The sequence below is a fragment of the Coregonus clupeaformis genome, chromosome 26, assembly GCF_020615455.1.
Source record: "Coregonus clupeaformis isolate EN_2021a chromosome 26, ASM2061545v1, whole genome shotgun sequence".
Classification (NCBI taxonomy): Eukaryota; Metazoa; Chordata; class Actinopteri; order Salmoniformes; family Salmonidae; genus Coregonus; species Coregonus clupeaformis.
The window spans coordinates 1,030,926-1,175,104 of record NC_059217.1 but is presented as its reverse complement, the minus strand read 5'-3'; the positions used below and the strand labels follow the sequence as shown (position 1 = coordinate 1,175,104).

General features: G+C 42.5%; 1 protein-coding gene across 1 annotated transcript; it reads right to left on the bottom strand.

Moving 5' to 3' along the window:
• Nucleotides 1–30,229: 30,229 nt before the first annotated feature.
• Nucleotides 30,230–112,997, bottom strand: LOC121540493 (cadherin-2-like). The gene is made up of 16 exons (XM_045207697.1): nt 112,703–112,997; nt 91,411–91,549; nt 71,094–71,341; nt 67,927–68,100; nt 67,318–67,473; nt 66,134–66,278; nt 65,864–66,036; nt 65,600–65,737; nt 65,114–65,299; nt 61,861–62,114; nt 60,772–60,914; nt 56,600–56,833; nt 55,815–56,048; nt 42,447–42,586; nt 37,739–37,900; nt 30,230–30,477 (listed from the first exon to the last, which is right to left on the bottom strand). Exons 1-16 carry the CDS (start codon nt 112,748–112,750, stop codon nt 30,271–30,273), a joined length of 2,781 nt encoding a protein of 926 aa, XP_045063632.1. The 5' UTR covers nt 112,751–112,997; the 3' UTR covers nt 30,230–30,270.
• Nucleotides 112,998–144,179: the final 31,182 nt, after the last annotated feature.

The following is a 144,179-nucleotide window of genomic DNA, read 5'->3' as shown; positions in this document are numbered from 1 at the left end:
TCTTCAATGCCCTTGCTGATGGAAGGAGGTTTTCACTCAAAATTCTCACGATACATGGCCCCATTCATTCTTTCCTTTACACGGATCAGTCGTCCTGGTCCCTTTGCAGAAAAAACAGCCCCAAAGCATGATGTTTTCACCCCCATGCTTCACAGTAGGTATGGTGTTCTTTGGATGCAACTCAGCATTTTTGTCCTCCAAACACGACGAGTTGAGTTTTTACCAAAAGTTATATTTTGGTTTCATCTGACCATATGACATTTTCCCAATCCTCTTCTGGATGCACTCTAGCAAACTTCAGACGGGCCTGGACATGTACTGGCTTAAGCAGGGGGACACGTCTAGCACTGCAGGATTTGAGTCCCTGGCAGCGTAGTGTGTTACTGATGGTAGGCTTTGTTACTTTGGTCCCAGCTCTCTGCATGTCATTCACTAGGTCCCCCGTGTGGTTCTGGGATTTTGCTCACCGTTCTTGTGATCATTTTGACCCCACGGGGTGAGATCTTGCGTGGAGCCCCAGATCGAGGGAGATTATCAGTGGTCTTGTATGTCTTCCATTTCCTAATAATTGCTCCCACAGTTGATTTCTTCAAACCAAGCTGCTTACCTATTGCAGATTCAGTCTTCCAGCCTGGTGCAGGTCTACAATTTTGTTTCTGGTGTCCTTTGACAGCTCTTTGGTCTTGGCCATAGTGGAGTTTGGAGTGTGACTGTTTGAGGTTGTGGACAGGTGTCTTTTATACTGATAACAAGTTCAAACAGGTGCCATTAATACAGGTAACGAGTGGAGGACAGAGGAGCCTCTTAAATAAGAAGTTACAGGTCTGTGAGAGCCAGAAATCTTGCTTCTTTGTAGGTGACCAAATACTTATTTTCCACCATAATTTGCAAATAAATTCATTAAAATCCTACAATGTGATTTTCTGGATTTTTTTCTCAATTTGTCTGTCATAGTTGACGTGTACCTATGATGAAAATTACAGGCCTCTCTCATCTTTTTAAGTGGGAGAACTTGCACAATTGGTGGCTGACTAAATACTTTTTTTCCCCACTGTATATATAAAATGTACCGTAGAGGAAAGGTAAATACCTGTCTATATGTGGAAAAATCTCCCTGATTAACTCTTTAGTCATATCCCAGATTATGGTCTTGCCTACACCTAGCGAACAGTTTTTTTAATTATATGAGAAAAAAATATTCAATTTTATTTGGAACGGCAAGCCAGACAAAATTAAACTGGCCTATTTATATAATGAATATGAATTCGGAGGGCAGCAATGATTAAATATTAAACCATTAGACCTCTCACTATAGGCTTCAGTCATACAAAAGTTATACTTAAATCCGAACTGGTTCTCTAGCAAATTAGGAAGAATGTCTCACCCCATGTTCAAGAATGGCCTTTTTCCCTTTATTCAGATTACAACCTCTCACTTTCAGTTATTTGAATAGGAACTAATCTCCCAAATATCACTATTTCTAAAACAAGCCATAGAAAGTTGTTTGCAATTTCAATTTCATCCACCAGAAACGACAGAACAAATAATACAACAAATAGTTGGGAATTGATTCATGACGTACCGATTCCATGGCACATGGTTTATGAGCTGATACACAAAACGACGCCGGATTCAAAACTTAGAATATTTATATTTAAATTATAATACAAAATTCTTGCAACCTATAGAATGTTATTTCTATGGGGGATACAACCTTCCCATCTCTGCAGATTTTGCTGCGAATAGACCGAATCATTAGATCATTTGTTTTGGTACTGTCCATATGTAGCTTGTTTTTGGTCACAGGTCCAGGAATGGCTGAAGCACATCCGTCGCTATGGGCGGGCCATAGGGGGCCGGGCCCGCCCCCAAAAATGCTTGTTTCAATTTACAATCTATAGAAACAATGAGAATAGAAAGGTTCAGAACTTTTGTGAAACATCCCAGCACAGTTGAAAAATATATGGCAAATAGAAATCAATCCGGATGGACATCAGAAATAGATGGGAGAGGTTGAGGGTAGAGGAAGGACAGGAGTAAAAACAAACAAAATATAACAATTGTAAAATAGACTGTCCATAAAATGTATATAGTATGTATAAGCTGGAAGTAGAGGCCTAAGCGTTGTTGTTCACTAGTTTACTACAATTAGGGGAGGGATGGTAGGGTTACAAAGTTATAAAGTAAAATATATAAAAATGATATGTATATATATATATATATATATATATATAAATGTATGTGTGTGTATTTATATGTATGTATGAATGTGTATGTATGTATTTATATGTGTATGTATATGTGTGTATGTATGTACTGTATGTATATATATATTAGCAAAACAATATATGGGGGATAGGAAGTGATGAAGACAATTACATTGATGGAAGCTACAATCTATCTGCAATTTTAAAGCTGATCTACCCCCTAAAAAATATATATATATAAAAAATACAATAACAGTACTTCTACTTGAGTAGGATGTTTCATTACTCTTTCCACCCTTGGATACAGGGCTCTGTGTTTCAGTGATCAATGCGAAAGCACAGACAGGACACTACAACATCTATGCAGAGGAGGGACCAATACACTATTATTCAAGTCACAAGCAAGTCTCAGGTCACAAGGTCCAAGTCTCAAGTCGAGTCCCAAGTAGAAGGGGTCGAGTCTTGAGTCAAGTTCAAGCCGTGTATTCTAAGAGCAAGTCAAGTCTAGTCGAGTCACACATTTTTTTAAAGTCAAGTATATATACAGGCAATGACTTGTTCAACTACAAATCTTTGTCTATTTATTGAGGCTACTAGACAGCCCTTTACATTTTGATTATGTAATTGTATTAATTTGAACAACAAATTCCAAATTTCAAGCAATTTTGACATACCAAAAGACCAGTAGGCCTGTGGTAGTCATTATTGCTTGATGCCCAATTGCTGGTGAGCTTACAAAGTAATCGATTCATATTATTTTACTACAATTTGACGTTTGCGCTGCACCCGATCCCATAACTGTACAGCAAATCAGCAATCTGTTCGCTAGCTCTGTGGTTTTCAAACTTTTTGACCCGCGACCCCCAAAAAGCATTGGTTCAAAGCTTGCAACCCCCGCACATGCACATGGCAAACGTGCGCACAATCGCTGCGCAAATGTAGTTACAGCCATACAGTCATTAGACCATAAACGGTGAAGCATTTTCTAAACGCAAGTTAGATAATAAAACTGTGTTTTACACCTGCATTTTGAGCTGAAAGTTATTCATGTTCGCAATCAACATCGACTAGGGCTATCATGTCACATTGTAACTTCTCTGGAGACCAGAGCAAGCAGGATCATACAGCCTACCTGTCTGCAGCAGGGGTTGCAGGATCGGATGGAAAGCATGATCTGTCTGTAGTATTTTTCTTCCTCACAAATATCGTAATTAATTTGCCAGAATGTTACATCTTCATCCCATAATTATTGAAGGTATTACAATGTTACAGCTATTTAGACATTTAGCCAGTACCACAACTCAGGTATATACACTGAGTATACAAAACATTAAGAATCTTCCATGACATAGACTGACCAGGTGAATCCAGGTGAAAGCTATGATCCCTTATTGATGTCAATTGTTAAATCCAATTCAATCAGTATACTGTAGATGAAGGGGGGAGACAGTTTAAAGAAGGATTTTTAAGCCTTGAGACAATTGAGACATGGATTGTGTATGTGTGCCATTCAGAGGGTGAATGCGCAAGACAACAGATTTAACTGCCTTTGAACAGGGTATGGTAGTATGTGCCAGGCGCACCGGTTTGTGTCAAGAACTGAAACGCTGCTGGCTTTTTCACACTTAACAGTTTCCCATGTGTCTCAGGAATGGTCCACCACCCAAAGGACATCCAGCCAACTTGACACAACTGTGGGAAGCATTGGAGTCAACATGGGCCATCATCCGTGTGAAACACTTTCAACACCTTGTAAAGTCCATGCGCCGATGAATTGAGGCTGTTCTAAGGGCAACTCAATATTAGGAAGGTGTTTCTAATGTTTGGTATACTCCGTGCCTTCAGTAAGTGTCCATAACCCCTACTTATTCCACATTTTGTTGTGTTACAGCCTGATTTCAAAATTGATTAATTTTATATTTTTTTCTCATCCATCTACACACAATACCACATAATGACAAAGTGAAACATGTTTTTATTTATTTTTTGCAAATGTATTGAAAATGAAATACAGAAATATCTCATTTACAGAAGTATTCACACCCTTGAGTCAATACTTTGTTGAAGCACCTGTGGCAGTGATTACAGCTGTGAGTCTTTCTGAGTAAGTATCTAAGAGCTTTCCACACCTGGATTGTGCAACATTTGCCCGTTATTATTTTAAAAATTCCTAAAGTTCTGTCAAATTGTTTGTTAATCATTGCTACACAACCATTTTTAGGTCTTGCCATAGATTTTCAAGTAGATTTAAGTCAAAACTGTAACTCGGCAACTCAGGAACATTCATTGTATTCTTGGTAAGCAACTCCAGTGTAGATTTGGTCTTGTGTTTTAGGTTATTGTCCTGCTGAAAGGTGAATTCATCTCCCAGGGTCTGGTGGAAATTAGACTGAACCAGGTTTTCCTCTAGGATTTTGCATATACTTAGCTCCATTCCGTTTCTTTTTTATCCTGAAAAACTCCCCAGTCGTTAACGATTACAACCATACTCATAACATAATGCAGCCACCACTATGCTTGAAAATATGGAGAGTGGTACTCAGTAATGTGTTGTATTGGATTTGCCCCAAACATACACTTCGTATTCAGGACAAAAAGTGAATTTCTTTGGCACATTTTTTGCACTATTACTTTAGTGCCTTGTTGCAAACCAGATGCATGTTTTGGAATATTTAAATTCTGTTCAGCCTTCCTTCTTTTTACTCTGTCAATTAGGTTAGTTAGATTTGTGGAGTAACTACAATGTTGTTGATCCATCCTTAGTTTTCTCCTACCACAGCTATTAAACTCTGTAACTGTTTTAATATATTTTTTCCCATTCAGTTTCACACTCGCAACCCCCCAAAACCTTCTCACGGCGCTAGCTCACCCGATCTGTGTTGATTGACAGTTTGCTGGTCCAATCAGAGGGCCGAGTGTGCATTTCACCGTCCAGTCTGTTTTTTTTGCAAATGCGTCAGTGTCTCTGGCTCCGTGGAGAGAAATCCACTGAGACTTTGTGACATAAAATTAGTGACAAAATGTTACAAAACATGGCCAGATAATTTCAAGTCATCAGTATCAAGTCAAAGTCGAGTCCCGAGTCTTCAGGCTCCAAGTCCAAGTCAAGTCTCAAGTTATTTAATTTGTGACTCGATCCAAGTAATGTGACTCGAGTCGACACCTCTGCATCTGTGAGATAGCTTACATCTCTGTTACTCACTCACACAGATTTTCACTCACACACTTTCACTCACTCATACACACGCACACACAGCCTCCTAAGAGAGCATGTGAACATGAGCAATCCCTGTAAGATGAATTCTACATGAACTAGTCTCTCCAGGGGGCAGCTCTGATTAAATTTCCTTTGAATGTTTCACATGGAATGGAGGAGTGGAAGAAACTGCCTGTTGCCTCTGAGAGGCGGAGAAACACAGCACACAGACACACACACACAGTCACACACAGGACGAGAGATACACATACACAGGACCAGAACACAAACACAAGACGTGAACACACACACATCACGTCAGTGAGCATTACAAAAAGAAAAATGGCCTAACGGCACTGTCTAGATTCACTAAGTGCAGCCATCTCTTTGAGAGAGGTAAACAAAAAGGCAGACACAAAACTCAACCTAGAGTGCTGCTGTTGTAGTATGTGGTGGTAGAGTAAGGAATCATAAAAGATGGCAGATACTCTAGTAGACCTTCACACAAACTGACAGAGGAGCGGAGAAACCGTAATGGACAAGAGAGAGAGAAGGAGAGAGGTGCATCAATGATTTATCCTGCCATAGGGAACAGAACAGTGGCACCTTCCATGTCTTTGTTGGTAGAGTTAAAATTCCCGCAGACCTCAGGAGAGAGTGTGTGTGTATATAAATGTGTGTGTGTGTGCGTGCGTGTGCGCACACACACTGACAGGTCCCATCACAGTAAATGTGTTTCTCTTCTGCTTCTGCTGCTGAGGCAGATTTTCAAAGTAGACATTTGAGAGCTTCCATAGAGAAGAAATGGTTCCATAGTGGGCTGCTGAAATTCACAGATAAGGCATATAATATGTATAATTCACAAAAGGAAACATTGACAAAAACAACTGTGGTACATGGAAGCTTCGGCACAGAAACCTTCTACAGAGCTCCATTCTGTGGAGCTCCATTCTGGCTGCATCCAAAGTTTTACACTATTCCCTATATAGTGCATTACTTTGGACCAGGGCTCTTAGGGAATATGCTGCCATTTGGGACACAACATCTGAGATTTTGAACCATAGAATCAGGAGGATGAATCTCTCTATCTAATAAAACTACTACATTTCTCCCTCGTCTTTTTACCCGAAATTCAACACATGATAAGACCAGGTCCACCATACCTCATATGTGAAATGATTGGAAATGCCATAACACTATGGTTGTGTCCCAAATGGCACCCTATTCGCTACATAGTGCACTTCTTTTGATCAGGCCCATAGGGAACCCCATAGGGCTATGGTCAAAAGTAGTGCACTATAAAGAGCATGGCTCTCCAACCCTGTTCCTGGAGAGCTACCGTCCTGTAGGTTTTCACTCCAACCCTAATCTAGCACACCTGATTCTAATAATTAGCTGGTTGATAAACTGAACCAGGTTAGTTACAACTGGGGTTGGAGTAAACTCTTACAGGAGGGTAGCTCTCCAGGAACAGGGTTGGAGACCCCTGATATAGAGAATAAGGTGCCATTTAGGAGGCACCTGTAGCACGACTGTTCTTCTGAGGTTTAGTGTTAATTAAACATATATTAAACAGCAATAGAGACTTTAATTGTCCTCTGTAGCACACATACAGTATCTGAACCAGGAGCTTCATTTGAAACAAAAAAAGAGAGAGAGAGGTTGCGTCCCAAATGCCACCGTATTCCGTATATACTGCACTACTTTTGACCAGAGCCCTATGGCCATGGTCAAAATGTGTGCACTATAAAGGTAATAGGGTGCCATTTGTGACCTAGCAGTGAGCAAAAAGAGCGCTAGTCCTTTAAAGAGCGAGTGTCGAGAACGTTTGTTTGTTCGCCAGCGGAAAACGCCTCGCTCTCATAAGTATGTGGACACCCCTTCAAATTAGTGGATTTGGCTATTTCAGCCACACCTGTTGCTGACAGGTGTATAGAATCGAGCACACAGACATGCAATCTCCATGGACAAACATTGGCAGTAGAATGGCCTTACTGAAGAGTTCAGTGGCTTTCAACCTCATAGGATGCCACCTTTCCAAGTCAGTTCGTCAAATTCCTGCCCTGCTAGAGCTGCCCCTGTCAACTATAAGTGCTGTTATTGTGAAGTGGAAACGTCTAGGAGCAACAACGGCTCAGCCGCAAAGTGGTAGGCCACACAAGCTCACAGAACGGGAACGGCGAGTGCTGAAGCGCGTAAAAATCTGTCCTCACTACCGAGTTCCAAACTGCTTCTGGAAGCAACGTCAGCACAAGAACTGTTCGTCGGGAGCTTCATGAAATGGGTTTCCATGGCCGAGCAGCCACACACAAGCCTAAGATCACCATGCGCAATGCCAAGCGTCAGCTGGAGTGGTGTAAAGCTTGCCGCCATTGGACTCTGGAACAGTGGAAATGTGTTTTCTGGAGTGCTGAATCACTCTTCACCATCTGGCAGTCCAACGGCCTAATCTGGATTTGGCGGATGCCAAGAGAACGCTACCTGCCCCAATGAATAGTGCCAACTGTAAAGTTTGGTGGAGGAGAAATAACATTATGGGCTGTTTTTCATGGTTCGGGCTAGGCCCCTTAGTTCCAGTGAAGGGAATGGACTGCTGAGGACTGGGGTAAAGTCATTTTCTCTGATGAAACCCCTTTCCGATTGTTTGGGGCATCCGGAAAAAAGCTTGTCCGGAGAAGACAAGGTGAGCGCTACCATCAGTCCTGTGTCATGCCAACAGTAAAGCATCCTGAGACCATTCATGTGGGGTTGCTTCTCAGCCAAGGGAGTGGGCTCACTCCCACAATTCTGCCTAGGAACACAGCCATGAATAAAGAATGGTACCAACACATCCTCTGAGGGAGCAACTTCTCCCAACCATCCAAGAACAGTTTGGTGACGAACAATACCTTTTCCAGCATGATGGGAGCACCTTGCCATAAGGCAAAAGTGATAACTAAGTGGCTCGGGGAACAAAACATTGACATTTTGGGTTCATGGCCAGGAAACTCCCCAGACCTTAATCCCATTGAGAACTTGTGGTCAATCCTCAAGAGGCAGGTGGACAAACAAAAACCCACAATTTCTGACAAACTCCAAGCATTGATTATTCAAGAATAGGCTGCCATCAGTCAGGATGTGGCCCAGAAGTTAATTGACAGCATGCCAGGGTGGATTGCAGAGGTCTTGAGAAAGAAGGGGTCAACACTGCAAATATTGACTCTTTGCATAAACTTAATGTAATTGTCAATAAAGGCCTTTGACACTTATGGAATGCTTGTAATTATACTTCAGTATACCATAGTAACATCTGACAAAAATATCTAAAAACACTGAAGCAGCAAACTTTGTGAAGACCGATACTTGTGTCATTCTCAAAACTTTTGACCACGACTGTACTGTATATTAAAAGCACTGTGTGTATCATAATGACACATTTTTGTTTTCACATGTGTAGTGTCTCCAAAACCGCGACATGTGAAATGTCACGTGAAGTTTTCCGAAAACCATGTTTTCACATGTGACATTTGTTCCAAAACCACGTTTTCACATTTGAAATGTCACATGTGCAGTGTTCCAAAACTACATGTTTTCACATGTTAAATGTCACATCTGAAGTGTTCCAAATCCATTTTTTTAAACATGTTATTTGTTCCAAAACCACATGTATTCACATATGAAAGATCACGTGAAGTGTAAAAAATAAACACGTTTTCACAAGTGAAATGTCATATGTGAAGTGTTCCAAAAACACATTTTTACATGTGAAATCATATTGTTTTTCCTTAAGGGTACTTCTGATGTATTCAACTATTATTTAAGGTAGCACCTCTGCTCCTGTTGTTCGAGTGCAAAACCCCCTTTTCCTTAAAGACATACTGTCTATGAAACATGTTTGTGAGAAGAACTTCTCTCTCCTTACTCCTTACTTTCAAAGTGTGGTCCTCTGTAGCTCAGCTGGTAGAGCACGGCGCTTGTAACGCCAAGGTAGTGGGTTCGATCCCCGGGACCACCAATACACAAAAATGTATGCACGCATGACTGTAAGTCGCTTTGGATAAAAGTGTCTGCTAAATGGCATATTATTATTATCTGGAGAGTTGGCGGTGGGTGGAAAGAGACTGGTAGAAGAGAGGGATGTGGTCAGAGAGAAGGGAGTTGGAGAAAGTTGAATAGAAGAGAAAGGGAGAAAGACATGGAGTATGCATGGTCTGAATACAAATAATGGTAAGACCAATATATATTTAAGGGTTATAAGAGAAGTCTAGGATGGTGTAGTAAGTCTCCATTGGGTCATGTTATTCACAGCTTCACAGCTTTACTCAAAATAAAAAGTGAAACAAACAACAAATAAGACAGATAATCAGAAAACTTGAGCGTGCATAACTATTCACCCCCCTATTTTGTAACTTGTATTTCACTGGCCTGAACTACAATTCATGTAGCCTATTTTGTAAAAGTTTAATTAGAATACATGTATTTTGTATTTTGTATTACAAATATATACTTGCAAGTAGCTCGCTTAACTACAACATTCTCGGTAACACAATATTTTTACTCGTATATTCTTGTTTACCTTAGTTTAATACACTAACCTTTTTATGCATGTAAAGTGCATGTCGAAAAACATTTTTTATGACAGGCCTGATTCAAAAGGAACTTTCCAAATGTGGACAAAAGAAAATACGCTAGACAAGGTGTGATCTTTTTGTGTCAGTGAAATGAATTATGCGAGAAATATCGGTGGAAACGCTTTCATGCGCAATAACCATCATATCGAAGTAAATTTGGAGTCATGTTGTATGGTCCTCCCACTACGACCTGTCTGGGAAAAGCATTCAGTTTATTAGGCTACAGATGAAAGAAGTTATGATGAACTTCACAGGGTGGTGAAAATGCAAGGTGATGAGGTTGACGCTCCTTTCCAGTAAATATCGAGGGTCTTATTCTGGTGACATGATCATCGATGCTTGGTTGCTGTTTGAAAAATATAGTCTCATCATGTAGGCTATACAGTGAGGGAAAAAAGTATTTGATCCCCTGCTGATTTTGTATGTTTGCCCACTGACAAAAAAATGATCAGTCTATCATTTTAATGGTAGGTTTATTTGAACAGTGAGAGACAGAATAACAACAACAAAATCCAGAAAAACGCATGTCAAAAATGTTATAAATTGATTTGTATTTTAATGAGGGAAATAAATATTTGACCCCCTCTCAATCAGAAAGATTTCTGGCTCCCAGGTGTCTTTTATACAGGTAACGAGCTGATATTAGGAGCACACTCTTAAAGGGAGTGCTCCTAATCTCAGTTTGTTACCTGTATAAAAGACACCTGTCCACAAAAGCAATCAATCAATCAGTTTCCAAACTCTCCACCATGGCCAAGACCAAAGAGCTCTCCAAGTATGTCAGGGACAATATTGTAGACCTACACAAGGCTGGAATGGGCTACAAGACCATCGCCAAGCAGCTTGGTGAGAAGGTGACAACAGTTGGTGCGATTATTCGCAAATGGAAGAAACCCAAAATAACTGTCAATCTCCGTCGGCCTGGGGCTCCATGCAAGATCTCACCTCATGGAGTTGCAATGATCATGAGAACGGTGAGGAATCAGCCCAGAACTACACGGGAGGATCTTGTCAATCATCTCAAGGCAGCTGGGACATTAGTCACCAAGAAAACAATTGGTAACACACTACGCCGTGAAGGACTGTATCATGCAGCACCCGCAAGGTCCCCCTGCTCAAGAAAGCACATATACAGGGCCGTCTGAAGTTTGCCAATGAACATCTGAATGATTCAGAGGAGAACTGGGTGAAAGTGTTGTGGTCAGATGAGACCAAAATCGAGCTCTTTGGCATCAACTCAACTCGCCGTGTTTGGAGGAGGAGGAGGAATGCTGCCTATGACCCCAAGAACACCATCCCCACCGTCAAACATGGAGGTGGAAACATTATGCTTTGGGGGTGTTTTTCTGCTAATGGGACAGGACAACTTCACCGCATCAAAGGGACGATGGACAGGGCCATGTACCGTCAAATCTTGGGTGATAACCTCCTTCCCTCAGCCAGGGCATTGAAAATGGGTCGTGGATGGGTATTCCAGCATGACAATGACCCAAAACACACGGCCAAGGCAACAAAGGAGTGGCTCAAGAAGAAGCACATTAAGGTCCTGGAGTGGCCTAGCCAGTCTCCAGACCTTAATCCCATAGAAAATCTGTGGAGGGAGCTGAAGGTTCGAGTTGCCAAACGTCAGCCTCGGAACCTTAATGACTTGGAGAAGATCTGCAAAGAGGAGTGGGACAAAATCCCTCCTGAGATGTGTGCAAACCTGGTGGCCAACTACAAGAAACGTCTGACCTCTGTGATTGCCAACAAGGGTTTTGCCACCAAGTACTAAGTCATGTTTTGCAGAGGGGTCAAATACTTATTTCCCTCATTAAAATGCAAATCAATTGATAACATTTGTGATATGTGTTTTTCTGGATTTTTTTGTTGTTATTCTGTCTCTCAATGTTCAAATAAACATACCATTAAAATTATAGACTGATCATGTCTTTGTCAGTGGGCAAACGTACAAAATCAGCAGGGGATCAAATACTTTTTTCCCTCACTGTATGTGCGCTCCTGCCACCACTGTAGGCCTATCTGCACGCTGCGCGCTGTTGGCTAGAGTGTGCCAATACCACTGCAACATTTTTTGTGAGAAAACCATCAGTAGTGTTGAAAGTGCGATGGAAACCTAGCTACTGACTGTAAGTTGCTCTGGATAAGAGTGTCTGCTAACTGATCAACATTTTTATGTAAAAATGAAAACTTGCAATGCACACTGTTGGGTATTATTCTAATGACCTCCACCCCCCAAAAAGGCCAAATTTGAACAAAATACAGAATAGTTTGAAGGCAGAGTCATTTGAATAATACCCAGCAGTGTGCTTTGCAAATGCCAATTTTTTACATTTACATTTTGGTCATTTAGCAGATGAGCGACTTACAGTCAGTGCATTCATCTAAGGTTGATAAAAAACCATATATCACAGTCATAGCAAGTAAAACGCTTCTGGAACCATTACTGGGAATGTTGTTGTAGTTAAGGATACATTGGTCTTCAAAATATCCTTTATGTATAACAAGATACAGTACCTTTTGGATGTGTCTTTACCCATCTCTGGCTTTAATAATCACTGTAACTTGCCACCAGCTTCCTGGTAAAAGTTACAGTGACATAGTTTGGTACTGTAAAATTAGCCTACAGTACTGTAAGAAATGAAATGCTACTGTAATCATGTTGGTATTTTACTGTAATTACATGGGATTAGTGCAAGCAGGTTGGCTGCTAGGTAAGTTATTTGTGTATTACAGCATATTTATGAATAGTTGGTGTTTTATGTCACTTGCAATTCTAGAGGTGCAACAAATATAGGCACGCCTCAAAATATGTTAATGATCCAGTGATTATTTTCATTTTTCAATGCTGCAGTTAATATACAGCAAAATTGCTGTATTTGTTCTTAAACTGTATTGTAATAAAATTCAAGCAATTGCTAACAGTGAATATGTAATTATATATGGGTGGTACTGATTACAGTAAAATACTGGCAGCACAGTAACCAATAAATTACTGTAGATTTACATTTCTTTTTTTTACGGTATGCTACTGTATTCTGTGGGGCATTCTCACTAATGGGTGCAACAACTATAGTTTTTTACAAGGCATGCCTCAAAATATGTTAATGAACCAGAGATTATTTCGCCGCCCACAATATTTTGGGTTGGGAAGAGAGAGATTGAGAGATACTACTACTAGCTTGGGGAGCATTTAGTTTTCATACTGATCTCTGAAATTGTAGTTTCTCTGCCCTGTGAAAGTACTTATCGATTGATCTACTACAATATCTGTATGTCTATCCACAACTGTTTATTGGCTGGTGAAGCATGATGAAGGACTTCAAAGTCAAGTAAAGTCAGAACCAAACCAGACCCTGAAACGCTTTATTTTTCAATTATCCCACAACAATACAGAATGTGTCAGTGACCCTGAGATTCATGGAGCCTTTTCAACAGATCTGAAACTGTCACAGATTTTTTACCTAATGTTTGGGAGTCACTGGGCTGTATTGTGTGTGTGTAGACCTAGTCGGCTCATTGGTCTGTATTGTGAGGGGTTGTGTGTCTTATGTGATTGAATACCTTTGTGTATATTCCCGTAACTGTGTGTTAGTGTGTGTGCTTGTATTTGTTTTGTATTGTGCGTGTTCACTGATAGTGGCTAATGTGGTGAGCTCACTGGGATGGCATTTTGGAGGTGTCCTAGCACCCCTTCTCCCTACTGAGTACAGTACCTTCCCCTGTCCCCCTGCCAATACTGACCCAAAGAGAGAGATGGGGAGAGAGAGAGAAACTGAGAATAAGAGAAAGAACATCCTTCATCTGAGGTAGCACTAAAACCATGAGAAGAAATGCTGAGCACAGAAAGAGAAAACAAAATAAATAAATAAAAGAAAGAGAGGGTGTGAAACATATGGCAAGGAGGAGGAGAGAGAAAAATGTAGCAGCAACCTTTACGACCGTTCTAAGCTGTGGATGGGGAGAGAGTTGGCCTTTAACACAGCTGAGACAGAAGCATGCCATAATGAGCAACCTTTTACAGAACTAAGTGTTATGGGCTGGTTGTGTCCCAATTTGGCACCCTATTCCCATATAGTGTACTACTTTTGACCAGAGCTCAAAGGGTAGTGCGTTATGTAGGGTAAAGGGTGCCATTTTGGAAACAGCCATAGTGTTGTAAAGACTGGGGAGAGAGAGTGAACAAGAAGAGACAGTTCACCAGTTTAGCCTATTCTGTACCAGAAGACAGACTGACTCATAAGGTCATCTTAGAAGTTTTTGACATAAGTAAACATTTTAGGGCAGGCAGCAGAAAAGTGCAGGGGAGTTAGGAGAAAGCTCTGACTTTGCTGATAGCTACTTTATTGAGGAAAATATATGTGGTTGTCCCACCTAGCTATCTTAAGATGAATGCACTCACTAACTGTAATAAGGATAAGAGCATCTGCTAAATGACTAAAATGTAAAATGTAAAGGGAAGGTGAGTTAGCTAGTGAATTCTTTAATAACACTAATGCTAAAACCTTTATTAAAAGCCCAAGATGCAGTGAGAATCTATTTTTCTTAAATAGATGTACAGATGAGCTTGTTGAGATATACTAATGAGATGCAAAGCCCCTCTGTAGACATGTCTCTCTTTTAGCGAGTGGTGTGTGTGACTGTGTGTGTGTGTGAGCAGTGTGTGTATGTGATTAGTAATGCTAGCAGATAGCTACGTACACATAAGCAATAGCAGCAGAAAATAAAGCTCTGCATCACACAACATCGTGGAGGTCAGCAGATTTCTCTGTTTGATCCTGTTTTCACACCACTGGCTCTTGTTGTTCTTCTTTAGGATTGGGTTGGCAGATTGCATCCAACTTTTAAGGCACATACAACACCACCTAATGTACTGGAGTGTGAGGCCACTCACGACCTACCTACATAAAATTATCTTCATTATTCCTGTTCCTCTGAGAAAGTAAAATAGAGCCCTAGACACCACTCCCCTCCCCTTACTCCTCCCACTACACCACCCAAACCCCAACCCCGTCCAGTCCCTCTAACCTTTTCACACAATCTCTCCCTATCTACGTCATACAGTTCACAAAATATCAACACATGCTCCACCATTTCCTCCACTAAACACTCATCACACAGACCTGTTTCATGTCCCCCTATCATCCACAACGTGGCATTCAAACCTGTGTGGCCAAACCGTAGTCTATAATATAATATAATATGCCATTTAGCAGACGCTTTTATCCAAAGCAACTTACAGTCATGCGTGCATACATTTTTTTTGTGTATGGGTGGTCCCGGGGATCGAACCCACTACCTTGGCGTTACAAGCGCCGTGCTCTACCAGCTGAGCTACAGTCTACTCCACATAACTTCCTCACTCTTACATCCCATACTCCCCACCTCTTCCTTTGCTGACCGATGTACGCAATAAAATTGCCTATCCTTAAAATTGCCTCCCATCCTCTTCAATCCCATTAACAGCACCATCATCTCCACAAACAAGTCTCCCCTATCCGAGCTGCCAATCTTCACACTACTGAATACTGCAGTCGAATCAAAGCAGATCACCACTCTGAGTGGTTTCATCTCCTCCACCCATCTCAGACCTATAATCATGGCCATCAACTCGGCCGCATACACTGAAACATAATCAGTTAAGTGCTTACATACTCTAACATTGAAATCTGGGATATACACCCCTGCCCCCACCCTACCACTGACTGGCTAATTTGAACCATCTGTATATACAGTGGGGAAAAAATGTATTTAGTCAGCCACCAATTGTGCAAGTTCTCCCACTTAAAAAGATGAGAGAGGCCTGTAATTTTCATCATAGGAACACGTCAACTATGAAAGACAAAATGAGGAAAAAAAATCCAGAAAATCACATTGTAGGATTTTTAATGAATTTATTTGCAAATTATGGTGGGAAATAAGTATTTGGTCAATAACAAAAGTTTCTCAATACTTTGTTATATACCATTTGTTGGCAATGACACAGGTCAAACGTTTTCTGTAAGTCTTCACAAGGTTTTCACACACTGTTGCTGGTATTTTGGCCCATTCCTCCATGCAGATCTCCTCTAGAGCAGTGATGTTTTGGGGCTGTCGCTGGGCAACACGGACTTTCAACTCCCTCCAAAGATTTTCTATGGGGTTGAGATCTGGAGACAGGCTAGGCCACTCCAGGACCTTGAAATGCTTCTTACGAAGCCACTTCTTCGTTGCCCGGGCGGTGTGTTTGGGATCATTGTCATGCTGAAAGACCCAGCCACGTTTCATCTTCAATGCCCTTGCTGATGGAAGGAGGTTTTCACTCAAAATCTCACGATACACGGCCCCATTCATTCTTTCCTTTACACGGATCAGTCGTCCTGGTCCCTTTGCAGAAAAACAGCCCCAAAGCATTATGTTTCCACCCCCATGCTTCACAGTAGGTATGGTGTTCTTTGGATGCAACTCAGCATTCTTTGTCCTCCAAACACGACGAGTTGAGTTTTTACCAAAAAGTTCTATTTTGGTTTCATCTGACCATATGACATTCTCCCAATCCTCTTGTGGATCATCCAAATGCACTCTAGCAAACTTCAGACGGGCCTGGACATGTACTGGCTTAAGCAGGGGGACACGTCTCGCACTGCAGGATTGGAGTCCCTGGCGGCGTAGTGTGTTACTGATGGTAGGCTTTGTTACTTTGGTCCCAGCTCTCTGCAGGTCATTCACTAGGTCCCCCCGTGTGGTTCTGGGATTTTTGCTCACCGTTCTTGTGATCATTTTGACCCCACGGGGTGAGATCTTGCGTGGAGCCCCAGATCAAGGGAGATTATCAGTGGTCTTGTATGTCTTCCATTTCCTAATAATTGCTCCCACAGTTGATTTCTTCAAACCAAGCTGCTTACCTATTGCAGATTCAGTCTTCCCAGCCTGGTGCAGATATACAATTTTGTTTCTGGTGTCCTTTGACAGCTCTTTGGTCTTGGCCATAGTAGAGTTTGGAGTGTGACTGTTTGAGGTTGTGGACAGGTGTCTTTTATACTGATAACAAGTTCAAGCAGGTGCCATTAATACAGGTAACGAGTGGAGGACAGAGGAGCCTCTTAAAGAAGAAGTTACAGGTCTGTGAGAGCCAGAAATCTTGCTTGTTTGTAGGTGACCAAATACTTATTTTCCACCATAATTTGCAAATTAATTCATTAAAAATCCTACAATGTGATTTTCTGGATTTTTTTTCTCAATTTGTCTGTCATAGTTGACGTGTACCTATGATGAAAATTATAGGCCTCTCTCATCTTTTTAAGTGGGAGAACTTGCACAATTGGTGGCTGACTAAATACATTTTTTCCCCACTGTATCCTTAAAAACGAATACAACATATTATGTATATATCTCTCCACACACCGTCTCACGTCCTCACCCCATCCTCTCCTGCCCACAATCATGTCCACATCTACACTTGGTTTTGGAAACAGCCACGGAGGAACATTCCCCAATGCAATTGCCGGCCCTATCTCTCCCTACCCCAAGACATATTCTACTACATTCTGCTCGACTGTCCACCCGTACGCCCTCTGCTTACCCACTCCTCGCTCTCAGCGTTCCCCAGTTGCCATGACCGCAGGATGTCCTTCTGAACTCCCTTTCAACCTCACTCAGTACTCCAATGCAAGTTTGTCCCACCTTATCCTCTGTGGCAGTTCCCCACTATCCACCTGCAATGCCTCAACAGGTGTCGTCCTGAAAGCACCCACACACAATCTCCGGGCCCTTGACTGTATCCTATTCAGACAGATACCGTTTTGGCTGCTGATCCATATACAAAGCACCCATAATCCAAAGATGACCTGATCAATGCCTGATATATATATATACAATAGTGTTTGTCTATCCGACCCCCAATCATATCCTGCCACTGCCCTCATGAGGTTCAGCACCTTCCTACACTTAATTTCAATGTCTCTTCCACGTAAGCATCTCATCAAACCACATACCTAAATACTTAAACTCAGACTCCCTACCTATATCCTGACTGTATATTTGCTGCCTAACATCTTTAACCTTCCTCCTAGAATACACCATAAAGCAGGACTTGGCCACAGACATCCTAAACTCCCCTGTTAGAGACCAATCTTCCACAACTCCCATAGCTTCTTGCATTTTCCTCATCACATATTTCACACCTCTCTTCCATACAGTCCCATCATCAGCATACAAGACCACACCCACTGCCTGTCCCACCTCCTTAAATATGTAATCTATCATCAGGGTGAACAACACCGGACTAACCTCACTTCCCTGAGGAGTACTGTTGTCCACTTCAAACTCCACTGACAATTCTGACCCCACCCTCACCTGTATGACTCGATCGAACAGAAAGTCCATGATCCCGTTATACAGATGTCCCCCAATGCCCAATGCACTCAACTTGATCAACAACCCTTCCTTCCACATGGTATCCGTAAGCTTTCTCAATGTCAAAATACACAACACTCATCACCTATTTTATTGTTAGGGCCTTGGCTATCTCTGTACTAACTGTCACCAGAGCATTCATGGCAGACCTCCCTCTCCTGAACCCACTCTGTGCTACGCTCATCAAACCCCTAACTTCCAAAAGATACATCATCCTACTCACTATCATCTTTTCTATCAATTTACACATGTTGGATGTCAGCGCGATAGGCCTATTACTGCCCGCCCTAGTGGGATCTTTACCTGGTTTTAGAAACGGCAACACCACCACACATTTCCACCCAGCTGGTATCAGCCCAGTCCTACATAACTTATTATACAACACTAACACTGCTTCCAACACACTGTCCAGTGCATGCATAAACATCACATAATACACCCTATCTTCTCCAGGAGCAGTCCACCCGCATCCTCCAATGCCCTTGTCATCTCAAACATAGAAAACTCTGCATCCATAGCTGCTCCTGACTCCCCTTTTCTCTTTAAGACATCTCCATACTCCTTTAATTTTTCCCTACGTCTCCTCTTACTCTCATCACATAGGTGCTCACATCTATGAACCGCTGAAAACGCACCACCTAGGACATTTACCTTTTCTTTACTTGATAAAGCTGTGACGTTGCCTTCTCCCAACAGTGGAATTCCAGCAGTTTTACCCTTCCCCATCATTGCATTTTTAAAAATCCAAACTGCACCAATTTCGGTCCCTCTACCAATAGTGGAGCAAATTCCAACCATGCCTCCCTTTTCGCCATTTTAATCATTATTCTTGCCATCACTCTCTTCCTTTGATACTCCATGAGATTATTTTCTGTCAAGCAATTCTTAAGTTCCCGTAGAGTTATATCCCTTTCCTGCACCACCTTTGAGCACTCATCTGTCCACCACGGCACCACCTGCCGTCTTCCTCCCCAGAACACTCTGGAACAGTCCCGTCTGCAGCTGATATAATTACAGACATTACTGCCTCAGCGCACTCATCCACAGACCCCTCCATTGATAACTTTTGCCCCGCCCTCTCACACTGGTACTTGAACATCTTCCAGTTAGCTTTCTCAAAGCACTACCTCATGTTATTGCCTCTACTCTGCACACACACACACATATTGACCTTACCTCGACCCGGAAAATGATTCTCCTCAGGGAAGATATTAGTAATCTAGTCATTAAAACTATTTTTCAATATAATTTATTGTGGCAAAACCTAAGAAAAATGGTTGTGTTCATACTGTAGATACAGTGGGGGAAAAAAGTATTTAGTCAGCCACCAATTGTGCAAGTTCTCCCACTTAAAAAGATGAGAGAGGCCTGTAATTTTACTCATAGGTACACGTCAACTATGACAGACAAATTTAGATTTTTTTTTCCAGAAAATCACATTGTAGGATTTTTAATGCATTTATTTGCAAATTATGGTGGAAAATAAGTATTTGGTCACCTACAAACAAGCAAGATTTCTGTCTCTCACAGACCTGTAACTTCTTCTTTAAGAGGCTCCTCTGTCCTCCACTCGTTACCGGTATTAATGGCACCTGTTTGAACTTGTTATCAGAATAAAAGACACCTGTCCACAACCTCAAACAGTCACACTCCAATGTCCACTATGGCCAAGACCAAAGAGCTGTCAAAGGACACCAGAAACAAAATTGTAGACCTGCACCAGGCTGGGAAGACTGAATCTGCAATAGGTAAGCAGCTTGGTTTGAAGAAATCAACTGTGGGAGCAATTATTAGGAAATGGAAGACATACAAGACCACTGATAATCTCCCTCGATCTGGGGCTCCACGCAAGATCTCACCCCGTGGGGTCAAAATGATCACAAGAACGGTGAGCAAAAATCCCAGAACCACACGGGGGGACCTAGTGAATGACCTGCAGAGAGCTAAGACCAAAGTGACTAAGCCTACCATCAGTAACACACTACGTCACCAGGGACTCAAATCCTGCAGTGCCAGACGTGTCCCCCTGCTTAAGCCAGTACATGTCCAGGCCGGTCTGAAGTTTGCTAGAGTGCGTTTGGATGATCCAGAAGAGGATTGGGAGAATGTCATATGGTCAGATGAAACCAAAATTGAACTTTTTGGTAAAAATTCAACTCGTCGTGTTTGGAGGACAAAGAATGCTGAGTTGCATCCAAAGAACACCATACCTACTGTGAAGCATGGGGGTGGAAACATCATGCTTTGGGGCTGTTTTTCTGCAAAGGGACCAGGACGACTGATCCGTGTAAAGGAAAGAATGAATGGGGCCATGTATCGTGAGATTTTGAGTGAAAACCTCCTTCCATCAGCAAGGGCATTGAAGATGAAACGTGGCTGGGTCTTTCAGCATGACAATGATCCCAAACACACCGCCCGGGCAACGAAGAGTGGCTTCGTAAGAAGCATTTCAAGGTCCTGGAGTGGCCTAGCCAGTCTCCAGCTCTCAACCCCATAGAAAATCTTTGGAGGGGAGTTGAAAGTCTGTGTTGCCCAGCGACAGCCCCAAAACATCACTGCTCTAGAGGAGATCTGCATGGAGGAATGGGCCAAAATAACAGCAACAGTGTGTGAAAACCTTGTGAAGACTTACAGGAAACGTTTGACCTGTGTCATTGCCAACAAAGGGTATATAACAAAGTATTGATAAACTTTTGTTATTGACCAAATACTTATTTTCCACCATAATTTGCAAATAAATTAATTAAAAACCCTACAATGTGATTTTCTGGATTTCTTTTCTCATTTTGTCTGTCATAGTTGACGTGTACCTATGATGAAAATTACAGGCCTCTCTCATCTTTTTAAGTGGGAGAACTTGCACAATTGGTGGCTGACTAAATACTTATTTTCCCCACTGTATGTATTCTACACTGTTAAGAAACAGTGTAGATTTGCAGGTAATTTGTTTGAAAAATCCCCCACGCCCCCCCACCAAGCTGTTGCATCCCCACTTTCAGACAAAATTAAGTGCCCATACACATGGATGTTACACACACACACGCATGCACACGCACACACACACAAATAGAACACACGCACACACACTTATATGGCTCACACTAAAATAGACTGGTCTTTGATAACCCTTAAGACATAAACTCCTCCATTCAGTTCCACACTGCTCCTACAGTATCTCATCTCAGTGGGTGTTATTCCTCACAGTGCTGCTGTCTTGTGGCCATCAACAGGCTAGCACAGATTAGCTATGTTTATTATACCACTTTACATTAATCTCCCAAATGGCACCCTATTCCCTATACTGTATAGTGCACTACTTTCGACCAGGGTCCATAGGGTGCCATTTGGGAAACAGCATTTACCTTGATTCATTCAGATCGAGCATTAACCAGTGTTAGCTGACACCTGCATAGCTGATGTTTTGGCGGTGTCGGAGGTGTAACTACGTTGGAGCTGTCAAATCATTGTCACAAAGCCACACCAGTCCCACTCACGTTAGAAGTTCAGAACGAGAAAGTGTAGGCTATATAGAAATAATGTGTAGGCTATACAGTGGGGAAAAAAAGTATTTAGTCAGCCACCAATTGTGCAAGTTCTCCCACTTAAAAAGATGAGAGAGGCCTGTAATTTTCATCATAGTTACACGTCAACTATAACAGACAAATTGAGGAAAAAAAATCCAGAGAATCACATTGTAGGATTTTTAATGAATTTATTTACAAATTATGGTGGAAAATAAGTATATGGTCACCTACAAACAAGCAAGATTTCTGGCTCTCACAGACCTGTAACTTCTTCTTTAAGAGGCTCCTCTGTCCTCCACTCGTTACCTGTATTAATGGCACATGTTTGAACTTGTTATCAGTATAAAAGACACCTGTCCACAACCTCAAACAGTCACATTCCAAACTTCACTATGGCCAAGACCAAAGAGCTGTCAAAGGACACCAGAAACAAAATTGTAGACCTGCACCAGGCTGGGAAGACTGAATCTGCAATGGGTAAGCAGCTTGGTTTGAAGAAATCAACTGTGGGAGCAATTATTAGGAAATGGAAGACATACAAGACCACTGATAATCTCCCTCGATCTGGGGCTCCACGCAAGATCTCACCCCGTGGGGTCAAAATTATCACAAGAATGGTGAGCAAAAATCCCAGAACCACATGGGGGGACCTAGTGAATGACCTGCAGAGAGCTGGGACCAAAGTAACAAAGCCTACCATCAGTAACACACTACCCCGCCAGGGACTCAAATCCTGCAGTGCCAGACGTGTCCCCCTGCTTAAGCCAGTACATGTCCAGGCCCGTCTGAAGTTTCCTAGAGTGCATTTGGATGATCCAGAAGAGGATTGGGAGAATGTCATATGGTCAGATGAAACCAAAATATAACTTTTTGGTAAAAACTCAACTCCGTCGTGTTTGGAGGACAAATAATGCTGAGTTGCATCCAAAGAACACCATACCTACTGTGAAGCATGGGGGTGGAAACATCATGCTTTGGGGCTGTTTTTCTGCAAAGGGACCAGGACGACTGATCCGTGTAAAGGAAAGAATGAATGGGGCCATGTATCGTGAGATTTTGAGTGAAAACCTCCTTCCATCAGCAAGGGCATTGAAGATGAAACGTGGCTGGGTCTTTCAGCATGACAATGATCCCAAACACACCACCCGGGCAACGAAGGAGTGGCTTCGTAAGAAGCATTTCAAGGTCCTGGAGTGGCCTAGCCAGTCTCCAGATCTCAACCCCATAGAAAATCTTTGGAGAGAGTTGAAAGTCCGTGTTTCCCAGCGACAGCCCCAAAACATCTCTGCTCTAGAGGAGATCTGCATGGAGGAATGGGCCAAAATACCAGCAACAGTGTGTGAAAACCTTGTGAAGACTTACAGAAAACGTTTGACCTGTGTCATTGCCAACAAAGGGTATATAACAAAGTATTGAGAAACTTTTGTTATTGACCAAATACTTATTTTCCACCACAATTTGCAAATAAATTAATTAAAAATCCTACAATGTGATTTTCTGGAATTTCTTTTCTCATTTTGTCTGTCATAGTTGACGTGTACCTATGATGAAAATTACAGGCCTCTCTCATCTTTTTAAGTGGGAGAACTTGCACAATTGGTGGCTGACTAAATACTTTTTTCCCCCACTGTATACAGTGGGGAGAACAAGTATTTGATACACTGCCGATTTTGCAGGTTTTCCTACTTACAAAGCATGTAGAGATCTGTAATTTCTTTTTTTTTTCAAAAATCCAGAAAATCACATTGTATGATTTTTAAGTAATTAATTTGCATTTTACTGCATGACATAAGTATTTGATCACCTACCAACCAGTAAGAATTCCGGCTCTCACAGACCTGTTAGTTTTTCTTTAAGAAGCCCTCCTGTTCTCCACTCATTACCTGTATTAACTGCACCTGTTTGAACTCGTTACCTGTATAAAAGACACCTGTCCACACACTCAATCAAACAGACTCCAACCTTTCCACAATGGCCAAGACCAGAGAGCTGTGTAAGGACATCAGGGATAAAATTGTAGACCTGCACAAGGCTGGGATGGGCTACAGGACAATAGGCAAGCAGCTTGGTGAGAAGGCAACAACTGTTGGTGCAATTATTAGAAAATGGAAGAAGTTCAAGATGACGGTCAATCACCCTCGGTCTGGGGCTCCATGCAAGATCTCACCTCGTGGGGCATCAATGATCATGAGGAAGGTGAGGGATCAGCCCAAAACTACACGGCAGGACCTGGTCAATGACCTGAAGAGACCTGGGACCACAGTCTCAAAGAAAAACATTAGTAACACATTATGCCTTCATGGATTAAAATCCTGCTGCGCACGCAAGGTCCCCCTGCTCAAGCCAGCGCATGTCCAGGCCAGTCTGAAGTTTGCCAATGACCATCTGGATGATCCAGAGAAGGAATGGGAGAAGGTCATGTGGTCTGATGAGACAAAAATAGAGCTTTTTGGTCTAAACTCCACTCACCTTGTTTGGAGGAAGAAGAAGGATGAGTACAACCCCAAGAACACCATCCCAACCATGAAGCATGGAAGTGGAAACATCATTCTTTGGGGATGCTTTTCTGCAAAGGGGACAGGACGACTGCACCGTATTGAGGGGAGGATGGATGGGGCCATGTATCGCGTTCTCCCCAAATACAGGTGTGCCAAGCTTGTAGCGTCATACCCAAGACTCAAGGCTGTAATCGCTGCCAAAGTTGCTTGAAGAAAGTACTGAGTAAAGGGTCTGAATACTTATTTAAATTTTATATCTCCATTTATTTGTTAAATTTTTTTTGCAAACATTTCTAATAACCTGTTTTTGCTTTGTCATTATGGGGTATTGTGTGTAGATTGATGAGAATATATATATATTTGATTATTTTTCTTCGTGGCAGATTCTGCACAGGGATGACTGTTCAATGCCCAATATGTTGAGCATTCTTTTAGTGACGAGAATTTTATTTAAAATTTAATTGAAAATAACAGATGTGTCAATTCTTGTTTTGTATATCAGTTCATAAACCCGATGCCATGGTATTAAAAAATCTGTTCCCAACTATCTTGAATTTTATGGGGTATAGTATAACCTCTTGACCTGAAGTGAAACTGATACATTTCACAATTTATACTAGTCATTTTAAGCCATTCATGGTTTTTCATTGGAGGCAGACAAACCAATTCTTCCCTTTCTTCTTTGAGCAATTGCCTCTTCCATTCTTGTAGCAGAGCTGCGATGAATTCGTTATACTTTTGCATCGAGCATACATCTCCATACACCTTTGATAATTGCTTGTTTTACTTAATTTTACTGTCATTATTTACAATGTCATTCATAAACATGATACCTTCCTTATAAAAGAATTCCAAGAAAATGTCTCTTTCCTCTATCAGTACATTGGAGTTTAGCCATATTATTTGCTGTAATATTTGTTCTGCCTCTCCTGGAGGATGAAATTGGAATTGTAACCACCTCTGTGTGGCATCATTTAAGAAGGAGGATCCTTTAAACAGGGATCCATTGTCAATCCACTGGAAATTGTTGGTTTTAATCTGTATATCAGCAACAATACCTTTTGAACATTGGATATGACTCTCTTAGTAGCCTGCTGGAAAACCAGTTTGGATTTAGATATCATTTCGGAATATTGGAGGCTTTAGAAGAGAGGTTTAATTCCTTAATATTGAATAGTTTTAGCCCTCCAAACTTATGGTCATTATATAAATATGCCTGTTTAACTTTATCTGGTTTGCCATTTCAAATTAAATTAAATGATTGATTCTTTCATGATTTGAAAAAGGATTCTCCTGGAGTTGGTAGAGCCTTGAATAAATATGTCAACTGCAATATCACTAGAGAATTAATCAGGGTAATTTCCCCATAGATGGACAGGTGTTTATTTCTCCATGGTTTCAAGACCTATCTATTTTTGCTACGTTTTCAATCAAAGTTAATAGTTGAAAGATAGCTCAACTTTTCCGGAATATGAACACCAAGCACATCAACTTCACCATCCACTCATTTAATCGGGAGACCACATGGCAATTTAAAGTTTGTATCTTTTAGAGTACACTTATCATAGTTGGATTTTTGTCCAGAGAAACTGGAGAAATGATCCAGGTCCTCAAGAAGGCTCTTCAAGTTTGAAGATGAAGGACTCAAGAAAAAAACTTGAATCATCGGCGTACATGGATACTTTTGTCTCTAATCCATTCATTTTTAGGACATTAATCCAGAAATGTTAAAATTTGATCATTAGATATGATTTTTATAGCTAACAGTTCAATGGCCATAATACATAAGTATGGTGACAGAGGGCAACTTTGTTTTACGCCTCTTAACAATTCAAAGTTCTCAGAGACGTAACCGTTATTTATTATTTTACATAAATGATTGCTGTACATTACTTATGATAGATTCTACAAAGTAAAAAAAATCTGGCATTTGCAAACAGATTCTAGATGTACTGTATCGAAGGCTTTCTATTGATCTTCTATAAAGATTATACCTGGTTTCCCTGCATTCCCATAGTTTTCAATTATTTCTAGTAGTTGTCTGTTGTCTCAATATATCCACCTTTTAAGAATCCCGTCTGATGGTGATGAATATTGTCCAAGTTGAGCTATATTGTTTGCTAGAAAGAATTGGGAAATTATATAATTTTATACAAATACAATTGCTCAAAGAGATTTTGTTAAACAAGATATATTTTTTTATCTGAAAAAGATGGCGGTCAACATTATTGCCACCCCTGTTTTCATTACCTTTTAATATCTCACCTTGAGAGGATAACGGCACTGAACCTTTTTCGAAAATGTTTTATGAGATTGGAGAACACATTGTGACTGATCTTAGACCATTCCTCCATACAGAATCTTTCCAGATCCTTGATATCCTTCGTCTGCGCTTATAGACTGCCCTTTTCAATTAAAATCACAGGTTTTCAATGGGGTTCAAGTCCAGAGACTGAAATCGCCATTTACAATTTTAGATTTGGTGGTCAATTAACAATTTTTTTGTGGATTTTGATGTGTGCTTGGATTTATTGTCTTGCTGGAAGATCCACTTGCGGCCAACTTTCAGCCTCCTGGCAGAGGCAACCAGGTTTTGGGATAAAATGTCCTGGTACATATATTTTATATATACAGTACCAGTCAAAGGTTTGGACACACCTACTCATTCAAGGGTTTTTCTTTATTTTTACTAATTTTTTTTACATTGTAGAATAATAGTGAAGACATCAAATCTATGAAATAACACATATGGAATCATGTAGTAACCAAAAAGCTCTGTCACTGTCATTTCTTTAAGTATTCAGGTAGTGAGTGCATTGAGGTAATAAAGTGGTGTTGATTGAACGTATTGCCCTCCTCTCGTCGTTCTCTCAGTAAGAAATAATTATTTCAACTCTCTCTGTTTGAATCGAACAGCATCCGTTCCTGTTTTCTCTACCTCCCACATTCTGTCTCCCCCTCTTTCTTCTCTATTTCTCTCTCTGTCTCCGGCAGGCTGTAGAGTAAAGATATACAGTAGCTGACATACCCTTGAGGGAGTTAATGGATGCCACACTGGAGGGTGAAACCAGTGTGAAACCACAATGTGTTTCATGTTGGATTTAAGATAAAGGAAGAAGAGAAAGAAAGGAGAAGATTTAAACCTTCCACAGAACGCTACAGCTCAAGCGTCCCTACTGAGAGAACTAGAGGACAAACAGACACAGAATAACAAACTGGGAATTACAGTGTGTGTGTGTGTGAGAGAGAGAGAGACAGAGAGAGAGAGAGTGTGTCTGTGTACAATAAGTCAGTATGTGGTGTTTATATAAGACTATTATATACACACCCCCACTATTCAGTTAACGGGAAATCAATGTTTAGATAATAAACTATGTGCAATTAAAAAACAGAACATATGCCTCCCGAGTGGCACAGCGGTCTAAGGCACTGCATCGCAGTGCTTGAGGCGTCACTACAGACCTGGGTTCGATCCCAGGCTATGTTGTGACCGGGAGTCCCATAGGGCGGTGCACAATTGGCCCAGCGTCGTCCGGGTTAGGGGAGTGTTTGGCCGGGGGGGCTTTACTTGACTCATCGTGCTCTAGCGAGTCCTTGTGGCTGGCTGGGCGCCTGCAGGCTGATTTCGGTCATCAGTTCAACAGTGTTTCCTCTGACACGTTGGTGCGGCTGGCTTCCGGGTTAAGCGGCTGGGTGTTAAGAAATGTGGTTTGTGGGTCATGTTTCGGAGGACGCATGACTCAACCTTTGCATCTCCTGAGCCCGTTGGGGAGTTGCAGCAATGAGACAAGTTCACAATTGGATATCACGAAAAAGGGGTAAAAAAAAAAATTGACATTTGGTCCTAACGACCAGGTTACTGGAATTGACTGATTAAGGCTGTGTGTATTTGTAGGTAAAGGCCCTTGGAAGATGAAAGAATGCAGAGATAGGTGTGTGTGTGTTGGTGGGGGGTGTTAATATAGGAATGAGAATAGGAAAAATAATAGGGATGAGAGAGAGAGTGTGTATTTTTAAAATAGGACTTGCTGGTTGATTATGATATTGAGCAACAGATACCGGACTGGAGAACTGCCCACAGAGGACCCCATACATACGCACACACACAGTGAGATGGAGGTAGCATGGTGGTTTGTATGCTGCCTAAGGCATTAGCAACCTAAATTCCAAACCACAGACACACACTAACAGCCCACTATCCTCACCACACTGTCTATTATGGAAGGACAGTGGGCCCTGGGGATGGAAGAATGGAGAGAGGGAGAAAAGATAGCCCTGAAAAAGAGCTGGAATCCCTGGGTTGGGGGTAGGGAAGGGAGTGTCTCTCTCCCTGTTTGTATGTGTGTGTGTTTGTAAAGATTTGGAAAATACCTTTTTGTATAATGAAAAGATAAAAACATGCAAAACATTTTTAATCTGTAATCCAAATTATACATATACAAGGTTCAGGATAGTAGCATTTCTTTCAGAGACCACGCTCAAAAAAGAACAACAACTGAAAATAAAATACAATCTGTACATATTTGTTTTTACAGTGAATAGCCAATCAGAGAAGAGTACCAGATGAACACTAAGGCAGATGAACGGACAGAATCAACATCTTCATCATCATTGTCATCTTGGTTAAGTCAGAGTTGGAGTAAATCCCTTTTTAATTTAGTCAATTCTGGAAGTAAACTGAAATTACAATTACAATTCAAAATGTTGGAATTGGAATTTCAGTTTACTTCCTGAATTGACTGAATTAAAGTGGAATTGACCCCAACTCTGGTTTTGGTCGACTCCACCGACCAAACCTCAGAGTAACTAAACAATATGTCTGCTACAAAATGTAGGACTGGTGACTCACTTTACTTAGCAATAAGTTACAACGTGAAAAAAGCTTAAAACAAAACAAAGAAAAACTGGGAAACTATCTAGAGTCTTTTAGCATTTACTGTACATTTATTCTCTCAATGCTCTCGATCCAGCAATGGGGAGTGTTCGTCCTGTGTGTCTCCATGGCAATGACGATGACTTACACACTCTGGCAGTGAGGTGTAACCCGAACGAAAACACTTTCTTTCACACACCACACACACGTGGTGAAGCATTCGTTCCTCATTTTAGACATCCGCTCTCTTAGAGCCAAAAATCCCTGCTAGAGTCAGGACCTTGAAAGTAATGAACAACAGAAAACTAAAACAGAATCCAAATAATGTACAAAAAGGCACATTTTTACCCCAGCGCTTCTGTACTGTGAGATTCAAGTGTAACTAAGCGTCTTTAGCGTCGTTAACCGCTGAGTGAGCGCCCAGGCTCTCTCATTCCCGTTAACCACCCGTCAAACTACCAACGGTCGGTTTACTTCCAATGTTCTCCTCTGAGCGTTAAGCGTCCCTAAGCATGTGGGCTAACACTCTGCTAGCCTCAGTTAACCTGTATGCTAACTGGCTAGGCTAGCAGTCGCCACAGAAATGCACTCGAGTTGTTAGCGACCCTTAGCATGTAGGCTAAAACTACATGCTAACCTCAGTTAGCATGCATGCTAGCAGGCTAACAGTCACCACATTCTCCTCTGAGTTTTAGCGATCCTAAGCATATGAGCTAACACTCCACTAGGCTCAGTTATCCTGTATGCTAGCTCAGTTATCCTGTATGCTAGCAGGCTAGCAGGTGCCACACCAACATACTCCACTTTGTTTCTGTTCCTCTGTTCCAGTCAGCCAAAATAGAAGTATCTTTACAACCAGCACTCCTTCCCTGTCCCATGATAGAAAAGTGCCACTCATGTTCCCTCCCCCATCCCACCCACCCGTTGCCAATTCCCGACCCCTCTCCGGCCCCAGCACGGAGCTAGTCCTAGTTGTCCCCTCCACCATAGAGGTCTGCCAGCTTGCGGAAGCGCGGGCCCCAGTCACTGAGGTAGTCGTAGTCCTGGTCGCCGCCGGAAGAGGAGGAGTGAAGGGAGCTGATGGAGCCAGCGGTGGAGCCACTGCCCTCGTAGTCAAACACCAGAAGACTGTCGTAGGGGGGCGCTGTCGGGTCGTTATCAGCTGCCTTCAAACCCTGCGGAGGGAGAAGAGAGATAAGGGTAGAGGAAGAGAGAGATAAATAATGAGAGAGAGGGGGGAGAGATAGGTAAAAGGAGGGAGTAAAGGAGAGATAGAGAGAAAGAAGAGACAAATAGGGGAAAGAGAGAAAAAGGGGAAAAAATTGTCAGGAGAGAGAGAAACAGAGCAGGAATGAGAGATATAGAATGAGAGCGATAGAGGGAGCAGGAGAGTAAGGGTAGAGGAGAAAAAGGAGGGATTATGGAGGGCAGAGGAGAGAAGAGAGGAGGATTTAGGTCAGGCTAGACAGATGCTGGGTCTGTCTCTCTGAGGAGGTTCAGCAGATTACTGAGCACTATATTTATAACCAACCCATACTTCACACGCACACGCACATGCGCACACACACACACACACACACACACACACAAACCCTGCTACACACCACAGCTGACAGACTTTGTTATAATATAATAATAACTTTGTCTTAAAGTGTTGTCATTGACTGATGTCTTGTCTCAGTGCTAAAATTAATACAACAAATCTGATAAGATGAGGCTCTAGACATGTTTTTTGAACATGTCAGTCTTTGTCACAGCAAATTTGTGATCAGACTTTTAACAACCACAGTGTTAAATGTAACACTTTCTTAGAAATTATATGGGACCATCTCAAATAGTGTTAACCTTAACTTTTCAAAGTGTTGATAAACTAACACCCCAAGAGTTGTGGGTCCTTAACACAACGGGTGTTGCAAATTCTGACTTCAATTAACACTTTAATGGAACTGATGCTGTTACACGTTCTCAGTGTTAAGGAATTAACACCTGTGGTGTTACAGTAACTCATTTTGGGGTGTTGTTATAAAACTGTAAGGTGTAAAGCCTTATTAGCATTTTCTTTTTTCCAGGGTGCCTTTTGAGTGAATTTTAGAGGTACCAGTAACAGCCATGAATGTGTTTGCTAGTGACAGAGACATGATTGTTGCATTCGCTTGCTTTCAGTGTTATATCCTTCACCAAGTGAGTGCCTAAGTTAATATTGTATCATAAAATTATGACAATACATTACTTTTTTTTACATTACCGTACTTTGACAGCATAGTTTTACCCTAACACAGTGGTCTGAAACTCCTGGTTTGCAGGACACATCGGCAAGTCACATTATGCTGGTTTGTAGTGATGTTACGTTTGATACCGGAGTTCCGAGGCATAAGTCAAAATCACTAAGCAGATAACTTCAAAGCAGTGTGCCGATGCGTATATCACTTTATCAGAATTATGTCATCAATGACAACCGAAGCTTCATTTGATCACATACTTTTTTTAACTGTGTGTTGCAAAATGTGAGATCTCACTAATTTCGCCATGGTTCCGGTGCTTTCAAACACCGACCTCTACTGGACACCATACTTTTTATACAAAAAGTTTCACTTGACCGTTAACTTAGCAGGTACAGTAGGGAACAATGGAACATTCAGGGACGTGAGGATATGAGGTTGGATCCTGTTGAAGACACACTATTTAGAAAATTGTTTTATGTGAAACCACACTTTCTGCACTGTTCTTCAAATAATTTGTTATATTTAGATTAGTTTAAGCTTCTTTCTCTAAGCAGCCTAAGTAATGCCATAGATTCAATTTTTTTTAAACCATAAAAAAAAAAAAAGTAAACAACTGATTATAGGCTACTAAAGCCAACTACTTACTGCTGCACAACGGAGATGTGATGAAAACAGTGGAGAGAACAAAAAAATTTCTGTCTAAGAATCAAACACTGCTATTTATTGCTGACCAGCAGATGTCACGAATGTGCATTGTGAACAGATAATGAAGCTCTGAGTAATGAACCATTTTCAGCACAATTTGGTAAAAGCGCCAAAGCCTTCAGAACACCTCAGTTTCCCACCACTACTGGTTTGCAAAGTGTAATATAATTCCTATTGGAATTCAGCCAGAATAACCAACAATAGGAACGTTTAAACATGCACAGTTGCAGCAAAGGTTGGGAAGGTTGTTAAATGAGACTACCTAAAGCATCTAAACTGGACCAACCATCTCAATAACGGATTAAATAAATCCAACCACTTACACAGATTGGATTAGTTTAGAAAAATGTATGTTATTTATCTTTGTGTAGTGTAAGATAAAATAATCAATCAATGTGCACGCAGAAACATAGATATTAAAACAAACTATTTTAAAAAGCAACCTGCAACAAAGCATGCTGGAAAATATGATAATGAGGCTCCTCCCATGTCTTTTTCAGTTAACTGAAATTAACTCAACACAGTCAATTCCACTGTGATTCAAATAACACTTCATTTATTCACTGCAGGTTGTGTCAATTTCAGTCCCACTGGTGTTAACCCCACTAGAATCAAAACTCAAGATATAGCACTAACAACACTTTTTACCTCAACACCAACATTTTAATACCTGCACATTTCCTGTGTAAGGATTTCTACATGTCATACCCCAAACTATTTCCTTCATTTGATTGATTTAAGGAGGAGTGAGGCAGTGGTAGAAGCATCGGCTTGTCATGTCTGCTAGATTAAGCTGTCTAGATCAGCTTGCCATGTCTGACAGCTCGCCTCATTATTCAGAGCTGTGTTTGGCAGACATCTCTATCCTTCCTGCCTAACCCAGTGACACACACACACACACATCATTTTAACTTAATTTTTACCAGTATGTCACCTGTGCAACTGGAGGCGACAAAGCTCTTGATCACCTGTACTCCACACACAGAAACACATACAAGGCTCTCCCTTACCCTCCCTTTGGCAATTCTGACCATAATACCTTCCTGATTCCTGCTTACAACCAAACACTTAAACAGGAAGTACCAGTTACACGCTCAATACGGAATAAGTCAGATGAAGCAAATGCTAAGCTGCAGGACTGTTTTGCTAGCATAGACTCGACTATGTTCCGGGATTCATCCGATAAAATTGAGAAGTTTACCACATCAGTCACCGGCTTCATTAATAAGTGCATCAACGACATTGTGCCCATAGTGGCCGTACGTACAAACCCCAACTGGAAGCCATGGATTACAGGCATCCACATCGACGGGGTTGTAGTGGAGCGGGTTGAGATCTTCAAGTTTCTAAGAAATTAACATGGTCCATACACCAACACAGTCGTGAAGAATGTACGACAACGCCTTTTTCCCCTCAGGAGGCTTAAAAGATTTGGCATGGGCCCTAAGATCCTCAAAAAGTTGTACAGCTGCACCATTGAGAGCATCTTGACTGGCTGCATCACAGCTTGGAAGGCAGGTTTATGTAGATTTACAGGACCTTTACTGTAACACAAATTTACAGCATATTACTGGAACACCTGACTACAGTAACTTGCTGTATTTCTAGAATGTACAGTGCATTACTGGAAGCACTGTGGTTAATAAACTGTGGCAGATTTACAGTGCAGGTAGCTAGTGCCAACAACAGGCAGTATTTCTGTTACATGTATTTGATATAGTTATTTCAATACTTTCAATACTTATTTTGTCATTTGTATTTCACCTTTCTGAACTACAATTAATGTAGCCTATTTTGTAACAATTTAATTAGCACATATGTATTCCATATTTTCTAAAACAAATATATACTCACAAGTAGCCTGCTTAACTACAACATTCTTGGTAACGGTAACATTATCTTTTTACTTGCTATGATTGTGGTATATTCCTGTTTACCTTAGTTTAATACACTGACTGTAAGTCGTCCTGGAAAAGAGCGTCTGCTATATGACCAAAATGTAAATGTAAATGTAAAAATGAACACTTGCAAAGCACACTGCTGGGTATTATTCTTATGGCCTCCGCCCCCAAACAAGGCCAAATTGGATTTAAAAAGTACAAATAGTTTGAGGGCGGGGCTTATTAGAATAATACCCAGCAATGTGCTTTGCAAATGCTCATTTGTAAAAAAAATTATGCACTCACTAACTGTTAGTCGCTCTGGATAAGAGCGTCTACTAAATGACTAAAATGTAAAATGAATATGTAACTATATAGTACAACATACCAATGAATATTTTGTGTTTTATATCACTTGCACTTCTAGAGACCTAAACAAAGGCTTCTAAACTGGCAGTGACTACAGGGCAAAACAGATCAGAAGGACATGGCTAAACACTCAATCATAAAAGGTTTGAGACTTGCTGCTACTCTGATCTGTTCCCTATATACAATTCATTTTGAGGGAACTACTACCACATATCACTTAAATTGGTACTGTACAGCACTCTCATTAACGGGTGCAAGTATAGCGTCTTACGAGGCACGCCTAAAACAATACCATATACCAACAAAAGGTTATTGGCATTCCAAAATTACAGTATGGTACTGAATTACAGTAAATTACTGGCAGCACAGTAGCTAGTAAATTACTTTAGATTTACAGGACAAATATATATATATATATATATATATATATATATATATATATATATATATATATATATATACACACAGTGGGGAGAACAAGTATTTGATACACTGCCGATTTTGCAGGTTTTCCTACTTACAAAGCATGTAGAGGTCTGTAATTTTTATCATAGGTACACTTCAACTGTGAGAGACGGAATCTAAAACAAAAATCCAGAAAATCACATTGTATGATTTTTAAGTAATTAATTTGCATTTTATTGCATGACATAAGTATTTGATACATCAGAAAAGCAGAACTTAATATTTGGTACAGAAACCTTTGTTTGCAATTACAGAGATCATACGTTTCCTGTAGTTCTTGACCAGGTTTGCACACACTGCATCAGGGATTTTGGCCCACTCCTCCATACAGACGTTCTCCAGATCATTCAGGTTTCGGGGCTGTCGCTGGGCAATACGGACTTTCAGCTCCCTCCAAAGATTCTCTATTGGGTTCAGGTCTGGAGACTGGATAGGCCACTCCAGGACCTTGAGATGCTTCTTACGGAGCCACTCCTTAGTTGCCCTGGCTGTGTGTTTCGGGTCGTTGTCATGCTGGAAGACCCAGCCACGACCCATCTTCAATGCTCTTGCTGAGGGAAGGAGGTTTTTGGCCAAGATCTCACGATACATGGCCCCATCCATCCTCCCCTCAATACGGTGCAGTTGTCCTGTCCCCTTTGCAGAAAAGCATCCCCAAAGTATGATGTTTCCACCTCCATGCTTCACGGTTGGGATGGTGTTCTTGGGGTTGTACTCATCATTCTTCTTCCTCCAAACACGGCGAGTGGAGTTAAGACCAAAAAGCTCTATTTTTGTCTCATCAGACCACATGATGGTCATTGGCAAACTTCAGACAGGCCTGGACATGCGCTGGCTTGAGCAGGGGGACCTTGCGTGCGCTGCAGGATTTTAATCCATGACGGCGTAGTGTGTTACTAATGGTTTTCTTTGAGACTGTAGTCCCAGCTCTCTTCAGGTCATTGACCAGGTCCTGCCGTGTAGTTCTGGGCTGATCCCTCACCTTCCTCATGATCATTGATGCCCCACGAGGTGAGATCTTGCATGGAGCCCCAGACCGAGGGTGATTGACCGTCATCTTGAACTTCTTCCATTTTCTAATAATTGCGCCAACAGTTGTTGCCTTCTCAGCAAGCTGCTTGCCTATTGTCCTGTAGCCCATCCCAGCCTTGTGCAGGTCTACAATTTTATCCCTGATGTCCTTACACAGCTCTCTGGTCTTGGCCATTGTGGAGAGGTTGGAGTCTGTTTGATTGAGTGTGTGGACAGGTGTCTTTTATACAGGTAACGAGTTCAAACAGGTGCAGTTAATACAGATAATGAGTGGAGAACAGGAGGGCTTCTTAAAGAAAAACAAACAGGTCTGTGAGAGACGGAATTCATACTGGTTGGTAGGTGATCAAATACTTATGTCATGCAATAAAATGCAAATTAATTACTTAAAAATCATACAATGTGATTTTCTGGATTTTTGACTTTTTTAGATTTTAGATTCCGTCTCTCACAGTTGAAGTATACCTATGATAAAAATTACAGACCTCTACATGCTTTGTAAGTAGGAAAACCTGCAAAATCGGCAGTGTATCAAATACTTGTTCTCCCCACTGTATATATATATATATATATAATGGTATGGTACTGTATTCTGTGGGGTACAGCATTCTCACTAATGGGAGCAACAAATACTGTATAACCTTTTACATGGAACGCCTCAAAATATGTTAATGAGCCAGAGATTATTTTGCCCTTCCACAACATTTTCCCACAATGCAACACAATTCACAGTATGCTGCTGTAAATATACAGGTAATACAGTACTTTACTGTAAAATTGCATTGTCAAATTATTTTACAGCAGTGTAGCAGAACGTCATTGAGCCCCCATAATACATTGCTCTTTACAGTACTGTAATATAGAATTACAGTAGGTAACTGAAAGTTTTGCTGTAAATTTACAGCAAATTCTTACAGTGCTCCTGTTGTTTACGAAGCATGGGACAAATAACATTTGATTTGATTTGATACACAAGACCTAGGAAACACAGGGAAAGGGATGGGGATATCTAGTCAGTTGCACACCTGAATGCATTCAACCAAAATGTGTCTTCTGCATTTAACCCAAACCCTCTGAATCAGAGAGGTGCGGGGGGGCTGCCTTAATCGAAGTCCACGTCATCAGTGCCTGGGGAGTAGTTATTGTGGGGGTTAACTGCCTTGCTCAAGGGCTCGGGGATTCGACAAGCAACCTTTTGGTTACTGTCCCACTGCTCAATTGAAAAATATACTGTATTAACCCTTGTCCAAGAGCTGTCCTCATCGCCTAGATATAGACATAAACTCACTAGATTCAACACACATATTAAATCTACCTAACTTAGATTGTGCTATGACTATTCTGTTGTAGCCAACTGGAGCTGTCTAGAGGTGGAGCCCAAAGCCAGTCTCACTCTGGGGATTAATGAAACTCAGTGGATTTACCTTAAATTAGCCAGCCGGGCCAGCCCATGTAGTGACCACGCTAATCCTCACTGTTAGCAAAGCTAATTAAGAATTACACACAGAGGCAGGGGCCCCTCTCTCTCTGTGTCACACACAGTGAGTCACATACACACACACACAGTCATGCACACACAAGCTCATACACATAGTTTCACACAATGACACACATGTAAGCAAGCATGCTCACAATCAGACTCAGACTCACTCACACACACACACACACACACACACACACACACACACACACACACACACACACACACACACACACACACACACACACACACACACACACACACACACACACACAGTAGCTACCTCGTGGATGAAGTCTCCTATATCTCCGGGGTGGGGTGCAGCAGAACGGAGGGGGTACAGGTGGTCCTGGTGTAAGGGTCTCTCATCCATACGCCTGATCCCCACCTTCACCATTTCCGTCTCCAAAGCATCGGGCTGCTGCAGCTGGCTCAGGTCATAGTCCTGGAGGGGGAAGGGAATGAGGGGGGGAGAGAGGGAGAAAGGGGGGAGTGAGAGAGAGACAGAGAGAGAGATTAATACACTGAATCAAACACTGTAACACAGACTGCACTACCACGTAGAGAGAGATCCTTAGGTATTATTCCCATGTTGGTCACACTGTGGTGCAGTAACCATGATTGAAACGGTCATAAGCAGTTTATTCTATATAAACAATCCATGATTATAGATCTCATAAAGTTATAAGATGATCTTCTGACACTGGTTGTATATGAAGTGATGTATTGGTGAAAAAATATGTGGGTAAATGCTGATTGCCATTTGCTGTGAATAATGTAACGCTCACTATACTTTCAGTTTAGCTTTCACTGCACCACTGTGTATACACTGTAAAAAGCGGCATGCAGTGCTTGTAATCCAACTGAAGAAATGTAGGTAGGTAATTCCCCTCCAAAAATGGGTTGTATTTACATGAAATATTAGTTTGTATTTGTTGTTTATTAGGTTTAATAAAAGGGGAAACATATGTTGAGTGTTGAATGAAATAGGTTGCAACTTGAAATATAGGTTTGGTAATAATCAAATAAAACAGTTGGCATTGAATCATACATTTGAATTCAACAAATGCAGTATTTTTCAATTGAGAAAACCTAACTCATTTACTTGTAAGCAGTTTAAGTATTTTTTTTAGGTTGATCCAGAGTCATTTTTAACAGTGTAGGTATCTGCTGTAATTGTCCCTCTCTCTCATACCAACACGACCTTACACTGACTCAGTGAATGAGAGAGAGTGTTAATTTTTTTATTGTTTATTTCACTTTTGTTTATCTATTTTACTTGCTGTGGCAATGTAAACATACATTTCCCATGCCAATAAAGCCCTTAAATTGAATTGAATCAAATTGAGAGAGAGAGAGAGAGAGAGAGAGAGAGAGAGAGAGAGAGAGAGAGAGAGAGAGAGAGAGAGAGAGAGAGAGAGAGAGAGAGAGAGAGAGAGAGAGAGAGAGAGAGAGAGAGAGAGAGAGAGAGAGAGAGAGAGAGAGAGATGTGCTCTGATCTTTCTCCTTTTGAATTGCCAGTGTCTGCTTAATTGAGAAATCATCCAGAAACACATGATGAAACATCCATCTCCAAGGGGGATCGACTTAAAGAGCATTTTCAGGGACAATATAGCCCGGCTGCTGTAACAGCTAACCAATGAAACACTTTCAGGGGAAAGCTGTGAATGCCACCATAAGATGATGGACAAAGAGAGAAGGAGAGGAAATGGATGGATAAATACAGAAGGCTTTATTGTTATTTCCTAGACAGAGGAGAACACGCGCGGGCTGATTTCCCAATGGCACCTTATTCCCTTTAAAGTGCACTACTTTTGACCAGACCCAAAAGTAGTGCACTATACAGTGGGGGAAAAAAGTATTTAGTCAGCCACCAATTGTGCAAGTTCTCCCACTTAAAAAGATGAGAGAGGCCTGTAATTTTCATCATAGGTACACGTCAACTATGACAGACAAATTGAGAGAGAAAAAATCCAGAAAATCACATTGTAGGATTTATTATTAATTTATTTGCAAATTATTGTGGAAAATAAGTATTTGGTCACCTACAAACAAGCAAGATTTCTGGCTCTCACAGACCTGTAACTTCTTCTTTAAGAGGCTCCTCTGTCCTCCACTCGTTACCTGTATTAATGGCACCTGTTTGAACTTGTTATCAGTATAAAAGACACCTGTCCACAACCTCAAACAGTAACTCTCCAAACTCCACTATGGCCAAGACAAAAGAGCTGTCAAAGGACACCAGAAACAAAATTGTAGACCTGCACCAGGCTGGGAAGACTGAATCTGCAATAGGTAAGCAGCTTGGTTTGAAGAAATCAACTGTTGGAGCAATTATTAGGAAATGGAAGACATACAAGACCACTGATAATCTCCCTCGATCTGGGGCTCCACGCAAGATCTCACCCCGTGGGGTCAAAATGATCACAAGAACGGTGAGCAAAAATCCCAGAACCACACGGGGGGACCTAGTGAATGACCTGCAGAGAGCTGGGACCAAAGTAACAAAGCCTACCATCAGTAACACACTACACCGCCAGGGACTCAAATCCTGCAGTGCCAGACGTGTCCCCCTGCTTAAGACAGTACATGTCCAGGCCCGTCTGAAGTTTGCTAGAGTGCATTTGGATGATCCAGAAGAGGATTGGGAGAATGTCATATGGTCAGATGAAACCAAAATATAACTTTTTGGTAAAAACTCAACTCCTCGTGTTTGGAGGACAAAGAATGCTGAGTTGCATCCAAAGAACACCATACCTACTGTGAAGCATGGGGGTGGAAACATCATGCTTTGGGGCTGTTTTTCTGCAAAGGGACCAGGACGACTAATCCGTGTAAAGGAAATAATGAATGGGGCCATGTATCGTGAGATTTTGAGTGAAAACCTCCTTCCATCAGCAAGGGCATTGAAGATGAAACGTGGCTGGGTCTTTCAGCATGACAATGATCCCAAACACACCGCCCGGGCAACAAAGGAGTGGCTTCGTAAGAAGCATATCAAGGTCCTGGAGTGGCCTAGCCAGTCTCCAGATCTCAACCCCATAGAAAATCTTTGGAGGGAGTTGAAAGTCTGTGTTGCCCAGCGACAGCCCCAAAACATCACTGCTCTAGAGGAGATCTGCATGGAGGAATGGGCCAAAATACCAGCAACAGTGTGTGAAAACCTTGTGAAGACTTACAGAAAACGTTTGACCTGTGTCATTGCCAACAAAGGGTATATAACAAAGTATTGAGAAACTTTTGTTATTGACCAAATACTTATTTTCCACCATAATTTGCAAATAAATTCATAAAAAATCCTACAATGTGATTTTCTGGATTTTTTCTTCTAATTTTGTCTGTCATAGTTGACGTGTACCTATGATGAAAATTACAGGCCTCTCTCATCTTTTTAAGTGGGAGAACTTGCACAATTGGTGGCTGACTAAATACTTTTTTTCCCCAATGTATATGGAATAGGGTGCCATCTGGGATGCAGCCACAGACATCTCTACAGCCAGCCAGGGAGCCTGCTAGCAAGGGACTCAGCCATCGTTACTGGAGGAAAATAGCTGGGCTCTGTCATCGCTCACCATGCTCAGTCTTTGACACCAAGACGATAGGCTAAGTACACAAAAAGCTGATGAAATTGTATTATCCCTTTAAAACGCTTACTGTAACATGTGCAATGTGTGTGTGTGTTTGTCATTTGAGAGGCTGTATTATAACTGTATATCTGGAAGTCTTTGTGTTTGGGTCTTCTGAAAGAGGTTTGTGCTTTTGTTAGCAGTGGCTGACTGAAGAGGATATGGCCATTAGTACCAGGGAAGAGAGCCACAATGTGTGATTAATGTATAGAGAGACTTACTTTTTGGATTGTCTTGATTTGTTATAGGTCAGGCCTGTGCTGTTGTTAGCATTGGCTATGACCATGAACACAAACTGCTGTTAGCCTCAGTCTAGTAACTGTTAAGGACCAGAGGGCCAGACTTTGTCTACATCCCAAATGTCTCCCTATTCCCTTTATAGTGTACTTTTGACCAGGGCCCTATGGGATGCACACTCTGCGGCTCTGCTATTGGCATCAGTGTAGCATAGTATCCGTTTAGCACCAGAGAGCCAGACTGTGTGACTGCTCCTGTAGCTGTCTCTGGCCTGACCACTCCCCATAGCCCCTCACCACTGGGAGTCCCAGACAGACATTACTAATCCATCCCACAGCAGGGGGACTGATCAGGCTGAACTAGCCGCTCCACTCTCCAACAGTTCATTTTCCCGGTACTGCCAATTCCTCGACGTGACAATTTTCCAGAACAATAGGCGGGGAGTACCATCCATCGCAGTGAAAGATGGTCTCTTGCCTTGACCATTGCCATGGCAATAAATGTTTATCACCCCCTATCAGAGTGCCATTATTAATATCCAATGACTGGTCGGCTAGGTCCTACAAACCCCCATGGGCAATTCCACTGTAACGGAATTACACTGAGACTCATCCATTGATTTCCAAGTTTAACAAACCATACAACTCTATGAACAAGTACTACTTATAAAAATGTACATAGAACATTTTACAAAAACACATTTGCTTGAAAAACAGTGCAGATGCAAAGTTTGGTTACAGAATGACGATTTTTGCTGTTGGTGCCTTCATTCTGTTACCAAACTTTGCATCTGTACTGTTCTTCAAGTAAATGTGTTTTAGTATATATTTTTTCTGTGTAAATTGTACATTTGGCATACATTTTAAAGTGAAAAATCGGAGTCTCAGCATAATTCAATTTTCGTGGAATTGCCCCTATGTTACAGTCCCTCAGTGTGTGTGTGTGTCTGCGTGTACAGTCCCTCTTTCCCATCCACTGTAAATCCTCCTTGCCTCCCCCCTCCCCCTTTACCCAAACACTGACCTTCTGTCTCCCACTAGCCGTTAGCGGACGGCTAACCCTCCATCTGAATCAGCAGCTGATTGGCTATGCTATCATTATGCTAATGTTAGTGTGTGTTTTCTCTACCTGGTCCTCCTCTCCTCCTCCTTCTTCGTCGTACTTCAGTATGTTGTCTCTGACATCGTCCTCCGGGTCGATGAGCAGCTGCTTGGCCTGACGTTCCTTATCCCTCCTCTTCATCCACATCACAAAGAACAACACCATCACTACGGAGAGGGGGGGAGGGAGAAATAGGAAGGAGGAGGGGAGGGAGAGAGGGAGGAGGAGGGGAGGGAGGAGGAGAGGAGGAGGAGAGAAGAGAGAGGGGAGAGAGAGAAAGAGGGAGGGAGAGAGGGAGGAGGGGAAGAGAGGGAGGAGGGGAGGGAGAGAGGGAGGAGGAGGAGGGAGAAGGAGAAAGAAGAGGAGAGAGGAGGAGGGGAGGGAGAGAGGAGGAGGAGGGGGAGGGAGAGAGGGAGGAGGAGGGGAGGGAGAGAGGGAGGAGGAGGGGAGGGAGAGAGGGAGGAGGAGGGGAGGGAGAGAGGGAGGAGGAGGGGAGGAGAGAGGGAGGAGGAGGGGAGGGAGAGAGGGAGGAGGAGGGGAGGGAGAGAGGGAGGAGGAGGGAGAAAGGAGGGAGAGAGAGGGAGGAGGAGGGGAGGGAGAGAGGGAGGAGGAGGGGAGAGAGGAAAGGACAGAGGAAGGAGGGGGAAGAAAGAGAGGAATAATTAGAACTTCACAACCATTTCATTTGACCACTGCACACTGCATCAAAGGGCACGTTTACACTACATTCCCTTATAATAATATAATTTTTAATAATTATCTGAGTGTTTCTCTCTGAGAACACTCAGAGAGAAAGAGAGAGAGAGAGAGGGAGGCAGGAACGAGGGTAGAATAAAGAGGGTGGAGGCGGGGAGAAGATAGAAAGGAGGTAAGGATGAAGGGAACAACATGCAGCTTCAGTTTTATCCATTTTTATTCATCCATATTTCTCTGCTGTTAAAGAGAATCCAGAGAGGTTTTAAGCTTGAAAGGAGCTTGATCAGCAATTCCCTGCTTTGATCAACATAATCAGTGCAGATTTCAGAAGATGGCTGGGTGTGAGGCTGGGGTGTTGACGATTACATTAAGGGTGAGGCAGGGGGCTAGACTGGGGGAGGCTGGGGGTAGACCGGGTGAGGGTGGTAGAGGGCTGTCAAAGGGCTGTAAAGGGAGGAGGGGGTTAGGAAGTACCAGTGACGTGCTCAATACGGAAGTGGTCCGATGAAGCGGATGCTAAGCTAAGGAGACTGTTTCGCTAGCACAGACTGGAATATGTTCTGGCATTCATCCGATAACGTTGAGGAGTTTACCACATCAGTCACCGGCTTCTTTAATAAGTGCGACGTTGTGACCGTAAGTACAAACCCCAACCAGAAGCGATGGATTACATGCAACATCCGCACTGAGCTAAAGGCTAGAGCTGCCACTTTCCAGGAGCGGGACAGTAATATGGACACTTAGAAAAAATCCAGCCACGACCTCCAACGAGCCATCAAACAGGCAAAGCGTCAATATAGGACTAAGATCGAATCCTACTACGCCGGCTCTGATGCGCGACGGATGTGGCAGGGCTTGCAAACTATCACAGATTACAGGGCAAGACTCGAGGCAAGCAACACTGGACCATCATGAGCTGGAGGCAGGGCTTTCTCCTATAGAGCAACATTTTTATGGAATGGTCTGCCTATCCATGTGAGAGACGCAGACTCGGTCTCGACCTTTAAGTCTTTACTGAAGACTCTTCTCTAGGTCCTATGATTTAATGTACTCTGGCCCAGGGATGCGAAGGTGAACGACAACGCACTGGAGCGACAAACCGCCCTTGCTGTCTCTGCTTGGCCGGCTCCCCTCCCTCCATTGGGATTCTCTGCCTCTGACCCTATTACGGGGGCTGAGTCACTGGCTTACTAGTGCTCTTCCATGGCGTCCCTAGGAGTGGTGCATCACTCGAGTGGGTTGAGTCACAGACGTGATCTTCCTGTCCGGTTTTGCGCCCCCTCCTGAGGTACTGACCTGTTGCACCCTCTACAACCATTGTGATTATTATTTGACCCTGCTGTTCATCTATGAACGTTTGAACATATTGAAGAACAATCTGGTCTTAATGGCCATGTACTTTTATAATCTCCACCCGGCACAGCCAGAAGATGACAGGCCACCCCTCAGAGCCTGGTTCCTCTCTAGGTTTCTTCCTAGGTTCCTGCCTTTCCACCGTGCTTCTACATCTGCATTGCTTGCTGTTTGGGGTTTTAGGCTGGGTTTCTGCATAGCACTTTGTGACATCTGCTGATGTAAAAAGGGCTTTATACATACATTTGATTGATTGATGAGCACACCAGCTGTTCCGGACGACTGTATGATCTCGCTCTCCGTAGCCGATGTGAGTAAGACATTTAACCCCCTAAGGTCAATGTCCGTGCTCCCACGGAAATCGAATTAGCGTAATAAAAGATCCCCATAAAAATCTGTCAATTTAAGCTAGAGAGACACTAAATGTAGAAAAGTATGTGGACAGCCCTACAAATTAGTGGATTCAGCTATTTCAGCCACACCCGTTGCTGACAGGTATATAACATCGAGCACACAGCCATGCAATCTCCATAGACAAACATTGGCAGTAGAATGGCCTGACTGAAGAGCTCAGTGACTTTCAACGTGGCACCGTCATAGGAAGGTCAAGTAGCAGTCATGCATTCACCTATATAACACTTCTGCATCTGCGGTGAAAGGTGACAGAGCTAGAGCGGTGTTTGTCAGACCATGAGACATCCCGAAAATCGGTGTTCTCACACAATCGTCTATAGCGTCCAAACTATTTGGCCTAGAAACTATTATGACCCCTCTATGGAAAGATGAGACTCTCCGTTTTGCTTTATGACCCCCACAAGCATCTTGGGACTAGTCTGAAGTCGGTACAGCCGATTTGCCAACTTCTGTCTGTAGCATCCGAACAGTTTGGGCTACACGCTAATATGACCCCTCTGTGTAAAGGCAAGACTCTCACGAACACGTACATATCAGGCCTCACAAGACTTGTCTGAAGGTCCCCCGGTACCAGTCAAAAAAGTGAATGGAAGTACAGTATATATGGAGACTGTTTAGTGACCAAAATATGGGGTTAAATACATGTAAAAAAAAAATAAAGAATAAAATGTTTCCTGTTCTTTATTATATCTCTCAGATATAGGATAGACACTTCAAAACAAACTTCCTTCAGATTTGTTTGGGGGGACTATCTGTTGTTCCATGTAGCGAATCTGTTATTCAATGCATTTGTATGGGCTAATAGTAGTAAGGCCAAATACAATTTTTCATCAAATAATTTATTTATATATATTTTTTTGATACTTCAAGAGGTCTTAAAATTCACAATCAAATAGCAAAATGATCCTTGGTATGACCTTCTTAAAAAAAATCCATATAGCTTAGTAGTAACCCCCCTCCACCAGCTTAGACAGGGTTAAACAGGTTAACATTAGCAAGGCCGCAGGGCCAGACGGAATACCAGGATGCGTACTCAGAGCATGTGCTGACAAGCTGGCAAGTGTCTTCACTAACATTTTAAACCTATCACTGACCCGGTCTGCAATACCAACTTGTTTCAAGCAGACCACCATAGTACCCATGCCCAAGAACACCAAGTTAACCTGCCTAAATTAATATTGCCCTGTAGCACTCGCATCTATAGCCATGAAATGCTTTGAAAGGGTGGTCATGGCTCACATCAACACCATCATTCAAGACACCCTGGACCCACTCCAATTCGCATACCACCCCAACACATCCACAGATGATGGAATCTCTATTGCACTCCACACTGCCCTCAAACACCTAGACAAAGGGAATACCTATGTAAGAATGCTGTTCATTTACTACAGCTCAGCATTCAACACCATATTCCCCTCTAAGCTCATCACCAACCTCAGGACCCTGGGTCTGAACACCTCCCTCTGCAACTGAATCCTGGAGTCCTGACGGGCCGCCCCCAGGCGGTGAGGATAGGCAACAACACATCCGCCACGCTAACAATCAACACGGGGGCCCCTCAGGGGTGTGTGCTTAGTCCCCTCCTGTCCTAACTGTTCACCCACAACTGCGTGGCCGCGCACGATTCCAACACCATCATCAAGTTTGCTGACAACACGATGGTGGTAGGACTGTCGACGATGAGGCAGCCTACAGAGAGGAGGTCAGAGACGTGGCAGCCAGTGTGTTGCCAGGACAACAACCTCTCCCTCAACGTCAGCAAGACAAAGGAGCTGATCGTGGACCACAAGAAATGGATGGGTGAGCATGCCCCCATCCACATCGTTGGGGCTGAAGAGGTGCGGGTCATGAGCTTAGATTTCCTCGGTGTCCACATCACTAAGGAATTAATATGGTCCACACACACCCACACAGTTGTGAAGAGGGTACGACAGCGTCTCTTCACCCTCAGGAAGCTGAAAAGATTTGGCATGGGCCCTCAGGTCCTCAAAAAAGTTATACAGCTGCACCATTGAGAGCATCTTGACTGGCTGTATTATCGCTTGGTACGGCAACTGCAAGGCACCTGACCGCAAGGCGCTACAGAGGGTGGTGAGTACGGCGCAGTACATCACTGGGGCCGAGCTCCTTGCCATCCAGGACCTCTATATCAGGCGGTGTCAGAGGGCCCAAAAAAAGGTAAAAGCCACCCAAGCCATAGACTGTTCTCTCTGCTACCACACAGCAAGCAGTGCCAGTGCACCAACTCTGGAACCAACAGGACCCTGAACAGCTTCTACCCCCAAGCAATGAGACTGCTAAACAAAGCTGCTAAATAGCTATTTAAATGGCTACCCTTACTACCTGCATTTACCCTTTTTTAAAACGAATTCTCTTGCACTGACTCTATGCACAAACACTGGACACACACTCACACATACTTACACTGACACCCCAACACACACACACAACGCACGCCCCCACATGCATACTGACGCCACACACACACACACACCTACTACTACTACTCCACAAACGCTGCTGCTTTAGCTCAGTCTATTATCTCTCCTGTTTCCTAGTAGCTTTGCCCCTACCTATGTGTACATAGCTACCTCAATTACCTCGTACCCCTGCACATCGACTCGGTACTGGTACTCTCTTTATATAGCCATGTTATTTTTACTCTTTATTGTTATTTGTTATTCACTGTGTATTTATTCCTTGTGTCACTATTTCTATTTTTTTATTTAAGATTTTGTATCTTTATTTTCAACTCTGCATTGTTGGAAAAGGACCCGTAAGTAAGCATTTCACTGTTAGTCTACACCTGTTCTTTACACAGCATTTGACAAATAAAATTTGATTTGATCTCAGAAATACGGTTATGGTATTGTCCCATGGGGTAAAAAAAGGTCAAAATACACACAATGTACCTTCAGAGGTACACATAATGATCTCACATGTCACTGTTCGGTACCTTTTAGGATACATGTGCGGATAAAGGGTATAATGGTACATATTTGTACCCCACATTTTTTATATAAATGTACAATCATCACACTCACTCTCAAAAAAAAGGAATACAACGTGAAGGTACATTTCTGTTTCCCAGGGTACAAACATATTGTGTGTACCCTCAATACCCTTAATACCCACCATAAGGTAAAATGATTAATTTTGCCACCTAAAAGGAACTAACGGCTTTGTCACTAGGGTGGTACCCTAAAAAGGCACATTTGTACCGTAATTATTATGATCATTATATTTCCCAGCATGCTCTACTACAGGTAGATTTTAGTATCTGCTTTTGTATGTACAGTGATTGATTGATTGATTGATGAATTTTATGCTACACAAAGATAAATAACATACATACATTTTGGGTTAAATAGTCTCCTCATAGTGTTCCTAACCCTGACATTCTTTATGAATGCAGGTTCCGGGTGAATAAATATTCCAACTGTTCAGCTCGTGCTATATGGGGTGGGCCGAAGGCTTATCCCACCGAAGGCCTTCACCAAGCTCTGGCTCACCCTCACGTGTCTTTGGTAGCCACTGACGCCCTGGCGTGGTACGAACAAAAGGTGGCATCGACACCACAACACTTAAGGTCCCAGCGGCCAAGGCCTGACAGCGCTGTGGCGCCTAGGGCGATGCGCCTAGGGGAGGGGTCTCCTCTGGGCCTTGACGGATTGGTACGTAGTTAATTCGGAAGAGGCTTTTTTGATAAGGACTCACCCCGTTCATATACAAAGGACCGAAGACAGCTTTTTTAACGAAGTTAATATTTAACATGTTATCCATGTCTTATATTTTTTATAATTTTGTTTGAAATCATATGTGCACATTTTTGAGGGGGGTTTGTTTCTTTTTTCTTTTTTTTTAGGGGTAGACCAGCTTTAATATTGCAGATAGATTGTAACTTCCATCAATGTAATTGTCTGCATCATTTCCAATCCCCCATTAGTTTTTATTTCTCGCAAATATATACAGTGAGGGAAAAATCCTTCCTGAGATGTGTGCAAACCTGGTGGCCAACTACAAGAAACGTCTGATCTCTGTGATTGCCAACAAGGGTTTTGCCACCAAGTACTAAGTCATGTTTTGCAGAGGGGTCAAATACTTATTTCCCTCATTAAAATGCAAATCAATTTATAACATTTTTGACATGCATTTTTCTGGATTTTTTTTCGTCCATGTAAAAAACCTGTCTGATTAGAATGAATAATGTCCGACAATACCTTTTTAATTCTATGCGCTATACATTTTTCTAGAATTTTTGCATCACAACACTGAAGTGTAAGGGGCCTCCAATTTTTTAAATGGACTGGATCTTTATATTTTCCACTTGTATCCTGTTTCAGTAATAATGAAATCAGACCTTCTTCTTGAGTGTCTGATAATCTACCATTTACATAGGAGTGGTTAAAACATGCTAATTTATTCGGAGCCTCTATTGTTACAGTTTTTATTTCTATCTATCTGTTCTGTTAGACCTTCTATTTCATTTGTTAGTATGGACTCTTTTGACATAAATTGCTTTTGTTTTCGAGATGAGTACTGAATTGCATGGCCTCTAAAGGCACATTTAAAGGTGTCCCATACAATAAGGGGATTTGCTGTACCTATGTTATGTCGGAAATAAATCAGTTATAAATTCCTCTGTCCTAGTTAAAAACAAGTTATCATCCAATAGGTTTTGATTAAATTTCCAATAGCCTCGCCCACGTGGAAATTCAGTAAGAGTAATGTATATGCCAATTATATGATGATCCGACCGCATTCTGTCCCCTATCAACACTTTTTAAACTTTTGTTGCCAACGAGAATGACATAAGAAAGAAGTCAAGACGACTCCGCCATGTATATCTCACTAGATCAGGATATTTAAGCCTCCATATATCTACTGGTTCTAATGTATCCATGACATTCACAATTTCCTTAAGAGCATGAGGGTGATTGTTTGTAATGTGATTTCCTTTACGGTCCATTGAGCTATTTAAAACGGTATTATAATCTCCCACCATAATAATATAGTCTTGAATTGCTTGCAGGGTTGATAATGTATTATATATATTGTCAAAGAAGCATGGATCATCATTATTTGGTCCGTAACGATTAATGAGCCATACAGTGGGGAAAAAAAATATTTAGTCAGCCACCAATTGTGCAAGTTCTCCCACTTAAAAAGATGAGAGAGGCCTGTAATTCTCATCATAGGTACACGTCAACTATGACAGACAAAATGAGGAAAAAAAATCCAGAAAATCACATTATAGGATTTTTTATGAATTGATTAGCAAATTATGGTGGAAAATAAGTATTTGGTCAATAACAAAAGTTTCTCAATACTTTGTTATATACCCTTTGTTGGCAATGACACAGGTCAAACGTTTTCTGTAAGTCTTCACAAGGTTTTCACACACTGTTGCTGGTATTGTGGCCCATTCCTCCATGCAGATCTCCTCTAGAGCAGTGATGTTTTGGGGCTGTCGCTGGGCAACACAGACTTTCAACTCCCCTCCAAAGATTTTCTATGGGGTTGAGAGCTGGAGACTGGCTAGGCCACTCCAGGACCTTGAAATGCTTCTTACGAAGCCACTCCTTCGTTGCCCGAGCGGTGTGTTTGGGATCATTGTCATGCTGAAAGACCCAGCCACGTTTCATCTTCAATGCCCTTGCTGATGGAAGGAGGTTTTCACTCAAAATCTCACGATACATGGCCCAATTCATTCTTTCCTTTACACGGATCAGTCGTCCTGGTCCCTTTGCAGAAAAACAGCCCTAAAGCATGATGTTTCCACCCCCATGCTTCACAGTAGATATGGTGTTCTTTGGATGCAACTCAGCATTATTTGTCCTCCAAACACGACAAGTTGATTTTTTGGTTTCATCTGACCATATGACATTCTCCCAATCCTCTTCTGGATCATCCAAATGCACTCTAGCAAACTTCAGACGGGCCTGGACATGTACTGGCTTAAGCAGGGGGACACGTCTTGCACTGCAGGATTTGAGTCCCTGGCGGCGTAGTGTGTTACTGATGGTAGGCTTTGTTACTTTGGTCCCTGCTCTCTGCAGGTCATTCACTAGGTCCCCCCGTGTGGTTCTGGGATTTTTGCTCACCGTTCTTGTGATCATTTTGACCCCACGGGGTGAGATCTTGCGTGGAGCCCCAGATCGAGGGAGATTATCAGTGGTCTTGTATGTCTTCCATTTCCTAATAATTGCTCCCACAGTTGATTTCTTCAAACCAAGCTGCTTACCTATTGCAGATTCAGTCTTCCCAGCCTGGTGCAGGTCTACAATTTTGTTTCTGGTGTCCTTTGACAGCTCTTTGGTCTTGGCCATAGTGGAGTTTGGAGTGTGACTGTTTGAGGTTGTGGACAGGTGTCTTTTATACTGATAACAAGTTCAAACAGGTGCCATTAATACAGGTAACGAGTGGAGGACAGAGGAGCCTCTTAAAGAAGAAGTTACAGGTCTGTGAGAGCCAGAAATCTTGCTTGTTAGTAGGTGACCAAATACTTATTTTCCACCATAATTTGCAAATAAATTCATTAAAAATCCTACAATGTGATTTTATGGATTTTTTTTTCTCATTTTGTCTGTCATAGTTGACGTGTACCTATGATGAAAATTACAGGCCTCTCTCATCTTTTTAAGTGGGAGAACTTGCACAATTGGTGGCTGACTAAATACTTTTTTTCCCCACTGTAGCTGTTTATGGTCCAATAACATATTTAAAATAATCCTTCTACCTTTCGTATCTGTTTGGACAATTTGCACATTCGGATCGAAATTACTGTTAATTAATATCATCACCCCTTTTGAGTTTCTTTGCCCAACGCAACTTCATCTAGAATTGTTGAATGAGTTTCCTGTAGACAATAGATATTATATTCCTTCTCTTTGAGCCATGTAAATATTGTTCTTCTTTTGTTATTATCTGCTAAGCCATTACAATTATAACTGGCTATACTTATTTCACCACATGCCATAATGAGATACAAGTTTCAAAACATTTTTTAATGGCTTTACAGATTGGATATTTTAAAAAAGTACTTTTGTCTTAGTTAACAACACATACTTTTAAACTAATATATGTAATATTCAATGCTGTTTTTAATACATATTATGCAGTTTTTAAAGTGTACATATGATGATGTAAATATATGAGCTGTGCAAGTGAAATTGTGTTAAAAACATTTTATTTAAAAAAAAAAAATAATAATATATTCCAACTGTATCCTAACTCTGGCTGGATTACAATAGGAATTACAAAACACTTTGCAAGCCAGTATTATGTGACTTGCAGGTAGGGCTGCAAAATTCCAGTTACTTTCCTGTTTAATAAGCTTCTTGATATGCCACACCTGTCAGGTGGATGGATTATCTTGGCAAAGGAGAAATGCTCACTAACAGGGATGTAAAAAATGTGAGAGAAATAAGCTTTTTGTGCATATGGAACATTTCTGGGATCTTTTATGTCAGCTAATGAAACATGGGACCAACACTTTACATGTTGTGTTTATATTTTTATTCAGTATAGTTCATAGGTAGAGAGTGGATGGAATACTCAGTTACTGCAGATGCGGCATTTTGTTTCCCATGTCGAAAGTTCTGTGTAGGGTCCAACGCTAAAGCAGACAAGGCCTGCATCCAAGCTGGGTATTCTAACTGGAAGAATGCTATTGATAGTACCAAATGATTTGCTAGGAATGCATCAAGCAAAGAGCATTTGAAATACACTGCACTGTGGAAAGAAAAACTAGTTTGACGTGCTATGGGAACAACGCTGTCAACACTTGTTAATGATGGGCAGCTGGCAAGAAATCGCATGTATTTGTCTGTGATTATGGACATTATTGAGTTCCTTGTTTCAAACCAGCAACCACTGAGGGGGACATTGGACGCAATAGAGCCAAGAGAGGAGGGGAGGGGGGCAGTGAACTTTTTGGAATATAGTCTCCAAAAAGACAATGAACTTGGCAAGGTGTTTAGCACCATACCCTACAATGCTGCAACTCTTCTGAAAAGGTAAGAAACAATCCAGCTGGTTGGTTTTTATCAAAATATTGGTGGTATATCCAGTAGTGTCATTTCAGGAAAAACCTAGGGTATGGAATGGCAAAATGACTTCCTTAGCCAGCCTAGGTTTACAACGGCCTTGCTTAGTGTGTAGGGCGCCGTCCATGGCGCTGATAAAGCACAGCGTAGATTCCGCGCCAACCTGTCACTTCTTGTTCAAAAGCACTCAATGGTCTCGGCATTTTAACTTTTATGTTTATTGTAGTATAGCGTGATATATGCATAATTTAATATAATTCCAATGCAAGAACCCCAAATTACGCCCCTGGGTATAGCTACATATCGGTATGTTTCATCATAGAAATAGATACATTCTATTATGGTTTTCTTGGTAGCCTATACTCTTAGAAAGAATGGTTCCAAAAGGGTTCTTTGGCTGTCCCCATAGGAGAACCCATTTTGGTTCAAGGGAGAACCCTTTTGGTTCCTCTTTGGAAAGGGTCCTACATCGAACCAAAAAGAGTTCTACCTGGAACCAAAAAGGTTCCTTCAACCATTTTAGGTTCCAAATAGCAACAACAACAAAAATCAGTGTATTGGTTTTCGTGGTTGTAAATGGATTGCGTGGGTCGAATTTTATCCACAGAAGTGTAATGTGCCATTTCACAAGGTGTTGCTGAACTCATGAGCGGCATGATTTTCCATGTTTGAAGTAGGCCTATAGGCCTTTCTATTTGGCAAGGCAGCTGTGCATGGCTGCATCTCACTGTAGTAGGCTGTAGGCTATTTTTTGGTTATTTGGATCTCCATTCACCTTTTGTTTACTGTGTTTATTTATTGTTACATTAACTAGCCTACATATATATATTTTGTTTACTAGGCCTACTTGGTAGGCCTACCTCTGTTTTGTTCTGTTCGCATTCATTTGTTCGTTCGGATTCATAGTTGTCGGTATTCTAAGCCAAACTGCTATTCAGTATTTTTTTCGCATGCATGAATAACTAGGCTACTACTTTCAGCATTTAGTTTGCATTATTTTGGGAAGACAGCTGTGTGTACGGCTGCATTCACAGAGGCTGTTTGTAATAGGTGAATGACCTTGTAGCCTATATCATTACCAAAACAGCATTGCTGTAGGGCGCTGTCGATTGTGCTGATACAGCACAGCAGAGATAGGCTACAGATTTCAAAAGAACTCAATGACCTCGGAGTATCGGCATTTTAAGTTGAGAAGGCATGGTGCCCGCTATAATAAGGGGTCGGCTGCACTGATAGACAGGCTTGATCCGTGAGACACACTTGACAGAAGTTCCCTGGCTAAACTGCTTCGTCATTTTACATGTTATTCTTAATTACAGATCACATACGAGTTTGTTTTTACGGCACATGCAAGTTAATTTGCTCAAAAAGGCATTTCTGCAACAAAAAAAAGCATTTTGACGAAAACACTTTTTTTATTTATTTAAATGCCTCTCCTGTGAAGTAGTAACGTCTGTCTTGCCCACTGTTCGCGTGCGGCATCACAAATACAGTCATGAGTGGTAACTCTACAACTCGAAAAGACAAGGCACATTGGCTACTTATATTGGCAGCGTGGCTTAGTGAGGGTGTGGCTTTCAGATAGTTATGTTTGGCCACCCTTGAGTGGAAGTGTTGTACCAGTTTAACTGGTCTATGGTAGAGGTACATATTTGCCATTTAAAAGGAACAAATGGCTTTGTAACTGTGGTGGTACTATATGTGACTTGTTTCGTTCTGTACGCTCCGAGAGCAAAACGCTCTGAATTTACAAACAACGAATCTGATAATGCTCTGAGTTTACGAACGCCTAGAGCACACTCTGGCACTCCAGATTACAATTACGAACACACCCGTAGTATAAGCCAGCCTTTAGTCTTGAAATCTTTTGTTGTTTAGTACATAGCCTCACATGTGAATCCTTAAAGAGATGGGTGGGGCTAAAGTTTGAAAGGGTGTGAACAATGCTGAATGGGTGTAGACAAAGAAGAGCTCTCCAGTAGGTACCAAAACATTCAAGGGCCATTTTCTAAAATGTGAGGTTACAATTTGATCAACTTTCCAATCAGAATTACTTTCCCATTGTTCCTCAACTGTAGTGTATGATATACCATTTTTTAGCTCTGAGTCTCTACTTTTATCCAATGTAAAAACACTATTTCAAATTTTGCTACATTAGACCAAATTGAGCCAGTCGGTCAAATATGAAGGCAATGAGCATGCTTTTTTAACTGTCGAGAAAGGTAGTGTTGTTACGTTTGACGCCGGAGCTCCGAGGCATGCGTCAAAATTGCTAAGCAGTGTACTTTGAAGCAGTGTGCCGATGCATGTATCACTTAATCAGAAGCACATGATCAATGGCGTCCGAAGCTTCGTTTCGTCGAACAACCACCTGATTGGTTTGGTAGAAGAGAAAAAGGCTACGCTGAGCACGCGCTACAGGGTATGGGACGTCATCTATAATAATTTGGCTGCTCTAAATTCTTTTGACCAGCAGGTGCCACTAGTGTACACTGTGTTGATCAAAGCCTTCGAGTAATGAACCTATTTCCGACACAATTGGTTGGAAAATCTCAACGCTTCAGGAAGCTTCATTTCTCCATCACTAAAGAAATGTACTATCTGAGGTATGTACTGGGGTACAATTATGTACCTACAGTATAACTAAAAGTACAAAGGAGGACATGGTACCACCCCCGTGACAAGCAGTTGTCCCCCTTTAGGAACAAATAATCCAAACATTTATTTCTGAGAGTGTACTGGAGCTATAAAAAGACCCAGATAGGAGAATGAGGGAGATAAGGCAGGGGATATGGCTGTGTGCTGTTAGTGTGGGTGTGTGCAAGTCTGCTTGAGTGTGTGGGTAAGCCTGTCCTACATGTGTATGTACAACCAGACTCACCTAGCAGTATGATGATACAGATGAGGATAGCGATGATGGCTCCAGTGCCCAGCCCTGCAGCGATTATGCGTTCCATGTCTACACAATCTCCATGGGGATCACACTGACACACCTTGACCCGCAGGTAGGATGTATTGGACATGGGCAGGTTGCCTGAGTCTGTGATGATGATAGGAACCTCGTAGATACCACTCTCCAGAAAACCTATCCGCAGCCTGATCTGAGCATATTCACCTGGGATAGGGACACACACACAGGGGGAGAGAGAGAAAGAGAGAGAGGGGGGGAGAGTGGGGGAGGAAGAGAGCGAGAGAGCGGGGGAGGAAGAGAGAGAGAGGGGGGAGGAAAAGGAGAGAGAGAGAGAGAGAGAGAGAGAGGGGGAGGAAAAGAGAGAGGGGGAGAGAGTGTGTGGGGAGTTACAGATGCAGGTAGAGAGTTTTAGGGACAAAGAGAGAAATGAAGAGACGGCGATAGACAGGAAATAAGAGAGCGAGAGAGAGTTATGGAGAGAGAGAGAGAGTAATAGAGGGAAGGATGAAGAAAGAAAGAAAGAAAGAAAGAAAGAAAGAAAGAAAGAAAGAAAGAAAGAAAGAAAGAAAGAAAGAAAGAAAGAAAGAAAGAAAGAAAGAAAGAAAGAAAGAAAGAAAGATGAGGGAGAATGTTCAACAAGTTATTTTGTCATGGCAATAAAAATGGGTTTTATTCAATTCAATTCAATTGAGAGAGAGCGATAGAGAAATGGAGAGAAAGAAAGAAGGGGAAAGATAAAACACAGACAGACTAACCATTGAGGCGTGTGAGGGTCCAGTTCCTGCGTGCGTCTGCCGGCCGGTTGGCCATTTCGAAGGCGAAGGGGCCGGCGTTAGGGGTCAGATCGGAGTCGCTGGCGGTGATGTTGATGGCATTGGGCTCAGGCTTCTCACACATCTCCACCTCTGGAGGGAAGACACGAGGAGCGTTGTCGTTTATGTCCAACAGGTACATCTGTAATGTACCTGTACCACTGGCTGGGGGGATGCCTGAGAGAAAGAGGACAAAGGGATGGAGGAGAGTGAGAAGGAGAGACTAGTGAGATAGGCAAAGTTAAGAAAAAGGGCCCTTACAAAGGCAGGAATAATACAACAATTACAAAAAGACAACCTGTTCGGTGCAACATACAGTTGAAGTCGGAAGTTTACATACCCTTAGGATGGAGTCATTAAAACTTGTTTTTCAACCACTCCACAAATGTCTTGTTAACAAACTATAGTTTTGGCAAGTCGGTTAGGACATCTACTTTGTGCATGACACAAGTAATTTTTCCAACAATTGTTTACAGACAGATTATTTAACTTATAATTCACTGTATCACAATTCCAGTGTGTCAGAAGTTTACATACACTAAGTTGACTGTGCATTTAAACAGCTTGGAAAATTCCAGAAAATGATGTCATGGTTTTAGAAGGTTCTGATAGGCTAATTGACATCATTTGAGTCAATTGGAGGTATACCTGTGGATGTATTTCAAGGCCTACCTTCAAACTCAGTGCCTCTTTGCTTAACATCATGGGAAAATCAAAAGAAATCAGCCAAGACCTCAGAAAAAAAATTGTAGACCTCCACAAGTCTGGTTCATACTTGGGAGCAATTTCCAAACACCTGAAGGTACCACGTTCATCTGTACAAACAATACTACGCAAGTATAAACACCATGGGACCACGTAGGCATCATACCGCTCAGGAAGGAGACGCGTTCTGTCTCCTAGAAATGAACGTACTTTGTTTCGAAATGTGCAAATCAATCCCAGAACAACAGCAAAGTACCTTGTGAAGATGCTGGAGGAAACAGGTAGAAAATTATCTATATCCACAGTAAAACGAGTCATATATCGACATAACCTGAAAGGCCGCTCAGCAAGGAAGAAGCCACTGCTCCAAAACAGCCATAAAAAAGCCAGACTACGGTTTGCAACTGCACATGGGGACAAAGATCATACTTTTTGGAGAAATGTCCTCTGGTCTGATGAAACAAAAATAGAACTGTTTGGCCATAATGACCATCGTTATGTTTGGAGGAAAAAGGGGTATGCTTGCAAGCAGAAGAACACCATCCCAACCGTGAAGCACGGGGGTGGCAGCATCATGCTGTGGGGGTGCTTTGTTGCAGGAGGGACTGGTGCACTTCACAAAATAGATGGCATCATGAGGAAGGAAAATAATGTGGATATATCGAAGCAACATCTCAAGACATCAGTCAGGAAGTTAAAGCTTGGTCGCAAATGGGTCTTCCAAAAGGACAATGACCCCAAGCATAATTCCAAAGTTGTGGCAAAATGGCTTAAGGACAACAAAGTCAAGGTATTGGAGTGGCCATCACAAAGCCCTGACCTCAAACCTATAGAAAATGTGTGGGCAGAACTGAAAAAGCGTGTGCGAGCAAGGAGACCTACAAACCTGACTCAGTTACACCAGCTCTGCCAGGAGGAATGGGCCAAAATCCACCCAACTTATTGTGGGAAGCTAACTGAAACGTTTGACCCAAGTTAAGCAATTTAAAGATCATGCTACCAAATACTAATTGAGTGTATGTAAACTTCTGACCCACTGGGAATGTGATTAAAGAATAAAATATTAAATAAATCACTCTCCACTATTATTCTGACATTTCACATTCTTAAAATAAAGTGGTGATCCCAACTGACCTAAAACAGGGGATATTTTTACTAGGATAAAATTTTAGGAATTGTGAAAAACTGAGTTTAAATGTATTTGGCAAAGGTGTATGTAAACTTCCGACTTCAACTGTAGATACTGTGCTGAACCACAATGCCTTCGGAAAGTATTCAGACCCCCTTGGCTTTTTCCACATTTTGTTATGTTACAGCCTTATTCTAAAATGTATTAAATAAATACAAATCCTCAGCAATCTACACACAAAAACAGTTAATTTTTTTTATGTTTGCAAATTTATAAAATAAAAAAACCCGGAAATACCTTATTTAAAAGTATTCAGCCCTTTTGCTATGAGACTCGAAATTGAGCTCAGGTGCATCCTGTTTCCATTTATCATCCTTGTGATGTTTCTACAACTTGATTGGAGTCCACATGTGGTAAATTCAATTGATTGGACATGATTTGGAAGGGCACACACCTGTCTATATAAGGTCCCACAGTTGACAGTGCATGTCAGAGCAAAAACCAAGCCATGAGGTTGAAGGAATTGTCCGTAGAGCTCAGAGACAGGATTGTGTCGAGGCACATATCTGGGGAATGGTACCAAAACATTTCTGTAGCATTGAAGGTCCCCAAGAACACAGTGGCCTCCATCATTATTCAATGGAAGAAGTTTGGAACCACCAAGACTCTTCATAGAGCTGGCCGCCCAGCCAAACTGAGCAATCGGGGGAGGAGGGCCTTGGTCAGGGAGGTGACCAAGAACCTGATGGTCACTCTCACAGAGTTCTTCTGTAGAGATGGGAGAACCTTCCAGAAGGACAACCATGTCTGCAGCACTCCACCAATCAGGCCTTTATGGTAGAGTGGCCAGACGGAAGCCACTCCTCAGTAAAAGGCACTTGAAAGCCCGATTGGAGTTTGCCAAAAGGCACCTAAAGACTCGCAGACCATGAGAAACAAGATTATCTGGTCTGATGAAACCAAAATTGAACTCAGGCTTTGGCCTGAATGCCAAGTGTCACGTCTGGAGGAAACCTGGCACCATCCCTACGGTGAAACATGGTGGTGGCAGCATCATGCTGTGGGGATGTTTTTCAGTGGCAGGGACTGGGATACTAGTCAGGATTGAGGCAAAGAAGAACGGAGCAAAGTACAGAGAGATCCTTGATGAAAACCTGCTCCAGAGCGCTCAGGACCTCAGACTGGGGCAAGGTTCACTTTCCAACAGGACAACGACCCTAAGCACACAGCCAAGACAACGCAGGAGTAGCTTTGGGACAAGTCTCTGAATGTTCTTGAGTGGCCCAGCCAGAGCCCGGACTTGATCCCGATCTAACATCTCTGGAGAGACCTGAACATAGCTGTGCAGCAAAGCTCCCCATCTAACCTGACAGAGCTTGAGAGGATCTGCAGAGAATAATGGAGAAACTCCCCAAATACAGGTGTGCTAAGCTTGTAGCGTCATACACAAAAAGACTTGAGGCTGTAATCGCTGCCAAAGGTGCTTCAACAAAGTACTGAGTAAAGGGTCTGAATAACATCACAAAATGTGGAAAATGTAAAGGAGTCTGAATATTTTCTGAAGGCACTGCAAATGTTGAAAGGAGCACATTACAGGCACATTACAGCACTCAACACAAACAGGATTCATGCTGTCATACATAATATTATGTCACTCCCCAAACCATATTGCAACACCCACATTTCTCAAAATAACACTTCGTCAACAGCTACATATGACTTTAGTGAAACTAACCTCCTAAATAAGAGATGTGATGAAAGAAATGTGTGATCAAACACACCAGAAGGGTGAGTAAGGGAATGAGGGAGAGGGAGATCAGTATGTTAGGGAGGCTGCTTGAGGCACACAGCTGATCTGCCTGTGTGCGTGTGTGTGTGTGTGTCTCTGTGTGTGCGTGCGTGCGAGCAGGAGCGTGTGTGTTTTTGGCGGAAGCACAATGAAGAGCTCTGTCAGAATTCAGCTGAGACACAAGAGGAGCTTTGTGTGTGTGCGTGACAGGGAGAGTGTTTTTAGAGAATGTGTATGTGAACACTAGTTTGTGTGCTCATGTGTATACATATGATTTTCTATAGTAGTACTACCATTGTCATCTGATATTTTCGTAGATATTTTTTTGGGGGGGGCAACAAAAGAAAGTGAGTAAAACTAAATGGATTGTAATTTAATTGAATGAATGTGAATAGTGAGATTTAGCTTTAAGAGCTTCTCTGCAAGAGTACCCCATCCCCCCCACACAGCTATACACTGTAGGTTCCAAAAACAGAACAGACGCACTCTCACCATTGTCAGAGGCCATGAAGGTGATGTTATAGAGGTTATTCTTCACATAGGGAGACTCTCTGTCCAGCACAGCGATGGTGGAGATCCGCCCGTTTACAGGGTCTATCTCCAGCCAATTAGCAGGGTCGAACATCTTGGTGTACCTGGAAATCAACCAATGAAATGACAGAACACAATTTACCCTTTGCTATGCCCCGCCCCCCTTGGTTACTGTTGCAACCTCAGACAACATTTTCTCGGGAAGCCCAATTCACCACTCAAACCACTGGCGAAATCCCCTCACAATGATATCAAACTGTGTCTTTAATATACAAGGAAATTAATAAGGAGTTTTGGCCTTCCATGGCGACATCACCATGCGGTAAATTAGTTAATAGACCAATAAGAAAGAGAGTTCCAAACCTCTCTGCCAAAACCAGCTAATTTTCAATTTTCCCCTCCCCACTCATACCACTCCCAGACAGGCCTAACAACATTTTTGCTTGACAAATTGCTCTTTGCTAAGAATACATTTATATTTATTTTTGACCATTTTAATTGAAAACAATCACAGTAAGGTACTCAATTGCTGCCCAGAAATTATTGGATATTACAATAAAAACGGCTGCATTGGACCTTTTAAGTGGCTAGCTAGCAATGTTATGTGGTCAATGAGACTGAGAGCTTGCTAACCAGCTGAGCTCGCAAACAATGTAACAAAAGTATAATTTCAGATTTAAAAAAATACTCCATCAACAGGCTCTGCATTTCAGGAATCACAGTAGCAAGTTCCCCTGGTGCACTGTTCAGTTATTTAGCCATTTCAACAGTACTTTTTTAAAAGAATAGCTCTCTGTTTTTGCCATTGCCCTCACTTGCTTACATGCGTTTGAAACGTGAGCTTGTTCGAGGTGTCAGACTCGTTGCTATCCACTGGAGTGCTGCGAATGGTTGGCCAAAATGTTGGGGCGGGGCGTAGCGAAGAGTCAATTACAAAAGGAAGTAACGTGACACTCTATATAATGCATTTGAAACACACACATTCAACACATAAAAAAACATCATAAAACATATTATAAGCCAACATGCACATCTCTCTCATCTCCATACCGTATGTTCTGTTGCATGTATCTGTCAGGGTCCTGTGCTGTAAAGGTGGTGAGTAGCGAGCCGGCCAGTAGCCCCTCCTCTAGTTTGATGACTTTGGGGTTAGGGGAGAACTCTGGGCTCTCGTTGACGTCTGTGATGCGTACAGACACGGTGGCGGTGGACTGACGGGGTAGGTGGATACCACGGGCCAGGGAAACCTCGTTCTCAGCCAGTACCGTCAGCACGAAGGAACGACTCACCTCATAGTCTATAGGCTGGAGAGATACACACATACCAGTTAGCCACACAGTTTATACACACACTTCAATTTGTTTACCATATCCACATACATTCTTTGTAAATCTTACATTCCAGAACTTTCACTTTGAAAACAGCTGTAATGTACAGTGCCTTCAGAAAGTATTCACACCCCTTTACTTTTTCCACATTTTGTTGTTACAGCCTGAATTTAAAATGGATTAAATTGAGATTTAGTGACAATTATGTTTTTAGAAATTGTTACAAATTAATTAAAAATGAAAAGCTGAAATGTCTTGAGTCAAGTATTCAACCCCTTTGTTATGGAAAGTCTAAAGTTCAGGAGTAAAAATGCACTTAACAAGTCACAAAAGTGTGCAATAATAGTGTTTAACATGATTTTTGAATAACTACCTCATCTTTGTACCCCACACATACAATTATCTGTAAGGTCCCTCAGTCGAGCATTGGATTTCAAACACAGATTCAACCACAAAGACCAGGGAGGTTTTCCAATGCCTCGCAAAGAAGGGCCCCTAATGGTAGATTGGTAAAAATTAAATAAAAAAGCAGACATTGAATATCCCTTTGAGCATGGTGAAGTTATTCATTACACTTTGAATGGTGTATGGTCTCCTGAGTGGTGCAGTGGTCTAAGGCACTGCATCGCAGTGCTGACTGTGCCACTAGAGATCCTGGTTCGAATCCAGGCTCTGTCGCAGCCGGCCGCGACCGGGAGACTCATGGGCGGCGCACAATTGGCCCAGCGTCGTCCAGGGTAGGGGAGGGAATGGCCGGCAGGGATGTAGCTCAGTTGATAGAGCATGGCGTTTGCAACGCCAGGGTTGTGGGTTCGTTTCCCACGGGGGGCCAGTATAAAAAAATATATATATGTATTCACTAACTGTAAGTCGCTCTGGATAAGAGCGTCTGCTAAATGACTAAAATGTAAATGTAAAATATGTGTATCAATCAACCTAGTCAATACAAAGATACAGCCATCCTTCCTAACTCAGTTGCCGGAGAGGAAGGAAACCGCTAAGGGATTTCACCATGATTTCACCAAAAAATGTGGCAAAGAAAGGAACTTTATGTCCTGAATACAAAGCCTTATGTTTGGGGTAAATCTAACGCAACACATTACTGAGTAAAATGCAAATTAATTACTTAAAAATCATACAATGTGATTTTCTGGATTTTTGTTTTAGATTCCGTCTCTCACAGTTGAAGTGTACCTATGATAAAAATGACAGACCTCTACATGCTTTGTAAGTAGGAAAACCTGCAAAATCGGCAGTGTATCAAATACTTGTTCTCCCCACAGTGGCTTGCGAAAGTATTCACCCCCCTTTAATTTTTTTGGGGGGGGTTGTATCATTTGATTTACACAACATGCCTACCACTTTGAAGATGCAAAATATTTTTTCTTGTGAAACAAACAAGAAATAATACAAAAATACAGAAAACTTGAACGTGCATAACTATTCACCCCCCCAAAATATGTACTTTGTAGAGACACCTTTTGCAGCAATTACAGCTGCAAGTCTCTTGGGATATGTCTCTATAAGCTTGGCACATCTAGCCACTGGGATCTTTTCCCATTCTTCAAGGCAAAACTGCTCCAGCTCCTTCAAGTTGGATGGGTTCTGCTGGTGTACAGCAATCTTTAAGTCATACCACAGATTCTCTTTGCTTTGACTTGGCCATTCCAAGACATTTAAATGTTTCCCCTTAAACCACTTGAGTGTTGATTTAGCAGTATGCTTATGGTCATTGTCCTGCCGGAAGGTGAACCTCCATCGCAGTATCAAATCTCTGGAAGACTGAAACAGGTTTCCCCAAGAATTTCCCTGTATTTAGCGCCATCCATCATTCCTTCAATTCTGACCAGTTTCCCAGTCCCTGCCGATGAAAAACATCCCCACAGCATTATGCTGCCACCACCATGCCTCACTATGGGGATGGTGTTCTCGGGGTGATGAGTGGTGTTGGGTTTGCGCCAGACATAGCGCTTAGCTTGACGGCCAAAAAGGTCAATTTTAGTCTCATCTGACCAGAGTACCTTCTTCCATATGTTTGGGGAGTCTCCCACATGCCTTTTGGCGAACACCAAACGTGTTTGCTTATTTATTTCTTTAAGCAATGGCTTTTTTCTAGCCACTCTTCCGTAAAGGCCAGCTCTGTGGAGTGTACGGCTTAAAATGGTCCTATGGACAGATACTCCAATCTCTGCTGTGGAGCTTTGCAGCTCCTTCAGGGTTATCTTTGGTCTCTTTGTTTCCTCTCTGATTAATGCCCTCCTTGCCTGGTTCGTGAGTTTTCGTGGGCGGCCCTCTCTTGGCAGGTTTATTGTGATGCCATATTCTTTCCATCTTTTAATAATGGATTTAATGGTGCTCTGTGGGATGTTCAAAGTTTCTGATATTTTCTTATAACCCAACCCTGATCTGTAATTCTCCACAACTTTGTCCCTGACCTGTTTGGAGAGCTCCTTGGTCTTCATGGTGCCGCTTACTTGGTGGTGCCCCTTGCTTAGTGGTGTTGCAGACTCTGGGGCCTTTCAGAACAGGTGTATATATACGGAGATCATGTGACAGATCATGTGACACTTAGATTTCACACAGGTGGACTTTATTTAACTAATTATGTGACTTCTGAAGGTAATTGGTTGCACCAGATCTTATTTAGGGGTTTCATATAAAAGGGGGTAAATACATATGCACACACCACTTTTCCGTAATTTATTTTTTAGAATTTCTTGAAACAAGTTATTTTTTTCATTTGTCTTCACCAAATTGTCCCTTACATGAAATCCAAATAAAAATCAATTTAAAATTACAGGTTGTAATGCAACAAAATAGGAAAAACGCCAAGTGGGATGAATACTTTTGCAAGGCACTGTACAGATATGTGCTATGCACATACAGAATGTGATATGTTCATCAGTTCAAGTTAATTTTCTATTAATAAAAAATACATTGGAAATATTACTCATCAGAGCTGTGTGAATCCATACCTTAACCACAGTGACCAGTCCCTCGTTGGTGGTGAGGTCAGTGGGGATGGAGAGGCGTCCAGTGGGGTCTCCAGCTGTGATCCTGTACACAGTACTCCAGGCTGCAGTGTGGGGCTGGTCCTTATCTGTTACTGTCAGATTAGCTACGATCACATTCACACGGTTCTCCTGCACCTCTCCATAGAACTACAGAGTGAGGGGAAGTGAGAGAGAAGGGGCAGGGGGAGAGAGAGAGGAGGGAGTGAAAGATGAAAAATCATGCTCAATAATATGAGAATGATTGTCTCTTTTGCTAAAACATTTGTACTGGTTTATTTGTAAAACAAATATTTGGTGGTGTTTTTTCAACGTGAGAGAGAAAGTGTGTGTGTGTCTGTTTGTACGTGTTCGTGTGTGTGTATTGTATGTCTGTATGCATCTGTGTGTGTGTGTGCACGTTCATGTGTGTGTATGTCTAATCTGTCTGTTTGTCTGTCTGTGACATACTTTGTCAGCGGTGAACTCTGGGGGGTTATCATTGACGTCAGTGATCCTGATTATAGCTGTAGCTGTGTTAGACAGACCATAGGTAGGGTTCCCCTCCATGTCAGTAGCCTGGATGATCAACGTGTACTGAGGAACTTTCTGGAAGAAGGAAGAAACCGGGGTCAGGTCCATATTAAAGAGTATAATATAGACAGTCTATATTGTGAACACACAATCATAAAAACAATTAACACATTGATAGACAGCACACACACGCACACACACCTCTCTGTCGAGCCCTGCAGCCACAGTGATGATTCCTCCTGTCTTGTTGTTGATGGTGAACATGTTGGAGGACGGGCTTTCGGGGTTCTGAGATAGAATCTTGTATCGGAGCATCCCATTGGCTGTTTTAGGGTCATCCTTGTCCAGTGATGTCACTGTCATCACAAAGGACCCTGGGAAGGTAAACCAAACAGTCAATTAAAAGCTCTCACACAATGGAATGTGTGCATGTGTGCGCGTGTTTGTGTGTGCGTGCGTGCGCACTGTTACCTGGTTTGGATCCCTCTGGTACTGATCCGTTGTAGATGGTGTGTGTAAACTCTGGTCTGTTGTCATTCATGTCTATGACGTTGATGACGATGTCTATGGGGTTCTCTATCTGGTTCCCATTCAGGTCCACAGCATGGGCTCGCAGCTACAGAGATGCATACAGTAGTACAGGTTTAACGCATGGTAAGGACATGGGCTCTCAACTACAGACACACAAATACAGGTTCATGGTTAGGCACATTTATGGGAATGGTATGGGCTCGCAGTTCCAGAGACAAATACAGGGTTAGGGCATGGTTGTCTTAACCTGGTTAAACCAGACTGTTAGCATAGCGTTCAGTCTGAATTCACCAGGCCATGGCTGTTCTCTTTCTATCACATCATGACTTTCCCTCTTTTCTTGTTTGCTCTCTCACATGGATCAGAAAGGATTCTATATGTGTAAGCAATATGGTAATATCTCCTCATAGACCTTGGATAGGATTGGTATAGTTTTCAGCATATTGCTTACACTTCATAGGGCAAGCCACCAAGGGCAGAGAGAGGGGAAGGGTGTAAATTATTGGGATTGGAACAGGACTATTGACTCTGAGGTTTGTGTACACTTGGCCTCTCAAGGGTGGATCTAAACATCCTTAAGTGTTTCTCTCCTAGGGCCTCTCCCCTATTGCTCTCTAATAGAGCACTACAGGGATAAAAGCTGAGTACGCTCCCCCTGTATCCTGTCTCCAAAACAGCCATGGCAGGGAGGTAGAGAGGCCTACCACTAGGCAGGGAGTAGTAGCTGCCATAACATACAGCCGTTACAGTACCTACTCCTATACCTTGTGTCATAGCTGCATTACTGGCTGTGCTGCTCCCTATACCCTGTATCCAGTACTGCCACACCTAATTAATATTAATGACAGAGCTTCAGTGACTCTGACAACCACATCACTCTATGAATATTCATGAGATGGTCCAATCCTTCATGCAAATGCTCTGTTGCAGATCAGAGTTGCTTGTGTGTCTGCATTGAGTGTGTTCTCAAGATCCAAGTATCCTGTCCAACTCTGTATGGCGTTTTACTACATTTCACATAGACCAATAAAGAATGTTGGCCACCAAGCCACCCATTATGGAGTAATTGACATGAATAGGGATGCCAATTCTACTCATTCTAATTCTATGAGCTGAACACTAACGTGGAAGTTGGAGATGTGTTCCCGGTCGAGGGGTTTGGTCACAGAGAGCTGACCAGAGATGGGGTTGATGATGAAGATCCCGGTCGGAGGCTGGTCAGCACCGGGTCCAGTCACACTGTACCGTAAGAGACTGTTCTTATCACGGTCTGACCGGATCTAGCAGGAGGGAGAGAGATATTCCCAGGTTAGATACAGTTACAACCACACATTATTTAAAACATCTTTAGCTCCCCTCAACACCATACATAGGCTGTACAGTACAGACAGGAAACAGCAGATGCACCATGAACCTTAATAAAATATGTATAAATCACCATCACACTCCCATTAACCCCCTGCCTCACCCTTATACATATCAGCAGATGGTGTTAGGAGGAAATAGTGAGCTCTATACACACAGGAACCGCACACATACACATACATATACACAAACACTGTACACACAAACACACACTCTATAAAACCCTGTGACAGTGTGTTTGTCTTCCCTTGATTAACCCCACTGGCAAATTTGTCAAATGTGTCCTTTGAACTGTGTGTGTTGTGTGTGTACACTATGTGTGTGTGTGTCTCTGTGTTTGTGTGTCTCCTTGTATGTGTCTCCCCTACCCTGACTAGCTCCTCTGGGAACTGTCCTCGTGAGTTCTCAGGGACATTGATGGGGGGGATGACCCAGTCCCTCTTCACCCGCCTCAGAGATCCATCGTCCCCAACGACCAAGCTGTGCCAGGGAAACACGATCTCCCGCACCTGCTGAGTCACAGCTGCAGAGCTGGAGTTCACCTGCAGAGATGAGACAACAACAAAGGTTATCCACAGGTTGTGCAACCCCCAACACACACACAGACAGAGGCAGAGACATGCAGATTACTCAGACCCACACACCAACACACACACACACACACACACACACACACACACACAAACACTATGACAAACACTATGACTCAGTGTATTTATGGCCTCGCTCCACAGAGCTGGATTAATGACATCATTACTGAGGACCTGACCAATGATCAGACTGGCTGGCTGGCTGGCTGTGTGTGTAACCTGTGTGTGTGTCCTCTAATATATTTGTAGCCTAGGAATGCAGTTGGTTTCCTCCACACTCTAATCTGAATCTGAATACATCCCTTTAGCCATCTCATCCTCTCTCTGTATCCCTCCACCTCATCTCTATCCCTATATTTTCATCCTTTCTCTCTTTCTCTCCATTCTCTCCATTATTCCCCTATATACCCTCATCCAATAGCCTTCTGCTGCGTCATAACTCTTTCTCCCGCTTGCCTCTCCAAACCCTCCCTCTCCTTCCTCCCTCCCTTTTCTCTGAGTATTCTGATCCATCCGTCTGTTGAAAGAGCTAGCTGACTAATAGCTGCCTAACACACTTGTTCAATTTCAAAGCTTTTATTCACAAGTTTGATTTTGGTGGTATTTTATCAGCTTTTTCTTTCCTCCCACTGTTTTCCCTGCTCCCACAGAGGGTTGAGAGACTTTAATGGACAAACTAAGCATATGGCACTGCACTATTTCTGGGAAAATGTTTACTGGGGGATGTAAGCGAGTTCATGTATTAATGTCTCCTCATATAGAGAGGACCTCCTTATTGCTCTAATTCACACACAGCAGGCAGTAGCACCACAAAGCAAATTGTCCAGTGTTAAAGAACAAACAAATTAACACTGAACGTGTTAAATCAATATTCAAATATTTCCCAGAGTGCCTTGCCTTTAGAGTCAATTATAGAATTACCACCCATGACTCTATTTATTACTGACAGAGACATGGTAGTTGAATTCATCCATTTTCAGTCCTGTGGCCTTCACCAAGTGAGATCCTAAGTGAAAATGTTAGGGCCTAGTTTTACCCTAATACGCGGTCCTGAAACTTATATGCATCGCTTTGAACAAAAACCACGCCCATCATTATCATATTTCCCAGCATGCTCTATTGAAGGTTGATTTGTATTGTTTGTTTCAATATCTATGTTTGTACATGTAATCTTATGCTTTTCAAATATAAATTAGAAACATTTTCTAAACTAATCCAATACGCTACTTTGAATTATGGCACCTGTTACTGAAACGGTTGTTCCAGTTTAGATGCTTTAGGTAGTCTTATAGCTTAGTCTTTCTAACCCTGGCAGTCATTCTGAATACAGGTTGCAGGTGATTAGAAATTCCAAAAGTTGGACATCCCCACACTGGCTGGTTTCCAATAAAAATTACACATCACCTTGCAAGCAGAAAATGGAACAACCATGTCTCTGTCACTAACAACTTGAGTCATGGGTGTTAACTCAATTAGAATAAGGCTTTACACTAAGCAGTGTGTTAATTTAACACTGTTCCACTGTCTATATCGGTCCACAGACTCAACACTTTCAGTGTTGATTTAACACTCAGTGTTCATTTGTTTGTTTTTTAACACTGGAGAATTTGCTGTGCAGATGCTGTTTGCATTCCAAATGCTACCCTGTTCCCTATATAGTGCACTACTATTCAAATACAATGCAAATAGTCCGGGTAGCCATTTGACTAGCTGTTCAGGAGTCTTATGGCTTGGGGGTAGAAGCTGTTAAGAAGCCTTTTGGACCTAGACTTGGCACTCCGGTACCGCTTGCCATGCAGTAGCATAGAAAATAGTCTATGACTAGGGTGGCTGGAGTCTTTGACAATTTTTAGGGCCTTCCTCTGACACCGCCTGGTATAGAGGTCCTGGATGGCAGGAAGCTTGGCCCCAGTGATGTACTGGGCCGTACGCACTACCCTCTGTAGTGCCTTGCGGTCGGAGGCCGACCAGTTCCCATACCAGGCAGTGATGCAACCAGTCAGGATGCTCTCGATTGTGCAACTGTAGAACTTTTTGAGGATCTGAGGACCCATGCCAAATCTTTTCAGTCTCCTGAGGGGGAATAGGCTTTGTCGTGCCCTCTTCACGACTGTCTTGGTGTGTTTGGACCATGAAGGTTTGTTGGTGATGTGGACACCAAGGAACTTGAAGCTCTCAACCTGCTCCACTACAACCCCGTCCATGAGAATGAGGGCGTGTTCGGTCCTCTTCTTTTTTCTGTAGTCCACAATCATCTCCTTTGTCTTGATCACGTTGAAGGAGAGGTTGTTATCCTGGCACCACATGGCCAGGTCTCTGACCTCCATATAGGCTGTCTTATCGTTGTCTGTGATCAGGCCTACCACTGTTGTGTCGTCGGCAAACTTAATGATGGTGTTGGAGTCGTGCCTGGCCATGCAGTCATGGGAACAGGGAGTACGCACCCCTGAGGGGCCCCGGCTGTTGAGAATCAGCGTGGCAGATGTGTTGTTACCTACCCTTACCACCTGGGGGTGGCCCGTCAGGAAGTCCAGGATCCAGTTGCAGAGGGAGGTGTTTAGTCCCAGGGTCCTTAGCTTAGTGATGAGCTTTGAGGGCACTATGGTTGACCAGGGTCCTGGGCAAAAATAGCACACGATATATGAAATAGGGTGCCATTTGGGGTGCACTCTATACTGTAGCGAGCCTCGTCTTCTTTCTGTGGTTATCAGCACTTTACTGGCCATCAAAGACTAACAGAGTAGGTATATACCCACCGATGACATTATACTTCATCATCATGTTTCCATTGGGTCTTTTCTATACAACTAAGGCCAGGACTTTTTATGGAATGCATAGGTTGTCTTTTCATTTCCCGCATGGGCCACATATGCGTAGTGTAAACGTGTGTTGCTTTGGATAAAATCGTCTGTTAAATGAAAATGTTTTGATATTATATCCCATACCTGTTTGATGTGTTTGTGTTCTGTCGTCTCTCGCATTCCGTCTTTGCGGAGGAGGAGGTAAACATGTGTCTTCCAATCCTCCTTGGTCTCCAGATCCCTCGCTCGCACCACCAGGAAGGCTCTCTTCCTGTCCGCCAGACGGAAGGCGTGCCGGGCGTACACCATGCCATCCTCATCCAGCCTGAAGTCCTCCACGTCGCCCACCTCCAACAGCACCCTGTCGCCCAGGCCACAGTCTGCAAACCTCACTGCAGGGAGAGAGGGAGAGAGATGTCAGCAAGATATAAAAACAGAGGAAGACAACATATAACTATATACACTAAATGGCCAAAAGTATGTGGGCACACCTTCAAATGAGTAGATTCAGCTATTTCAGCCACACCTGTTGCTGACAGGTGTATAAAATCGAGCACACATCCATGCAATCTCCATAGAAAAACACTGGCAGTAGAATGGCCCGTACTGAAGAGCTCAGTGACTTTCAACGTGGCACCGTCATAGGATGCCACCTTTCCAAAAAGTATGTTAGACAAATGTACACCCTGCTAGAGCTGCCCTGGTCAACTGTAAGTGTTGTTATTGTGAAATGGAAACGTCTAGGAGAAACAACGTCTCAGCCACAAAGTGGTAGGCCACACAACCTCACAGGACTGGACCGCCAAGTTTTGGAAAAGCCCTTTCCTGTTTCAGCATGACAATGCCTACGTGCACAAAGCGAGGTCCATACAGAAATGGTTTGTCGAGATCGTTGTGGAAGAACTTAACTGACCTGTTAAAATGTTAAAGTTCAGGTAACACTTTGATTGAAAAGTTGAGTAAATTAAAAAAGGCTGTGGAACCAGTTACTTAATAGTAATTAGTTGAAATAACTATAATTGTTTTACAGTGCACAGTGGACCAAACATGGACCTACAGACACAAGAGTAGCATTCTTTACACTCTCCCTCCTCCGCATCAATGATTCACACACAGATGTGGGCTGCTCTTATCACTCTACCTCCCACTCTCTGTCTCTCTGTCTGTGTGTGTGTGTGTGTGTGTGTGTGTGTGTGTGTGTGTGTGTGTGTGTGTGTGTGTGCAGCTAATGTAGAGTTACATTGCCTGCCAACTGAGTTGGAGGTAATGTTTGGCTGTTTGAGCTGACACAGACTCTATCTGCCTGAGTGCACGGTCTGTTCAGAACAGATAGGGCCATAACTGAGAGCGCCAAACACTACTAAACACTACACTACATGAGCAGTAATACACTGAGTAGACAGACATGGTTAATGGATGATGATATACTCATTCCAAAATCATGGGCATTAATAGGGAGTTGGTCCCCCCTTCGCTGCTATAACAGCCTCCACTCTCCTGGGAAGGCTTTCCACTAGATGTTGGAACATTGCTGCGGGGACTTGCTTCCATTCAGCCACAAGAGCGTTAGTGAGGTCGGGCACTGATGTTGGGCGATTAGGCCTGGCTTGCAGTCAGCGTTCCAATTCATCCCAAAGGTGTTCGATGGGGTTGAGATCTTCCACACCGATCTCGACAAATCATTTCTGTATGGACCTGAGCTCTTCAATAAGGCCAATGGTTTGTCTATGGAGATTGCATGGCTGTGTGCTCTATTTTATACACCTGTCATCAACAGGTGTGGCTGAAATAGCCAAATCCACAAATTTGAAGGGGTGTCATCTTTATTGGAAAAATATAAATACATATAAGCTACATAGTAATTTGACAGTAATGAACTGTCCATTGTTCAGCACAGCAATTGATAACACAGGAACATGTTTGAAAAAAAAAGCGGTTCTGAGCTTATGTCAATATTACAAAGGTAAGCTAACGGTTACAGAAATCAGTAATGCAGACAGGCTCTATATACCTTTATATCTATATGAGTGACTGTGTCAAACACGCCACCTCCTGTTGTTCTGTTAGGTACCTACTGACCAAAATATATGTTATAAAATATATTCATTTTTCAATGACATGTATTGTTAAAATTACGTTTTCAGGAAATGCAGGCAGGCACCACATTACTACAAAACAAAATAGCTCACTCAATCAAGCCTGATGGTGTTGTAAGTATAAAAGCAAAGCTTGCTTTCATATGATAAAAAAAAGCTTCAAAAGATAGTGGAAAGATGTAATGTCTTAGTGCGGGGTGGGAAGATTGCAAGGCATTACCTTGTATGTGGCACAAATCCCATTATTGTGGGAGCACCTCCTTTAAGAGTATGCATGAGGCTGTTTGAGAAGGTTTGAATCCTAAGCAACCTGCCAACACATTGTTGGAAGTAATAGACCAACATAGCTACTGTAGTAGGACAAAGCTGTGTGCTGGAAAATCTTGTTAGAGCATGGGTGAAGTACGCATTGTAGTGCTCATGTGAATTTCCTATTTTTTTCAACTTCAGACCAATGCCTACTTCTCACTTAAAACATATAGTTTTTGTTTTTAATTATATATGAAGTATTAAATTACTTTGAGACTGAGGGTTATTTGTGTAACTTCATTTGCCATTAAAGGGACATTTCAAAAATGTTCAACTTCAGAATCATCATCTCCAGCACCACCCCAACATCAACATACAGTTGAAGTCGGAAGTTTACATACACCTTAGCCAAATACATTTAAACTCAGTGTTTCACAATTCCTGACATTTAATCCTAGTAAAATGTCCCTGTCTTAGGTCAGTTAGAATCAACACTTTATTTTAAGAATGTGAAATGTCAGAATAACAGTAGAGATAATGATTTATTTCAGCTTTTTATTTCTTTCATCACATTCCCATTGGGTCAGAAGTTTACATTTACATTTACATTTTAGTCATTTAGCAGACGCTCTTATCCAGAGCGACTTACAGTTAGTGAATAAATACTTTTTTTTTTCTCCATACACTCAATTAGTATTTTGTATCATTGCCTTTAAATAGTTTAACTTGGGTCAAACGTTTCGGGTAGCCTTCCACAAGCTTCCCACAATAAGTTGGGTGGATTTTGGCCCATTCCTCCTGACAGAGCTAGTGTAACTGAGTCAGGTTTGTAGGCCTCCTTGCTCGCACACGCCTTTTCAGTTCTGCCCACAAATGTTCTGTAGGATTGAGGTCAGGGCTTTGTGATGGCCATTCCAATACCTTGACTTTGTTGTCCTTAAGCCATTTTGCCACAACTTTGGAAGTATGCTTGGGGTCATTGTCTATTTGGAAGACCCATTTGCGACCAAGCTTTAACTTCCTGACTGATGTCTTGAGTGTTGCTTCAATATATCCACATAATTTTCCTTCCTCATGATGCCATCTATTTTGTGAAGTGCACCAGTCCCTCCTACAGCAAAGCACCCCCACAGCATGATGCTGCCACCCCCGTGCTTCAGGGTTGGGATGGTGTTCTTCGGCTTGCAAGCACCCCATTTTTCCTCCAAACATAACGATGGTCATTATGGCCAAACAGTTCTATTTTTGTTTCATCAGACCAGAGGACATTTCTCCAAAAAGTACGATCTTTGTCCCCATGTGCAGTTGCAAATCGTAGTCTGGCTTTTTTATGGCAGTTTTGGAGCAGTGGCTTCTTCCTTGCTAAGCAGCCTTTCAGGTTATGTCGATATAGGACTTGTTTTACTGTAGATATAGATACCTTTGTTTCCTCCAGCATCTTCACAAGGTCCTTTGCTGTTGTTCTGGGATTGATTTGCACTTTCTCTAGGAGACAGAATGCGTCTCCTTCCTAAGCGGTATGACGGCTGCGTGGTCCCATGGTGTTTATACTTGCGTACTATGGTTTTAACAGATGAACGTGGTACCTTCAGGCGTTTGGACATTTCTCCCAATGATGAACCAGACTTGTGGAGGTCTACACATTTTTCTTTCTGAGGTCTTGGCTGCTTCCTTTTGATTTTCCCATGATGTCAAGCAAAGAGGCACTGAGTTTGAAGGTAGGCCTTGAAATACATCCACAGGTACACCTCCAATTGACTCAAATGATGTCAATTAACCTACCAGAAGCTTATAAAGCCATGACATCATTTTCTGGAATTTTCCAAGCTGTTTAAAGGCACAGTCAACTTAGTGTATGTAAACTTCTGACCCACTGGAATTGTGATGCAGTGAATTATAAGTGAAATAATATGTCTGTAAACAATTTTACTTGTGTCATGCACAAAGTAGATGTCCCAACCGACTTGCCAAAACTATAGTTTGTTAACAAGAAATTTGTGGAGTGGTTGAAAAACTAGTTTTAATGACTCCAACCTAAGTGTATGTAAACTTCTGACTGTATGTGAAAATGTAACGTTTCTATGTTTAGCAGTAAAAAACATAGAGGAAAATAAGTGTTTCTGTAGGTCTATAACCTCTCACAATAGCCGTAATATGAACTCCTGCAGAATTAAGCATGTCTTGCAGTAAAATGATACACCAAACGGAGGCAAAATTTTGACTCAGGAACTGGACTGGAGAAATATGATTTATTGAGAGAATGCGAATGCCCAGTTAGATACTGTCTGTAGAGGTGCTACCTTTATCATCATCATAAATGCTGGTAGGGTTTCAACCACATAAAATATGCATCCAAGCTTAACTGAAATCTTATCAGAAACACATAGGGTTGTTTTCACAGCTTTCTATTTCCTTACAACCGGTCAAACTGATGTCATCTGGAATTGTTGCACAGAAAATATTTCTGTTTTTTTATTATTTATTTTTTATTGCATTTTCTCCCCGGTCCCTAAACGTCTTTGCTCCACAAAATCAAATCACATTTTATTGACCACATGCGCCGAATACAACAGGTGCAGACATTACAGTGAAATGCTTACTTACAGCCCTTAACCAACAGTGCATTTCTTTTTAACAAAAAAAGTAAAATTAAAACAACAACAAAAAAAGTGTTGAGAAAAAAAGAGCAGAAGTAAAATAAAATAACAGTAGGGAGGCTATATATACAGGGGGGGGTACCGGTGCAGATTCAATGTGCGGGGTCACCGGCTAGTTGAGGTAGTTGAAGTAATATGTACATGTGGGTAGAGTTAAAGTGACTATGCATAAATAATTAACAGAGTAGCAGCAGCGTAAAAGGATGGGGTGGGGGGGCAGTGCAAATAGTCTGGGTAGCCATGATTAGCTGTTCAGGAGTCTTATGGCTTGGGGGTAGAAGCTGTTGAGAAGTCTTTTGGACCTAGACTTGGCACTCCGGTACCGCTTGCCGTGCGGTAGCAGAGAGAAAAGTCTATGACTAGGGTGGCTGGAGTCTTTGACAATTTTGAGGGCCTTCCTCTGACACCGCCTGGTATAGAGGTCCTGGATGGCAGGAAGCTTGGCCCCAGTGATGTAATGGGCCGTACGCACTACCCTCTGTAGTGCCTTGCGGTCGGAGGCCAAGCAGTTGCCATACCAGGCGGTGATGCAACCAGTCAGGATGCTCTCGATGGTGCAGCTGTATAATTTTTTGAGGATCTGAGGACCCATGCCAAATCTTTTCAGTCTCCTGAGGGGGAATAGGCTTTGTCGTGCCCTCTTCACGACTGTCTTGGTGTGTTTGGACCATGATAGTTCGTTGGTGATGTGGACACCAAGGAACTTGAAGCTCTCAACCTGTTCCACTACAGCCCCGTCGATGAGAATGGGGGCGTGCTCAGTTCTCTTTTTTTTCCTGTAGTCCACAATCATCTCCTTTGTCTTGGTCACGTTGAGGGAGAGGTTGTTGTCCTGGCACCACACGGCCAGGTCTCTGACCTCCTCCCTATAGGCTGTCTCATCGTTGTCGGTGATCAGGCCTACGAACCAGAAGTTCAAACTAGGGACATTTTGTTGGTCCCCACAAGGTCAAATGCTATTTCTAAAGGGTTTAGGGTTAGAATTTGGTTAAGGGTTAAGGTTAGGGTTAGGGTAAGAGTACGGTTTAGGGTTAGGGGTTAGGGAAAATAGGATTTTGACTGGGACTGAATTGTGTGTCCCCACAAGGTTAGCTGTACAATACTGTGTGTGTGTGTGTGTGTGTGTGTGTGTGTGTGTGTGTGTGTGTGTGTGTGTGTGTGTGTGTATAAGCGTGTTTGCATGTATTTGAAACATAATTATTTTTGTCTGGTCAAGCCTGGCACAGACACAAATAAACTCATACAAAAGTTATACTTAAATCCGTACTGCTTCTCTAACAAATTAGTAAGATTGTCTCACCCCATGTTCAAGAATAGCCTTTTTCCCTTTATTCAGATTACAACCTTTCACTTTCAGTTATTTGAAAAGGAAATCATCTCCCAAATATCACTATTTCTAAAACAAGCCATAGAAAGTCGGTTGCAATTTCAATTTAATCCTCCAGAAACGACAGAACAAATAATGCAACAAATACTGTGGTTGAACTCAAATCTACTATTTCATTAAAAAAACATTATTTTTTGACAAAATGTTTAAAAAAGGTATATCTTCGTAAATTATATCATAGGTAGGACTGGTGGAGTTATGTCGCACATGCAGCTAACAAAAACATATGGAAATATCTGCTCTACCCAAATTTACAACCAAATAATAAAGAAAAAATGGAAGAGGAAAGTGGAAGGGGGAAAAAGTAAGGAACTTGTCTGTCTGCATTAAAGACCAAAATTGGTTAAAGAAAACTGTGATGAATAAAAAAGTATACCAGTTTCATTTAAGGACCAAAGGATTGACAGCCGACCCATATAGATTGCAAAATAGTTGGGAAGAGATTTTTGTCGTACCGATTCCATGGCATAGTGTTTATGAACTGATACGCAAAACGACGCCGTTTTTTCTACCAAAGGCTGTGCTACTAAATAGTAAGTCTGGGGTGTCAATAATTTTGTCAATGCCATTTCTGTTTATTTTCTGATTTAAATGGATATATTAAGTTCTGAATCAAAAACAAAGGTTATGTAATATTAATAGTGAAATAAAGACTTGTGAAGACCAAATACTTTGGTCAATTTCAACTTATTAATAGGGAAAATTGTGAGTTACTTGAAAAAAGTGCAAGGGTGCCAATATTTTTGGCCACGACTGTAGATGATTGATGGGTTTGTATAACAGCTGTTCAATGTGTGTGTGTGTGTGTGTGTGTGTGTGGTTACAGTGACAGTTGGGGGTCAGTGGATGACAGAGCTTCCCCTCCCTCCCTCCATCCAAGCCTCCTTCCCTCCCTCTCCTCTTCTGTCACAATCACTAACCCTGCCCCAGTCACTATTCCCTGCCTCATAAACTCCATATTAACAAAACATGTCCATTTCAACTCCCACATACTATACCCTTCATGCTCCAAGAACTACCACTCAGAAACGACAGCAACCAGTTACAGTTGCAAAGCCATTTTCAAACCCCTTCATTAGCTTGTTATTAAAAATGACCCTTAGTAATTCAGCTCTGTCCCCAATCTCTGCCAAAAACACAGAATGCATCACAAATGGCACTTTATTCCCTATGTAGTGCACTATTTTGGGCCAGGGCCCTTAGGGCTCTGGTCAAAAGTAGTACACCATATAGGGAATAGGGTGCCATTTCGGACACAGACACCCACTCCTGCAGAGAGGAGCTGGCTGCTTAGCGCTGCTCTGGTAACCCCTGACAACCTCCAGACGGTGATGCCTTTCTCTCGCCTAGGGGGCGGGGCTGGGTATTGAGGGGGGAGGGGCCGTGGCTCCATTGTTCACTACCAGCTCCTCCATATTAAATCAATCGGCCACATCCTGAAAAGCCAATATGGTGCCCATAAACAGGCCCTAAGGGAACAGTGACCCATCACATAACACATATGCACACGCATAAACACTGTAATGACACACATAAGTGCACACACGTACACATGTACACACACACAAACACACACACACACACAACATTGTTATGAGCTACTGTAGATAGCTGTGTTGAGTTGTGTTGCATTGTGAATACAGTAAATAAGCACTATGATGTGCTAGGCTACACTGTAGATCCCATCCACCTGCAATTATCCACACCGCAGCATTAAGACTGAAGAGAATCCTGATGAATATATCCACCCAGTCACACACAGCAGGTACATTACAGTTATCAGAATAAAATAGCAGAGGAGATGAGATCCACTCAACAGCCAGCCTCCTTCAGTCCCTCTATCCACCAGTAATGGTAGGGCCATTATCACGGTTTAAAGCTTTTTACACATATACTGTAACATAATAACATCCATCTGTGTGTATGTGTGTGTGTGTGTGTGTGTGTGTGTGTGCGTGTGTGTGCGACGGGGCAGACGGACGGGCCCTGGACAAATTTAGTGCACTAAATAGGGAACAGGGTGTCATTTGGGATGCTACCTTACATTAACACATCAGTATAGATTAGTGGGTTTATTGAAGATTAGCCAGACAATAAAGAGGTGGATCAACGCATACAATTACTGTATATATAGAATCACTATGAATTATAGGATCTCTGTAGCTCATCAGTCATGTTGTTGTGACTGATGCAGCTATAACTGAACACATGAAGGATGTTTTTCAATATAGATCACTTCTGTACTTAACTAAGATGAACTATGTTTTGACACTCAAGGAAGGAGGCGGAGCGAGCAAATACAACCGCATACATACACCATATCATATACAAAACATATACAACGTTGAATAATGTTGCATAATGTTGCAAAACAGTAACTCGTGACATGAGAACCTGAGAGACAGGCTAGACTACACACAGGGGATGTCATGCTGTCATCGATAAATATGAATTAGTCCTGGTAAATAAAGGTTAAATAAATCTGGGACCTTGTCTGTGGAGAGGGAGGGAGAGGAAAAGACAGACGATTCTACACCTCATAATCTGTCGTTTTCCTGTATGCTGTTTAAACCTGTGATTTCTTCCAATTATCACCTTCTGTACTCTGAAAACACCCTACCGAGCACCACACACTACTATGCTTCACAAACAGACACACACACACACACGCGCACACACACACAACTGTGGTAATAAAGCATCTCTGCTGTGTTAATGAAGCTATTCACAGGTCTTCTATACAGCAGAACAGAGCTTATGCCTCCCAAACGGCACCCTATTCCCAAAATAGTACATTACTTTTAACCAGAGCCTATGCCTATGGCTCTGGTCAAAAGTAGTGTACTATATAGGAAATAGGGTGCCATTTGGGACGTAATGTAGGCCTTTATCCTATTAACAGGCCAGGCCAAGGCATTCAGCTATGTAACTCTGTTAGACACCACATGCTAACTAAGGCATGGTAGGTTTCACGCAGAGTTACCACACAAAGGCAATCTCAAAGCATGTATGTGTGTGTGTGTGTGTGTGTGTGTGGTGGAGTTTGATAGGGGGTAAGAGTAGGGGTAAGTGGTTTTGACAGACAGGAGACTGTACAGACAGACAGAGCTAATCAATATAGGACAGCTGTCATGTTACAGACCTGACCCTGATTCCAGGATGGACACACACACACACACACATAAACAGAGACATACCCCAAGAGACTTGCAGCTGTAATTGCTGCAAAAGGTGGCTCTACAAAGTATTGACTTTGGGGGGGTGAAAAGTTATGCACGCTCAAGTTTTCTGTTTCTTTGTCTTATTTCTTGTTTGTTTCACAATAAAAAATATATTTTGCATCTTCAAAGTGGTAGGCATGTTGTGTAAATCAAATGATACAAACCCCCCAAAAATCCATTTTAATTCCAGGTTTTAAGGCAACAACTTAGGAAAAATGCCAAGGGGGGTGAATACTTTCGCAAGCTACTGTAACCTGCCTAAATGACTACCGACCTGTAATACTCACGTCTGTAGCCATGAAGTGCTTTGAAAGGCTGGTCATGGCTCAAATCAACACCATTACCCCAGAAACCCTAGACCCACTCCAATTTGCATACCGCCACAACAGATCCACAGATGATGCAATCTCTATCGCACTCCACACTGCCCTTTCCCACCTGGACAAAAGGAACACCTACGTGAGAATGCTATTCATTGACTACAGCTCAGGGTTCAACACCATAGTGCCCTCAAAGCTCATCACTAAGCTAAGGACCCTGGGATTAAACACCTCCCTCTGGATCCTGAACTTCCTGACTCGCCACCCCCAGGATGTAAGAGTAGGGAACAACACATCTGCAATGCTGACCCTCAACACGTGGGCCACTCAGGGGTGCGTGCTCAGTCCCGTCATGTAGTCCCTGTTCACCAATGACTGCATGGCAAAGCACGACTCCAACACCATCATTAAGTTTGCCGACAACACAACTGTGGTAGGCCTGATCACTGACAACGATGAGACAGGTCCAAATTGCTTCTTAACAGCTTCTACCCCCAAGCCATAAGACTCCTGAACAGCTAATCAAATGGCTACCCGGACTATTGGCATCGTCTCCACCCCCTGCTTTTTACGCTGCTGCTGCTACTCTCTGTCTATTCCCTCTCTCCGACCACATTCCCTAAATCTGATTAGCATGTTCCTGCATTAATTTGCTGTGAGAGCCTAGTGAGCGTGTCTGTGTGTGTGTGTGTTGGACCACACAAAATGGCCACAGCGGGAGCAGTAATGAGGTCGTGACATGGTTGTGTGTGTGTATGTTCATGTGTGTGTCTTCAGGAATGTGATGATGTGGATGGAGGTGTAATAGTCTGTGACAGGCCTAAACGCCACTGACATGCCCAACTGATTACATTTCCTCTCCATTAACTAAAGACACAGCCTGCCTCCCAAATGGCACCATATTCCCTATTTGGTTCACTACTTTGTAACGAGAGAGAGAGAGAGAGAGAGAGAGAGAGAGAGAGAGAGAGAGAGAGAGAGAGAGAGAGAGAGAGAGAGAGAGAGAGAGAGAGAGAGAGAGAGAGAGAGAGAGAGAGAGAGAGAGAGAGAGAGAGAGAGAGAGAGAGAGAGAGAGAGAGAGAGAGAGACTCGCAGTCCCATTCGGCGCTCTCTGTTTACCAGCTAGGGAGGAGAACAGACACCACACATGCCCACCACACAGTAAATCACATTACTGAAAAGCATCCTGCGAGGATTACCTACCCACCAAAACAGCTGCATCTGCACTTGACAATAATAAAGGGATAATATCTGTTTTTATCTGTCAGTAATAGTACGACTACATATCTGTCCTTATCAGTCAAATCGTTCTGCCAAATACACTACAACACTACAATGTGTGACCGACCGCATTGATTTGGTCTTATGTAGCAACATTTTAAATGTTTTTTTTTTTTTTTTACATTGGATAAAAGTGGAGACTCAGAGCTAGAAAATTGTATATCATACACTGCAGTTGAGGAACAATGGGAAAGTATTTCTGCTTTGAAAGTTGATAAACTTGTAACCCACTTTTGAGAAAATTGCCCTTTGTTTTGGTACCTACTGGAGAGCTCTTCTTTGTCTACACCCATTCAGCATCGTTCACACCCTTTTAAGCCTTAGCCCCACCCATCTCTTTAAGGATTCACATGTGAGGCCATGTGCTAGTTTAGTTTAGTGAAGAACCTAAGATTTTCAGACTAAATGTGGTAAAAGTAGTAGCCTACAATAAGGAAAACTCCAGGTAAAAATAAACTTATCTAGTCCTTGGACTATATCCTGATCTGATTTTGGTGCAGGTCATGTTGTTCTTCACATTACCGTCTCTGGTAAACAGACAATATATCAAATATAATCTAAGTGTATTTGCCACATGCACAGGATACAGAATGTGTAAACGGTAAAGAAAGTGTCCATATAAAAATATTTATAATTATTAGATGATGCTTACCCGACACTCTTGTCTAAATTGATGGGTCATATGAAGGAAATGCTATAACCACCCCCCAGCCACATCTAGCTAAGTGGATGGGTCACTATTGTCTAGACATGTACACATGTTCATGAAATATAATAGATGGCTGTAATCATCCCCACACACACCTGGCTAACTTGATGGGTCATGTAATCATTTGGCGAAGTGGAGTATTTTGTTAAGACATGTAGCCAGCTAGCTAAACAATGAACCGGCATAATCCCAACTCATACTACTACCAATACAAACAATCTGCAGGTAGCTAAAGAGCTAACCAACTAGGTTCAATATTAGCTAGCTAACATTAGGCTATAACTAGCAATGCAAATGGTTTCTGATTCGAATAATATTTCTACACAGATCATACACGTAATGTTAACTAGCGAGCCAGCAAGCTAATGTTTGCTAGCTAGCTAACAGTACGCTTTAACTTGCAATGAAAACGACTTTCTGACATTACAAATGTATAATATCTGAAAATGTAGCTAGACTCTTACCCGTATACATGGATGAACAATTTACAGCAGACTGGAACTATTTAACTCTGTTTTGTTTGTAGCTACATCTTGTTTGGCCAGCGTTGTGTCAAGTCACTCCGGTTCACACTGAAAATGTAATCGAATACATAGAGAAAAGAGCAATGTTCGCTCACTGTTTTCCTGCACTTTTGGAAAACAGTGAGTGGAAATTCCCTCATATTCTTTCTCTCTCTCTCTCCCTCTCAAACACACAACCTTCAGAGGGTCCGTCACTCACATTAGGAGTTTAAATAAGGATAAGGACAGATACTCAGAGGCTTAACAAGTGGACAGACAGACAGACGGATGGACGGACAGACGGACGGACGAACGAACAGACCCATTCAACAATAGCTGCACTGTGTATCTGATAGTAGTACCACACGGAGGAGAGGCTTTCAAAACACTGATATCAACTGATGATTAACACACACCAGTGCTCGCAAAGGCACACACTCAACACACAAACAGACGCACATACACACGTATGCATGCACCCACACAAACATTCATGATCCTCTAGGACGCAGGTGAGAAATTCAACATCCCTCCTCTATCTATCCAAAAAAGGAGGTAAGGAGGATGGGAGGAAAAAACAGGAAGAGAGAAAGACAGAGGACTATGAACATGAAAACGAAGACGCAGAAACAGAAACAGACAAACACACAGACACAGAAACATGCAGGGTCATCATAGTGCACCAACGAGCCAAACTCCTGATCCTCACTCCCCCTGACTGGCATTCCTTAGATACTTGTAGAGGTCTGCATGGCATGGCTGGTTTTTCTCAGTAAGTCGGACACACACACAGACATCTAATCAGAACCAGACCCAGTCAAAAGGCTAAACCCCTCTTACACACGCACACACGTTCACACACGCACGCACACACAAACACACACACACACAGCCTCTCTGCCTGGTTGTTGTGCACGGTACTTTGAGTAGAGTTCATGGTGAACGGTGAACTGTATCTGGCTCTGCGCTGTGGTAGCTCTGCGGTCACTAAATGTCTCCTGCACTCAGATCAACTCTCACTGACCGTGAAAAGACCACTGTGACCTCCCTGTCACTCGAGTGCAGTCCAACCACTGACAAACCAACTGCTGTGATTATACCTCAAAACAGAAACCGCCCAGGGCAGGGAAAGAGCACGGAGCAGTCTCAGAGGAAAACATATAAAGAGGAGAAAGTATATGACGGGATGGAGAAGAAAATCAAGGGTTTTAGGTTGACGGCTGTTGATCTACTAGGAAGCAGTCTCAAAGGAGAGAGGGGAAAATATGGAGGGATAGAGGGGAGAAAAGAAGGAGGTGTTTTGGTTGATCGCTGATGGTCGAGTCCACTAATCAGACATGTGGAGTGATTGTGTTTGACAGTAGCCCCTCCCTCCTCTGTTAGCTAGTTCCCCTGAAGACCTGCGCTAGCACTTCCTTATACACACGCTAACAGGCTAACACGTGTCACACACTATACCTCAGATACATACAACTCCATTCTCTCACAGAGAGAGAGAGGGGGTGGAGGGACATAGGGGAGGTAAGAGAGATAAAGTTAAATAGAGAGGGGGTAGAGACAGAGAGAGAGACAGAGAGAGAGAGAGAGAGAGAGAGAGAGAGAGAGAGAGAGAGAGAGAGAGAGAGAGAGAGAGAGAGAGAGAGAGAGAGAGAGAGAGAGAAAAGGAGTAGACAGAAACAGAAACAGAGAGATTAGAGAGGAAGAGAGAGAGAGAATAAAAAGAGATAGAGCTCTCTGTCTCCAGTCCCAAAATATGCAGCAGACAGAGCACTGGCGTAGCACACACCCCAGCAGCCCACGCAAGGCGGGTGGACCCCCCCAAGCTTTGGGTTCCCCCTGGAAGTCGTGCCCCCCAAATAGCATATGAACACGTCATAAGCCATAAAAAAATCTATAATTTTGCTTTAAACTGCAAAATGTATGGACCCTGCGGGGGGGCCCCACGAAACTGTGCTACGCCACTGAGACAGAGACAGTGACGTATGGGGTTGAGTGTAACTGGGACAATCTCCCACACAGAGAAAAGAGGGAGAGCAGAGAGAGAGGAAATAGAGAACAGAGAGAAGGGAGATAGTGAGGTCAAGCATGAATAAAATCGGTGTCTTCTGCTTCCCAACAGGCAGTGCAGTTGTGTGTGGAATTTACATGTGTGTGTGAATGAATTGACATGATGCCACTGCACAACACACTGCCTAGTGACCACTAGCTGACCGTGATACAATCCCTCTCTCTCACTCTTTCTCTCTCTTTGTCTCTCTATCTATCTCTCTCTCTCTCTCTCTTTCGCTCTCTCTCTCTCTCACACACACTCCTCCATTACCGGGAAGGATGAGCAGGGTTCGAGTCAGCCTACCACCACTCCACACCCCTAGTCTCTGTCACCAGGGTGACCATAAATACACAAACACAATGACAATCATGATCACATATCAAACATTCATCTCCACAATGACTCCAAAAACAGCCCCAAAACTCCCTATTTCTAAAGAGTGTTGTGGTCAAATGATTCTGCTTCCCCATACAGAGAAAGGTTCAGAGAAAGTCAGCATTGACCAGAGAGTGACCACTGGCTGACCACCATGCCCAAACAAACACGCTGAACCAACAGGAGAGCCAATCCTCCAATTCAGGCCCCATAACCTATACAGACAGCTCAATCAGCTAATGGTTAGGTCAGGCTGAGAACGAGAGTCCAGCCTATGAGGCAGCAGTGATCATCATGGGTCAGCAAACTAGAGATATAACCTATTCACCAGCCAGGAATGCCAGATCACCACTAGAAGCAACAACCACAGAGAATCACAGGAAGACGTGGATACAAAGACCGTAGGATGTGGCCCATATATGGAGCACCTATGAACTTTCCTCCACCCCCATCCCTGATGCACATCCCTCTCTTTCCATCCTTTTAGTGTTATCTCTCCTAACTCCTCTTTCTCCCTTACCTAACCTCTACTACACCCTAGCTCCTCTCTCCACCCCAATACCTTTTTATCCATCTATCCCGCCCTCCATCCCCCTCCTTCTGATTTTAATTATGGCTCCTCTCCATCCCGTCATTAATAATTGACTCTCTTCCTCCTGCTCCAATTAAATAATTAACTAAGCCTCCAGCCGTCTGTACCCCAGGGCAGTCTGTCTATGGCCCTCTATTTGTCTGTCTGTCTCTGTCACTCTCTCTCTATATTTGTCTGTCTCTCTCAGTCTCTCTCTCTTTGTGTCTGTGTGTGTGTGTGTGTGTGTGTGTGTGTGTGTGTGTGTGTGTGTGTGTGTGTGTGTGTGTGTGTGTGTGTGTGTGTGTGTGTGTGTGCGTGCGTCTGTCACTCTGTCTGTTCCTCTGTCTATGTTTGTCTCTCTCTGTCCCTGTCCGTATGATGAAGGCCTTCCTGTATGTGACTCTGTCTGTCCTGCTGTCTGTTTGTCTGTTTGTCTCTGTCTCACACTGTAAACCCCAAGGCATTAACACAAATACTTCTAGTAAGTTGAACTCAAAGTCAATGAAAAGTTAAACAAATGTAAATGTTTATGTGGTACTGACTGAAAAAGAAATGAGAAGTCACATCAACTACATTTTTTAAAGTTACGATAAAAAATACATTTTTCTTCCCAGCATGCTCTACTGAAGGTTGATCTTTTGGGGAATAGTTTTTCATATTTGTGTTTTTGCATGTACATTGAGTGATTGAGTGATTAATGCTACACAAAGATGAATAACATACATTTTTCTAAACTAATCCAATCATTTAGTTTGCTTTTTTGCACCCATTAGTGAAATGGTTGTTCCAGTTTAAATGGCTTAGTTAGTCTCCTCTCACTGTTTCTAGCCCTTGCAATCATTATGAATGCAGGTTGCAGTTGAATAAACATTTAAACTGTTGGCTATCTTACTATCTTAGCTCTGGCTGGATTCCAATAGCAATTACACATCACTTTGCAAGCCAGCATAATGTGACTTGCAGGTAGGGTTGCAAAAGTCTGATACATTTCCCAGGTTTTCCTAGAAATACCGGTTTGAAGATTCATGGAAATCCTTCAACCAGGATTTTTTATTAAAATCTTGGAGTTTTGTAGAAGTTACTAGACTTCTGCAGTCTACATGCAGGACTGACGTGGCAGGTAAACCACCAGTTTCAAGGCTCAAAATAAGGCCATATTAGATATGTATTGTCATAAAGACTTCACCCACAATAATAACATTCACCTAGAAACTCACTTGACAGGACTGAAAATAACCTAATTCAACAACCATGTCTCTGTCACAAACAAATACAGTCATGGGTGGCAACTCTACAATTCACACGAAAAGGCAAGGCACACTGGGAAATTATATTGGAGGCTTGGCTTATTGGGGGCGTCACAGTGACTCAATGACTATCGGTTTGAGTAATGACTACAAAATCACTTTAAGTAACGGTACTCATATATAGTTTTGAGTAATGACAGCACATTGGGGTTTACAGTGCACTGTGTGTTGTTCCTTCCGTCATGTTCTCCTGTTTTTAAACATGCTACAATATAATGTATGTAACACACACATGCACTTACACCTACACTCAATACACACACTCAGCCAGAGGCATGGTCAAACACTCTTCTGCCATGTTATCCTGTCTCTCAGTCTGTTGAGGTGAGTGTTGTCCTGTTCTGGTACACTGGGTGCATCCAGAACCACACACACACACCACCCCGTGACATAACTGTTGAAAGCCTTTTCCCTACTGAAACAGATACCGGGTGCCTCCACCCTCTCCTCTCTATGTAAACTCCCTGTGATTGGTTGACACAGTTTCTCCATCACTAAACCAAGTGTTGGGCTGTGCCACTAATGACACTCTTTTGACCAGAGCCCCTTTTTTTGACCAGAGAGCCATTTTGGGACCAGCCTGTTAATATTCACACATAACAATATCAAAGGGTTTCCATGACTTGCTGCAAGAGAAAATAACGAGGCAGGAAACAGGAAGAATTTATCTCCAGGCTGTGCCATCTGTCTCATGGTTATGTCCCAAATGGCACCCTATTCCTTACATAGTGCACTACTTTTGACCAGAGCCCTATGGGCCCCATGTACAGAGTAGGGTGCCATTTGGGATACAGTCAGGGCCTCTGAGAGAAAGAGAACCATGGTCGTACTAGATTGATGCTGCTAACAATGGTGGTTTCAATCAAAACACCAATTCGGACTTTGGCCTTTCAAACTAAAACCAAACTAATAAGGTGTCCTCCTGGTGTGTGTGTGTTCATGTGTGTGTGTGTATATACACAACCTAATGGCTAATCTCCTGATACAAAGAACAGACTAAATGAATCAGCAGGACAATCAAAAGGTTATTTAGCACAGGTGACGTCGTAAAACACACACACGTCTCTCTCGCTTTCCTTCCCCTCTCTCTCTCTCCCTCCCTCTCTGTGTTTTACCATGGCACCCTGTCAGAACACTCGCTTAAAGAAGTCGGATCACAAGTCACAGTTTCACAGGAGCCAATGAAAAGTAAATAAAATAAATAGCCAACAGACTAGAGACTACAACAGGACAGGTAGCACAATAAACTCTGAATTAACCATCCTGAACACACACAGACTCACAACTAGGTCTGCCTCTGTATGCCTCTGGCACTAGTATCAACAACACACACACACACACACACATATAATAGTGAGACCCTGGGCGGGTCACCCTGTCTGTACACACACAAAGGTCATTGATCAGAGGATGGATACAGGCTGACAAGATCAATATAATTTATCACACAGTGTTTCATTTGTGTGTGGAGTGTGCGTGTGCGAGTGAGCGTGTGGGGGAGCACCCACTGTCTGTGTGACGAGGCAGATGGTTTCAGCCCCTTCCACCCTCCTGCCCCGAACCCTCACGTCTACCCCCTAATACTCACCTAATCCTCCACCTCCCTAAGTGATCGTAATGAAAAACTCCTCCATATTGTTGCATAGTGCAGAGTGAATACTCCACCCACTGACTGCAACACTTACCAACGGGATATTAAAAACGGTAATATCTTATGTTTCACGAGTCGTGGCTGAACGACGACATGGAAAATATACAGTTGGCTGGGTTTTCCGTGGATCGGCAAGACAGAACAGCTGCCTCCGGTAAGACAAGGTGTGGCGATCTGTGTCTATTTGTAAACAACAGTTGGTGCGCGAAATCTAATATTAAGGAAGTCTTGAGGTTTTGCTCGCCTGAGGTAGAGTATCTCATGATAAGCTGTAGACCACACTATTTACCAAGAGAGTTTTCATCTATATTTTTCGTAGCTGTCTATTTACCACCACAAAACGATGCTGGCACTAAGACCGCACTCAATGAGCTGTACAAGGCCCTAAGCCAACAAGAAAATACTCATCCAGAGGCGGCTCTCCTAGTGGATGTGGAGCTTAATGCAGGGAAACTTACATCCGTTTTACCTAATTTCTACAAGCATGTTACATCTGCAACCAGAAGAAGAAGAAAAAACTTTACTCCACACGCTGAGACGCATACACAGCTCTCCATCGCCCTTCATTTGGCATATCTGACCATAATTCTATCCTCCTGATTCCTACTTACAAACAAAAACTAAAGCAGGAAGTACCAGTGGCTCGCTCAAGCTAAGGACCCTGGGACTAAACACCTCCCTCTGCAACTGGATCCTGGACTTCCTGACGGGCCGCCCCCAGGTGGTAAGGGTAGGCAACAACACATCTGCCATGCTGATCCTCAACACGGGGGCCCCTCAGGGGTGCGTGCTCAGTCCCCTCCTGTACTCCCTGTTCACTCATGACTGTGTGGCCAAGCACGACTCCAACACCATCATTAAGTTTGCCGACGACACAACGGTGGTAGGCCTGATCACCGACAACGATGAGACAGCCTATAGGTAGGAGGTCAGAGACCTGGCAGTGTGGTGCCAGGATAACAACCTCTCCCTCAACGTGATCAAGACATAGGAGATGATCGTGGACTACAGGAAAAGGAGAGCCGAGCACGCCCCCATTCTCATCGACGGGGCTGTAGTGGAGGAGGTTGAGAGCTTCAAGTTCCTTGGTGTCCATATAACCAACAAACTATCATGGTCCAAACACACGAATACAGTTGTGAAGAGGGCACAACAATGCCTATTCCCCCTCAGGAGACTGAAAATATTTGGCATGGGTCCTCAGATCCTCAAAAAGTTATACAGCTGCACCATCGAGAGCATCCTGACTGGTTGCATCACTGCCTGGTATGACAACTGCTCGGCCTCCGACCGCAAGGCGCTACAGAGTGTAATGCATACGGCCCAGTACATAACTGGGGCCAAGCTTCCTGCCATCCAGGACCTCTATACCAGGCGTTGTCAGAGGAAGGCCCTAAAAATTGCCAAAGACTACAGCCACCCTAGTCATAGACTGTTCTCTCAGCTACCGCACGGCAAGCGGTACCGGAGTGCCAAGTCTAGGTCCAAAAGGATTCTTAACAGCTTCTACCCCCAAGCCATAAGACTGCTGAACAGCTAATCAAATGGTTACCTGGACTATTTGCATTGACCCCCCCCTTTTTTACGCTGCTGCTACTCACTGTTTATTATCTATGCAGTCACTTTACCCCTACCTACATGCACATATTACCTCAATTACCTTGACTAACCTGTACCCCCGCACATTGATTCGGTACCGGTACCCCCTGTATATAGCATCGTTATTGTTATTTTATTGTTGCTCTTTTATTTTTTTTTGCTTTAGTTAATTATTCTTAAAACTGCGTTGTTGGTTAAGGGCTTGTAAGTACGCATTCCACAGTAAGGTCTACACCTGTGCATGTGACAAATAAAATTTGATTTGATTTGATTACCCAACCCTCAGTCCTGGCCCGCAGCTAAAAACATTACCACTCAAATATCACCCAAACATAATATGAAGCTACTCCCAAAACATTTAATGTTAGGTTACTCCCAAAAAATATCCCCTCCCAGAGTTTTATGTAGTGGTTGAATCGCCAGACCCTGTGGTGAAGTAGGGCGTGTGTCTGTGTGTCTGTGTCTGTGTGTGAGTGTGTGTGTACCAGTGAGGAGTGCTTGTCCCTCTCTCAGCTCCTCGTCCACGGCAACACTGTACTCCTCCTGGGAGAAGCCTCGTGTGCACTGCAACGTCCCCTGCCTCCGTGGCAATGACCCCACGGCCCCTCCACCCTGCACAGCAACCTGGAGAACAGAGAGGAAGAACAGAAGGGTGTGGGAAAAGAATATCAATATAGTCCTGGATAGGTTACACATACTTAAATATGTATGCACTCACTGCACTCTAAACTGCTTTGGAAAAAGTGTCTACTGAGTAGCTTATATTAAAAGACTTCATAACGATGTAATAACCACAAATAAATATCATAATAGGCAAGAGAAGTGACATAATAACCACCATCAAATGCAATATATTATATAGACTGCATAAAAGAGACATCATATTCTAATGTTTAATGTATAACATAACAACATATAGGCCTACAACTGTGTCAAATAAGAGCAACAATAATTGCATATTAGGAGGGGCCTAGCCCAGCGGCACAGACAGACAGACAACTAATATCAAGCCTGTAGGCTACCTATCTATGACCCCCGCCCTACCCCCCTCACAGAACGGCACAATGGCATATGTTGCTGTTAAGAGTCTACTCAGGCTGGTGATTGGAGTAATGAGTGTAAGGGTAAGCGGGTAGCATGATTAGTCTGAGAGAGACCCCCTGTCAGCATCCCAAATGGCACTTTATTAGTGCACTACCAATGGGCTCTGGTCAAAACGGGTGCACTACATAGGGAATAGGGTTTCATTTGGGAGGCAGACCCTATACAGCACTTCAGAAACACACCCTCCCTCTTCTCCACCATCGTTGTGATCACAGATCTGACATGGCTATACAAGTGAAAGCTATGTATTGGAACCCCTTGCTTGCTTTTACCTACCAGATTGTTTTCAGATCAGTGATTCCTTCAGGGAAGATATGGAGAAATAGGGTATTTCAGAAGTATTGAAACTTCAGTGTGAGAGCAGAGCACTACATGGGGAAACGGAGCCGTGACCAAACCAGACCAACACACATCATAGATCGGGGTGTGTGTGTGTGTGTCAGAAATCTGTAACCCTTGACCTTTCCATGATGTGACCAAACTCATTCATCTCATGCCTATTCTATTCAATTCTAATCAAAACCAATTCAATTCTAATCTGCCAACTCTGCAAATCACTCTCATCTGACTCTATTACTTTCTAACATAAAACATCTCGACATGTTTCAAACACTGATACTCTTCTAAATGAAGACATTAACAGAATGAAGATGCAAAACCAAATGGGTTGGGTAGTAGGGCTGACCCCATTTAGTCGACTGGTCGATTGTTTTGTCTTTAGGCTGTTGGTCGACTGAGATTTCTTTAGGATGTTAAAGGTTCTAGATAGAATCCTTTGCCTCACAAAGAACCCTTGTCTTCCAAAAAGGGTTATTCGGATCAAAACAGTTCTTGGTAGAACCCTATCCCTCCGCAAAGAACACCTTTGGAACCCTTTTTTCTAAGAGTGTATAAAGGTTCTTTATATAATCTCTATGGAGAATGGTTCTATAAATAACCTTTCTCAATCACAAAGGTTCTTTGTAGATCCCTTTGAAGAACCATATAGGTTTTTTATTTTGGTTAGCCATAATATATTGTTAAAGATCATGAACAGTCAAAATCATGTTTCTCATGAAATTTGATGATATTTGGATGAAACCAGATCAAAGTATGATGACCAAAGTACAAAAATGACTGTTGCTTCTACATTTTCTATTTTTATTTATACATGGTGGGTCACCATTGAGACCAGGGTCTCATTTGCAAGGGAGCCCTGTGAACATGAACATACAATAAATAATATAAATACAATAAATACAACAAGATTAATCAAAACAAACACAACTCTCACATATCACCTACCTCTAAACTGTCCAATGAAGACCAGCGAGTCTAATTTCAAGGTTGCCTGAAGGCTATTCCATGTTTCCCCAGGTCAGTGGAGACCCGTGGGACCTTCAGAACTAGCCAGTCCAGAGAGCGGGTATTAAAATAGCTGAATCTCCAGTTAATACGTGAGCTGAGGTAGTGGGGAAGTCTCTGAAGAACCGTTGTATATACAAAAAGTAACCAATGCTGGGCCCTTCTGGTAGTCAGAGACTTCCAGCCAACATAACTATAAAAACTGAAGTGATGTTAACAAAAATGGTCCCCAGTGATAAAACGCAGTGCTGAATGATTTTTAAGCAGAGGTTGCTGCATGCATGTAGATTTTATCACCATAATCATGTACTGGGAGAAGCGTTGCTTGAACAATCTTCCTTCTACTTTTCAAAGTGAGGCAGGATTTATTTCTATAAAAGAATCCAATCTTAACTCTCAACTTTTTTTCAATATTGCACATATTCTAAGACAAGTGTAGCTGCTGAAACAGTGCTTAGTCCAGTTCTAAAACCAGATTGGTTCTAATTAAGAATAGAAGGAGAAGTTTAAAAAGTTCTAAGTTGAGAGTTTGCCAGGGACTCTAAAACTTTGGCAAGGCAACATAGCTTGGCAATTGGACAGTAGTTATATAATTCAGAAGGATCTCTGCCTTTGTGTAGGGGGAGGACTTGTGCCGTTTTCCAGATCTTAAGGATAACCCCAGAAACAATTGTCAAGTTAAAAATATAGGTTAATGATTCTGCAATAAGTGGGGCAGACCGCTGCAGCAAAAAGGGATCAAGTGAGTCAGACTCAGTGGATCAATTTTACATCACTTAGTATATCATAGACATCAAATAGTTTAAATGAAAATGAGGAATGTGTATCTGGGAATGTATGGATCTCTGCGACCTGGCTCGAGGTGTATAAAGGACTCCCTCTGCTGGAATCAGAGTTTTCAGAAGCTATTTTATCAAATAGGTGGCCCGCTGAGGCAAAGTGGTTATTAAAAGCACCACAAATGTCCATCAATACTACGCAAGTATAAACACCATGGGACCACGCAGCCATCATACCGCTCAGGAAGGAGACGCGTTCTGTCTCCTTGAGATGAATGTACATTGGTGCGAAAAGTGAAAATCAATCCCAGAACAACAGCAAAGGACCTTGTGAAGATGCTGGAGGAAACAGGTACAAAAGTATCTATATCCACAGTAAAACGAGTCCTATATCGACATAACCTGAAAGGCCGCTCAGCAAGGAAGAAGTCACTGCTCCAAAACCGCCATGAAAAAGCCAGGCTACGGTTTGCAACTGCACATGGGGACAAAGATCGTTCTTTTTGGAGAAATGTCCTCTGGTCTGATGAAACAAAAATAGAACTGTTTGGCCATAATGACCATTGTTAAGTTTGGAGGAAAAAGGGGGTACGCTTGCAAGCCGAAGAACACCATCCCAACCGTGAAGCACGGGGGTGGCAGCATCATGCTGTGGGGGTGCTTTGCTGCAGGAGGGACTGGTGCACTTCACAAAATAGATGGCATCATGAGGAAGGAAAATGTTGTGGATATATTAAAGCAACATCTCAAGACATCAGTCAGGAAGTTAAAGCTTGGTCGCAAATGGGTCTTCCAAATGGACAATGACCCCAAGCATAATTCCAAAGTTGTGGCAAAATGGCTTAAGGACAACAAAGTCAAGGTATTGGAGTGGCCATCACAAAGCCGTGACCTCAATCCTATAGAAAATGTGTGGGCAGAACGGAAAAAGCGTGTGCGAGCAAGGAGGTCTACAAACCTGACTCAGTTACACCAGCTCTGTCAGGGGGAATGGGCCAAAATTCACCCAACTTATAGTGGGAAGCTTGTGGAAGGTTACCTGAAACGTTTGACAAAAGTTAAACAATTTAAAGGCAATGCTACCAAATACTAATTGAGTGTATGTAAACATCTGACCCATTGGGAATGTGATTAAATAAATAAAAGCTCAAATAAATCATTCTCTCTTCTATTATTCTGACATTTCACATTCTTAAAATAAAGTGGTGATCCTAACTGACCTAAGACAGGGAATTTTTACTAGGATTAAATGTCAGGAATTGTGAAAAACTGAGTTTAAATGTATTTGGCTAAGGTGTATGTAACTTCCGACTTCAACTGTAGATAGATAGCTACTCTACTGGTGCCAAAATGTGACTGTAAGGTGTCATGAAGTATAATTAAAAGTTTACAATATTAATCTATGGCAAAGACACGTATATGTTTCTCCTTTCATCCGTGGCTGGTGTTTGCTAAGTTAATGGCAAGCTAGGTCTTCAGCTAGCATGGAACAAAAGGGGGGGGGGGGAGTCGTTCAAAAATCTGACGCAGTTGTCATGTCAACACATCCGTCAGTGCCACATCACAAGAGACATGCCAAACGGGAGAATCAAAATAAAAGTTGGTTGGGTTGCTTTGTGTATCACCAAATTTTCTTGAGATGATTCTACTGCAACACTGCTCACTGCATCCAAGTTTCTTGACATTTCAAAGAGCAGTCAGTCAAAGTGAATTCATGAATATAAGCTTCCCGCCCACTCAGCCTGTCTTTTAAAACGTCTTGGTAGTTATCCGTGAGAGAAAAATGACTTTTTCTCACATTTTTAGTATTTCTATCCCCAAAAAATATGATGGTTGATATTTTAGTCACTCAAAAGGTTATTTTACATGGGAATCAGATTGACTGTTCGGGACCTTTAAAATTCCATAAGTGTTATTATTGTGTTAATTGACAAGTTGAATCAGAAAAAAAAGGTGTGTTAGCTCTGGAACAGCTGAGGGTTGCTGAGAAGAGAATTGAGAACCACTGATTTAGTCAATTGAGTCTTTCACAAAACAATGTCACTGGCCATAGTCGTCTATAACATAACATAACTAAATAGCATTAACATATCTAAAGACCATTCCTCTAAGCCGATTTGTGGAGCGGAAACAGGTGATTGTCCAGCGGTTACTTCAATGTCTGTAAATGGTTACAGTTGTTACATTGTTACCTCCATCCTTAGATCAGAACACGTGTATGTGACAAATAGAATTTGATTTGATTTTGAATACACATCCAATTTAGTGCACGGGCGCAACTTCAGCCTTATTACGTGTCTACAGTACACAATTATAACCGTATCGTCTCAAATAGACATATCGGCATCGCATAGGCTAGAAACGTCTACCTTTCTACACCCGTCCCACAACCCTGTATAGCCTAGGCTACAGATCAAGCCTACAGTTAACGACCACAATGAATCATGGGCGAATACAGAGCAGAGCATAAACTAAACGGTCGCTATGAGGCTATTTGGAATAGTTCCAATAACAACAACAATTCCCTTAATCGAGTAGGCTATTGCGCGTCAATTGTGTAGCTCGATTAGGCAATTCATTACATGCTGACGCAAAATAAATGTACACATACATGTTATTCAATCATTGCACCCTCACTGCTCGCGCGCGTCAACGAGCATCTGCGTGGCAAGACGCTTTAGTACCAAGTTAGCTAGCTGAATAAACTAAGTTAGTCTATTCCTGGAAAAGTCTATTCCTGGAAACATTGAACTACTGTAGATTACAGCAATTATAATTTCTAAAGTGGAAGTTGGAAGAGTTGTATTTGAGTGTTTCATTGAAAGGTTAGTGAGGGAGGCCTCGTTTCCCCAGATGTTTAGTTAATTTCATTCTGATCTCCTTTGCATTAGTGTAGCCTTTTCTGTAGCCTGTCAACTATGTGTCTGTCTATCCCTGTTCTCTCCACTCCGCACAGGCCATACAAACGCCTCTCACCGCGTGGCTGCTGACTCTCTAACCTGGTGGTCCCTGCACGCACGACCCACGTGGAGTTCCAGGCTCTCCGGCAGCCTCTGGAACTGCCATTCTGCGGCCAACAAGGCAGTGTTCATCTCAACCTATGCTACCCTCCAGTCCCTCGACTTATTGGCGCTGACGGAAACATGGATTACCACAGAAAACACTGCTACTCCTACTGCTTTCTCCTCGTCTGACCATGTGTTCTCACATACCCCGAGAGCATCTGGTCAGCGCGGCGTTGGCACAGGAATCCTTATCTCTCCCAAGTGAACATTCTCTCTTTCTCCCCTGACCCATCTGTCTATCTCCTCATTTGAATTCCATGCTGTCACAGTCACTAGCCCATTCAAGCTTAACATCCGTATCATTTATCGCCCTCCAGGTTCCCTTGGAGAGTTCATCAATGAGCTTGACGCCTTGATAAGTTCCTTTCCTGAGGATGGCTCACCCCTCACAGTTCTGGGTGACTTTAACCTCCCTACGTCTACCTTTGACTAATTTCTCTCTGCCTCCTTCTTTCCACTCCTCTCCTCTTTTGACCTCACCCTCTCACCGTCTCCCCCTACTCACAAGGCAGGTAATACGCTTTACCTCATCTTTACTAGATGCTGTTCTTCTACTAATTTCACTGCAAATCCCCTCCAAGTCTCCGACCACTACTTTGTATCCTTTTCTCTCTCGCTCTCCTCCAAAACTACTCACTCTGCCCCTACTCAGATGGTTATGCGCCGTCGCGACCTTCGCTCTCTCTCTCCCGCTACTCTCTCCTCTTCCATCCTATCATCTCTTCCCTCTGCTCAATCCTTCTCCCTCCAATCTCCTGATTCTGCCTCCTCAACCCTCCTCTCCTCCCTTTCTGCATCTTTTGACTCTCTATGTCCCCTATCCTCCCGGCCGGCTCGGTCCTCCACTCCTGCTCCGTGGCTTGACGACTCATTGCGAGCTCACAGAACAGGGCTCCGGGCAGCCGAGTGGAAATGGAGGAAAACTAGACTCCCTGCCGACCTCTCATCTTTTCACTCCCTCCTCTCTACATTTTCTTCCTCTGTTTCTGCTGCTAAAGCCACTTTCTACCACTCTAAATTTCAAGCCTCTGCCTCTAACCCTAGGAAGCTTTTTGCCACCTTCTCCTCCCTGCTGAATCCTCCTCCTCCTCCCTCCTCCCTCTCTGTGGATGACTTCGTCAACCATTTTAAAAAGAAGGTTGACGACATCCGATCCTCATTTATTAAGTCAAATGACACCGCTGGTCCTGCTCACACAGCCCTACCCTATGCTTTGACTTCTTTCTCCCCTCTCTCTCCAGATGAAATCTTGCGACTTGTGACGGCCGGCCGCCCAACAACCTGCCCGCTTGACCCTATCCCCTCCTCTCTTCTCCAGACCATTTCCGGAGACCTTCTCCCTTACCTCACCTCGCTCATCAACTCATCCTTGACCACTGGCTATGTCCCTTCCGTCTTCAATAGAGCGAGAGTTGCACCCCTTCTCAAAAAACCTACACTCGATCCCTCCGATGTCAACAACTACAGACCAGTATCCCTTCTTTATTTTCTCTCCAAAACTCTTGAGCGTGCCGTCTTTAGCTAACTCTCTTGCTATCTCACTCAGAATTACCGTCTTGATCCAAACCAGTCAGGTTTCAAGACTGGTCATTCAACTGAGACTGCTCTTCTCTGTGTCACGGAGGCTCTCCGCACTGCTAAAGCTAACTCTCTCTCCTCTGCTCTCATCCTTTTAGACCAATCTGCTGCCTTTGATATTGTGAACCATCAGATCCTCCTCTCCACCCTCTCCGAGTTGGACATCTCCGGCGCGGCTCACTCTTGGATTGCGTCCTACCTCACAGGTCGCTCCTACCAGGTGGTGTGGCGAGAATTTGTCTCCGCACCACGTGCTCTCACCACTGGTGTCCCCCAGGGCTCAGTTCTAGGCCCTCTCCTATTCTCTCTATACACCAAGTCACTTGGCTCTGTCATATCCTCACATGGTCTCTCCTATCATTGCTACGCAGACGACACACAATTAATCTTCTCCTTTCCCCCTTCTGATAACCAGGTGGCGAATCGCATCTCTGCATGTCTGGCAGACATATCAGTGTGGATGACGGATCACCACCTCAAGCTGAACCTCGGCAAGACGGAGCTGCTCTTCCTCCCTGGGAAGGACTGCCCGCTCCATGATCTCGCCATCACGGTTGACAACTCCGTTGTGTCCTCCTCCCAGAGTGCAAAGAACCTTGGCGTGACCCTGGACAACACCCTGTCGTTCTCCGCTAGAAAACAAACTTTTCCGTTTCATCTGTCAATTAATTGTCGGAGTAGAGGACCTTGTGCATTTCAGGTAAAATAACAACTCAATGTTTATATCCCAGGACAAATTAGCTAGCAAATGCAAGCTAGCTAGCTAAATTGCCATAAATGTTTAATGCTTTTCGACCTGTCCGAATTAATATAATTGGTTCAGAGTTTGTTTTGCTATTTCAACCTGCGTGTCCTGATCGCGTCTGGTGTGGGGGGACAAAATCAACTTGTGCACGATGGCGCATGCAGACACACGCGCGCGTTCTGTTTGGGTAGCATGTTAGGCAATTCAGTTTTTAAAAAAAACAGAGAGCTGCAGTTTAAACAAACTGTAGGCTACTGTAGCGGCTATCACTGCAAGACAGTGTGCTAGACCGATATTCAGATATTCATGTTTAAAAAATGAAATGCACAATTAGCCTACATTTGAGCAAGATCCTAACGCATACACTCTTAGAACAAAGGGTTTGAAAAGGGTTCTTTGCAGAGGGATAGGGTTCTACCAAGAACCGTTTTGATCAGAATAATCATTTTTGGAAGACACAGGTTCTTTGTAAAGCAAACATCCAAACATCCAAACATCCAAACATCCTAAGAACCATTTTTGGAAGAAAGGGTTCTTTGATGATTCTTTGGATGGCAAGAAGGATTCTTTGGAAGTATAGGAATATTTTATGTATCATTAAGGCAAATGTAGGGAGATGCCAAAGGTAAACTATAATAAACATGATTTACATTTTATAATCCAGATGCATGTTTAACTAAGGAATATAGTCAATACAATGTGTAAACATGCTTTAATGAATGTATGTATTTTTTTTTTTAAGTGTCTGAGCCACACCACCAATATAATGAGATAAGGGGAAGAGGCCATATGGAAAAGTGCCCATGGTCTTTTGGAGTAAACAAAATGTGTTGTTGGACTTTGAAAGATAATAGTGCCGTGGCAGTTAAAGATGTTAATCAGTTATCTTAAGGGGAGTAGCTTTGCATGCTATGTAAACATGACTGTGCATTTGTGTGTGTATAAAATAGATTTCTGAGCCAGAGAGAGACAGTTGCTCCATGGAGCAAGCTCTGCTTTATTATGCAATAAAGTCTAATTCTTGGATTCACAAGCTCCAGTTTCTTGAGAGATATTTTTGAGTTGACTACAGTTTAGTCAAATATTTCTACTACATAATTGGCGAGCTTTGCCAGGAGTTGAAAAACAGGGACCAGAGACGGTATACATCTGCAGTTGTGAAACGGCTTGGACGGACCATACAAACAAAAGCGGCCGCTTTTAAAAGGTAAGCCAAGTTCTTACTTTTATAGTATAACGTTTGTGTGGTTCGATCCGGGGCTCGGCATCAGCTGCAGAAATACCAAGTAGGTCTCTCCAAATTTAAGAACCAGAAAATTAGAGACTGGGAGCTTTTGGATTTAAAATGCATGCTAAATGATGAAAAGCCTCGAGGGTTGCAATAAGTAGAAAATAGTATAAGTAGATTTTCTCTGTAGGTGGATGGTCTGCTTGGGTTGGTTTGAGTCAGTCATTGTGGTTGAGTGGGGTGGGTTATCTGTCTCGTTTGAGTTGATCATTTTGTCAGTATGAATGCATCTGTTTGACTAAACCGACGGTTTGACGCGTCTTGTACTCGTCGATGACACTCGGTTGTTCGTCTGAACCGTTTCTTCAAAACATTTGATTCAATTGTTCATCCTGCTGGTAATTCTGTTTAATCCATTGTGATTTGATTGGTTGTGGTCAAGTTGGATGATTAATCTGTCTCATTCAGGTTACTAAACTGGACAGTCTGATCGATCTGTTTGATTCGATTGCTCAATTCGTGCGTTCAATCGTCGGGGTCACTCGGTTGCTCATCTGATGCGCCTGTTCGATTCGGTCGATTAATTTGATTCATTTTGCTGATCACTGTCTGGGTCATTTCGGCACGGGCGGCTGTCCATCTGGCTGAGCGATCAGATAATAACATGTTACAAAGTCCTGCGAATACCGCTTTAAAACGTGTCGAGGAAGTGAATCGTTTTTTAGGACTTCTTAGGTAAGTGAAATCCTGTACAAATATCGCTTTTTCTCTGTGTCGAGGAAGTGAATCAGAGAAAGAGAGCAGAACTTACAGGTCGCTTAGGAAAGCGTAGTAGAAGTCCGGGTGTGTCGAGGAAGTGTATCACCTAGGGGACTAGATAAATATAAATCCTGTTTAAAACTGTTTTCTTGTGTCGAGGAAGTGTATCAAGAAGGGGTTAAGTTTACAGGTAACTTAGACAAGTGCGTGAAAGAGTGAGAGTGCAAGTGAGTGTGAAAATCTCTGTCCTTGGTGGGGAAAGGTTGACGCACCTTATCTGGACCGTTACTTAAGTGTAACCTGGTAGGAAGGACGCACCCGGTCTCACACCAGGAGAGAAAGAGTGAATGGTGTGTGGATGCTCGTAGGGGTAGGAACACACATATAGCTGAGTGATTTAAAGCTAAGATAAAACACTAGCAAGGGAAAGATTTATGAGGTGTCCACACAAAGGAAAAGTGGACATCAGGAGAAATTATTTTATTATTACATAAAGAATATAGCTGAGTGATTTAAAGCTAAGATAAAACACTAGCAAGGGAAAGATTTATGAGGTGTCCACACAAAGGAAAAGTGGACATCAGGATAAATTATTTTATTATTACATAAAGAATATAGCTGAGTGATTTAAAGCTAAGATAAAACACTAGCAAGGGAAAGATTTATGAGGTGTCCACACAAAGGAAAAGTGGACATCAGGAGAAATTATTTTATTATTACATAAAGAATAGAGCTGAGTGATTTAAAGCTAAGATAAAACACTAGCAAGGGAAAGATTTATGAGGTGTCCACACAAAGGAAAAGTGGACATCAGGAGAAATTATTTTATTATTACATAAAGAATATAGCTGAGTGATTTAAAGCTAAGATAAAACACTAGCAAGGGAAAGATTTATGAGGTGTCCACACAAAGGAAAAGTGGACATCAGGATACATTATTTTATTATTACATAAAGTATATAGCTGAGTGATTTAAAGCTAAGATAAAACACTAGCAAGGGAAAGATTTATGAGGTGTCCACACAAAGGAAAAGTGGACATCAGGATACATTATTTTATTATTACATAAAGAATAGAGCTGAGTGATTTAAAGCTAAGATAAAACACTAGCAAGGGTAAGATTCATGAGGTGTCCACACAAAGGAAAAGTGGACATCAGGAAATATTATTATGATATAAAGAGACTGTCAAATGCCCATTAATAATAAATAAGTTCTAACCAAACAATAATCAAAGAAGCACAAATAGTTTAACAATAAAAGCAAATACTAATATCAAAAATAAATAAATAGGAGGAATACTAAAATAGATTAAAAAATAAGTTAAAAATATAGGCCATAAATATAATAAAACGGCGGTAGAAATACTGAGTGCTAGGTATCCCTTAGGCAAGGAAGATATAGCGAAAACATCTGAAAAATGGGAGAAACGCACCAGGAAAATGGCCACCAAATGGCCAGAAGGAGGAACATTTGATGTCTCGGTGTGTGAGGAAATGGAAACACTGATAAAGAACCATAAAGCAAAAAACACAGGAAAGAAGAGAAGCGCCAAAAAAGAAAGAGAAAAATAAGTACTCAACATGTTCAAAATGGAAGGAGAAGGATTGCTAAAGAACATGCAAGAAGCCAGGAAACTGACTCAACTCCAATTGGAAGAACTGACAAACAGAGGGAAGAAGAAAATCCAGACCCCAGTAACAGCACCTGTAAATGAAACAGGAATAATGGCTGCAGTCACTCCAGGAGGGCCATATCTGCCTCCCGCACCACAGGCCCAAGTACAACCCACAGTACCAGTAGTGAATGTGTATGCACAACAACCCCGGCAATGGAATAATAACAATAAACAACAAAAATGTCAGCAAAATAATCAAAAAGGAGGAAATCGGGGCCCACAAGGGCAACCTGGAATTAAACCTGGAATTTGCTGGGGATGCCAGCAGCAAGGGCATACCAGACGAAACTGCCCCACAAACCCCTGGCAACAACAGGGGAACAAAAACCAAAATAATTGGAAGCAACCTGACGGCTGGCAACAAAATCAGCAACAAATCCAAGGTCCTGTGAATCCATGGGCAGGGCCCAATCAGGGGTGTTAGGGGTGCCCAGAGAATCCTACCGGGGACGGTCAGTTTACAGTACTAACTACACAAGCTGATCAAGAACCTATGCTGCAGGTTCAAATAGAGAACAGAGGCACACCCATGATGGTTGACAATGGAGCCACTTACACTTGTGTAAGTCCAAATTATGCCTCTCACCTCCCCATGTCTGGCAAATATGCCAAAACTATAGGATTCTCAGGACAAACGCAGTTAATTCCAATGACAGCTCCAGTTCGCCTGACAGCGGATGACAAATCCGCAAACCTCCCTATACTTGTATCAGAACACACCCCTGTCAATCTATTGGGAAGAGATGCCCTATGCAAAATGGGTATACAAATTCGATGTTCCTCTGAAGGGGTAATTATAGACAGGGCAGGGTTAAACTTACAAATGATAATGAAACAGGATACAGCAAATGTCTATTGGTTAGGGGATATTGAGACAGAAGTAGATAGGGTAGTAAAGAAATGGGGTAGGTTTATTCAGGCTCAGATACCAGAAGCAGAAAGAGGAAAGTCAGAATTTCACTGCACCATGCAATATGATCCCTATCGTGATGATCTTTTAGAGCAACTGTGGTTGTTAAGTACAAATGGGAAATCAGTACCTATAATGTCTCAGTACATAATTATAGGAAAACAAGGAGCAGCAATGGAGGTGACGGACATGGATGGCTCAGACTTTGTGGCAAAATGGTATAATGTTTCTGAAGCTGCCCCACACATTACCTTGCTGGTGAACAAGGGAATGGAGGCCAAGGATTTGGGCACCATGATGAAGCGAGCAAAAACAATTCAATGGAACAAAACAGAAAATCCACTGATTTATCACTCGAAAGATAAAGCCTTAATCAAGATACACCATACTACAATAATGACTGGGGACCCCAGGGAAGTGAAAGTTACATCCCAACAGCTAACACAGCTAGGGGAAGTAACATAATTTGAGGACAAGCAAAAACAGGAAATTGAGAAAAACATACCTCAGGAGGTATGGTCACAACATGATACAGATGTTGGATTGGTAAAATCGGCAAGTCCTGTGTTTGTCAAAACAAAGCCAGATGTTAAGCCCCCTTGGATGGCTCAATACCATATGAAACCTGAAGCAGAAGAGGGCATCAGTGGCACAATTGAAGGACTGATAAAAGCAGGAGTACTGATAGAAACACAAAGTTGTTGTAATACACCTTTGTTGCCGGTCCTTAAAGCAGATGGGAAAACGTGGAGGCTGGTACATGACTTAAGGGCCATAAATGACATAGTACAAGATTGGCCTGCTGATGTTCCAAACCCTCATACGCTACTCACCAATGTTCCCCCAGAAGCAAAGTACTTCACAGTGATTGACCTATGTGGAGCATTTTTTTGTGTGCCCCTGGCAGAAGAGTGCAGACACTTGTTTGCATTTACCTACAAAGGTAAACAACATACATATACTCGGACTCCACAGGGATTTAAGCATTCTCCTCATGTGTTCAATCAGGTGTTAAGAATAGATCTAGAAGATCTAATACTTGAAGGAACATTGATCCAGTACGTGGATGATCTGTTGATCTGCGCTCCCTCCTTAGAACAATGCCATGCTGATTCTATGAAGGTTTTAAAGCGACTGGCAGAAGGAGGACACAAGGTGTCAAAAAAGAAATTTCAGTACTGCCAATCTCAAGTTGAATATCTAGGAAGAACAATTGCACATGGAACAAAGGCGATAGCACCAGGACAATTGGAAGGAATCAGCAAGGCACCACTTCCTCAAACAGTTGCTCAGATGATGACGTTCTTAGGGATGACTGGATTCAGCTCAGACTGGATAGAGGAGTATGCGGTTAAAACTGCTCCTCTGCGAGAAATCATGAAAGAAGCAGGACAACTAGACCTTAGAGCAAGCCTGGAATGGAACAGTGACGCATTGACTGCGTTCGAAACAATAAAGAAGGAAATACAGTCAGCTCCGGCTCTAGCAGCCCCAGATTACACAAAACCATTATTGTTGTATGTGGCAAATAGATGTGATAGGTATGCAACAGCGGTACTTATGCAAGAGACATGCAGTGGAAGACGAAAACAACCTATTGCGTATTATAGTTCTAAACTAGATTCTGTTGCCCAGGGATATCCACCCTGTTATCAAGGTCTAGTTGCATTACAATATACATATGACAAAGCGTCCACAATTACTATGGGATACCCGGTAATAATATATACACACCATAAAATAGTGGAACTAATAGAACAAGGGAAGTTTGTCCTTACCAATGCTAGAACTTTGGAATACATGACTCTATTGACCTATCCAGATGTTTCCATTAAACGATGCAGTACAGTAAACCCAGCTGAAAGAATCCCCTTAGAGTTTGAGGGGCAAGCACATGACTGTGTAGCAGATTCATTGACATTTACTCGACTAAGGCCAGACTTAGAGTCAACCCCGTTGTCCAGCCGGGGGGAAGAGTGCAGAGAAGAGTATTTGGTTGATGGATCCTGTTATAAAGATCATGTGGGAAATAATAATAATAATAATAATAATATGCCATTTAGCAGACGCTTTTTTCCAAAGCGACTTACAGTCATGCGTGCATACATTTTTGTGTATGGGTGGTCCCGGGGATCGAACCCACTACCTTGGCGTTACAAGCGCCGTGCTCTACCAGCTGAGCTACAGAGGACCACAAAATCATGCAGGCTATGCAGTAGTGCAAAAACAAGGAGACATTTTCAAAGAAGTGATAGCAGAATACTGTCCACAGCCATGCTCAGCCCAGTTGGCTGAACTAAAAGCACTCACTGCAGCTTGCATCCTAGGAAAACGAAAAACTGTTAATATCTATACTGATTCAGCATTTGCACATGGGGTGTGTCATCTATTTGGGGCAGTCTGGAAGCAGCGAGGGTTCAAGAAAAGCGATGGTACACCCATACAACACCACGAGCAGATTGTGAAATTAATGATGGCATTAATGTATCCCACTAAATTGGCGATAGTGAAATGTCAGGCGCATAGAAAAGGAAAATGATTTATAACCAAAGGAAATAATGCATCTGATGAAGCTGCAAAGAAGGCATCTAGATGCACCGTCCCAGTGTTAACAGCACCAATGGTCATTATTGAATCCATACCACAGCCAGATGATATAATAAGGATGCAGGAAAGAGTAGGACCTTATGAACAGACAATGTGGCACCAAAGAGGGGCCACCAAAGATGTGAAGGGATTATGGAGGTCTCATGAAGGAACCATAGTAGCACCCATTGTGTTGCTCAACTTACTGATAACTGATGCGCATGGTTTTGACCATTGCGCAAGGGGGGAAATAGTAAGGAAAATTAAAAAACAAGGATACTGGTCTCCATACCTACAGGCAACAATAGATGAGGCATTAGCAAGATGTGAGGTGTGTGCAGAAAACAATGTAAGGAAAGGAATAAAAACGCCTATAGGGCACATACCAGTTCCTGAAGGACCATTTCGACACTTAGTCATGGACTATGTAGATATGATAAAAAAGGTGAATGGCAAAAGGTACATGGTAGTGATCATAGATAGATTCAGTAGATGGGTAGAAGCGGTACCCTCAGCAGATCTAGGATCAGGAACAGGAACAGTAATCAAATTTCTAACCAGAGAAGTAATACCCAGATGTGGAATACCAATAGAAATCAGTTCAGACAATTGATCAGCGTTTATTCAGAAAACAGTGAAGCAAGTATTACAGCAGCTAAGGATTAAGCAAAGACTAGGGTGTGTGTATCGGCCGCAATCTCAGGGGATGGTTGAGAGAATTAATGGCACCCTCAAGGCTAAACTGAATAAAATCTGTGCTAGTGCAAAGCTCAATTGGGTGGATGCACTAGCACTAGCATTGATTAGTTATCGCATGCAAACTAACAGAAATACGCATCTAACCCCACATGAAATGCTTACGGGTCGACCCATGCCAGTGCCAGGTCTAAGAGGGCCCTACAAAGGACCCTCATTGGAACAATTAGAGATGGAACTTGAAGCATATGTAAGACAACTAACTGCTATACATAAAGTGATCTATCTCCAGGAAAAAGGGCGAGAACCGGAACCTGGACCAGAGGAGCCAGGGCCGGTGATTCCAGGAGATCGAGTCTACATCCGAGTGTTTCGCAAGAAGTGGAACGAGCCCAGGAGAGAAGGACCATATACGGTGATCCGAGCGACGCCCACAGCAGTACAGGTGGAAGGAAGCACGACGTGGTACCATCTAAATCACTGCACCAGGGTCCCGAAGAGAACCGGTCTGCCATCGGCGAGCCATGGGGAAGAGGAGGATGTCGAGGCACCAGATGGAGTCCAAGAAGAAGAAGCATGCACGAGTCCAAGTGCCAACGTCGAAGGACAACAGGCACTCCCACCTGAAAATCCGGAGAGTCTGGAGGTGGGGCCTGATGATGTGGGGAATACTGCTGATAGGATACCTGCCATGGCAGATCCCCCAAACACAAGCAGACACCCAGGGAATGGAGGGACAACAGGAGAAGGAGGAGGAAGCAATCTTTCTACCATTGAAGGAAGAGACTCCTCTGCTGTTGAGGAAAGGGACTTTCCCACAATTGACTTCTCTGCCCTCACATGATCTCCGACAATTTAAGAACTGTGGAATTGCTCTAACGGTAATAGCAGTTAACCTAGGAGAGATGGTGGTGAGTCTGCCTACAACTATACAATATTCTAGAGATAGTCTTACTGAGCCAGGAAGAATTGTTGTTGTAAATAAAGAACAAGTATCGTACACAGGATGGCCTAGATTGGGGAAATGTCAGCTTGAAGGATATGCAATGTTTAGAATAAAATGCCTAAAAAATAATTGTGTAGAAGTTGAGATAAAAGGGAATGGACATGGAAAAAGAATGGATATAAAACAAGCCAATCATCTCATGATTTCGTCAGTACTTAAGAAATTGGTTCCTGAAGCTAAAATAAGGAATAGAATAAAAAAGCATGTACCTTTGAAAATAGCTCGAACCAGTATTGCTATTCCAGCCCAAGTACTGACAGCTATGGAAACTCAAAAATCATTTTCAATACAAAGGATAAAACCTCTGCCAGAAAAATCACTTTGTGGGTGGGCTAATCATCAAACAAGAGGAGAAGCAATCTGGGATGAATATGGCTGCCAAATAGAAGTTAACAAAGGAGACACTAATTGGGAAATTATCTTAAAGGAATTGACTCAAGAAAATAATGCAAAGTACATATTGGAAATAGTTAGTGTTAAAGGGTTAGAAGGGAATAGTATAATAACAATGGATATTGATCCTATTTCCAAACACCAATCTAGACAGGAAGAAGAACCTGAAATAGTTAATGTAACTATGACCACTACCCAAGGACCACTAATTACTATAGCAGTTGAACCAACAAAGACAGGATTAGAAATAATAGGAACAAATGGGTTTTTTCAAAATGTATGGGATTCTTTAACTAATTGGGAAAACCAAAAAAATAGACAATCTACCTCAGCCCCAACAGTAACACCGAAAGTAATGATAGCATCAACAAAAATAGAAAGGCTATGGGAGGGAGCCATGCAAAATGATTGGTACAAATGGGCACAATATTCAGCTAAAATAATGAATAGAAAAACTAATTGTTTAGTATGTGCTCCTTCTATTCTGATAGTAATACCAAATCCACACAGTTAAAAGGACTGTGCTAAGCTACTGTCATCTTAAAAGAGGAGAAAGGCCCTACTGTCCTGCAGAATGTTTATCATTTTTGGGAAATCCCTATCATTACAGATTCTATAATCAAGTAGGATGGGGAGAGTGGTGTAAAAAATGTGATACCAGAATAGAGCCCAGAAAAATGGAAGCACCGGAAAAATACCGTATAGACTATAATCAAAATTATGAATGCTACAATAAAACAGATGGGGAGCACGATTTGGGAAAATTTAAGGGAAAGTGTGAGATCACATACAGTGGGGAAAAAAAGTATTTAGTCAGCCACCAATTGTGCAAGTTCTCCCACTTAAAATGATGAGAGAGGCCTGTAATTTTCATCATAGGTACACGTCAACTATGACAGACAAAATGAGAAAAAAGAATCCAGAAAATCACATTGTAGGATTTTTAATGAATTTATTTGCAAATTATGGTGGAAAATAAGTATTTGGTCAATAACAAAAGTTTCTCAATACTTTGTTGTATACCCTTTGTTGGCAATGACACAGGTCAAACGTTTTCTGTAAGTCTTCACAAGGTTTTCACACACTGTTGCTGGTATTTTGGCCCATTCCTCCATGCAGATCTCCTCTAGAGCAGTGATGTTTTGGGGCTGTTGCTGGGCAACACGGACTTTCAACTCCCTCCAAAGATTTTCTATGGGGTTGAGATCTGGAGACTGGCTAGGCCACTCCAGGACCTTGAAATGCTTCTTACGAAGCCACTCCTTCGTTGCCCGGGCGGTGTGTTTGGGATCATTGTCATGCTGAAAGACCCAGCCACGTTTCATCTTCAACGCCCTTGCTGATGGAAGGAGGTTTTCACTCAAAATCTCACGATACATGGCCCCATTGATTCTTTCCTTTACACGGATCAGTCGTCCTGGTCCCTTTGCAGAAAAACAGCCCCAAAGCATGATGTTTCCACCCCCATGCTTCACAGTAGGTATGGTGTTCTTTGGATGCAACTCAGCATTCTTTGTCCTCCAAACACGACGAGTTGAGTTTTTACCAAAAAGTTATATTTTGGTTTCATCTGACCATATGACATTCTCCCAATCCTCTTCTGGATCATCCAAATGCACTCTAGCAAACGTCAGACGGGCCTGGACATGTACTGGCTTAAGCAGGGGGGACACGTCTGGCACTGCAGGATTTGAGTCCCTGGCGGCGTAGTGTGTTACTGATGGTAGGCTTTGTTACTTTGGTCCCAGCGCTCTGCAGGTCATTCACTAGGTCCCCCGGGTGGTTCTGGGATTTTGCTCACCGTTCTTGTGATCATTTTGACCCCACGGGGTGAGATCTTTGGGAGCCCCAGATCGAGGGAGATTATCAGTGGTCTTGTATGTCTTCCATTTCCTAATAATTGCTCCCACAGTTGATTTCTTCAAACCAAGCTGCTTACCTATTGCATATTCAGTCTTCCCAGCCTGGTGCAGGTCTACAATTTTGTTTCTGGTGTCCTTTGACAGCTCTTTGGTCTTGGCCATAGTGGAGTTTGGAGAGTGACTGTTTGAGGTTGTGGACAGGTGTCTTTTATACTGATAACAAGTTCAAACAGGTGCCATTAATACAGGTAACGAGTGGAGGACAGAGGAGCCTCTTAAATAAGAAGTTACAGGTCTGTGAGAGCCAGAAATATTGCTTGTTTGTAGGTGACCAAATACTTATTTTCCACCATAATTTGCAAATAAATTCATTAAACATCCTACAATGTGATTTTCTGGATTTTTTTTTCTCATTTTGTCTGTCATAGTTGACGTGTACCTATGATGAAAAGTACAGGCCTCTATCATCTTTTTAAGTGGGAGTATTGATTGGTTAATAAATTTTATGCTACACACAGATAAATAACATACCGTTTTCTACACTAATCCAATCTGTTGGCGTTATTGCACCCATTACTGAGATGGTTGTTCCCGTTTAGATGATTGAGGTAGTCTCAATACTGTACCTTCCCTACCCTGGCAGTTATTCTGAATGCAGGTTGTGGGTGATTAACAATTCCATTTGTTGGATACCCGAACTCTGGCTGGATTCCAATAGGAATTACACATCACTTTGCCAGCCAGCATAATGTGACTTGCAGGCCTGATGTGGCCTGTAAACCGGGAGATTTCTAACACCACTGTGTTAGGGTATAAGTAGGTCCTCAAAGAAAGGCCTTAAGTTATACTGTATGTAATGTATTGTCATAAATAATCAAATTTTAAAGGCTAATATGGGTGGTGGAACTGTTCATTGAGGGTTCTAGGAATAACCCTCCAAAGATAAAATGGTTCAAGGTAGATCTCTTCATAAATGCTTCTAAGAAGAACCTTTAGATGATAAAATGGTTATTGGTAGAACCCTTCATAGAGGGTTCGAGGTAGAACCATATACAGGGGGTTCTCTGAAGATCCTTACATAGGGGGTTCTACCCAGCACCAAAAAAGGTTCCCCTATGGGGACAAACCGAAGAACCCTGTATGGTTCTACTTAGCACCTTTTATTCTAAGAGTGTAGTTTAAAATCAATATAAACCAACAACCTAATATGGAGGCAATGTAGAAGGAAAGAAATGCAGTGATTTCCCCGCAGACTGAGACTGGGTTGGTTGTCTCATGTGTTGGTTGTCACAGCGCTAATTACTCCCAATATAAATGGCGTTGTGTAATATTTTTGAGGTTAAAATGTGTGAATTCTTTGAAAGAACTCATCCACCTGGTCAATTCATGTCAACATGACAAAACATTGATGTGAAAGTAAAAAATAAATGATTGATATTTTATTTGTAAATGTTTGAATTATGGGAGTATTCACTAACAATTATGTACACACACAAAAATGTAATGTTATTCTCACGGCATAAATGCTTAATTTTGTTAGGAATATCCTTTGATCAAACAAAGGCTTGGCTATTTCTAAGGCTGTATGCTATATTGGTTAATTTCATGTTACAAAAGGAATATGCTGCTAGCAAATGTTGTGACAACCAACCCCATACTGTGTGTCATCCAATCCCGCGATGAGGCTGGTTGTGTGTGACATCCAACCCTGCAATGGGGCTGGAAACTGGTTTTCACAAGTGGACTTAGTGTTTGATGGTTTATAACTCTTCGTTGGAATATAAAAAGGGTCCCCATTTCAACCCAAGAACTTGGTCTTTCTCTTAATATTGAAATTAATATTGTAAAGTATACTGGTGCTGAGCAATACACATGAGACTAATAATTGTGACAACCAACGCCGGTCTCCCCTACTGAGTTGACCATCATCATATAGCGAAAACCAACCCGTCACTCAGACCCCTGTCCCATAGCCAACCGACCCCTGTCCCATAGCCAACCAACCCCACCACTCCGCCAACCAAAGTAACGGTTTCGTAGCCTACCTGCACAGCTGCCAGTAGAATTACCAGCGCGACTAAGGTTAGAAACATGATTAAAATCCCTCCTTTGAATGCGTTGTGAAAAGTCTCGGTCTCTCTTCGCGGTCCAATGCGAGAATGTTCAATAGTAAACGAGCAGCAGCGGCATGTAGCAGCCTCGTGTCTCTCCTCGCCGTCCCTGTTCTGTGCTATGCTGCTGAGCAGAGTGCACTCTGTCTGGTACTGAGGCTGAATGACTAACTTCCTACCAGTCGGACCGACCAACAACACCGGCCTCAGTGTCTCGACCTAGCGGATAACATCAGATATGGCAGGAATCACACAAAGATCCCTTTCTCTCTCTTTTCCCTCTCTCTCTCTTCTTCTCTCCCGGCGAAGAATGCCAGACCACGCCCCTCCTGTACAACCAAATGAAAAGAGTCCTACCCTACACAGCCACTCTCCGAGGAGTAAACGTGGTTGGAGGGAGTTGGGAATAGGGATTGTCTGTTGATGTGAAATAATTACTTGGCTTATGTTTGAGCAGTAAAAAATGAGGCCAATGACTGACCATGTGAAGTGGTGCTATTGGTGGTGGTTTCAATGCAACAAGCTCTCACAGTCTCATGTCAGAATTAGACGTTCATCCATGTTTCTCAAACATCAAATTTCAAAGTTGTTCCAAATATCAAACTTAGAAGTGTTTAAGGTTAAGGTTAGGCATTAACTCTGATTTTTTTAAGGTTAGGTTTAAGTTTAGGCATTAACTCCGAAATCTTAAGGTTAGGCATTAACTCTGAATTGTTAAGGTAAGGGTTAAAGTAAAGGGTTAGCCTAGCAAAACCGAAATCTACTTGAAGGTAACAGCACTCACTGTTGCCCCTAGTGGCCGGTTTCCATCAGACATGGACGGATGTCTAATACTGACTTGTATCACGGGTGACCTGGCTCTTCAGTGAGGAGGCAAGACAAGATGTTTGCAATGGACAGGCAAAGTGAGGGATTTTATTAGTTGAGAAGGAAAGGCGCCTAACCCAACAAACTGAAAAGTAAATCAACTTTGGTAACACCATAGAGAATGATAGAGGACTCTTCTTTGTATCTGTCCCACTATGGCACATTATCTGAGCGCACGGGCAGCGCCATTGAGGCCATTTGCATTTAGTCAGAATTGTCCATCTGTAGATGCTCTACAGATGCTCATACTATCAACAAACTATCTGTTGATAAGCAACTGCTTGCCAAGGTTATGGTTATGGTTAGGTTTAGAATAAGGGTTAGGGTAAGGGTTAGGGTTAGGATAAGGGTTAAGGTTAGGTTTAGAGTTAGGGATAGTAGATAGTTAGTTGAAATGTTACTGATAGTCTGTAGAGCATCTACAGATGGACTATCCAAATAAAGTGTTAACCAATTTTCTTATTTTAATACTTCTATGAGTTGGTAAATAATCTGAAAGGGTGCATACTGCCACCTAGAATACGTTGTTTGAACAGGTATTAAGCAAAGATTGCCGATTTACTGCCACCTGCAGTTATGGAATGTTTGCTCACGAGCATAATTCATTGGCTGATCCCTCCTGATGACCTGGATGGAATTAAGTGATCCTTCCTTAACCCATAGGAAGTCCGACCCAGTTGACTACTTAAAAATGGTGAAAGTACTCCATGCTAAAACAGGCTTTTGGGCACCACTCTATGGTTAAAACCAATGGCTGTCAGCATCCGGTCAACACATGTGTTAAGCGTCAAAGGCCTACAGGTTTCAGATTGATTGAAAATAAATGCAGTAGGCCTACTCAGAATTCAGTCTGCCTTCTATGTAGTAGACCTATACTAGGCCATATATACAGTACAACGACCTGAGAGCGGTAAAGCGAATTACAGGACCTTTTTAGTGCAGTAGGCTAATCTTGCAGGCTGAGAGATACAGTACATACACACACACTCATTGCTTCATACTTGCTCACACTGCTCTCTCTCTCTCTCTCTCTCTCTCTCTCTCTCTCTCTCTCTCTCTCTCTCTCTCTCTCTCTCTCTCTCTCTCTCTTCGCTCTCTCTCTCTCACACATACACACACACTGATTGTCCTGGGATTGCAAGGACATTGCAGGTGTACGTTTGTTATTTATAGGCTAATTGTGTGTGTGTGTGTGTGCGTGTGTTTTCATGCCGTGTCTCAGTGAAGTGAAAAGCTTTCAGCAGCTACGTTAAGTGGAGTCAAAGCCCAACGCTGATCACGACAATCCTCCTGCATACCTCTCTCGCTCTCTCGCTCTCTCTCTCTCTCTCTCTCTCTGACCCTTCCTTTATCTTTCTCCCTCTGCCTTTTGCTTTCTCTATATGCCTTTACTCTCGCTCTCTCCCTGTGCCTTCCTCTCTCTCTCTCCTTCTCTCTATGTCCCTTCCTCTATCTCAATTCAATTCAATGGGCTTTATTGGCATGGGAAACATATGTTTACATTGCCAAAGTAAATGGAATAGACAACAAACAAAAGGGAAATAACAAGGGATGCATTAGTGAACATTACACACACAAAAGTTGTAAAATAATATAGACATTTCAAATGTTATATTATTGGCTAAGTACAGTGTCAAAACAATGTAGGTAATCCTCGCAGGATGCTTTTCAGTAATAATGTGATTTACTGTGTGGTGGGCATGTGTGGTGTCTGTTCTCCTCCCTAGCTGGTAAACAGAGAGAGCCGAATGGGACTGCGAGTCCTCTCTCTCTCTCTCTCTCTCTCTCTCTCTCTCTCTCTCTCCTCTCTCCTCCCTCTCTCTCTCTCTCTCTCTCTCTCTCTCTCTCTCTCTCTCTCTCTCTCTCTCTCTCTCTCTCTCTCTCTCTCTCTCTCTCTCTCTCTCTCTCTCTCTCTCTCTCAATTACTGACCTGATGATGTGGCAGAGAATTGAATATGACATGGTGACTAGCTGTAATTTAAATAGTGTGTGGCTCTTTGGCAGGGGTGTCAAACTCATTCCATGGAGGGCCTAGTGCCTGCGGGTTTCTCCTTCTAATTAAGACAGGTGATGGGAGTTATTTACTAATTGTTGATCTTAATTAATCAATCAAGTACAAGGAAAGAGCTTAAACATCCACAGAATGAGTTTGACACATGCACAACTTGGTACCAATTGTATTTATGGCAACATTTATAAAGGCATGACACCTGACAGTGTAGAGGTTCAATATTTATAAACAGAAATAAGCAGAAAGTATTACCTTGGATGACATTCCTACTCATGGGAGACCATAAAGAGCTAGCTGAAAGCTATACCTCCAATAAGCCACGCCTGCAATATTCTGATAGGCTGCTGCTGCTAAAGTATGCTGCTAATCAGCAAATAATGTTGCATGTTGTCAACATCGTATGTTAATGACATGTATTGCTAGTGACAGCAAGTTGCCTGTAGGTTACTGGTAACATTTTGCCAGTAAGTTACCGGGAATTCTACAATAACTTGCCTACAAAAGGTTTTCAGTTAAGAAATGACAGATTGACTACAAATTCTGGCAACAAGTTGCCATTAAGTTACTGGAAAATACACACCTAACTCTTTACAGTGCAGCCAATTACTGAGTTCTTACAGTTCATAGTTCTTACAAAGTTTGCAGAAGAGACAGTGTCAGAGGAGGTGCTTAACTTGCATTAAACCATGACTGTTTAAATTTAATTAATGTAAATTATGCCTTTTAAAGTAATATATTCTCACCTGGGTTTTTACATGCTCAACTTTTGTCAGGTGTAGTTTCATGGTATCACATTAAAATGTTGCATCCCCATGTTTCCCCATGAGATACTGATAATCTATTATTGAGAAGAGAATTGTATTGGATTCACCGTTTGTGTACCATGTCTCCTAGAGGTCTGAACCAAGAGTTTGATATCAGACCATTTCTTACATGAATATGTCACTTTGATTTGTCTTGCCATCCAGGTCACCTACTTGGTCATTTTGTAAATATATCATATTTTCTGTAACTACTACATGTGCCCGTCTCAGTGATGTCAAATTCTTAGAGATACACAAATTGTTTTTACACCCACCATGCGTCTTGTCCGCAATGGTCATGTGAGGTGAAATGTGTATATTTTGGGATGTGAGCACTCAGTTTGTTTGTTTGTTTGACCTGACGAAGATCCGATTCAGATCAAAACGTTGTCAATAAAGCTGTGAATTGGGAGCTTTAACAGTGTGCGGGCCTTCTTGTTCTTGACTAGCATCCCCATGTTTTCACATTTATTTCATGAGATCATGTTTTCAAATGTTGTTACTTGTAGTTTCATGGTAGCACATGTAAAAATGTTGCATCCCATGTGTCACATTTATTGATCTCACATTTATTTCACGAGATCAATAATGTTGATTCACATATTGTCACTTTTATCACATTAACTTCACAATAAATCACGTGATCACATGAGATCACACGAGAGTGTTTTTTCTGTAAGGGTTCTTTGCTTCCCCTTCTCTCTTGTGTCCCCCCACCCCTCTCTTTCTCACTCTCTGCATTTACCTCCATCTCTTTTTTTTATTTTCCACCTACTCTCATGCCCACTCTCTTCCTCTATCCCTAATCTGTCTCTCTGATTAGCCATCTGTCTCATCTTGATTACTATCGGTCTCCTCAAATCATTCCAGAGGTCTCGCTAGGGTGCTGTGGTGTGTGTGTGTGTGTGTGTGGAGGGGGGTCTGTTTAATAAAAATGCTTCGATCTGTTTTACTGCTTGTGTAAGAGTTTGACTGTGGTCTCAGTCACTAGAACAAAAACAAAAAAACTATATGCAAAACCATATGACTTTCACTCTGAGCCCCAGTCTCAGGATGTCTGATGATTGGAGCTCCTGTTTATACAGTGCTATGAAAAAGCACTGTATATAAGATACGGCCATATTCAGTCTATAGGGCCGTAGGGATTAGTGCGCTAAATGGCGAACCGCTCTGATGAGAGGGATCTAATAGATATCCCCGGGCCCTGGCACTTATCTGGGCTGTGGAATGAGCAGCATTCAGTCCTGTCTGTGGAGTTCAGCACTGATACATTCTCACTTAGCACTTTTAGCATAAGCATCAATGCTAGCTGTGTGTTCATAGTAACTAGCCTAGCATAGTCTAGCGTAACATTGGCCCCAGAGATATTGGCTAGGTACAGTAATATGCTCACTGTACTCTAATTATCTTTAGCACTTTAGCGAGGTCTGACACTGAATGCTTTCTAATGGGGTCCAGGCCAGACCTGCACTGTTAAACCCTCATCCATATCCTCCCTGCTCTCAGCACTCAGCCTTTAAGTGCTGTGCTGCACATTACCATTTGTCCAAGTTAACGTTAGTGAGCAGAGCTCCCCTCCAGTCCTGTATACTGGAATAAAGAGGATTAGGTTAGCCCGTGACATTGTTACAGTGTGGTTGCGTCCCAAATGGCACCCTATTATTTGCTATATAGTGCACTACTTTGTGTAAAGGGCCGCCTTACCCTTACCCATGCTGTGCTCTTTACATGTTCCCACTAATGGATGTTCCTCATCGTTCAACTCGTACCCTGAGGGCCTCTTGTTCAAATTCTACCCTGAGGTGGGTTTGAGCTAATGTGGGTTGTAGTCTTCCACTTTCTCTCTATATATCTTTGTCTTTCTTCATCTTTCTGAATAGAGTGGCTTGCGAAAGTATTCACCCCCCTTGGCATGTTTCCTATTTTGTTGCCTTACAACCTGGAAATAAAATAGATTTTTTTAGGGGTTTGTATCATTTGATTTACACAACATGCCTAGCACTTTGAAGATGCACAATATTTTTTTGTGTGAAACAAACAAGAAATGAGACAAAAAAACTGAAGACTTGAGCGTGCATAACTACCCCCCAAAGTCAATACTTTGTAGAGCCACCTTTTGCAGTAATTACAGCTGCAAGTATCTTGGGGTATGTCTCTATAAGCTTGGCACATCTAGCCACTGGGATTTTTGCCCATTCTTCAAGGCAAAACTGTTCCTGCTCCTTCAAGTTGGATGGGTTCTGCTGGTGTACAGCAATCTTTAAGTCATACCACAGATTCTCAATTGGATTGAGGTCTGGGCTTTGACTAGGCCATTCCAAGACATTTAAATGTTTCCCCTTAAACCACTCGAGTGTTGCTTTAGCAGTATGCTTTGGGTCATTGTCCTGCTGGAAGGTGAACCTCTGTCCCAGTCTCAAATCTCTGGAAGATTGAAACAAGTTTCCCTCAAGAATGTCCCTGTATTTAGTGTATAGCGTTTTCCTTGATGACCAAAAAGCTCAATTTTAGTCTCATCTGACCAGACTACCTTCTTCCATATGTTTGGGGAGTCTCTCACATGCCTTTTGGCAAACACCAAACGTGTTTGCTTACTTTTTTCTTTAAGCAATGGCTTTTTCCTGGCCACTCTTCCATAAAGCCCAGCTCTGTGGCGTGTACGGCTTAAAGTGGTCCTATGGACAGATACTCCAATCTCCGCTGTGGAGCTTTGCAGCTCCTACAGGGTTATCTTTGGTCTCTTTGTTGCCTCTCTGATTAATGCCCTCCTTGCCTGGTCCGTGAGTTTTGGTGGGTGGCCCTCTCTTGGCAGGTTTGTTGTGGTGCCATATTCTTTCATTTTTTAAATCATGGATTTAATGGTGCTCCATGGGATGTTCAAAGTTTCTGATATTTATTTATAACCCAACCCTGATCTGTACTTCTCCACAACTTCGTCCCTGACCTGTTTGGAGAGCTCCTTGGTCTTCATGGTGCCGCTTGCTTGGTGGTGTCCCTTGCTTAGTGGTGTTGCAGACTCTGGGGCCTTTCAGAACAGGTGTATATATACTGATATCGTGTGACAGATCATGTGACATTTAGATTGCACACAGGTGGACTTCATTTAACTAATTATGTGACTTCTGAAGGTAATTGGTTGCACCAGATCTTATTTAGGGGCTTCATAGCAAAGGGGGTGAATACATATGCACGCACCACTTTTCCGTTATTTATGTTTTTTCATTTTTTTAAACAAGTTATATTTTTCATTTCACTTCACCAATTTGGACTATTTTGTGTATGTTCATTACATGAAATCCAAATAAAAATCCATTTAAATTATACGTTGTAATGCAACAAAATTGGAAAAATACTTTTGCAAGGCACTGTATCTCTTCATCCTCTGCCTTTAAGGGAACTAAACACTTAAGATTTCTCCAGTGTACTAGACCTGAGCATCTATACATACACTAAAACACACACACTCACACATACACACAGAAACACACACTCTCAAGACAGACGCGCATCTCTCTCTCTCTCTCTCTCTCTCTCTCTCTCTCTCTCTCTCTCTCTCTCTCTCTCTCTCTCTCTCTCTCTCTCACACACACACGCACACACACATCTGATGAAACTCGACTCTTCTAGCTACCTGTCTCTGAACAAAGAGTCTCCTCTGATGGAAAACATCCAACCTGTTCTCTGTGGACCTTCATTTACTTTTCATTAATTTAGTTTGTGTCCCAAATGGCCCCCTTTTCCCCCATATAGTGCATTACTTTTGACCACTGTCCATAGGGTTCTGTTTATAGAATAGGATGCCATTTGAGACGTAGAGTTAGACAAAATTCTTATCTAGAGAACTTACAGTACATTTATACAGAGGAGGATGAAACACAACTTTTATATGAGCACTGTATACGTATAAAACAATTTGTTAACAAGGACTAGGCTGTGTTGCCCAATGATGTAAAAAATCACAGACTAACAAATGCAAAATGATGCAAGGAAGAACAGATGGAATTCTAATCAGACAAATTAATTAAGTCAAACAAAATCATCAAACTCAGTCAAGTGGATCAAAGCCAGCATCTCCCTCACCTGCTCCTTTTTTAGGGCACACACACATGCAAATGGGAGGTGACCAAGAACCCGATGGTCACTCTGACAGAGCTCTAGATATATATCAGAGCATATGAGCGGAGTGGAGCGGTGAGAATCTCAGCTCCTCGCTCACGGAGTTGTTCACCCCTCCGCTCCCCCCGCTCAAAGCCACATCAGGCCAGTCCGCTCATTATCGCTCAGCGCTCAGCGCAGTTTGCATCGCGCTCCACTCAAATTGCCCCCTGCTCACTCCAGTGTATCAAATACTTGTTCTCCCCACTGTATATATATATGCACACGCACACGCACACGCACACGCACGCACACACACACACACACACACACACACACACACACACACACACACACACACACACACACACACACACACACAGTCTTCACCTGCTCCCTCCTCAGGGCACACACACCAATGGCTCATTAGCCATGTTACCCAGTGACACCAATTAACCAAATACCCACACAGCCATCCATTGGCTTAGAAAACACATACAACGTATTAGCACAAAGTATTAGGTCAAAGTACGTTTTTATTTGTGTGTGTGCGTGCTGCGTGCATGCGTGCGTAAGCGTGAGGGGTTTTGTCTCCACTGATTGAGACACTTTCAGAAAACTGACACACAGGCTGCGTTTAGACAAGCAGACCAGTTCTGGAAAAGAGCTGATGGAGGAAAACTAAACTTCGGGAGGACCTATTATCCTTCCACTCCCTCCTCCTCCCGCTCTGTGGAAGACTTTGTCAACCACTTTGAAAAGAAGGTTGACGACATTCGCTGATACCAATTAGTGGGAAAAAATCTGAATTGGGCCGCCTGTCTAAATGCAGCCATGCAGATATTTTATTGGGTTAGTGAATAATTTTTTTCTCTGAACATGAGGAATTGGTTGTTTTTATTTTCTGTCTGACTATGGCATTGCAATAAAGAAAGCAATTTATTGAGCCAATGCACAAGCCCACAGTAATCTGAGGAGAAATTCAGCAATGTGTAGCAGCAGTTAATGAGAAATACCTCAGCAAAAGCTTTGGACTGCTACTGTAATCAGCTGGAATTCATTTTAAGAGAAAGACAACCTTCTGAAGTATTTTTATGGTATCAGAGCTGTGCTATGTCATTTTCCAAGAATTCTAGATGTAGGCCCACACGCACATACACCACACTGACATGCACTCTCTCTCTCTCACACGGACCTTTAAGATCCATTGAACTAGTCAATAGAGGAACTGAGATACTGTCCTTTTTGGTTGATGGGTTAATAATCAGCTCTGAAGACAATCAATGCCTTCCAGGCCACTTAAAAAACACTATAGTACACTATGGTATTAATACTATAGTATTCACTGTAGTGTTTTTGCGGACTAAAGTCAGCAGAAACACTACAGTGAATCCTGTAGTAGTTACTGTAGTATACTGTACTACACTGTAGTATTTACAGTTAACTATATATTTTTGATTGATGTGATTTATTTAAGTGTAATTCAGCTACCGGTGCCTTACAAGACACTACTAAATATAGCATAGTTTTCCATGTACTCAAAACAAAATAACATTTTACAAATGAAACGCATAGAATAATCATGGTAAGTACAGATACCATCTAGCCACACTACACAAACAATGCATTTATCCTTCTCCTCCAGGCATTCTAAACAAACTGAGCAATCACAAACACGCCATGTCTGAAACTCAGTCAAGCTAGTCGTCTTGACTACTTTCTTATGTCATTCTCGCTGGCACCAGGGGACAGAATGCGGTCGGAGTCGGACCATCAAATAATTGGCATATACATACATTACACATCTCCTCCAAGCATTGTGAACAAATGGAGCAATCTCAAACATGCCCTGTCTGAAACAAAAGTCAAGCCCCTGCTCATCCCATTACCAGTCAAGTGTGGCTGTTAGTTCATGAATGGCATTTTATTTTTTATATATTTTCTTGTTTTATTGTGGGGGGAAGGAGGTGTTGTGGGATTATTTCAAATACTCTTTGAAGAGGTAGGGTTTCAGATGTCTTCGGCATGAACCTGCAGGAGTGAGTCACTGCTTTGATGTTTGCAAAGAACGACAGGGTGTTGTCCAAGGTCACGCCAAGGTTCTTTGCACTCTGGGAGGGGAACACCGTTGAGTTGTCAAACATGATTGAGAGGTCTTTGAGCAGGCAGGCCTTCCCCGGGAGGAAGAGCAGCTCAGTCTTGTCGAGGTTGAGCTTGAGGTGGTGGCCCGCCATCCAAGCTGAGATACAGTATCTGCCAGGCACGCAGAGATGCGTTTCGCCACCTGGGTGTCAGAAGGGGTGAAGGAGAAAGGTAGTTGAGTGTCATCCGCATAGAAATGATATAACAGACCATGTGAGGATATGACATGACACCTGGATGGATGCAATCCAAGAGTGTGCAGAGCCTGAGACGCCCAGCCCTGAGAGGAAGATCTGATGGTTCACAGCGTCGAAGGCAGCGGATAGATGTAGGAGGATGAGAACAGAGGAGAGAGAGTCAGCTTTGGCAGTGCGGAGAACCTCCGTGACACAGAGAAGAGCAGTCTTGGTTGGGTGACCCGTCTTGAAGCCTGACTGGTTAGGGTCAAGAAGAGCATTCTGAGAGTGAGAGCGAGAGAGTTGGTCAGAGACAGCAAAAGAAAGAAGGGATACCGGCCTGTAGTTTTTGACATCAGAGGAGTTGAGTGTTGGTTTCTTGAGGAGGGGAGCAACTCGGGTCATTTTGAAGTCAGAGGGGACGCAGCCAGTGGTCAGGGATGAGTTGATGAGGAATGGGAGAAGATCTCCAGAGATGGTCTGGAGAAGAGAAGAGGGGATGGGGTCGAGTAGGCAGGTTGTCGGGTGGCCGGACCTAGCTAGTCGCAGGATTTCATCTGTAGAGAGAGGAAAGAAAGAGGTCAAGAAATAGGATAGTTCTGTGTAAGTGGGACAAGTGGACTCAATAGGCTGAGTGAATGAGGAGCGGGAGGAGGAGGGAATGGAAGGATAATAGGTCCTCCGGAAGTTTCGTTTTCCTCCATTTTCGCTCAGCTGCCCGCAGCCCTGTTCTGTAAGCTCACAATGAGTCATTCAGCCACGGAGCAGGAGGGTAGGAAAGGGAGACAGAAAAGGAAACAAAGTAGTGATCAGAGACCTGAAGGGGGGTTGCAGTGAGATTAGTAGGCAAACAGCCTAGTAAAGAGGAGGTTAAGAGTATTGCCTGCCTTGTGAGTGGGAGGGGATGGGAAAGGGTGAGGTCAAAAGAGGCAAGGAGGCGAAAGAGAGTTGGAAATAAATTAATCGAAGGCAGACGTCGGGAGGTTGTCGCCAAGTACGAAGAGCAGTGAGCCATTGTCAGGAAATGAGGTTGTTAAGGTGTCAAGCTAATTGAGGAACTCTCCAAGGGCACCTGGTGGGCGATAGATGACAATAATGTTAAGCTTGAGTGGACAAGTGACAGTGACAGCATGGAATTCAAATGAGAAGATGGACAGGTGAGAGAGGGAGAAAAAAAAGAAAATCTCCACTTAGAATAAATAAGTTGCCCTGTGCCACCACCGCGACGACCAGATACTCTTGTACTATGAGAGAAAATGTAGTCAGATGAAGAGAGAGCAGCTGGAGTAGCAGTGTTCTCTGGGGTGATCCATGTCTCCGTCAGGGTCAAAAAGTCAAGGGACTGAAGGGCAGCATAGGCTGAGATGAACTCGACGTGCTTGACCACAGATCGGCAGTTCGAAACGCTGCCAGAGACCAGGAATTCTACATGGGTTGTGCGTGCAGGATACACTCAATTAGAAGTGTTCCAGCCAATTGGTGGGGAGCGTCTGTAAAGCCTACAGGGAGAGGCACGAACTGGGATAGAAAACACACATTTAGTTGCCAAAGCTACAAAATAGCTAAATTAGATAATCTGAAGAAAAAAAACTAGGTAAAATACTCAAGTACTCAACTCCTCAGAAAAACTTGACAGAACCGTCTTTGTTTCGGCGACTATCTTAGTTTTGCGACGAGACTGCCACTGACATGGCCACCGCTGAGAAAAACTGAAGTACTAACACGAATTGCTAATTGCCTTGCAAAGGTGAAGAGCACACCTCCCGGTACTAATTGCTGATTGCTTAGGAGAGGAGAAACCACTCCCCCTCCAATACAGCCACTGATTACCAAAACAACAACAGTCACAAATTGCCCTGCCACTTAATCCTGGTGGATATGTCAACAATCATCTGAAAGCTAATAGCAGTCAGCAGTTCACACACCAAGTCGGCTACTGGTAAGACAGGCAGAAACTCAGAGGCAGCAACTCAGATCCCGTCTCTATAGCGCACAAACTGACCTTTGGCTTTTTGTTAGCTTCTGGCGGACATATGGTTCAGGGCAGTGGAGGCTGCTGAGGGGAGGACGGCTCATAATAATGGCTGGAATGGAGTAAATGGAATGGTATCAAAGATATAGTTTCCATGTGGTTGATAACACTCCTTTGACTCCATTCCAGACATTATTATGAGCCATCCTCCACTCAGCAGCCTCCACTGGTTCAGGGGTGGTCGTTCTCTTTGATGAGAGTCTACGTTCTAAGTTTAGGTTTAAACCAAATATCAGCTGCCCATTTTTCCTTGTGGATCAGAAAATACTTATCCTTGATTTTGTTAACACCACATGGTATAATGTTCCTGAATATATACTTGAAATTAGCTTAACCAAAAATGTATAACAATTTTCTAGCCCACAGAGAGTTATGAGTAAGGTCCCAGTCAAACACTTTTTTTGTGATTCTGTGTTCTGGCATATTTATAAGTCTGGTCCATAGACATACCATGTTACTTTTTGCCTAACTACACATGGTTCCCAATCCATATCTCCACAAATGGCCAGGTTTGGAGTCAGCAATTGATCAGACAGCTATACCCCTCACATCAACCCCACAGTTGTTTTCTAACCAACAAATGGTAAACTCAATATTATTGAATATGTCAGGATAAGAGTTGGTTTATCAATGAAACTCCATAGAGTTTTGTCATATCCATTCCTTTCCTAACTAGCAGTATTATCCTTATTCCTGTGGTTGAGACAGAGAATAATTGTGTGTGGGTGTGTGTATGTATGCTCGCTGATACAGTGAGGAGCAAGCAGATGCTCCGAGGCCGTGATGGGTCATGGTGAACGCTTGAGCTGAGACCATTATTGTCTGACTTACTGCAAAATCAAATTTTCTACATGATTGCGTCCCCGCTGAATTAGACATACAGTAAACCCATCATGGCTCTAATGTGTTTACTTAGCTGGCCTGTGACCTCGGATGCTACATCACCACAGCACACTGAGCAATACAGACAGAACACAATATGGTATTCATCTACATCCGCTATAGTGAACAACAGGCACAACCATGGCTCTAAAGTGTCACCGTGCTACATGTTTTTTTGCTGTGCGACCAGTACTTTTATTTTGGGAGCACTTTGTGACTAAAACATTATCCAATAAAAAATTTAATGCGTAACAATATTTAGCCGCACACAGGCTGTTTACAAATCATAACCAATCATAATGCTACAAATGTTTAAATGTAACTAATTAAACCAATCACACGCCGGGCACACGCCAGGCACACAACCATTCCTTATTCAGGCAAACTTTCCCTCAGAACTCCTTTCTGTCAGCTAAGTAATGGCATTAGCTGGGTCATTGCTATGCTGAGCCTTTTGGACCTCATAACTTTTGAAATGAAAATGTATATATTAAAACAATTAAACGTATTTATCAGAAAAAGGACATGTTTTACTTTCAGAAAAACATATTGGTGAAGCTCAGGCACTTAATATATTTTTAGGTGCATTTTACAACCTGTTAGGTGCATAATCCTAACAGGGTGGAACCTAACAGGGTGGAGATTTGGAGCCTAAATTAGCCATAGCTCTGTGAGTGAGAAAGATTGAGCTAGCATAATTGTGAACACTTGAACAGGATTTTAACTTCTCTATCAAACAAATGTGATTTTTTTAAAAAATATATATATTTTTGCCTAACAGGGTGGAAATGTATGAGTGGGACATACAGACTAACAACATGAAACATGGAAAAATAGATCAAACTGAGTGTTTATACTGTTGTCTTCCCACCAAAGACATTATGACACTTCCTGAATGTGGTGTCATTGTTGGAAAGGGTTGTTTTCTTAAATGGAGAAATACAACAAACTAACAGGTTGTAAAGTGATATTAGGTATACACAGAAAATCTTAAAGGTCCCGAAAAGTGAAAATAATGTTTTTCATCAAATTGGATGATATTTGGATGAAACCAGTTCATAGTAAGTTGACCCAAGTATGAAAAATGACTGTAGCTGGAAGGGGTTTGCCAAGTACTCAGACAACATGTGTATCATAATGAATATGGAGAATTTTCAGAATACTGTTATGACATGAGTATTTTTTGTAATTATCCGTGATAGGAAAAAAGTAATTTTCAGCTGCTAGCACGCATCTCTCTTTCATTCAAACAATGTGAAGCGCTATGTGCTCTAAACAACTATTGGCTAGTTCTTCTGTCTGTAAAGAAACGTCTTTCTACTTGAGTTGTTTAGTAGACCTACTTTGTCTGTCTGTATAATTATTCCATTGCTGACGATTGATTATAATTTCTTCCCGCCAAGGCATATTTACAGAGTGACAGATCATTTGAAAATAAAATAACAAATGTGGATAGTTTATTTTGATTGTACAAATGTTGTGCTTTGAGAGAAAAGTTGTGCTTCTCTCGAAAGTGAAACAATAGGCAATATGGGTTAAGCCTACCTTCATCTTATTCAGTGTCTGTAATAAATGGAGGCAGTAGTAGCCAGCCATGCATTAGGCTATTTATTAGCCTATTTCGTTGATAATAGAATAGGACTAAGTAAGTAAATCATGTGCATTTTCATCTGTCGGGGTTGTAGCCTATCTTTGAACAATTTGTGTGAATGAGTGAAGGAACATAACGACGCGCTCTGAGTGATATGATAGCACTGTAATGCGGACTTGAGGTATAGGCTTTACCGGCATTTAAAGCGCACTTTCAGGTTTTCCGATTATGAGTATCAAGTGTGATAAAATGGATGCGATTACATATACGAGTATGACGAGATCGCCACACCCGTAGTAGCTGGTACATTGACAAAGTTGATCATAAAGTTACATGTCCCCTCCCCATGTCTTGGATTCAGGAGGCAGGCATTACTTTCAGCTTCATGCAACATCACATAAAGCCGGAAATTTTATACACCAATGGTAGCTTCTTATAATCTTAACTAATTTAAATATGTAACGCCTTAAAACCGTCATCATAAGTGCACATCATATGGCTTTGTTTACAAATGGTAAAATAGCTCAAGCAGACCATGGCAGAATGATACCGGTCACTAACCCCTTTTAATCCATGTTATGACTGGATGCCATAATGTTAATTTAACATTACACTATTTTCTGAAGAATGAATACAGCTGACATCATTGGCTGCTTTTCATTTTGGATGGGCAGGCTGGACCGAAAATTCATTTTGTCACGCGTGTGCAGTGCACATTTCGAGCGAAGTTGCTTTATCAATTGGGGAGAACATTCGATGGGTCTTGCCAGGAAGGTAATCCTGAAGACGGATGCTGTACAATCATTGACAGTGGATCAGTGGATCTTGCAAGCGCTGACCATAATGTAAGTATCAGAGTTTGATGAGTCTGACATGGTAGCTGTAACTGTGGCTGTTTGACTTGTGAACGGTATATTTTCTGTAAGACCTGATAGTCACTATGGTTTTTGTTCCTCCATCCCTAAGCCCCCTAAGTTGAGTCTGAGAACTGCAAGCACACAGCTGACATGAAGGAATGTTGTCAACAAAAGGAGTTGAGGTGTGTATAGTATTTGTAATTTACCCCTGAAAATCATATTCTGCCATTCCATTGTGTGGGTTGTTGTCTTACAGGTGATGTAGCTTGCGTCAATGGGGCTAATCATGACACTTCTATCTTCCTTTGTCTTTCAATTATCATCAAGCTGTAATGATAGACATAAAAAAAAAATCAGCATCTACTCTGTCTACACAGCTTCCCAGGCAAACACCACAGCAGGAATGCTGTGATACAAAGAAGGGGGGATATGCTGTGAATCCTGTGAAGACAGACTCAACATAATGTAAGTCATAGGGCGGCAGGTAGCCTAGTGGGTAAGAGCGTTGTGCCAGTAACCGAAAGGTCGCTGGTTCTAATCCCAGAGCCGACTAAGTGAAAATTCTGTTGATGTGCCCTTGAGCAAGGCACTTAACCCTAATTGCTCATGTAAGTCGCTCTGGATAAGAGCGTCTACTAAATGACTAAAATTTAAATAGTTATTCATTTAAAATCAATTGAGCATTTCATGCACAAACATTGAGTGCATGACCAAATATTGCGTATTCCAAATTGAGTACTTCAAAAACACCAGAAAACACATTGTAGAATGAGTAGATCACTACATCAATGAATTGATAGCGTCATAACTCAGAACAGTAAATAAAAGGAAATTAAATTCACTACCCATTTAACATACATTTACCTTTTCAAAAACATTACAGGCTACGTAGACAGGCTCCTGGATCTCCTATTACTGCCTAATATTTATTGTGATAATAATGTATTATATGTATTCAATTGACCATATGTACATGCCTCTAGAGCTTATTTAAGCAGGTGTGTTTCACAGTGGTGTATGACCTGACGAAGATCCAACTAGGATCAAAACGTTGTCTTTATTGTGCGTCTGATTAAAGCACCATGGGAGCATACCAGAGTTGCAGACCAATATTTCTCACCTTTATTTCTCATGAGTGTTCATGTTGATCAATATTTCGGCTATGCTGGCCTATTGTGAATGATTAAACAAATGTCTGATCAATACATACAATTCTGAACATATTGTCACGTATAATGCTAATGCAAAGGCACCAGTAAATTATCCAGTACACGTATTTTATGCTGTTTTCATGTACATTCACTTATGTCTAAGCTTCTCAGGATTTACTAATTATTGTGAAGAAGTGTATCAGTGAACTGTATTCATTGTTTACCTTGTTACCTGGCAATGACCACAAGGGTGCTGTCCGTCAAGGCAAGCTCATGAATATAATCTCCCTGCCCACTCAGCCTGTTCTTTCAGGCTTCCTGATAGTTAGAGATGAGAGAAAATGTACTATTTCTTCAATTCTGAGCATTTTAATAGTGTAAAAATATTATGGGTGATGTTTTGGTCATTCAAATGATATTTTTACTTGGGAAATAGGATGATTGTGTGGGACTTTTAAATAAAATAATAAGAAAAAATATCATCATGAAAAAAACTTTGTTGATGAGAGAGAATGTAACTATGACTATAAAAGAATGAAGAAAGATTTTAAATATACTGAACAAAAATATAAACGCAACTATAACCATTTTAAAGATTTTACTGAGTTACAGTTCATATAAGGAAATCAGTCAATTGAAATAAATTCAGTAGGCCATAATCTATGGATTTCACATAACTGGTAATACAGATATGCATCTGTTGGTCACAGATACCTTAAAAAAATGTCAGGGGTATGGATCAGAAAACCAGTCAGTATCTAGTGTGACCACCAAATGCCTCATGCAGCGCGACACATCTCCTTCACATAGAGTTGATAAGGCTGTTGATTGTGGCCTGTGGAATGTTGTCCCACTCATCTTCAATGGCTGTGCGAAGTTGCTGGATATTGGCGGGAACTGGAACACGCTGTCGTACACATCAATCCAGAGCATCCCAAACAAGCTCAATGGGTGATATGTCTGGTGAGTATGCAGGTCATGGAAGAACTGGGACATTTTCAGCTTCCAGGAATCATCTACATATCCTTGCGACATGGGGCCGTGCATTATCATGCTGAAACATGAGGTGATGGTGGCGGATGAATGTCAAAACAATAGGCCTCAGGATCTCGTCACGGTCTCTCTGTGCATTCAAATTGCCATCGATAAAATGCAATTGTGTTCGTTGTCCATAGCTTATGCCTGCCCATACCATAACCACCTCCACTATGGGGCAATATGTTCATAACATTGACATCAGCAAACCGCTTGCCCACTAGACACAATACACATGGTCTACGGTTGTGAGGCCGGTTGGACGTATTGCCAAATTCTCTAAAACGACGTTGGAGGTGGCTTATGGGAGAGAAATTAACATTACATTTTCTGGCAACAGCTCTGGTGGACATTCATGCTGTCAGCATGCCAATTGCACCCTCCCTCAAATCTTGAGACATCTGTGGCATTATGTTGTGTGACACCTTTTACATTGGCCTTTTCTTGTCCCCAGTACAAGGTGCACCTGTGTAATGATCATGCATCTTGATATCCCACATCTTTCAGGTGGATGGATTATCTTGGCAAAGAGAAATGCTCACTAACAGGCATGTAAAATTTGTGCAAAACATTTTAGAGAAATAAGCTTGTTGTATGGAGAATTTCGGGGATCTTTTATTTCAGCTCATGAAACATGGGACCAACATTTTACATGTTGCGTTTATGGCTTATATTTCTCGTGGAAGTTGATGAATAACACCCGGGGACATGGCAAAAACCTACATCTACTGAAAAAAAATAATCTAAATGCATAACATTCCCTTTGTCACGCTCTGGCTCCGGGACTCTGTATGTTGAGCCAGGGTGTGTTCATTCATTGGGTGTATTTCTATGTTGGTATTTCTGTTGGGTTGTATTTCTTTGTTTGAAGGAGTGACTCCCAATCAGAGGTAACGAGTGTCAGCTGTTGGCTCGTTGTCTCTGATTGGGAGCCATATTTATACTGTCTGTTTTCACCTTGGGGTTGTGGGTTTTTGTTCCTTATGCGGTCAGTGTAACCGTGGACTTCACGAGTCGTGTTTTGTTTGTTATTTAGATACTTTAATATAATAAAGTCATGTTCATTTCACACGCTGCGCCTTGGTCTACTCTCCTTTACGACGATCGTGACAGAAAAACCCACCATACAACGACCAAGCAGCGTGTCCAGGAACACACGCAGGAGGTGACTCTGGTGGATGTCCTCCTCGGTTGGGGGCAGATCACCGAGGAGGAGGCCGTCCGGTACCGGAGGGCTATGAAGGGGGAGACCCAGGCAGGAGAGGAGCAGCGGCGTCAGCAGTGCCATCGTCGGACGGACGAGAGGCACCCCCAAGGATTTTTTTAGGGGGGGGCACACGGCATGGGCGACTGGGCCAGAAGGCAGGTTGGCGGAGCCTGGATGGAGAGCAGAGCCAACTCCCCGTACTCAGGCATGGCAGCATGAGACTGGGCAGATTCCGCGGAGTGCGGAGATGCGCACTGTGCCGCGAGTGGTCCGGCACAGTCCTGTACGTCCTGTGCGAGCACCCCGCACGTGTTGTGCGAAGGTGGGCATGCAGCCAGGACGGAGTGTGCCGGATCAGCGCTCGCGGCCTCCAGTGCCTCTCCTCGGTCCCGGATATCCTGCGCCAGTGTCGCGTGCTGTTATGCCAGTACGGGTACACAGCCCTGTACGTCCTGTGCTGATGCCTCACACAGAATGTGTGAAGGTAGGTATTCAGCCAGGACGGGTTGTGGCAGCTCTTCACTCCAGGTCTCCTATCCGTCTCCATAGCCCGGCCCGGCCTGTTCCTGCTCCACGCACCAAGTCTACGGTGTGCGTCGACAGCCCTGCCCGGCCTGTTCCTGCTCCACGCACCAAGGTGCCTGTCCCTGCTCCACGCACCAAGTCTCCGGTGTGCGTCGACAGCCCTGCCCGGCCTGTTCCTGCTCTACGCACCAAGTCTCCGGTGTGCGTCGACAGCCCTGTCCAGCCCAGTCCTGCTCCCCGCACCAAGTCTACGGTGTGCGTCGACAGCCCTGCCCGGCCTGTTCCTGCTCCACGCACCAAGTCTACGGTGTGCGTCGACAGCCCAGTCCGGCCCGTTCCTGCTCCCCGCACCAAGTCTGTGGTGCGTTTCGTCAGCCCTGTCCGGCCCAGTCCTGCTCCCCGCACCAAGTCTGTGGTGCGTTTCGTCAGCCCTGTCCGGCCCGTTCCTGCTCCCCGCACCAAGTCTGTGGTGCGTTTCGTCAGCCCTGTCCGGCCCGTTCCTGCTCCCCGCACCAAGTCTGTGGTGCGTGTCGTCAGCCCTGTCCGGCCCATTCCTGCTCCCCGCACCAAGTCTGTGGTGCGTTTCGTCAGCCCTGTCCGGCCCGGTCCCGCTCTCCGCACCAAGTCAGGGGTGCGCTTCGTCAGCCCGGTCCGGCCCATTCCTGCTCCCCGCGCCAAGGCAGTGGTGCGCGTCGTCAGCCTGGTAAGGCCCGTTCGTCCTCCACGCACCAAGCCAGGGGCGCGTGTCGTCAGTCCGGCTCCGGCCAGCGGGGCTAGACAGGACCAGGGGTACTTTGGGGGGTTGGAGAGGAGGTGGGGATCAAGGCCGGAGCCAGAGCCACCGCCGAGGAGGTATGCCCGCCCAGCCCTCCCTTGTTTAGCCCGTATTGAGGCGCGGTCGCAGTCCGCGCCTTTAGGGGGGGGTACTGTCACGCTCTGGCTCCGGGACTCTGTATGTTGAGCCAGGGTGTGTTCATTCATTGGGTGTATTTCTATGTTGGTATTTCTGTTGGGTTGTATTTCTTTGTTTGAAGGAGTGACTCCCAATCAGAGGTAACGAGTGTCAGCTGTTGGCTCGTTGTCTCTGATTGGGAGCCATATTTATACTGTCTGTTTTCACCTTGGGGTTGTGGGTTTTTGTTCCTTATGCGGTCAGTGTAACCGTGGACTTCACGAGTCGTGTTTTGTTTGTTATTTAGATACTTTAATATAATAAAGTCATGTTCATTTCACACGCTGCGCCTTGGTCTACTCTCCTTTACGACGATCGTGACACCCTTTCAAGGTCCATATTTTTGTGTTTTTAAGGTAAAGGAAATCTGATCTTATATTTAAAGCCTTTTGGAATCCACATTTTATACTAAATTAGAAGTGATATTTCCTGGGGATAGAAAAGGCACTGCATTGTAGGAATTATCCAACTAGCAAGCAAGCTAGTAAGAACAATAACAATGAAATTGAATTTTTCTTTAACAAAAAAACAAATGATGAAATGATCAACCACAACCAGAAGAAGATGATGATGAGGACAATGTCTGAGATGCTGCTACCAATCCTGCTCCTCAGAAAAGAAAAAAAAGATCTACATGTTTCGAGAGGCGTGGCTTCGCAAATTCAAGTGGCAAGAGGGACAAAACTAGCAACAAAATGTTCTGTGAGTACTGCCGAAAGTGTGGAGCAAAAGCAGCAGGGAATACTTTTTTTGCTACTGGATCCAGCAACCTAAAACACAAGTCGTTGCTAAAACATAACTTAAGCCAAAAGCACATCAAGTGCCGGGACAAGTTCATCAGGGCAGGGGTGGGAGCAACATCACTATGTCTACCAGATGCACAACTTTCACTGGATACGGGGAGGGGGGACATGTCTGAAATTGTATTTTTGTCCCTGCCAGTTTTATCATTGGAATGTGATACAAAACGAGGCAACGGTCTGCTTTAGGACCATGCAAAAGCCTCCGAGCGGTCGGGTAGGCTGTTTGCTGTGTTTATCTGACTGGATATTTTGAAAAAAGAACGGAAGTGAACGTTTTGCCTATTCTGGGAACGTTAATATTTTGGTTACAGGGAGGTTCTGAGAATGGAAATTATAGGTTATTTTGAGGTTTTTGTAAAAACTTCCTTAAAACGTTCACAGAATGTTTCAATAAAACGTTTATTAACACTGCTAGCTTATTTGGGGTTAACTTTTTTTGAAATCCAAGCACTGATAGGACACATGGACATTCATTTCCTTAGGCATTAATCATTATTTTTTGTTGTGACACAGCATCAGCGATATTCAAACCTATAATCTTCTGTTCTCTATCCAAGGAATTAGTCCCCTGTGCCACAAGGATGGATCTAGCATGCCATGTTTTTTTACACATACAAAGCTGTTCATTTTAGTCTATTTAAACATACCCCATTTCAAAGGAAACAGGCATGTCTATGATCAGATGTGACCAATTAGTTGGCGTGGCCAACACACCTGAACACACTTAACAAGATAGAGGATAGAGAGAGTTTTGTTGATGCTGAGAATGGAATATATATGTATTTTTTTTACATTCTTAGAACATTCTCTGAACACTACTAAAGGTGTCTTGTGTTTTTTATGGAACGTTTTCTTAACGTTCTCTGAACTATTTGAGAACATTCCCAATGTCGAACATTACCAAAACTGAAATGAAAGTAACCATGTTTGAACTTTTAGGAAACGTTCTGTTAAAGTAATGAACTACCAAGAAAAAGTTGTTTTGTCAAGTTCCTTAAATGTGCTGAGAATGTTCTAAATCCAAGCAACTATCCTGCACCATTCCCAGAAAGTTGTAGGAAGGTTGTATGCAAAATAACCATAGGACAACCATGCTCTCACCAAGCTCTAAGAAACATATGGTTCTCAAAATGTTATGTGCTAGCTGGGGATATAGTAGGAACCTAGACCAATGAAATGCATCCTGTCCTGAAGAAGGTTGTATTTTGTGTTTGTGTCGATAACACAATATGTGACTAGGAAGGGAGGTGGAGGAAGAACGGAGGAAGGAAAGGAGAAATAAGTAGAAGGGAATGGAATGGACTCGGTAGATGTATGAATACTGTACTGTATACTACTGTACTGTACTCTGCTGTATTGCAGTCTACTGTGTACTGAGTGAGACATAATAAAAGACAGGACATAGGTAGTTAACAGGGGACAGAACAATACTGAACCCTCAACTCAACCCTAGCTCAATCCCAGCTCACCTTCAAACACTGCCCCTCCCTGTTCCCACTAAGAGCTTTCTTCACCTTGATGAGATAAAACCCATCAATAGGAATCTAATTGTCTCACTGACGCCACATCACTGACTGGCAGCAGGGAAATTATTTATAATTTAAGTGCATGATGGCATCTTTAAACACAGTGATTCAGCTTGGTGTGTTTGCCCTCTGCGGCGCAGCTATCTTTAATTTTCTCAAGCTGTCGCATCCATTACAGTGTTGAAATGGAATCAGGAAGCAGCAGAAACAGTTGTGTGTCCCAAATGGCATCCTTTTTACTGTAGTGCACTACTTTTAACCAGGGCCCATAGGGCTCTGGTCAAAAGAAGTGCACTGTACAGGGAATAGTGTGCCATTTGGAAATCAAGCAGTGCTATTGTTGGACTTGACACCACCTGCACTGTGCACGCCTCGTGAGAATAGAAGCACTGTGATATATTGTTTTCTGGGTCTAACGGAGCAGAATGTCAGAAGTGTGAGTGCATGTGTGTGTGCGGCACGTGTTGACACTGTAACACTGTCATATGGTTCAGGCTGACGCTCTCTCACATCCTCCAACACAAACCTGGGTTCTGTTCATTAGGTGATGCAACTGATTTTTTTTAAAAGTGCTTTGTAATAGAAACAAAGAATGAGTGTTTGACGATGTGCCTATGAGCCATCGCCATGTGGGGACATTTTCCTCCATTTCTCCCCACACAACTGGACTGACTGTTTGGTACAACCACCACCTCCTCGCTCTATATCTATCTCTGTGACAGTGTGAACGTGTTAACAACACTGCTCTTTCTCTCTACTTCTTTTGGATACTCAACTCTTTCTATATATTTTCTCCTCTGTTGTCCCTTTTACCTCCCACCCATTCACACCCACCCTCTCACTCTCCACCCTCTCTCTCATTGTCTCTCCCTCCCCACACTTGATCTGTCTCTCTCCCTATTTCCCTCCACCCTCTCTTCCTCTCTCTCTCCCCCTCGCCCTCTCTCTTTCTCTCTTTCTCTCTCTCTCTCTCCCTCCATTTCCCTCAAATATTTATTCCGCTCATTCTCTCCATCTCTCTCCTTCCCTTCCTCTCTCTCTGTCTTCTCTGTCATAGAGCCTTACTGTCTGACTCTGTTATCTCTAGTTTCTGCTGGCTGTCTGGGCTGCTATGGTTCAGCAGGCTGTGCACAGCACAGGGAGGTCTAGCCGAGCCTAGTCACACATGAGAGAGTGAGTGATTTGTCCTCCATAGCCCCTGTTCATTAAAACAGATAAGAGATTGCATTAGCATACAGCACTAACATTGAATGTCGTTACTGTAAGTATGTACACTTTCAGTCAAAAGTTTTAGAACACCTACTCATTCAAGGGTCTTTATTTTTACATTGTAGAATAATAGACATCAAAGCTATGAAAGAACACATATGGAATCATGTAGTAACCAAAAAAGTGTTAAACAAATCAAACTATATTTTGAAATAGCCTTTATGACAGCTATGCACACTCTTGGCATTCTCTCAAACAGCTTCATGAGGTAGTCACCTGGAATGCATTTCAATTTACAGGTGTGCCTTCTTAAAAGTGAATTTGTGGAATTTAATGCGTTTGAGGCAATCAGTTGGGTTGTGAAAAGGTAGGGGGGTATACAGAAGATAGCCCTATTTGGTAAGTCCATATTATGGCAAGAATAGCTCAAATAAGCAAAGAGAAACAACAGTCCATCATTACTTGAAGGTCAGTCAATACGGAATTTTTCAAGAACTTGGAAAGTTTCTTCAAGTGCAGTTGCAAAAACCATCAAGCGCTATGATGAAACTGACTCTCATGAGGACCGCCACAGGTATGGAAGACCCAGAGTTACCTCTGCTGCAGAGGATAAGTTACTTAGAGTTACCAGCCTCAAAAATTGCAGCCCAAATAAATGCTTCACAGAGTTCAAGTAACAGACACATCTCAACATCAACTGCTCAGAGGAGACTGTGTGAATCAGGCCTTAATGTTTGAATAGCTGCAAAGAAACCACTACTAAAGGACACCAATAAGAAGAAGAGACTTTCTTGGGCCAAGAAACACGAACAATGGACATTAGACCGGTGGAAATGTGTCCAAATTGGAGATTTGTGAGAAACAGTGTGGGTGAACGGAGGATCTCCGCATGTGTGGTTCCCACCATAAAACATGGAGGAGGAGGTGTTATGGTGTGGGGGTGCTTTGCTGGTGACACTGTGATTTATTTACAATTCAAGGCACACTTAACCAGCATGGCTACCACAGCATTCTGCAGCAATACGCCATCTTATCTGGTTTGGGCTTAGTTGGACTATCAGTTGTTTTTCAACAGGACAATGACCCAACACACCTCCAGGCTGTGTAAGGGCTATTTTACCAAGAAGAAGAGTGATGGAGTGCTGCATCAGATGACCTGGCCTCCACAATCCCCCGACCTCAACCAAATTGAGATGGTTTGGGATGAGTCGGACCATAGAGTGAAGGAAAAGCAGCCAACAAGTGCTCAACATATGTGGGAACTCCTTCAAGACAGTTGGAAAAACATTCCAGGTGAAGCTGGTCGAGAGAATGCCAAAGAGTGGCTATTTGAAGAATCTAAAATCTAAAATATATTTTGATTTGTTTAACACTTTACTACATGATTGCATATGTTCACTATCATTCTACAATGTAGAAAATAGTAAAAATAAAGAAAGTAGGGGTTCTAAAGCTTTTGACCGGTAGTGTATGTCTATGTGCTAATCACAGCAAAGGCCATTGTTTGTTTTGACTTGGTTAAGTAGGCTTTGTGTGTGTGTTTGGCCTATCACGGCACTGACGATGAATGTAAATGAAGTGGATCTCAGTCTCACATCTGTGTCCCAAATGGCACCCTATTCCCTATGTAGTGCACTACTTTTAACCAGGGCATATGCTTTCCTTCCACACAATGGGTCCTACTGCATAACTCTGAACAAAACACAATGTACCTACTCTAAACTGCGTGATTATTCTTCCCACCACGCACCCAGAAGAGTTTAGCTTTCTTTCTGAGTTTAGCTTTCTTTCGTTGCACCTAAACAAGTTGAGCTCTCTTAAAAAGTCAACCACATCTCTACTCCACCTCCGGGCCAATTCCACCAACTGTTCCTCCATATTTATGAGGTGTAAAACAAGAGAAGCAGGCCCGGATCTCACCCCGAGCCATGGAGAGAAGTTATAAAACAAACCACAAACCAGCACTGTTTCCTCAACAGCTTTTGATGCAGATACCCTGCCAAAGGGTTGGATATGGGGAAATGTGTGTGTGCGAGAGAGTGTGTGAGTTTTTTTGGGGGGGCTCGTCTGTATTTCTGTGAACAGGGAATCGATTTGTATACTGTATGTAGAGATAAGTGTGCATGTGTGTGTTTCTGTTTGTGTGTATCCCTGTGTGTATGCGTTTGTGTGTGTGTGTGTGTGTGTGTGTGTGTGTGTGTGTGTGTGTGTGTGTGTGTGTGTGTGAGCTGGCTGGCTGGAGGGCAGCGGATACCATGCAACGGAAAACTTTTAAAGTGCTTTGCAAATAATTTGTGTTTCTTATTGCACAAGTTCAGGTAATTCCTCCCTGTTTCTCTCTGTTTCAGGACATTTTCATCTATTTATTGCCTGCTCAACAGCATCAAGGTTGAGAGGTTGAAGACAGAGTGAGAGGTAAGAGGAGGATAAGAGGATGAGAGGAACAGAGAAGAAAAAGAGAAAAGAAAACACTCAGGTAAATTATGCATCAGCTGCCTCACTTTAACAACGAAGACTGTAGGAGCTGTAGTCTGTAACACGTTTCCAAACAACGGGGGAAAAAGAGGAATAATATTTGTCTAGATAAAAGTTAGGCTGGCGACTTTATAATTTATGACACTAGAGGCGGTGTCATCGCTCTGCCTACTGACCAAAGACAAGCTAACAAGCAACCCAATCAGTCAGTCAGGGACATGCGGGATGCAGCAGTCACACAATTTACCTACGCTAGTTTATAGTAATACAGGGTTAACATGGGGCTTGCTAACACAGTACCACTGTAAGTTAGCCCTAACCCAATCAGTCAGGGAGGGCCATCACGATGCAGTAGCCACACACACTGTATCTACAGTAGTTTACAGTAATATAGGGTGAGCATGGGGCTAGCGAACACAGTGCAAGATCCATGGAAAGTGTGGTGGGGCTAATGTAGAGGATGGCTAAGTCTTGCTCTAGACCCAGAAATGCCTTGGCATTGAATAGCACTGAAATCCACTCAACCAAGGCCCGCCAATAGGGCTATTTGTACTGTCTATTCTCTCCTCAGAGTCCTACTCAACTTACAGTAATATAAAGTTGTGTAAGATTATCTAAGAGAGTGTGTGGATTGAGGTGCAAATTGAGAGAGATAGATATCATGAAGAAAGTGTGTTTTCATTAGGTCTGTGCAAATGTCATTGATTCACTGTGTATTCTAATGACTTATGATTAACTAGTAGAAAAGCTCACACAACAGAAAAACCCATTGACTATGTCCCAAATGGCACCTGCCTCTTCTCTATACAGTGGGGGAAAAAAGTATTTAGTCAGCCACCAATTGTGCAAGTTCTCGCACTTAAAAATATGAGAGAGGCCTGTAATTTTCATCATAGGTACACATCAACTATGACAGACAAATTGAGAAAAAAAAATCCAGAAAATCACATTGTAGGATTTTTTATGAATTTATTTGCAAATTATGGTGGAAAATAAGTATTTGGTCACCTACAAACAAGCAAGATTTCTGGCTCTCACAGACCTGTAACTTCTTATTTAAGAGGCTCCTCTGTCCTCCACTCGTTACCTGTATTAATGGCACCTGTTTGAACTTGTTATCAGTATAAAAGACACCTGTCCACAACCTCAAACAGTCACACTCCAAACTCCACTATGGCCAAGACCAAAGAGCTGTCAAAGGACACCAGAAACAAAATTGTAGACCTGCACCAGGCTGGGAAGACTGAATCTGCAATAGGTAAGCAGCTTGGTTTGAAGAAATCAACTGTGGGAGCAATTATTAGGAAATGGAAGACATACAAGACCACTGATAATCTCCCTCGATCTGGGGCTCCACGCAAGATCTCACCCCGTGGGGTCAAAATGATCACAAGAACGGTGAGCAAAAATCCCAGAACCACACGGGGGGACCTAGTGAATGACCTGCAGAGAGCTGGGACCAAAGTAACAAAGCCTACCATCAGTAACACACTACGCCGCCAGGGACTCAAATCCTGCAGTGCAGACGTGTCCCCCTGCTTAAGCCAGTACATGTCCAGGCCCGTCTGAAGTTTGCTAGAGTGCATTTGGATGATCCAGAAGAGGATTGGGAGAATGTCATATGGTCAGATGAAACCAAAATATAACTTTTTGGTAAAAACTCAACTCGGGCGTTTTGGAGGACAAAGAATGCTGAGTTGCATCCAAAGAACACCATACCTACTGTGAAGCATGGGGGTGGAAACATCATGCTTTGAGGCTGTTTTTCTGCAAAGGGACCAGGACGACTGATCCGTGTAAAGGAAAGAATGAATGGGGCCATGTATCGTGAGATTTTGAGTGAAAACCTCCTTCCATCAGCAAGGGCATTGAAGATGAAACATGGCTGGGTCTTTCAGCATGACAATGATCCCAAACACACCGCCCGGGGCAACGAAGGAGTGGCTTCGTAAGAAGCATTTCAAGGTCCTGGAGTGGCCTAACCAGTCTCCAGATCTCAACCCCATAGAAAATCTTTGGAGGGAGTTGAAAGTCTGTGTTGCCCAGCGACAGCCCCAAAACATCACTGCTCTAGAGGAGATCTGCATGGAGGAATGGGCCAAAATACCAGCAACAGTGTGTGAACACCTTGTGAAGACTTACAGAAAACGTTTGACCTGTGTCATTGCCAACAAAGGGTATATAACAAATTATTGAGAAACTTTTGTTATTGACCAAATACTTATTTTCCACCATCATTTGCAAATAAATTCATAAAAAATCCTACAATGTGATTTTCTGGATTTTTTTTTCTCATTTTGTCTGTCATAGTTGACGTGTACCTATGATGAAAATTACAGGCCTCTCTCATCTTTTTAAGTGGGAGAACATGCACAATTGGTGGCTGACTAAATACTTTTTTTCCCCACTGTGTATGTGTGGCGGCCCAGAAGAACCTGACGGATGTCGCAGCCACCCATTGTTGGCAAAATGGAAATAAAATGCCAGGAGTGAAAATGACTTTTTCATGGAAATTGACATTTGTAATGAATCAGATACTTTGAACCCTTTACTTTCTTGTGGTGTATGAATAGTATGTGTTTACAAGTCTTAAATTGGTAAATGTAATTGTTTTGACATGCTAGCGAAAGTGAAACTGTTCACGTTCGGTGCCTGGCTAGCCAACTGACAGATCCTGTGTTGGCTTAGGCTAATAGCCTCCTAGGCTACATTGTGAAATAAAGCTGATTGAGAAATGAATAGGATAATTGCCCCTTTCTAGCAATATAACTTGTGGTACAAGAGTGACTATTATAGGCTACTAAACTCAGCAAAAAAAAGAAACGTCCCTTTTTCAGGACCCTGTCTTTCAAAGATAATTTGTAAAAATCCAAATAACTTCACAGATCTTCATTGTAAAGGGTTTAAACACTGTTTCCCATGCTTGTTCAATTAACCATAAACAATTAATGAACATGTATCTGTGGAACGTTCGTTAAGACACTAACAGCTTACAGACGGTAGGTAATTAAGGTCACAGTTATGAAAACTTAGGACACTAAAGAGACCTTTCTACTGACTCTGAAAAACACCAAAAGAAAGATGCCCAGGGTCCCTGCTCATCTGCGTGAACGTGCCTTAGGCATGCTGCAAGGAGGCATGAGGACTGCAGATATGGTCAGGGCAATAAATTGCAATCATATAATTGGCATATACATTACTCTTACTGAATTTCCACATGGGCTTGGATATTGGAAATGTAATCAAAGCCTATTGGATGATAGCTTGTTTTTAACTAGGACAGAGGAATTTATAACTTTTTTTCCCCAACATAACATAGGTACAGCAAATCCCCTTATTGTATGGGACACCTTTAAATGTGCCTTTAGAGGCCATGCAACTCAGTACTCATCTCGAAAACAAAAGCAATTTAGGTCAAAAGAGTCCACAGTAACAAAGGAATTAGAAGGTCTAACAGAACAACAGATAGATAGCAATACAAACTGTAACATAGAGAATAAATTAGAGGAAAAACAAAAATTTATGGAGAAACTTATTCAAGAAAGATCAAGTGTAATATATTATAAAAATAATCATAATAAGCCATTTAGCAGACGCTTTTATCCAAAGTGACTTACAGTCATGCGTGCATACATTTTTGTAGATGGGTGGTCCCGGGGATCAAACCCACTACCCTGGCGTTACAAGCGCCGTGATCTACCAGCTGAGCTACAGAGGACCACAATAAAGCAAACTGGATGGAATATGGGGAAAAATTCACCAAATTATTGTTTAATCTTCAACATAGGAATGCTACCAAAAATAATTTATTGAAACTGGTTACAAATGACGGAGTCACCCATGATTCACCAAATGATATTTGTAAGGAGGAAACAAAGTACTTTAAGCAAATGTTTTCGTTTCAGTCGCCTCCATCTCCTCTAACTGAAGCAAATTGTAGAGATTTTTTTTTCTATTGATAATGTAAAATTAACTGCCATACAGAAAGACTCATGTGAAGATGAAATTACAGAGGAGGAACTTCTGGATGCAATTAAGGACTTTAAGTCCGGGAAAACTCCAGGGTTGGATGGCATACCAGTCGAGGTATACCAAACCTTTTTTGATATACTCAGAGGACCGTTATTAGCATGTTTTAACCACTCCTATGTAAATGGTAGATAATCAGACACTTAAGAAAATGTTCTGATTTCATTATTACTGAAACAGGATACAAGTGGAAAATATAAAGATCCAGTCCATATAAAAAATTGGAGGCCCCTTACACTTCAGTGTTGTGATGGAAAAATTCTAGCAAAATGTATAGCGCATAGAATTAAAAAGGTATTGTCGGATATTATTCATTCTAAACAGACATGTTTTTTACATGGGCGATACATTGGAGATAATATAAGGCATGTACTGGAAACAATAGAACACTATGAAAAATCTGGGAAACCAGGCCTACTATTCATAGCAGACGTCGAAAAGGCATTTGATAAAGTACGAATGGGGTTTATATATAAATGCCTGGAGCATTTCAATTTTGGACAATCTCTTATAAATTGAGTTAAAATCATGTATAGTAACCCTAGGTGTAAAATAGTAAATAATGGCTATTTCTCAGAAAGTTTTAAACTTATGATGATAAATGTACTATATTACGTATTGAATCACAACAAAAATAAAAAATGTACATTACCATGTACAGTGGGGGAAAAAGTATTTAGTCAGCCACCAATTGTGCAAGTTCTCCCACTTAAAAAGATGAGAGAGGCCTGTAATTTTCATCATAGGTACACGTCAACTATGACAGACAAAATGAGGATTTTTTTTTCTCCAGAAAATCACATTATAGGATTTTTAATGAATTTATTTGCAAATGATGGTGGAAAATAAGTATTTGGTCAATAACAAAAGTTTCTCAATACTTTGTTATATACCCTTTGTTGGCAATGACACAGGTCAAACTTTTTCTGTAAGTCTTCACAAGGTTTTCACACACTGTTGCTGGTATTTTGGCCCATTCCTCCATGCAGATCTCCTCTATAGCAGTGATGTTTTGGGGCTGTCGCTGGGCAACACGGACTTTC

Excerpts from the sequence above, each read along its gene's own strand:
- LOC121540493 (XM_045207697.1), bottom strand. The coding sequence starts at position 112,750 with ATGTTTCTAACCTTAGTCGCGCTGGTAATTCTACTGGCAGCTGTGCAG. Across the intron at positions 65,300-65,599 it reads CAGAGTTCACCGCTGACAAA|TTCTATGGAGAGGTGCAGGA; the intron begins GTATGTCACAGA and ends CTCACTCTGTAG. Across the intron at positions 37,901-42,446 it reads GAGGAGGAGAGGAGGACCAG|GACTATGACCTGAGCCAGCT; the intron begins GTAGAGAAAACA and ends TTCCCCCTCCAG.